This window comes from Paramormyrops kingsleyae, chromosome 12, assembly GCF_048594095.1.
Source record: "Paramormyrops kingsleyae isolate MSU_618 chromosome 12, PKINGS_0.4, whole genome shotgun sequence".
NCBI classification, from domain to species: domain Eukaryota; kingdom Metazoa; phylum Chordata; class Actinopteri; order Osteoglossiformes; family Mormyridae; genus Paramormyrops; species Paramormyrops kingsleyae.
In genome coordinates this window covers 5401124-5544086 of record NC_132808.1, presented here as the reverse complement: position 1 = coordinate 5544086, position 142963 = coordinate 5401124, and the positions used below count along the sequence as shown (strand labels likewise).

Here is a 142963-nt window from a genome sequence, read left to right as displayed (position 1 = left end):
GCTATTAAATTCAAGAAGACTATCTAATTGTTACCTTGTGTTTTCAGTTTCTTTTTTCATTTTGGAATGTTTGTTTCATCTTTGCTTGGTTCTTCGTTAGAGCAGGGAAACCTATGGAAAAAGTCTCCATCTTCTTATCTGATAAGTAGATGGTCCCATAATCACAATTGAAACCAAGCCTCAGTGTGGATGATGTGAAAGGCTCTTAGCCTCTACCTGAACCATTTGCGAGTCTTCTGCTATATTTGAAGGTCCATTTCTTCCTATCTGTCCTGTTTCAAAGCTAAATTACCCAGAGTCCTCTGCGTGTCATGGTTATTTACGTTCATTGATTACAATTATTTTCAATTTAAATCGTTTTATTTGCCCAATGAAAAACACAACACAAACATGTATCTCATCAATCTCCAGACAACAATTATTTACTTTCTGGTGTCCAAACATTCAAAAAGTCAACCACCGGTGGAGCAATGATTGACCTACCAGATTCTATGGCAGAGCCAGGAACAGTCATCGACCTACCAGAATCTATGGAACGATTGGGGGTGGAGCCTGGGGATGGGCGTCATCTGCTGGTGCTCCCTCCCTGTTTCGTCTTATTGAATTACCCGAATGACCCATCGACTCTAGACTTAGGCTGTTTGGCATTTGAAGTTCAAAAATCATCTTGAGGTTGAAGAGCTTTTGGGCGAGGAGGTGGGGGGTTTGGGGTGGGGGGGTTGCTTTTGATGTCTTAAGCAAAAACATCAGAAAACAAACAAACGAATACAAGACAAAATAGGAAAAAGGCAGGAAACTCTGTTAGTGATGGAAAAGTGGGATCAGCACTTATTGCTTCCTGCTGAAGATGAGAGACGTGCGTGTCTGTGTGTCTGGGAAGCAATTGTGTGGATATATTGTGTATCTGTATGACATTTTATCCCTGTTTCTTTAAGGAAGGAATAGAGCATGTTTGGACACTTCTAGGAGTGTGTTAGTTCGATGAAGTTTGTTTTGATTCTCCTGTGTGTTTGACAGGGAGAGAGTACATGTTTTGTGTAGAAGATAGAGCGGACAAAGCGCAGAGATACGTCCCAGTGGGTCTGTTGACACATATGTGTGTGTCTCTGTGGCAAGAACAATATCCAGGCTGACAGATGCTTCTGGATATCTGTCATTGCAAATGAACAACTCCTAACAAAACACATGGAAATGAAACAGGAAGGAAGCAGACAGTGTCTCTATAGGCCTTTGTGGATGCAGTGCAGAGACTTGAGTCTGAAATCCATATTCTGCTAAATGATGCTAAAGCACAATACATAATGGACAGTTTCATTGCACACGGAATCAAGAAGTAAAGGTTCAGGTAAGATGGACCTCTGACCACTTCAGATTATCCTTCATTCATCCCAGGCAGGTGAGTTGCAGGTATGTGACATTGTTAGAGCTTATCTCCTAGCTGGAGGCCATCTGGGAGTAGGTTTGGCCTCATAGGAAGTCTAAAAGCTTTGGGGGTTAATTCTGTGTGTCAAAGGAACTTAACGTTGGTATCAGACAGTGGATGATGTGTTGCCGTTTACACAGAAGGTGCGGGGTATGATACCGTAGAAAAAAAATATTGAGTACTGAGTATTCAAACAGAATCAGGAAGTCTTTCAAAACATTATGTCTCTAAAAAAGATACAGGGACGTACTATATATTTATATAAATAGTGTATTACCTTTTCCATCAATGACTCATATTCAGTAATTCTATTATATTCAGTAATAATAGTAGAGATTGTTTTTCCTGAAAATTAAAAAACATAATGCATAGATTTAAACAACTGTGGTTTGTGCTGATGGCTGGCAAAGCAATCTGGGGCTGATTCCAAGTTGTTATGTGTAAGCGGCTAAGGAGGAGTGCGGATGCATTGGGACGCGGGTGCAGTGGGGAGAATATCACGTCCATTGACATAATGGAAAAGGCTGAAATGCAATTAGAGGCTCGATGGTGGCAGGAGGAGGTGGCTGATTGGAAACACATGCTGCGCCACACGGCGCGTCTCGCTCAGCCACCTTTCCACGCTCCTCTCGCGTTTTCCAGAGAAACTTGCTGTCGCCCCGGGCCCGTTTGATGTCAGTCATTTATCAGCCACACAGAGGCCACATTTCCAGAGCTATTTTTTCCCCCCAAAGCGTCCAAAGCGAAAGATTAGAGGTGAAACTCTCAGGGACGGAAGTCACCACGCTTCAGTGAGTTCACCAACAACTGTCGAGGGACCTTGTGGAGTCTTTCAAACCTTTTGACTGTTGTTTTTTTTCCCTCCCCTCTTCCGAAACCCACCCTTACAACACCCCCACCCCCCCAATCCCCTCAGGCGTCTGGCCATATACAAGCCAGAACCCACCGACCCCCCCCCACTCAGGCCCCTGAAGTGACGCACCCACTCTCCCTGTCCAGAGTTTCACAGCTCAGAACCGGTCAAGTGGGAGTTCCTCTTTTTAGCTATTCTTGTTTTTGTTGGCCTTGCCTGACCGTGACTGGCCATAATGCGGAAGAATTTGCCGTTTGCTCAATGGCTTTCTGATGTGTGTTTATGCCTTATTTGCAAGGGAGCAGCTTTCAGCTTCTCACAGACCCATGTAGCTATTTAAACTGTGACTCCAAACAAATACATTTTTGTATTGGGAGAATCTGTCTGCCTACATGCCGGCCAATGACACACGGTTGAGTATGTTAAGCAGACGCGTTCGTGTTAAGCACGGATACTGGAAAGCAGACTGCTTTCTGAGCAAAAGCCTCATTTTGAGGAACTCGTTCAAGAACAGAGCTGGCCAGCAGCTCCAGAAAGGGCTGTCCTGGAGAGTCACTGTAATGTCCTGGAGAGTCACCATAATGTCCTGGAGAGTCACTGTAATGTCCTGGGGAAGTCACTGTAATGTCCTGGAGAGTCATCATAATGTCCTGGGGAGTCACCATAATGTCCTGGAGAGTCACCATAATGTCCTGGAGAGTCACTATAATGTCCTGGGGAAGTCACTGTAATGTCCTGGGGAGTCACCGTAATGTCCTGGGGGAGTCACCATAATGTCCTGGAGAGTCACCATAATGTCCTGGAGAGTCACCATAATGTCTTGGGGAAGTCACCGTAATGTCCTGGGGAAGTCACCATAATGTCTTGGGGAAGTCACTGTAATGTCCTGGGGAAGTCACTGTAATGTCCTGGGGAGTCACCGTAATGTCCTGGGGGAGTCACCATAATGTCCTGGAGAGTCACCATAATGTCTTGGGGAAGTCACCGTAATGTCCTGGGGAAGTCACCATAATGTCTTGGGGAAGTCACCGTAATGTCCTGGGGAAGTCACCATAATGTCTTGGGGAAGTCACTGTAATGTCCTGGGGAAGTCACCATAATGTCTTGGGGAAGTCACTGTAATGTCCTGGAGAGTCACCATAATGTCCTGGAGAGTCACCGTAATGTCCTGGGGAAGTCACCATAATGTCCTGGAGAGTCACCGTAATGTAGCTCTGAGCTCACTGACGGCAAAGCGAGCAGATCTGCACCACTGGGACACCCTCCTTCCTGCCCCAAAGAGCCACAGGATGGCCTGTCTGGTCAATGCACCCACTTGTAACCCCCCACCCTGCTTGTGGAGAAGTGGATTGGGAATGACATGCGGCATTCTGATAAAAATGGATTTGGTTTCCCAGGGTATATCCCAACCTATCCTGTACGAGGACCGGGTCGCTCTGGCTGAGACATATGGACGGGGTATGACGGGGGGGCGGGGTGTCTGTAAATAGGAACCAGCACCCCCCCGACACGAACGTTACTCCAGCTCTTTCATCACCCTCTCTGCCTTAAGCACTCCCTTTCCGATTATAATTTACCTTAAACACTCACATTAGTCTCATCAATAAAAACTAATGGCTCTTCATAAAACAGAGGTCTATTTCCAATTTGGTAATGAATGCCCCGCATCCTGAACCGCTATGAGTTGTTTTTAATCTCCCAGAGCCCCCCCATTCCACAAAACAACCTCCCTCTCCGTTTCTAACTGCTGGCTTTTCGGAAAATTAAAATGAAAAAAAAAAGAAAACTTTTAAAAACAGCACGCAAACACGTCCCAGTGCTGCCCGGGACCTCAGCCATGGGAGAAGACCTAGCTTCTTCAGCAACTCAGGGGACTGTGGGAAAAGAAGACGAAGACGAGAGGCTCCTCTATTTAAGTCTGCAAGTGCTGGGTCAGTTTATGGATTTATTGGGAAGAGTTTTAGTGTTGGGGAGCACTAATACTACTTTTTTTTCAAACATTCTCCCCAAGTTCATTTTTTCATTTCATATATGGCTGTAAAGATTTTTCTTTGGATTGTCTGCTTCTCTGTGGCTGTCCGTTGATATACCTGTCTGTCTACATGTGCCCCCTGTACTGCCTGTTTGGCTGCCTATGTGTCTGTGGTTGTCTGTTGACCTGCCTGTCTCTTCGTATGTGTGCCAGTTTGTCTGTGTCTGTGCCTCCCATTCCATTCATTCTGCCTACTCTTTGTTCCATTACTTTCCTACATCACTACTGCTCTTGTTCTCATTGTCTTATCTCAGTCTTTTCTATTGTCTGTTCATTTTCTCCCTCTATTCTTACCTGCTTACTTTTCTCACCTCATCCCCTAATTTCTTGCCTGTATGCATTTGTATTTTTGCATGCATTTAGAAACTGGCACTTGTAATCTGCCTGTTATAATATGTCATTCCTGCCTCACTTTTCTTATTTTATTTCCTGGTTTGAAGCTCCGGTTCACCACCCTGTCCCTCCCCCCCCCACCCAGGTCTCCTGTGAAGTTACTCTTTGTGTCTTTATGCTGTGTGTTTTTAGAGCATATTGACCATTCAAGAAAAAAAAAAAAGTTTAGGGGGGAGTTTAGGGGGCCATACCCCACCCGTCCTTTTCAAGGGAATTATGGGTTTAGTCCTCTCAACTTGACCTTGGCTGCTAATTGCTTGTAGGATAAGTCTTTTGGCTCCTGACAGAGTGTTGTCTTAACCTCCCGTGTCTACTGTGTCCAAACTCTGAGCAAGGAAAACACAAGCCTCAGGAAAGAGGGGGCTTATTGACAGTGGCGTCCACGTAGTGCTTCCTCAGGGGGGGTTTGCTGGGGGGGGGGGGGGGGGGGGGAGCAGTCCTGCTCTTATTCCTGCTCTTATCCTTCCCCTCCCGGCCTCATATCGTCGAGTTTATCACAGTGGAATACTTTTTAACTGTGAATTGTAGGGTTCCCTTGTCGATGCGCTTTTACGTGGAGTCACTGGCAAATGTACTGACAGTTCAGAAGCAGATGACCAAACAGCAGCTTTCATTCTGTTTTTAAAGAATTCATGTGTTTTTCTGTTCATCTAACATTACTCATTAATGCGCTTCTTACTAATAATTCGTGTACATATATACTGTGCATATAAATACTGCGTGGAGATTTGCATATATAGTCGTAGAGTAATAGAAGAGGAAATATATAACGACACACTGTAATTTGCTTTACATCTGCAACATCTACATTTACAAAATATTTTATGTTACTGATAATTATCCGCATTTTGCATTATCTGATTAAAATTGGATTTAAAAATAAAACTAATATTGTAACAATACTGGGTTGTTTCACAAATATAACAAAGATTTTATTTGTAAAACTTTTAACTTATTTGTAAGTTAAAATGTTAAAATGTACGTAAATAATGCGTACATTTTCTATATTTATCCAAGGTGAAAATGTAACTTTCTATCAAATACAAACTGCGATAAAGATTATTTTTAATTAAAATATGATTTGACATTCATATTATTGGGCTATTGCTATATCATATATATCATATAAAAATCATACTGGAAAAAACGCTTTTTCACGCGTCAGGGCGTAGACGTTTTGGAAGAAATACAATATAAATCAGATAATGCGTAATGCGTACTTTTCTTGTTTGCTTATTTTTGCCATATCACCATTTTTTTTTATATGACAAGGGTAAATAAAGCGGTAAAACAGCATCCAGTTAGCTATGATCTATCTACGTTATTTATTCAAATAAATGGAGGAAAACTTTAAAAATGTTAAGTCTGCATAAAATGGTTACATAAATGCAGGATGACTGCTGGCTCTTAGTGTGTGGTGTAACTTAACTTTACCCTTATCTTCAGATTTTGCGGGGTCCTTTTCGGCTTTCTGTGTCTATGTTAGCTAATTCATAATCGCCTTTTGATGTTACTTCTTTAGCATGTCGTGAAGCCCCCTTTTGTAATTTGCCAGTCTCACCGTTTAAGTATGTTAAATGCAGGATGTTCTCCACTCTTCTCGCCGCACCTTTCCGGTACGCGGACCCCGCAGCTGTACGCGGACCCGCAGCGGTAAGGGGACCCCGCAGCGGTAAGTTCAGCCCCCTTTTGTAATTTGCCAGTCTCACCGTTAAAGTATGTTAAATGCAGGATGTTCTCCACTCTTCTCGCCGCACCTTTCCAGTACGCGGACCTCGCAGCTGTACGCGGACCCGCAGCGGTAAGGGGACCCCGCAGTGATACGCGGAGCCGCAGCTGTACGCGTAGACGCTGCCGTGACACAGGTGATCGCGCTCAGCTCCGTCTGCACTCCCAAACTGCGAGCTCTTCATCCAGGCCGCATATAGGTCTGGGTATGACTGCTGAAAGGTTGCCATATGGTCCTTCAATTTAAATTGTATTTTGTTAATACACTGAGGTAAAGATTTTCTTCTTCCATGGTCATAAAAGATAATGATAGCTTGAGTCACAGGTCTGCAGCACCCCCAAACCTGGGTGTCAGCGCAGTAACTGTCTGCTGGGCCACTGATGGCCTATACTCCAGTAGGACTTGAAAAAATAAACCCAGGAAAAGTGTTTCGTTTGGTAATTGCTCGGGTAATGGATAAGCCAACCAAATTCTTTCCCTGGGTTTAAAAAATAATTCTGGATAATTTCAGAACAGAGGAATCATTGTGTTATAGTTTATGAATACACAGGGGAAACATTCAACAAAATGACACTGTCCTCGAGACACACGGACACTTCGTAAAGGTGTTTATTGCTTTAAATGACACTGTCCACTTTTGGGCGATTTGACTGTTTTCTTTTTTCACTTTTTTTTGGTAACTCATCGCTGAGCACGCATCCAAACGTCGACCCCTTTCCGAGGCCCTGTGGTAGCTAATGACCTTCACAATTGCATCACTGCTACTTCTGCCATCATGTGCAGTCATATACATCAAATAGCAATAAACAAACATACTCTGAATGTATAGGTTTTTTAGTGGTATGGGAAAATTAAATGAAAGGTTTGTGCCTATTTATTTTGGACCCTGCTGTGGGGAAGACGGCGAGGTTCACAGAAATTGTTTATGTATTATCGTTCTGCTATTATTCATGGGCGCTTTTCCGGGCTTGGCTCCTACAGGACCCCCTCGCACGCTGGCGTTCCTGCCAGCGGAGTCTCTTATTAATTCTGCCCCATTCGACTTCTCTCTGAGTTCACATAGTAATAAGTTATTCTTTGTGGAAGTTTTTTTCATGTGTTTGTGCTTATATGGCTGAATAATTTGTACTGTTTTATGAAGTGGATGAACTATATATCTCAGAAACAAATTTTACTGCTAAAATTACCAGAAGATTGCTCTTTAGTCTGTTATAAATTTCTAGAAGCACTGTAGTCTGATTATTGGTTGATGTGAATAGAAGGAGAATATATACTACTAGATAGGTTAGGAGATCTGGACAAATAGTTTGTATAGTAACAAGTGTTCCTCTTATGCTTTGTTTATTTTTCTTTTTGATGAATAATTGTTTTTATTTATATACTCTTAATCAAAGATTTTTTTGAGAATGATAGACTTTTCCTGAGAAAATGAATATACACTATGTTCATATCGATACTCATTTAAGGTTATTTTCACAGAAGCTCTTGGTGGATAATCGACATTTCACTGAAGATCAGCTTCAGGACTCGCAGGGTGTGTGTGGCCTGAGGACCAACCAAGGCATGTTGGTTATCATCTGGAGATCTTACCAAACGTGCACAGCGGGAATCATCTTAACTTTGCTGTAATTATTGCATATAAGAGGACAGCAGCATAGGGCTCGGCCCACTGGTGTGTATCCTGACATCGAGCCGGAGTTATTTGTATACGTACCCCCACCCTCTCATAAATCTGCGGCAGTAACACAAGGACTTTATATACAATTTGCGTCTTGTTTTGATGATTTTCCCCTTTATTTTTAATTATTATGAACATTAGGCATCAATTATGGTATTTATCCTTAATTTGATTTGATTGGCGCTTCCCTCTTTGTAGATAAAGAATACTACTCGCAAGATTTATTAGGTGTACTCTTTGTGCGATATCAGTTATTTTCTATTCTGTTTATGGATGCAACTTATCTGTAATAATACATTAAAAAATAAATAGAGATTCAAATTTAATGTATTTCACTGGGCTAATTTAGTACTGTTAATGTAGATTTCAATATTATTGACTTGAAGATAATTGATTCATCCTCTTTGCTTTTATGGGGAGATTTTCCATCATAGAAGGGGTGGGGGGTTGGCGGCACAGAGTCTCAAAGGGCCAGGGAGCACTAATGCAGACCAAACATTCCCGGGGGTCTGGCCTCCCACGTCACAGACGCCTGGCATGCCCCTCCCCCCAGCCCTCGACCCTGCGTCCGGGAGCCACAGGGCCTGTCGGCCCTTCCCTTGGTGTGAGCAGACCCACCCATGCTCTTATAAAATGGCTTTTAAATGATCGCTTCATTTTCACTCGCCAACGATGTATATACGTAAAAATCTCATTGACGGCAGAGTAATTTGACTTGGTCTCGTTCCTCCGCCATCAGTAAGTACTGCCTGATTAGGTCTTGACGAGCGGCCCAATCTTATCCAAACCTCCCAGACCGCATCCGGTCATCAGATCCCTCTCGACCTTCAAGAAACGCCTGAGGACCCATGTGATCCGGAATCAGCTCCACTAGTCTGCAGCACCCCGGCTCTCTCAGTGTACATTGTGATGTGCACATTGTCTTTTGATTTAAAGAGTCACTTTGTTACTTTGTTATATTCTCCCTGCTGAATCTTTGACATCTCTATGTTTGCAGCATGCCTCTTTCCTCACTTGGATGCTGCTTTGAACAAAAAGTTCTACTAAACAGATGGAATTGAATTCCACAAGCTGACCGACTGTGTGAGACGCCCGCTTTTTGGTGCGTGTGACTGACATGGTTTGAGGTTACATGGTGGCACGTGGGAACATTGATAGCACTGGCCTGTAACACAATAGCAGGAAGCTTTGGGTAGAGGGGGAGCGAGTTGGGCCTTGATGACACCCCACTGGCTCCAGCGAACACTGAGGCTTGTAACTTAGCTAATGACAGCATGTAAACAGGGACAGCTATTGTACGTAGGCAGTATATGTCTTTATTCTTTAATGGATTATATAACAGTCCTTATTTACTCCCAGTGAAGTCCATTTGGAGGGAAAATTTACAAAAGGGTTACTCACTGGCTGTCATACATACATGCTGTGCTCTGGGGCTCGTGGGCTTGCCTTGTTAGATTTTCCTCTCCAGGGGCGTCCGCTAAAAGTCACTTTAATTAGAGATAATTTGACATGCGGCGCCTGAGCCAGTCGCAGACGGAATCTCGTGAAATGAATTTTTGCAAAGCACTTTGCTGAGGTGGCAATGGCTGAGATGCGGCTGGCAGTTAATGGGGCAGTTTTCAGTTAACTCTGTGATTCCAGTTTAATTTCAGACTAAAATCACTTGTAAGTTCATACCTGTAGTATGTCAGTGAGATTTGTCAGTGAGTTTGTATTGTGTATAGTTAAATAGCTAGCTAAAGTTAGAAAATATCGTTGTCCGAGTTAAAACAGTTTTGAAAATATAAACACATTCCTGATTCATTTTTGTGGAGGGAAATTTACAAAATATGAACTATAAGAAGTGTTACTGGTATACATTAAAAATAAATCACTGTATTCATTTTTCCCCCAGAAAAATAAACATGGAAATTCCAACAGCCTCTTTTTATGTGAAATATAAGTGAATACCAGTGTGAAAACAGGCCTCTTTGATGAAATGAAGAAACAGTGTTAAAGATGGGCAGCATTTTTCCAGTTATGGAGTTTAGGTTGAGACTTTCAGGGCCTCTGAACCAAGCTGACATGAACTTACAAACGTAACTCCAGCCCCGACACGGAGCCTATTACTGTTCCTCTCCTTGGAAGGTCGCATCCAAACAGACAAACGAAAGACCGAACGCAAAGGCTGCTTGAATAACTCTAGTGGCTGTGTTTTTTGCTTCATCACCTAAAAACACAGTTCCATCCAATCAAAATTCATGAACCAAAATACGTTGCCAAAATCAACTAAAAGTATCTTTATCTTTCTGCGCCGGTGAGGAGGCCCCAGCAGTGAGGAGGCACAGTGGGGGTCGGGCTCCGGGGAAGCGCTCCCCAGTGGAGGGCCCCACCAGGCCGCCCGTCGGCATTGCCATTGTCATGTGACGTGGGTCGGTTGTTTAGTCTCTAGTCTCGATGTACCTTAGAGTTCTTTTTCATTACAGCCACTTAAAGCTTGTTATTTTGGACTCTAAATAGCCAGTCCTTTTTGTTGTTTTTCCTCTGGTAGTTATGTTATTTGCTTGCTTTCACCCCATCAGAAAATAATAATGTTCTCAGAAGACTTCCAGAGACAGGACCCGGCTCAATTCCCGTAATGTTAAACCTCAATAACCAATCAGGTAAAGCACGCAGTAATGGGCAGTAATCAAATGCAGATTGGCCAAGGTATACACTCAAGGTCGCCGTGCTACCAGCACTGCAGACGTGACCTTCGGGGAGAAGTGTGAAAAAAAACCCAAAGGAAAAGGTTAGGGAATTTGTGCTGAAAATTGGAAGTACAGAAAGAGTCACTGCAACGTGACAAATTCAACAATTCAGGAGAAAATAGCAAATTACCTCAAATTTCACTCTGCTTTTTGTACTTTTTAATCTGATTTTTCTTTCTGAAAAGCAGAGATATTTGTTATATAACCTTTTCATTTGCAGAGGCAAAAAGGATTGTGTCCCCATCTCCTGATTAATATAACATTTTCACCAATTCTTTGTTTTTGATACAGACAATAATCTCATTATAGCAGTACGTCTGATGCACATTTAGTGTTCAAAAATGTTTTGATAGTTGTAATCAAGTTGAAAAGTTGATTACGTTTTACTCAATTGAGTGGCTTAAAAAACATAAACTCAGTGAAAGTTAATAAAGTAAGCATAATGGAATTCATGGTAAATATAAGGTAACTGCATGCAAAAGTAATTTTTGAGGTACACATTACTTCAAATGCTTTAAAATGAAATACTTGTACGTTGATGGGTAAACCAGCAAACCATTCTGTGAAACTGAGACTGCAGGATGTGGTTATGAAAGCTTATGGTCCAACATAAAGATTCTTTTATCCAGTGAGTGATATGGTACCCCCCCCCCCCCAGAGTTGTGTTTTGACCTGGGGAAGTGCTGACTTCAAAGGCAGCAAGACTTTATCTGTGTAACAGAGGCCTGCCATTCTGCTGGGGGAGCACACGACAAAGCCCCCTCATCCTCTGGCTCCTGTGCCCCCTCATCCCCTGGCTCATGTGCCCCCTCATCCCCTGGCTCCTGTGTCCCCTCATCCTCTGGCTCCTGTGCCCCCTCATCCCCTGGCTCCTGTGTCCCCTCATCCTCTGGCTCCTGTGTCCCCTCATCCTCTGGCTCCTGTGCCCCCTCATCCCCTGGCTCCTGTGCCCCCTCATCCCCTGGCTCCTGTGCTCCCTCATCCCCTGGCTTCTGTGCCCCCTCATCCCCTGGCTCCTGTGCCCCCTCATCCCCTGGCTCCTGTTCCCCCTCATGCCCTGGCTCCTGTGCCTCCTCATCCCCTGGTTTCTGTGCTCCCTCATCCCCTGGCTTCTGTCCTGGCTCATTCCCTGACTCCTGTGCCCACTCTGTCCCCCGACTCCTGTGCCCGCTCTGTCCCCTAACTCATGTACCCGCTCTGTCCCCTGACTCCAGTACCCGTTCTATCCCCCGACTCCTGTGCCCGCTCTGTCCCCTAACTCCTATACCCACTCTGTCCCCGACTCCTGTGCCTGCTCTGTCCCCGGACTCCAGTACCCGTTCTGTCCCCTGACTCCTGTACCTGCTCTGTCCCCTGACTCCTGTATCCACTCTGTCCCCCGACTCCTGTGCCCGCTCTGTCCCCTAACTCATGTACCCGCTCTGTCCCCTGACTCCAGTACCCGTTCTGTCCCCCGACTCCTGTGCCCGCTCTGTCCCCTAACTCCTATACCCACTTTGTCCCCCGACTCCTGTGCCCGCTCTGTCCCCGGACTCCAGTACCCGTTCTGTCCCCTGACTCCTGTACCTGCTCTGTCCCCTGACTCCTGTACCCGCTCTGTCCCCCGACTCCTGTGCCCGCTCTGTCCCCTAACTCATGTACCCGCTCTGTCCCCTGACTCCTGTACCCACTCTGTCCCCCGACTCCTGTGCCCGCTCTGTCCCTGGACTCCAGTACTCGTTCTGTCCCCTGACTCCTCTACCTGCTCTGTCCCCCGACTCCTGTACCCACTCTGTCCCCCGACTCCTGTACCCACTCCGTCCCTTGACTACTGTGCCCACTTTATCCCCCGGCTCCTGTACCTGCTCCATAATCCGACTCCTGTTCCTGCTCTGTCCCCTGGCTCCTGTACCTGCTCTGTCCCCCGGCTTCTGTGCACGCTCCGTCCCTCAGGTCCTGTGTCCTCTCATTCCCCCCTACTATGCCCCCTCATCCCCTCCCTCCTGTACCCCTCATCCCCTCCCTCCTGTGCCCTTCATCCCCTCCCTCCTGTGCCCTTCATCCCCTCCCTCCTGTGCCCCTCATCCCCTCCCTCCTGTACCCTTCATCCCCTACCTCCTGTACCCCTCATCTCCTCCCTCCTGTACCCGCTCATCCCCTCCCTCCTGTACCCCTCATCCCCTCCCTCCTGTACCCGCTCATCCCCCAGTTCTTGTGTCCGCAGGTCATTCCAGACCCAACATGAATGTTGACATTCCCGCAAAAATGGACGAGTCCCGAGTCATAGGAAAGCTTTCACAGCTAGCTACCCCCACTCAGCCATAACCATAACCATAAGTAACCAAACTAAATACAAGAGTTTTTGCATTTTTAGTTTTTTTCATTGCAGTCACAGATTTTTATTAAACTGAGTTTTCCCTTATGGGGGCCAGGAAACGGGTATCCATCATGTTGTGGGGACATAAGGTAAGGTATACCCACTGTCTCTCTCTCTCACACACACACACCCTTTTATTACACTGCATACTTGAAATTCCTTCTGGGTGTCTCTCACGTAATAACACACAGACATCGTAATGTGACTCTACATGACAGTTCAGACTCGCTACTCCCATTCATGGGTAACCAACCACACAAGCACATACATGTAATCAATCAAAGACATGCACATACAGATTTACAGTATATTTTCAAAGAGCAAATGTACAATAATGAAGTATTTCTGTCACCTCAACCGTACAACTCAAGTGTGGTATTATATACAGTTAGAGAAGCTAATACTGAGTCAAACTCTATAAGCCTCCTTCGTCACTTACACATCTTGTACCAGTTGTACCACACTTTAACCTCACAGAAGTTTTGCCCTATTTTAAACTTTGGCTTTATCCTTCACCCCCACCCTACATAGCATTGATATGTAGACATTTTGTCATTTTCCAAGCTTTCTGCATGCATAGATAATTGGATAATTGAGTACGGATGAAGGAAAATCAATATGCAAAGGAAACTGATCTCTGTAAAGGGAATGTCACACTTGGCCTTTGTTTGCTGTCATTAGCATGGATTTCGTGAGTCATGTTGTCTCACTTTAATCAGCTGTGTTTCGTAACTGCTAATCATTCATGGGAACATAATTCCTGGGATAGTCTCACCACCCAGAATGCTTTGCCTGCTTTGCATGGCCTGATAGCTTGTAAGCTGCATCAATTTCACCGTTATGTCCACACAGGTTCCCTGGAGTCCTCTGCATGACCCCATTGCTGGGATTCATGTCGCCTCTCCTGGGCCTTTGAAAACCATGGCGACACATGTGCTCAGGTCCATGTTTGCGAGTGTTTTGAGTTACGCATGTCTCTGCCAAGAGTAACAGCAGATTAACAAACCCAGTGATAGAGTGACATATTTGTTTACACCCTGTGATCTCAGTCGTTTCGGTATATCACTTTATTTTTTGTTTGCACCTTGAAAAATAATTACTCATTATTTGAGGTCATTGCTTTAGACAATAGCTAATATTATAATTGGAAAAAGAAACATTTCTGGAACATTTTTGACGTAGTACAATGAAAGTGCTGGTAGACTGCACAAACATTCATATGTTTTTTAATTACTCCGTAATATTGCCCTATAAATTACCGTAAGACAAGGCGGGACCACCCAGGAATGGCCCTGAATGGACAGCTGTTTGTGTTTCACGTGCAGAATCAAATAAACAGCCCTGTCTCTCATTTAGCGGTCACCTGATATTGGATTATTGCGAATGTCTCTCCCTGTTAGGAAACCGGATTAGTGATAAGGGTCAGGGAGGGAAGATGTGATGGATAATGTCAAGAGAAATAGGGGATGAGGGAAGATAAAGGGGATCATGCTGTGCTTTTTGTCCATAAGTCATATTGTGGTCCGATGTTCATTGTGCAAATATGTTTATGTGGTGTATGATTACTATCCTTAAGAACAAACATTTGGAAATGGACGCTGGATTCGTTAGTATCCATGTGGAAATGATTTTGAAAGGTTCTGACGGAAGATTAAACATCCCCCTCCCTGCAATGAGGTGCTTTCGTAATGAAGGACAAAGTGTCTTTTTGTTTCGCGTTCCTTGCCTCATTGATCCAATGTGATTTTGACACGTTCGTTTTTTCGCTTGTCCTGTTATACACCTCACGGTTTATATCAACATCGTTCAGCGATCACAATCACAGTGAGCACAATGTGTTCTGAACGGTATTAGTCCTGTTGTCGCATCCTTGGAGATGAGTACACTGTCTCTGGAGAAAAAAAAATATTAGTGCCCTCCTGTGTTACATTTCAGTATTACATCTCAACAAATTATTTTCAAAGCCTTCTCTCTATTTAGATTTTTATCACATTACTGTTTCCAGTTTTCGTCATTGATTTCTTGATCTATGTCATAATGGAGAAAATTAACCTGTAAATGCTTCAGCTCTGCATCCCAATTAATATTTGAGATTGTGTCTCCTGCAGGAAGAGGAACCCAGTGATAACATCAGGCCTAGTGAAGTGAAAGGATGAGGAGGCACAGAGAGGCACGTTGCTTGGTTTGGGGAGAACTGCATTTCCTTTTGTCCTTAGTAAATAAAACACCAATTTAAATGGCACTTACAGAGCTTGTTTATGATTTTGGGAAATGACTTTTGCAAAAAAATGGAACAAACAGCCAGTTATTCGTGGACCTGGGGTGTACATATTGGTTCTCATTGGCTCAGGGTTGTGCTGTAGAGTTTGTGGGTTCAAAGCCAGAAGAGCACTGAGACCGAATTCGCCTTCAGTATGATACCTGACAATGGGATCAGGACTGCAACAGGGCTGGAACATGGGAAAATACGAGTCTGAAAGCATATTTTATACTGGAACATGTAAATGAAATGTAAATGAAGACTATTATCTGTCCAGGACCAGAGTTTCTCTTTCAAACTATTTTAATGGTGCATATCTTTTCTGCCAAGTTTTCTTCAATGATTTCTTAATCCACGTGCATCCCAATCAATATTTGTGTGTGTGTGTGTGTGTATGTGTGTGTATATATATGTGTATATATATATACACACACATACACACACACACAAATATATATACATATAAATTTGTCTGTGTGTGTGTGTTTGAACACTTGAAAATACTTTTGTAATTTTGTGATTTCCTGGAAAGGGTTGTTTCTCTGTTTACTCTGGGAAAAGTATTTGTTTTACTTGAAACACTTTGCTTACATCAGGCAGATGTTAGTGCAACTGACGGATAGATGCTTGGATAAAGGTATAAACATGTACTATATGTTTATGATATGATATATATCCTATACACCCTGCACTCAGAATTCAGGCATTCTGTCACTGGCGTGTGTCGCTCCCAGACCAACGTAAGAAGTGAGATACTGCAAGAAATGGCTGTATTTTTATATGGAACATCTATATGTTAAAACATGGAGGCTGCATTGAGTCATTGAGCTTCGTTTATCTATTGTGGTTACATCATTACTAATATCTGTTTTGTTCATTTCAGCTTAATTTCCCACTTCTTTTAGGAGCTGCTATAGCAAACTAAAGGTTGCTGTCAGAATCCACTGTTATATTCCAGGCTCACTTTGGTTTGTGGCATAGAGAAAGTTCAAGAAAATCACTCAGTTGCCCAAATAACTCTTTTTTTCCCCAGCATATCTCACTGTTACCTTTAAATATAATGTGTTTTCCCTGAAATATTTATAATACATCACTGCAATGAAAATATCAATGAATATTTTGAGAATATCATGGGAGCCATTTTAGAGATTTTAGACTCTGGTAGTTTGATCAGCGGAGGTCAGGAGAAGAAGCTGACATGTTACAATGTAATAAAACTTCTTTCACTTATTTGCAATGTGATAAAATAAGACTTATTTGAGATCATGCAGAGATCTGTGTTTCAGACACGAGAAAAAATCACTGATCTTTTGTTCCTTGATTTCTCACTAGAATAATCTGAGGACTGCCAGCATCGTCTTTGAGCTACATTATTCTGGCAGAAAAACGTGGAGAAAAAGCAGAGGGTCTTTCCTTCCTTACCCTCTGGGGTGTTAGAAGACTTGTCCTCATTTTTAGGGCTTAATCTGGAAAACCTCTGGCAGAAGCGGCGGCGTGCCGATCAGCGAGTGGGGCGAGGAAACGCAGTGCTGATTAATGCGGAATAACAAGGAGCCTCTTCGTGTAAACGGCTTGTTTCCCCAGTGCATTTCCTTATTACAGGCCTAGTAAGGCTTAAGGTCAAGCAATTAGGCTGCCTTATGTTATTAATTAAGCCATCAAACATTTCCTCAAAGATATTTGATTTGTTTTGGGAGGAAGTTCAAGCCATAAAAAGTTTTTCTTTTTCCACCGTCAGTGAAGCAGAAACACTTAATGTCCAGAAAACATGATTAATATGCTTATAACCGAATTCTGTAATAACACACTAGTGTGTACTCCAGCCTGCGATGGGATGATGTTATTGAGTCGAAGCTGGGGCTGTCCTGAGCGTGCCGACGATGAGGTACTAGAGATAGGAACATGCGACCCATTGGATTTAGGGTTCAGCTGAACCCCATTACCCCATTAAACTCGTGGTGGAAAGGCCTAAATTTGGAATATCTGCAGAGCTATGAGATAAAAGTAATTATGGGCCAACGAACAGCTCAGGAAACATAAAGGGGGAAATTCTGTGAAGTGTTTTACTATGAAAATGCCAGCAGCCAAATGAAAGTAATTAAGGCCACAAATATTCTTGTTGGCGACGGCCTCGCTGTCGTACCAGCTGTCGTGTTTGTCTTTAACCCTTTAACTACTTTAATTAGACAGTGGACACACTTTACCTTCGAAAATATCTGACATGCATCTTCCAATTGCTTTATCAGTACAGGTCACAGGGCAAAAGGCAGGGGAACGTCATGGAAAGGATAGGGGAACAACTGCCTTATTAATAATGACCATCATTTAAATTATGCCATGTTAATGGCATAATAATCATTATTATTAGGTGTCCTTCGATATTGTATTATATTGGGTTGTATGGTATTGTTTCCATTACACCATATTTTGTGTTATTTCAGTTAGTTTTAAGTTATCTCCTATTTTTATATTTTATTTTTGACTGTGAAGCGCCTTGGTCACTTTTAGTGTTGTAAAGCGCTATATAAATAAATGATTGATTGATTGATTATGTAATAATGGAAGATAGACTGTACTATTATTAATTATGTTAATTAATTAGATTTATTTTGGAAAATGTATCTTTACTATTATTATAATACATGGCCAAATGTGAAAATTATATTGGCATTCCATTTGAATTATTATTATTATTATTATTTATAATAATAATAATAATAATAATGTTTTACTTGTCATCCAGCAGTATGTACCAACTTGAAATCAGAAAAATGTGTTCATCTGACATTTGGGCTCCTTATACCACACACTGCTGAAGCTGCTCACCCATAAAACACCAGTGGACCTTCAGGGAGGCAGCTGGGAATTTTATATGAAGTTTATGGAAAAATCCTTTTCCTCAGTTTCGGGATAAAATTATTGTTTTCATTGGCAGCCATGATTCCATAAGAAATTAAGTCCCATGGTTGAAGAAAATTGTAATTGATGAAGAAAAACAATAAAAAATTTTATAACCCCACTTTCTTTTTATAGCACAAAATCTCATTAATATGTTACATTGCTCAAATCGAAATGAGCTGCCCTTTAAGGCACATCTTTGGAAAAGCTCAGCGACCCCTGAATTCGACAGGAAATGTTTTGTGTAATTCCCTGACAATCAGGACATTTATATTTGAAGGATGTGAAAATGTCAGCATTTAAATGACAGTTGCAAATGAGAGCTGTTGACTTTGTTGGTCTTGTATTTATTTTATATGTATTTTTTCTTTTCATTATTATATTCCTTCCCCTTAAACTCGTGGATGGAGCTGTTTTCACTGTAACACCGTAAAACTTCGGAGTGGATTTTGTTTGCTGGTTTGGGCAACTCACACTCTCAGCTGAGTGCTTACCTCTGCCACCTCTGTACCTGCTCCCCCCCCCCCCCCCATTCCACACCCATACTTACCTGAGCAGACCTGAGGCCCAACTGCAGTCCCTTTTTCCTGCTCTCAGCTGGCAACAGTTCCCTAAACAACGACAATTTGTTTTCATTTAGGAAACAAGGCTGGAGGGCATCTTTCCAATGCCATCTTTAGCTCATAAAGAATTTTCGTCCTCTGCTATTTAGACTCCCTCCTTCGAGCTAAAGCGGGAAAAAGCAATTAAAGAACCTTGCCTTGGCGGGGGGGCTTTTTCCATAAACTGTTTCAAGGGATCTGCCTCTGTGAAGCTCTGAGGTATTATTGGCTGTGGCGTCCGCAGGCTGCGAGCCTTGGCACGGAGATGATCCTTGTAGCACTAATAATGAAACAGCACCTTTTAATTGCAAATGGCTTTGGATGAGAGCAGACGCCAAGCTACAGTTATTTATTTAACAGATGCTTTTATCCAAAGAGATGTTCATTTAAGAGAGTCAGCCGGTCCCTGCAGCTAATGGGGATAAGGGCCATGATCAAGGATCAACAATCACATCACTCTGCCAGCCACAGGATTCGAACCAGTGACCTTCTCATCAACACACAGAACCCTGAAACACAGCATCACACATCATACAGTCCCTATTACAGGCATGGTACACTGGATGCTGATTTATTACATTCAGCTTAATGCACATGATACTGTTTACTTAGAGAGGTACCAGCAGTTGCAGGGACAGGGGAAGTCATCAGTACACACATCAAACACCATCGGGGGGCGGGATTACAAACACACCACAATAGGGAAACACGACATGTGGCACTTCTCAAGAAGGCGGCACCTACATTCACTCACATAACTATATATCACGGACATTATTTACACAAGAATTTACGTTATGTACAGTCCGGTGCAATGCATGCTGGTCCGCAGCAGTGAAGCCCTGCGTCGTCGCAATATGTTTCAACTGAAGATCCCATACTGCTTTGTCATTGGCGTTATCGGTTCATATGATTACATGGATGCTGTGTATGTTGTATTTGCTTGAGCAGCAGAATACAAAGTAGAGACGAGTTACGTGCCAAAATCCAGCGGATAGCCACAAATACATACCAGATTGCTAGTTAATGTTACTCAGTATACTTTGACATCCTACTAATCATTCAACTGGGCATCTTTAATCCATCCATCTTCCAACCCCTTATCCTGGGCAGGGTGAGGGGTTGGGTCTGCAGCCTCCCTCAGGCAGCATAGGCCTGAAGGCTGGGCTACTCCCTGGATGGGATGCCTGTTCATGTCAGGGGTGGTATTTAATGATATATCAAATATTTAAAGGTTTTACATGTTGTGCATGAAAGCACAACAGAGCGTTTCCTTTGACAAGTGAAAAACCTTGTTCTGGTCCAGTTCTACAGAACCGATGCTGAAAGCATCATCACATCCTACATCATGGTTTGGTTGGCACTGCATCTCGTCACTGACGGTCATCAACTGGCAGTGCCTTCTCTCCAGTGCCTGTACAAGTCCAGGTCAAAGACCTGTGTAGAGAAAAAAATCAAAACTGCTGCCTGAGAAACATTCCTGGTCAGAACCAAAACAAGACAACCCTCAAAGAGCATCTTTCATGGCGAACCAACTCTCATTACCGCCACATGTATTACATACAAAGCAGCCCCACAAGGCCCACGGTGGACACTTCATTTCCTGTACCCTGTAACATGCCTGGACATAGACAAAGACACGCCCCACCAAAATATTCTATCGGTTTAATTTCAGTCTAACTGTGTTTGATAGGGTCATTAAGGCAATTTACATTTTCCCATGATTAGAATGACTTATTCTAAATATGTAGCAGCTGTTACATTAGAGAGGTTTTGTTTTGTTTACTGTTGGATTATGGGAAGGAGATCACATGACTCACAGAAAGATATATTGCTTGTGTATGAACATCTTTTATTACAGAGTTTTAGAACCGATAAGCTTTCTGCTCCATCTTTCTGAGAGTCTTTTAATGATTCAAAGCCCTTATACCTTCTCTCACAAATTAAAATGAAAATGGCAGCATGTTCAGCTGTCTAACCCAGAGGTGCAGTCAGAAGCGGCTCCTCTTTGTGTCACATGACTAACAAACAAACAGCTTTTAAAAATTTTAGTGGACAAAGCCAGTGACACGGTTGGCTGATGATGGCCGGAGAATGGAGGCCGTATCCCTGTGGCTGAGGGCGGGGTTACAGGATGCAACCAGATCCACCCAATCGTGTATGAGTCTGTGGGTGTAGGTTTGAGATGCAGACCCCTTGCGGGGTCAGATCTCCCCCAGGAGTCCACCAACACGCAGTCCCCCCCCCCCCGCTCTCCCACCGTCCCTGTGAGACAATGAGATTCCACAATCAGCACTTCACAAACAAGGTCTTTAGAGGTTCCACATGTCCACTGGCACCAGACTGGGGGCACTGGTTAATTACAACAACATCCCTGTAGCAGATCATGCAGTGCTGCAGTTATTACAACATTCCTGTACTCCAGCACCCACTGGTTCCACCCCTCCGGCCACGTTTCACCCAGTTGCAGCTCCTCATCTGCTCACCTGCCCAATGACATCCCAGTGCGCCCCAAGCATTCTCCAATCAGGGCCCATTGTGCTTCACAGCCAATGTTAAATGTTTGTATGACCAGTGAACAGACACTGTCCCCATCGCCCAGCTCAGTTAACAAAACAAGTACATCTGGAGCTTTTTAAAACCCAGCTTTGTAGTCAAAACATATATAAAAGTATATTATTTGACTATGTGCAAGGTTCACTTATATAGTAAAGCAACAGTGGTTTTTAAACTGCAGATTGCAAACATTCATCTGTGACCCCTTTGCTGTCAAAGTGGTTAATTTTTTTTTATTATTATTAACTGGAGGTGGATGACAGCAGGAACAAAACATACACGTTTCCCCTGGTCATTCAACAATTGCATATATCACTGGGAAAGTGTGCAACGCGTTAATGTTACCCTCAAATATGCTACAGAAAGGACTGGTGTAAAAGATCAGAAGTGTTGTTCTTCTTCTGCCTTTCATCAAAGCCCTTGGCTGGTGTAGCTGTGGTCCAGGGGAGACAAGGAAGCGGTTATCAGAGAACCTGTCTGTGGCTGGCAGTTCAAATGTGAACAATGGGGAGCAAACAGCTAACATGTGACTCCTGTGCTCTGTTTTGATTGGAGGAACTTTCTTTTGAAGATTAAATAAATGGAAGCTCATTAGGTCCATTTGATTTCTATCATTGTCTCTTGATGCCAGTCAAAGATATGGCAAAAGATCTGATGTTTGCTTTTGCCTTCAGGAGACACTGAAACTAGATCAAGCTGAGACTAGGAACGAGTGACATTACGAGTTATGAGCCAATCTGGACTTTTAAGAAGAAGGTTGGGAACCTGGTGAGCCAGAGGAAATATGTACATATGAGCTGAAGTTCTTATTTTTCCAGAGCCAAGAAAAGGAACTCCAGTTAGCAATTACTGGAGATTGCAACGTCAGGTAATTACCTGCTGGAGATTCAGAATTGGCTGAATTGAGGTTCAGCTGAGGTTAAACTGAGCAGTTTGGCTATTACCCTCTTGGGTAATTTAACAGTCTCTAGGGTCATGTGGGGTGGGAGGTGTCATACTTGAAGACAAAGAGCTGGTCTCTGGTTCTTGTGGCATGGCAGCTTTAGTTGCTGCTCTTCCATTAATCTCCAGCTGGGCTAGATTCACCAAGCTGAGGACTAGTCACCTGGTCTAGGGGTGGATAAAAAGTAACAATGCTGATTTCATTTCACCAACCAGCTGAGTATAAAGAGTCACAGTCTAAGAGTACACAGAGATTTAACATATCAAACTGTTAAATCTACCAGGGTCAAACTTGGAATTCAATTTCATTTACCTCCAGGTGCCTTTAATTCATGATTATTTCATATAAATCCATGACAATTGCTTTATTTGTTAGTATCTCCTGTTATGAGGAGCCAGGCTGACTCACAGTAATGAGTGTGTGAAGATGGAGGGATCTTCCCTGTAGCGTCAGGACCCCAGGGTTGGAGATGTCATCGGTAACTCGGGTATTAAATGGAGCGATTCTGCACTGGAAAAAGCTTCCTGCGTCTGCGCAGACGCTGTCCTTGCCCCTCTGCGTGCAGGAGTCAGCAGTATCTGTCCAATGCAGCGAGATGCTCAAAGGTCTCATTCTGGCTTCTGGTCTGGTTGCCCCCCTGAGCCTAAGGTTACAAAGGCACACTGTCAGACAGCGAGATAAGATAACTCTTCATTTTGCGTATGCCAGTCAAAGCCCCAAATCTGCCGCTCTGCGTTTCCTGCGCTGGTATGAAGCGCCCCATTCAGCGGACTGCCCGAGGACACGTCTTGTACACTTTAATCATGCGCTTTCGCAAGATGCAGTTCCCAGATAGAGTTCCGCACGCTGGGTGCTTGCCGCCCCACCTGATGGTCACATGACCTTTTCAGGGCACTTCTGATGAAGGGGCCTTTCTAGAAATAAATAACCCAATACAAGCCCCATTGAATTTTAACAGCTTTTTCAGTCCAACAAAATCAACACGAAAATCCCGGGCCAAGCCTGTGATCCTGGATCTTTTTCCCGAAATCCCACAAGACCTCCAAAAACAAGCAGACTCCCAGTTCCACACATACTTTTCATTTATTTTTCTCATTTAATCTGCCCATCATTCTCAGATTGAGGAGAGGGTCAAAGTGGCATGTTTTTACTAACCACATGCATGACAAGCCCCCTGTTGAGTGCCGTTCGTTATTACGGCTGAACACGGCCTCTTCAGCCCTGCTAAGGAGAAACCTCTGGGACTCGCTGATTAAACAGATTCACCTGTTTTTTAACCTCCGGCGTGTTTTGTGAGCATTTCAATATTTTTTGGGCTTCACTGCGAAACCTGCGAAATGCATCACAAATTAATTAGCCTGCTCACCTGCACAGTTGGTAAGTAAGCATGTGAGAAGTCAACAGGCTGAGGGCTGGGAATTAATGGGAGGTTAATTAGGCCTTGTCCTGTTCAGTCCATTCGGAGGGAAGTGAAAAGGGTCCTAAACATGGACCCCGCAACCCGAAACTACCAAACTATTAGCATGTTAGCAGGTTTCAGTGCAATGTAAACCTGACAATACATGTCTCAGCTCTTCATGTTTCATTACTTTTCACTGACAGAACTGACTTGATTAAGCACAACAGAAGGCAAAATTTATGACATATCAGTATATTTGAGAGATTTCAAATGAAAATACTCTTTTCTTTTTGTTTGTAGTTCAGCCCCTGACACCTTGCTGGACAGGCCAGAGCAGGACATGGCGTTTACCTTACGATTAACATGGCATTTATCGAGGCCCTGCTCTCCATGACAGAAGGGCCTGAAGCATTTCGGAGCAAAATCAACTATGATCTGGACCTGACCTGGGATCGACACGGGAAGCAGGAGAGATAGAAGCAAATCTCATGGAGGGAATTACGCTGCAACTCGTTACTCCTTCAGACCTGCCAGCAAGAATAGGGTCAGCGACGCTGTTTACATTTTTCAGGGGTCAATTATGCTTCATTAAAGCTTCACCATATTTTTTTGGTGTGGCTGTTGCTAATAGGAGCGTTGGATCTGTGGGTGGCGGCAAACGGGAGGGCGAGGTGTCTGTGAATAGGCCTTGTATGCTTGTATAACACATGGTGGGACAGCATGTCAGCTGTGATTTAGACATGAAGCAGTGTGTGCGTGCGCGTGCGCGTGTGTTTGTGTGTGCGCGCGTGTGTGTGGCAGGGTGTGTGTGTGTGTGTGTGGATTATGTTTATATTAACTTGTGGGGACCAAATGTACCCCACAATGTCACAAAAAACCTGTTATTTTGACGTTGTGAGGACATTTTTCAGGTCCCCACCAAGATCTATGAATGCAGTAAAAAAAAAATGACAGAAGTGTCGTACTTGTTTGGTTACTTATGGTTAAGGTTAAGGCTGGGCAGGGTCAGGTTGGGATTTTCCCCAGAGAAGTGAATGGAGAGTCTTCTGGTTACAAAGCCAATTACCTGTGTGTGCGTGTCTGTGTGTGTGTGTCTTTACACACAGAGGGTGACAGGGCAGGTACAGAACAGGAACAGAACAGCCTGTTGTTGTTGTGATTATTATTATTATTATTATTATTATTATTATTATTATTGTTATTACTATTATTATAAATCATTCATACAGGTTTTGAAGGCTACTCAGTGCCACCTTCAGAGGCATGATGGTGAATGAATGAGTTCTCATTCTTTACAGCTCCATTCCGTCACACCCCAAACAGTCCAGTGATAAAGCGATTCATGACTGCAAAGATGGGGAACATGGACTGACCAGCAGGACGAGAAGGTCCAGTCTCTCATGTTCCTCCAGGGTGGTTCCCAGCTAACGGAATCGCACACTGGAGTCCAGATTTTCACACGGCATCATCAACTCACTGCCGGACTCATCCATTGGTCATCCATCCATCCAGCTCGTCTTGCACAATTTCGAGGCGGGATGGGGAAAGGACTCACTGATGGGTCAGATCGGGAATGCTGAGGTAAGAACGTTCAGCTGGAGGCAAGAGCTTTTTTGTGATAGGTGGTGAACCCCCCCTCCAAGAGGTACCTCATCCCTGCTCAGAGATGGCATGTGGAGGGGTTCATTAGGTCATTTACTGTAGCATCAGTGATTATCTCCCATAACAGCGGTCCTGTCATGTGACCTTATAGCGAGGCTCTGGGCGGCCACCCCAGGGTGCTACAGTAACAACAAATCATGTGTCATAAAATCACTGTGCTTAATAAGCCCTCGGTCACTCCGAGCAGGATTAGCCCCACAAGGATTCCCAGAAAGCCACTTAAAGCTGACAGTAACACATGAGGGTCACACTGAGGTGGTCAACGCACTGCTGCATCCTGAGGCATGGGGACCAAACGGCTTGTACGGCCAAGACCAGGCTTTGCACGGGGACGGCATGACGTGTATGGTGCGTGAGGTGATCTATGGTTAGGCCTGCACAGGATAGCCCGTCCCGCGATGGCATTTCACCCAGAGGGTCCGAAATGACAAATGGGGCCTCCTGATTGATTATCACTGCTGAAGTTTGATTTGTTTTGAAAGGGTCATGTCCACCCCCAAGGGTCATGTCAATGCTTCAGTTAAACCAGCTTCTGTTAATAACAACTCTGTAATGTACATGTCAGAATATCTATGCTAGACATTTGTGAGAATATCTATGCTAGCCTTTTATGCTAAGTGTTTTTGAGAAAATCGATTGTAGCCTTTTATGCAAAGTGTTTGCGAGAATATCTATGCTAACCTTTTATGCTAAGTGTGTGAGAATATCTATGCTAGCTCTTTATGCTAAATGTTTGTGAGAATAGCTATGCTAGCTGTTTGTTGGAATATCTATGCTAGCCTTTTATGCTAAATGTTTGTGAGAATATCTATACTAGGTGTTTGTAGCTACATATTCCAGCTGTGCTGATTAGTATGATTTCTTGTGAATACCAGTGGTTTTATATATGATTAGCATAATCTGGTAGTTATTTATGCTAAATACTATATTAAATATTCAGCAAACTTAAATTTGGCTTAGTGTACATCTGCAGTACACATCACAAAGGCAAGAGTGGATTTCTTGGTTAACAATAACTTGTCAGATTTAAGGTACACCAGTTTAAATGGCCTTAACTTTTGTTTGCTTACATTTAGCCCCAACTACCTTAAATCCAACAAGTTATCCGGCTGTGTTTCGTGATACAGGGCCCAGGTCTTCAGCCTGTGGGAGGAAACCGGCATGACAAGGAGAAAACATGTCAACTCCCCAAACACACAGGGGGGGGATTCGAACCCAGGACTGCACATCACGAAGCATGACAGCTACCAAATGAGCCTAGATCTAAATGCACAATGCGGCACAAAATCTGATTAGAATGCATTGGAAAATGAGAATAGGCAATGTACATATTTATAAACGTTTATGTGTGTGTGTGTGTGTGTGTGTGTGTGTATATGTATACAGTATATATATATATATATATATATATATATATATTATTTTCTTACATACTAGTTTTTTAAAAAACTTTAAATAATACACAATGTTGCTTATATGTAGGAGCATTAATGAAGAGGGAGAGAGAGGAAGTAAAGGGGGATTGGAGAGGGTAAGAAAGAGAGAGAGAGAGAGAGCTTAGTCAGCGAAAGTCCTGCTTGGTCTGTGTCGGGCAGCACGGCTCTTTGGGGATAAGTGGAACCCATTTTAACCCAAACCCACCATCCACATGGAACGGCCACCATACTGGGGCCAAGATCCATAAGCCACAGTAAAGACAATCCCAGTACATCTCTGCCACAGCTCCTTCACATGCCTCGTTCTAAATCCACAAAAACTTCCATGTGTCTTCCACTAACCTCATACAGGGGTGTTTGGGGGCTGCAGCCTATCCCCCAGAAGAGGGCTTGTGGCTGGGGTACATCCTGGATAGGATGCCAGTCCATCACAGGGCACACACACTACTGAATTGTAGAGGCCTGGGTCACATGACTGCATGCCTTTGAGTGGTGGGAGGACACCAGGGTACCTGGAGCAGACCTGCGGGGGCACCGTGACGAGACGAGAGGTGACGGCGCTACCCACTGTGCCGGCCTACCCAAAATACATTTAAATCCGGAGATATCCCTCTAAATGCGTGGAGCTGACACACAGGAACATCACGTATGTTTAAGTTTCAGGGCCATCAAAAGTATGCAAGTAAATATTTGGTGTATTGACTGTTAGGTGTCTCCTTTAATCACGCTGCCTTTGTCCTGGGGGGCTGTTCAAAAGACCTTCATTACTTTGTTCCTATAGGCTAACAGCCCCCCCCCCCTCAAGCCCCCTGCTGTGCCTGTCAAACACTAAACAGAACCTGCTTTGACTGTCAGTTAATTACACACCATTTTACTGCAGTGTTTACCAGTCAAAGAGGCCAGCGGCGCTGCAATCACATGCCCTCCATCAATGTCCGCGGCCTGCAAAGGCCACAATGAAGATGCCCCCTAACGTCAGCCAGTGTCTGATGCTCAAAGCCATCCATTCCTAATTGCCTTTAGAGATGGCTGATAAAGGTGCCTTTGAAGTGAAACTAGGCCTAATGAGAGGCCTTAGCTGGGGGGGGCTGAGTGTAACAGAGGGCCACAGGGAGGGGGGGCATGGGAGGGAGGGGCTGCCCCCCTGCGCCCGCGGGACCGCAGTGAGCCCGAGACGGCGCCCGAGATGCTGGCCCAACGTCATGCCGCTCCGCTCCATCCATCTTCCAGCCCTGACTGCCCCCCCACCCCCCCAGCCACATCCCTGGGTGTCGGCCCTGCTCTCATTAGCACCCCCCCTTCCCCACTGCCAGTGAGAGCATTACAATACTGAACTGGAGGGGGGGGGGTGGGATGCCTCACATTCTCTGTGAGCGCCTGCACGCTTTCGAGTGCCGGGAATGCCTTTGGCAAAGTGCTGGGGGCTGGAATGTCGATTAACATACGGAGCGCCTTGGGGCACCCCCTGCTGGGCAGGACTGCTCACCACAGAACGTGCACACTCACGGTCTAAGAACATGCCAGAGCGACAAGAAACCTGCTAAGGTGGCAAATAATGTGACTGTCAAAACAATACATTTTACAAAAAATGGCTTCCTCTGCGGCCTCTCACAATGCTCTGCTTATAGCAGTCGATGTATAATTAAATGCAGCTCTTTCTGTTTTTTAATACATTTTTTAATTGCCGCAGCGAGGATGCCGACATACAGTATATAATGGCATACAAATTCAGGTCTTTGCACTGTCCAAAGAGACTGCGTCCTCAAACAAGAACAGCGTCGTCCTGGTTCGAATGACAAAAGAGACCCCCAACAGCTGGTATTTACTGCCAAGTAAATGAAGTGCTTAGAAGAGCTGGAAACTTGATATTTTTTCGTGCTCTAATTGCTATTACTGCCTGATGAGAAGAAAAAGAAAACTGAAAACAATCAAATAGTGGAGACCCTCCTCTGAAAGTCATGGGCTTGTCTTCACAAACGATGATCTTTAGAAGATCCGTGTGTCTTGATTTACACCCCAGTGTTGGATGGGACAGGAACTCCATCCATCTGGAGAGATGTGGGACTTGCCAATCCTGCCGTCATGGTGAAGTATTACTGTGTGATAATCATGGGAACTTGTTAATGTGCCTGATGCTTCACCCCTATAAAATAAATGAGCCGACCACTTTTGGCTTTCAAAACAGCCCACACTGCTATATTTAATTCAAAATCAAAGATTATTCATCACTCTCTATTAAAGGGGAGTCCCAGTATTAGACACATTTATCATTTAATCTTTGCCTTTAACCAATTACAATTACGATTTTCTTAAAGGGATGTGCCAAACCCAAAGGGAAGCTCTCGTACAGGTCGCCCTTTAGAGACATGAAAGGCCGGTTCCTGGGGGGACAGAAGCCCCCAGGGCTTCCTGCTGCATTGTGCTCCCTCGGGGTGACAGAAATCCTTTTCAAAGAGCCTCCTGGCTCCTGGATACCAGGCAGGAACAGGCAGAAAAGCAGAGCAGAGGCAGCGCAGCTAAACCCCTTTAATCGGTAAATTATGGAGACGCATATCCGCTGATTTCCCTGTGCCATGCAAGCAATTGCAGCTTCCCTGGAGACGAGAGTCGGCCAGTTAGTCTCCAGGTCTGGAAAGGCTGTGACAGCCCGGGTTTAACTATTAAACCAGTCAATTATGGTCAGAATGTCCTCTGTTTCCATCCAAATTTGTCATTTGTGTAAATTCTTCCAATTCTCATGTCAGGTGACTGGTGTATCCTGGGCCTGTATAGTGTTCTGCCTTCCAGGCGGGGGCGCCCTGGGATCCCATGGGACGTCGGGGCATTCTAATCATTCGGCACCGTTCAGACTGTGTTATGCGTCTCCTGCAATTTGCGCTACCCTCAAGACGTCACACAGTCGGGTGTCTATGGCTCTGGGCACTTTGAATTAAGTAAAAGTCACGTTACACAGAAATCAAAGAATGCTATGCAATTCTGCACAGTGCTGGTCAACCCATTGCTGAGGGGGTGCTGGCTTAACTAGGCAGTTCCTCTGTGTCTCTGACAGTATACGCTCTACATACCCCCCGCACCCCTAGGAGCACTCAGGCCGGACCCTCTGTAATGCTGGTGCTTGCCGAAAGCCCCACATGGGTTTTGACCCATTTTTGTCACCAACCCCCAGCACTGCCGCTGACAGAGGCCACTGTCACTCACAATCCGCAGGAGTGCTAAGCAGGAAGGAAGGAAGACCAGCTCACAGGCACCTGGCTGACTGTCGGTGCTTTTCCACTGCAAAACAGGAACTGAGCCGTTCCCAAGCCGTACCGTCATGAGAGACTAGTTACATCACGGTTCCATTCCGTTCAGCTGTTCTATAGTATTTTTATTAAATAGTAGGTTAGAACTTTTCACGGTCCAAGTTATCAGGAATGCATCAATATATTTAAATGTATGATAATACTAATGAAGAAATATATATGGCATATAACCGTTTTCCGTCAGATATCTTCGTACATGTCATCAGATGGTGGTGATGCAACCAGCTTAGTTTGGACACACTCTTGGCAATGCTAGCAAGCAGGGTCACGTCAGCGCAAGCAAGGCCCGGGTACGGCACGGGTACTGCTCGCATACTTTACAGTGGAAAACCGTCACTTCGGGATACGGTTCTGGTACGGCTCAGTTCTTGGTGGCAGTGTAAAAGCACCAAATGAAAGTGCCCAATACTACCACAAGACACCTTAACCCACTTAAGCTGCCTTCCTCTGACTGGAGGACCCTGCAGGACCCCAGGTATAACTAATCCAGGTATAACTAATCCAGGTATAGCTTAGCTCAGATAGGATTAGTAACCAGGCTGTCAGAGCTCTATCTGCATTAGGGGACAGTCAGAATTCTCTATAAGCGTTGCTTTATATCTAAATAAATTGAGTCTCAAGTAATAATGCAACATATCCGAATGATGATAGAGAGCTTTATAGACCTAAGATGCACCAAGGTCAGTGAGGACCCCCCCCCCCTGCGCTCCATAATGGGTGGGACCCCTTGTAGCTACAATGGCCACAGCTAGAAGTTTCTCATAATAATTTATAAATATTTCAGTTTGCTGTGGAAGATTTTCAGCCTTCATGTACACGGAGAACCACCCTAATTTAGCAGCACTTGCGGTTTTTTGAGCATAACTGCCCATTTAAAGTCTTGCCAGCATCACAGTTGGGTTTAAGTTGGGACTTGACTAAGCCATTCCAAAATTTAAATGTTTTTTTATACATTCTGATGTAGGCTTGCTTGTCTGCTTTGGATCATTGTCTTGCTTTGTGACCCAGTTATGATTCAGCTTCAGATTTTTGATGGACGTTACATTCTCCTTTAGAATTCCTGGATAAAGAACAAAATTAATGATTCCATCAATGATTCCAAGGTAGCAAGGCAGCAAAGCATCCCAAACCTCCATGTGTGACTGCTGCCGTTGGTTTCTTAATGGGCAAAGCCACATTATGGGACCAATGGTATCCCAAGAGGTCCACCTTTGTCTTTGTAGGACTATGTCTGTAGAACATTCTAATAAAAGTCTTGGAGAATCATCCAGGTGCTTCTTGACAGGCTTGAGATCAGCATTCACGTTCTTCCTAGTGAGCAGTGGTTTCCACTTTGCCTACTCTCCCAGGAATCTTTCTTTGCTTAGTCTCTTTCTGATTTTGGAGTCATGAACATTCACTTTATTTGCAGCATGAGAATCCTGCAGTTCTGTCAATGTTATTTTAGGATTCCTGGTGACTTCCTGCAAGATTGTACGCCGCACTTTTGGAGAGATCGTGGCAGACCAGCCACTCCTGGGAAGATTCACTCGATTATATCTCTTGGTGTGGTTTGGCAGAACCCAGGAGCCTTAGAAATGGCTCTGTAACCCCTTCCAGAATGATAGATAACAACAACTTTGAATTCCTTCAGGAATTTCCTTTGATCATGCTGAATGTACTTATTGGAGCTTTGCAATGGCAACTTCACTCTGATTTCAGGATCAAAATAAGAGGGATTTCTATTGAGCAGGCTTAGCTGTAATCATGCATAGTAGCTGTCACCCATCACCCATAATTGGGTTGATTTAACTTCGGGGTAATTACTTTTTCACACAGAGGTAATTGGTGTAACTAAATAAATAAGTTTAAAAGTGTGCTGTTTGTACACTCAGATTTTAGATCTTGCTAGAATATCTAAAAACATTCAGTGTCAAAAATATGCAAGAAGAGGAAATCAGGACAGCTGTAGCCTTGCACAATTAAGCCCCAGAATCATGTCACTCCTTGTCCACAGAGTTTGAACCGAACATACAGCAGCTTTCAGCTCTGCTAGGACGAGGTTTATGAAGTGAAAAGAGCAGGTTGTAATGAACCTCTGCTGACAGCATGTAATTGGGGTATATTTTCCTTCACAGAGACTCTAAAGATGGTTGTTTATGGCTGTTTATGCTGAATTTCCAGGCGCATAATGGAGCACACCTCTGAGACTGGTCTGGCCCGACCCACGGCTGAAAGCGGGCTTCTGGATCTACAGATGATTGTGTGGAAAATACAGGCAAAACCTACAAAAATAAACCTCACTAAACAACTAAAATTGAACAGTTTCAGAATAATCTAAAAAACTGATGAATTTATCAACTAACAATGTTCACCTATTTTAATGTATATAATTTGTAACATGTGATTTTCCTTTGACAGACTTATTTGATAGATACCACCATGCAATACAACCCTGGGCTTTGTATGTGTGTGTGCGTGGAATATTTTTATATAACCTTGTGGATACCAAGTGTTCCCCACAATGTGTTAAAAACCTGTTAATTTTATGTTGTGGGGACCATTTTTCAGGTCCCCAGAAAAATTTGTGAGTGCAATCAAAAAAATAAAAAGTCTTGCATTTAGTTTGGTTACTTATGGGTAAGGTTAGGGCTGGGTAGGGGTTAATTTCATCATATTGGGATCATGATTATATAAAACATATCTATAAACGTGCGTGTGCGTGTGTGTCCGTGCGTGTGCGTGTCCGTGCATGTACGTACATGTGCATGTGTGTCTGTGTGTGTACATGTGCATGTGTGTGTTTGTCTGTGTGTGTGCGTGTGTGTGTCGGTGTGTGTACATGTGTGTGTGTGTGTGTGTGTGTACATGTGCATGTGTGTGTTTGTCTGTGTGTGTGCGTGTGTGTGTCGGTGTGTGTACATGTGTGTGTGTGTGTGTGTGTGTACATGTGCATGTGTGTGTTTGTCTGTGTGTATGCATGTGTGCGTGTGTGTGTCTGTGTGTGTACATGTGTGTGTCTGTGTCTGTGTGTGTACATGTGCATGTGTGTGTGGCGCTTACATGTTTTCCCGGTGTTTGCTTGTGTTCCCTCCCACCATCTGCTATGTGTCTATAAGGTGCCCTTGCTGAGTGAGGGTGAGCCCTGTGATTGGTCGGCATCCTGCCCCAGCCCTTCCCGCCTTCATCCTGTGCCTCTGCTGATAGGCTCCGTGCTCAGTGTGACCCCTGACTGGAGAAGTGGTTAAAAGATGGATTGATTTAATTCACAGGATGACAGTCCAGGATGATAATAAGAGCTATTATTATTGTTATTATTTTTCACTTACCAATGGAGACCTCTAGGCAGCCCACATTGGTGGAAAACTCATGCAAACCTCAATATCTGTCAAGGTCATGAACTTTTCTTGTCCAGCAAATGACTTTCCTGGGCCTGATTAGTGAAGCCAGTACAATCCTCCTGTCAGTAATTCAAAAAGGCTGGTGGAGATGCAGCATCCCTCCCTCAGGAGATGCCCGTGAGCAGAGGGAACGTCCCCGGGACCTGATGCGGCTCGGTGATGTCATCTCTCCCAGGATTTCACGCATCCTTCAGTGGCCCGTTCCCAGTCAGGCGGCTTCGCGACGCCGACTGTTTGCAACATGGGCTGATGGGCTCCCAGGAGCCTCGCTCTCTCACTGCGCTTTGGCAGCACAATAGCTAAAGCAAACATGGCAAGTGGGATATTGTGACTGAGCCTGCAGGATACGCAGACATTCAGGATGTCAAAATCAAACCCAAAACAGCTTCAACCAGTCAGGAACAGAGCTTGCGGTCTGAAGTTTCTTAGCTGACTTCTCTTAGGAAAACTTTCTGTAACATCTGTAGTCTAACTCAGATAAACACCTAATTTGTCTTTTTATACTGAGCTTATGACACATTTCAGGGATTAAGGGATGCATTTTAATAGCTAGCTACACCCCACCATGTACACAGTTGTTTGTGTGTATATTACGAGACGTCTGGTTTTTTATCCCTGGAAAGGACTTACATTTTCAACATGCTGTCTCACTACCCTGTTACTAAAGAAATATTTTCATCTGGAGACAGGATAGCGGGTTTCAGGTTTTAATAACCTGGGGCCGCTGACCGGTTCCAGAGTTGGGGTCCCCTCGCTCCACGCTCCCTCCAGACCAAGGAGACGGCTGTCACGTAAAATCAGAGACCCGGTTTCCGTCTAGACGCCCGGCCGAAGCTAATGAACACAAGCTGCCGGCACTTTGGCTTCGGACCCGTCCGGCCGAACCCTGGCTCAGGCAATCCTCCCTCATCCGCTGAAGGGGCTCGCAGTTAGCAGACAGGCAAAGCCAGCGTTACGTCGCGGCCGATCCGACGTTGGGCTTTTGGTGGCTGATCGCCCGGGAACAGAGCGGCCAGTCGCAGGGATCAGAGTGAAAGGAGCCCCAAAGTCTCAGACGAGCCATCGACAGAAAAAAATCCACTTGAAAGCTAACAGGCAGCAGAATCAGTAGCGATGAAAAGCCCATTCATGGGAGATTCTGGGCCGCTGTACCGTGTCTAACTTTCTTGATTGCGAACCATACGATGTTTTCTTGGTACTGACATGATATTTTCATTCGTTCCTTCCCTAATTTCCTTCATAACTTAAACCACAACCATAGGATACTGAGTCAGATGTAGCATGATGCCCGAAAACAACCCAGAGCCACACAAGCGCGCCTATCAACAGGAAACCATCCTGTTAAACACAACACCGACTGACACTGAGCATGCAGACTTTTATTACTCTCCTAAAAGGCTTATTAAGCAGTTTTCAAAGCCTTCCCTCCAATACAAAACATCACATTGACTCTGATATACATAAGTTCGTGAAAGCTCTTCATATGAAAGGATCTATAAGGGAACTTGGAGCCGCCATTGTCAGATCAATGAGCAGATTATCCGTTATAATACTCACTAAATGGCATTAATTATTAGTGATTTTGAAAGGTTAATGACTATTTGGGGGACTCCTCAGTGGAACAAATCAAATTAAACAATCAACTGGACAGTAAATACCAGGCAACAACCTCAAGACCTACCTCATCCTACCATGATTTCAATCAGTTTTACTCTCCCCCATGTTCATCTCCATATTAAGAACAACTGGACTGTGTTTTTTTGGAGGCTGTCATACAAACATTCTGGGTCCTTGTCCTGGAAGTTCAAAGAGTTTCTAACCAGTGGACCCCTGTGGTGCCGTGAGACGCGGGTCTGAGGGACGCTCAGCGTCACATTATGGTTTCCCAAGTGCCTGGGAGAGGAGGCAGGAAGAATGAGGGGATGAAATAGACAGCAAGGCCAAATCTATGGAGAAGTGATCGAAGGATGAAGGGCCAAGAAGGGGGACAGTATCCATTTCACATTGTACCACGCGTTGTTTGTAAACCACCCCAACAGGGACGGTTAGCCTTATGAAAGGAAAAACCTCATAAAAAATGGAATAAACCAGCTTCCAAGGTTGAATTATTGTAATTACGTCTAATTGGCTGTTTGGCGGTAAAGCCATTTCCTCCTTAGATCCAGCATGCACTGCAAATCACAGTGACTTTGTTCTCCGCTTACCCACGGACTGACCTTCTCCAGTTACGCTGTCTCTGGCGAGTGCCTTTGACATCAGAACTCACTGGAGAGGAGTGGAGGAGCTACTCTGTCGCAAGGCGACTTACCCTCCGCACAACATATGGTTTCAGTCATGTGTTTGCCTTAAAAAATGAAAAAACATGAAGGAAAAAATTAAAACTCAATTGCTCTCATACACTGAGAAGATCCGTCCTAAGTATGCAGCTCAATATAATGGAAACCACCAAAAGACGATACTAAGACACAAAAGCTTTAGTACAAACATGACATTCATAGTCATACGACTCAAGTTTGGATGATTAAACAAACAAAAATTTTAAGTGTTGCACCGTGGTGTTTTATGAATGTTCTGCAGTTTGGTTTTATATGTTAGCCTTCTTAAACGCTGGGGAGAAAAATAAGTCCCATTACACCCTGAGAAGTTTCAAGAAAAAAACTATTCAATTATAGTTAAATGCAGATTTTCGGAATGACATTTGTTTTGTGTGTTTTAGAGAGTAATGATCGCTCTGGTTATCCCCATCTCGCTAACACCAGTCTGATTATGGTATATCTAGCTAAGCTTATGGAATGAATGAATTTGGTTGTTGTGTCTCAAGAGTGTGTCATTGTCACCCATCTCACAAGGTCTCATGGCCCAAAATTCTTAAGATGACATCGATGGAATTGATGTCATTTTGGCAATACGACGTTGTATGATGCGTAATCACCACAGAGTCCCTGGGACGGGATCCACGCCGATCTGCACAGCCTCTGCCTGGGTATGGACTGGGGGATGTGGGGGGGAGCGGGGATGAAGGTGCCACCATGAAAAGGAGCCTGACCATTGAATGCTGGACAGGGTACATCCTGTGGTTTCTCTGCTGTGATTGCATCTGTGTGCATGTATGTGTCCTGTGCATTACCTGTGCAGGGTCCCTAAGGCCAAATTGTCGTTTGTTGTTTGTTTTGATCCCGCCCGCTGTCCACGATTGGCTGACATAAATGTGACGCCATGCGGTTGGTCAGCAGGACTAATTATGCAGCGCGTATCTTTAAATAGTATAAATTAATATGTGTATCCATAATAGTAAACTGTGTAATACTTGCCATGGAATGTGTGTTTCGTTAATGTGTAACCATGAGTGTCATGTAGATTGTTGGCCTCCCTGTCTGTGCCACTGCTAGTATTAAACCAATAGTGGCTGTTACTAAAGAGATTGACTTCTATTTTAAGATCCATCATCTGCTTTATTAAAATGACTCACGCACTCACCACGATAAGGTGACTTACACTCTGTATGTGGGTCTGCCGCATCCACAACATTCTGCGCCCTCTAGGGTTGTTGGGTGACACAGAATAGTGGCAGCTTCACTCTAAGCATGTGACACAATGTTCCCACTGGACTCGTTTGATTTTCTTTTGTCTGGACATTGTCTGACATATACGGCCAACTTCTATGACATTTCAACACGGTCAGTGGAGGGAGGGTAGGGGCAAGGGACTCATGACTCACTGACTCATGACTCACTGACTCACTGAATGACTCTGCCGCCTCTCTCAAAGCTCCCATGGGGGCTCTTTCCAAAAAGACATTCGCTATGTATCCAAATAAAATCCATGATTTTTGCCCTTAGGATGAGGTTATGGAATAATCTTGCGCAGTGTCATCCCAGGGAACTGCCTTGTGACGGATCGGTGTTGTATGATGAAGGCTTCTGTGGTTTGGGAACAGCCATTGCTGACACATCAGAGCTGGAACAAAAGGCAGATTAATCAAGGAGAAATATAATGCAAATAATGTCCCCATAGTGGACATTTAAAAGTATGATAATGCATTCCAGAAGAATACATTCTGACAAAGAGCAGGACTATATTTGCTGAAATCCCTGTAAAAAACTTGATAATCCATCGATCTTCCAAACACTCATCCTGTTCTGAGTCACTGGGAGTCAAATTCTGGTAGCGTAGGGCACAAGGCCAGGTTGTATGCACAAATATACACTATATTTGTCGATTTAGAGCAGTGGTCCCCAATTTCAGGCCTGGATGCCCAAATCCAACATAGGTTTTCCTGCTCAAACACATCTTAATCAGATATTTACCAGGTATAGTAGATGTGTTTGAGCAGGGAATCCTGATTTTGAGACTCCAGTCAGCCTGAGTATATGTCTTTGGACTGTGGGAAAATGTCTGTTGTGATAGGGAACAGACAGCCATAAGCGGCCTGCAGCGGGTCTGAAGCATGTTCCTGGGTAAATGAATAACAAGAATAATTATTATTGTTATATTGATAGGAATAGACCCTTCCAGCTATTTTCAATGTTTTCTTTATCACAAGTAACAAGGTGGATTAGAGCTTAAGTCCGTGTTACTATAGAAGGCAAAAAATTTAAAAACTGCTCTCTCATTCTTTCTCTCTATTGAGTATCCCATCTTCCTTTCTCTCTTCATCTGTGCTCTCTCTGATGATTGTCTGACGAAAGCCATAATTTAGAACCGTCAGAAAGACTTCAAAGGTATAAACGACAACATTATTATATAGGTATGCAAAGGGAAATCATGCGAAAAATAAATGCAATTTTCTTTATGGTTTAATTACGTGGAGGATTCTGTTTCACGGGAGAATAATTCCTGTCCGCTTTGTTGGCCAAACTTCAGGTTGTATCAACTGCAACTTGACTCTGGGGCGTAATCGAAATCTTTTCTCCAAGCGCTCTGAATAACACAAGTGAATGGAAGTGAATGGAAACGACTGGACATATTTTTTTAGGAATGTGTTCTACTGTTAAATTACTACTTGAACCATTAGGTTTTTACATAGAGTGTTGAGGAAAACTCCAGTTTTGGATAAGTCAGCCCTGGAACATTTTATATTACGACACATGTTGGTTAAGTCCAGTGACATCTCCCTGTAATACATGTGTAACCTATAGTAACACATAAATAAAGTAAAAACAGAAGTAATTTGATTGGTATCATGTTTTTTTTGTGCTCATGAGAACAATTTTCCATCTACAGCATTCAAACAAAATACCAACGAGCAAAAGTAAAAGTTTAACCATGAAAGACATGGTTTGTCTGTATCACTCCAAATGAAAAAAAACACACAGTATACAGTGGAATAAAAGGATCTTTGTCTTTTACCATTTTCACCATTTTGATTGACAGGTAAATAATATGAGATTTCAGGATAATATCAGACCTCTAGGGTTTGCGTGTTCTCCCCGTGTCAGCCGGGTCTCCCCCAGCAGTGCAGGGTTTGCGTGTTCTCCCCGTGTCAGCCGGGTCTCCCCCAGCAGTGCAGGGTTTGCGTGTTCTCCCCGTGTCACCCGGGTCTCCCCCAGCAGTGCAGGGTTTGCGTGTTCTCCCCGTGTCACCCGGGTATCCCCCAGCAGTGCAGGGTTTGCGTGTTCTCCCCGTGTCACCCGGGTCTCCCCCAGCAGTGCAGGGTTTGCGTGTTCTCCCCGTGTCACCCGGGTCTCCCCCAGCAGTGCAGGGTTTGCGTGTTCTCCCCGTGTCACCCGGGTCTCCCCCAGCAGTGCAGGGTTTGCGTGTTCTCCCCGTGTCAGTCGGGTCTCCCCCAGCAGTGCAGGGTTTGCGTGTTCTCCCCGTGTCAGTCGGGTCTCCCCCAGCAGTTCAAAGGCATGCGGTTAGGCTCTTTAAATTGTACACAGAGTATTCTCAATCAATCCATACCTCCATCCATCCATCCATCTGTCCATTTTCTAGCTGCTAATCCCAGTCAGCATCACAGGGGGGGGGGCTGGAGCCTACCTATCCCAAGCAGCACAGGGCACAAGGCTGGGGTACAGGCTGGAAGTGAAGCCAATCCATCACAGGACACATACATCTACACAGATGCAATCACAGCAGAGAAACCACAGGATGTACCCTGTCCAGCATTCAATAGTCAGGACACTAATAAAATAAAGTCATATTTCAGGCCCCTTTTCATTGTGGCACCAGTCCATACCCTGGCAGAGGCTGTGCAGATCGGCGTGGATCCTGTCGCAACACTGCACATAACCCTTACAAAGTGATATCAAATTATGAAAGCTTATTTGAAAATCCAACCACCCCCCCCCCAGTCTGTCGTGTGAAGTGCTCTGGCCTGAAGGTCGCCAGCCCAATTGAGCTCATGACAGGAGAAGGGAGACTCTACAGAGTGAAAGAGCCTGGAGGACAATAGATTAGATCCAGAGATAACAACCCCCCCCCCCACACACACACACACCAGTGATAGATGAAACCCCATCAGATAGAAGAGTCTAGACAGACAACCCCAGCCAGCTTGTGGGGAAGTGACATAGAGGAGGGAAAGTGGAGATTAAGAGACTTCAGAAGCAACAAGGCGCGTTGACTAACCTGTCACTGATTGTATCAAACACGCTCACAGGAGTAACATAAACATTTTGCTGTGACCTGCTATAGCTTAAAAACCATTTAATAGCAGGTTGTAAAGCTACTGTGTGGTAGTCAGCTTTCTTGGCGATAAGATTTGTTACAGAAACAGGAGAACTGCTGCGCAACACAACATTACCAGTGGATTTCATTCCACCAAAACTCCAAATGCTTATTTTGGATGGTATCGCGGGGGGCAGGGGATGTGTGTGGGGGGGGAGGGGTGCAGAAGATGTGGGGACTGTCTCAAGCAGCATAGAGCAGGAGTCTGGGGACACCCTGGATGGGATGTCAGTCCAATCACACACACGTACACACACACACACATACACACACAATCTGAAAAAGAAAAGTACTTCATTTCATGTTAATGGTGCAATAAACATCATAGGGGATCACTTGGTTTCACACCCATAATATTCAGGAAAGCTGGGATCTCATTTCAAAATCTCCAGAGACACTTGAAATGCAGAGAAAATGAGAATTTTGCAGAATTTACGAAAGATGCTTTCACACAAAGGGAAAGCCCAGTAAGAGTAACCCTAAGCACTTGATGTGCCTTTATCTGTGAGATACAGAGGAAAAACTCCACAGAAGGTCCATGGGTCTCTCTGCCTGCCACCCCCCCCCCCCCCATGCATATTAGACATGAGGCCCTAGTAGTTCCTCCAAACCCTCAGCCCCCAGACATCAGACAGCGTCCTCAGCTCGGGCCGTGAAAGGGCCCATTCTCACAACGCAGGCGGAAGACAGGGCTGAGGTGGCAGGAGGCGACGGCATCGCTGGGGAACCGAGGCTGACGCAGAGCAAATAACGGAAATGAGAAAACCACAGGGTGAACGGAGAGGCTGCGCTGCACAGCAGGCCTGCTCTCGGAGAGGCCTGCCAGCCTAAGGACGCCGCGAGAAATATTATGTACAAATTACTACATACGTCTAGACAGGACATTATTTTAGCTCTGCTGGCAGCTCTAAGGTTCAATTTTTTATGAAATGTTGTGGTTATTTCAAATAAACATATTATCTTTCTTTAAAAGTCCAAACTAAATACTCTTAAGGAGTTCAAACCCAGAGAAGGGAACTTCACAGACTAACTCGGATATATTCATTAAAAAGCAGGAGAGGACCAGCCGTATCTCAGACACTAACTACATTTGCATTAAAGGAGATGGCTTATCGTCAGGAAATGTTTCTTTTTGTTGATGTCTGCTTTTCATTTCGCTTCAGCATGTCTTAAACTGGCATGCAGGTTTCCTGACAGACGGTGCTGCTCACGGACGCCTGTTTTCCTGTGTCTGATAAACCCGCGAGGTCAGAGGTTACGGCTGATTCCCAACATCAAGATCGGTTACATGGCCCACAGGGGCCGTAACACGCACGGGCGAGCTGGGTCCTTCAGGAGCCTGCGGCATGGCCTCTTTGTATTCGGAAGGAGGTGATCATCAGCAAGGGGCAGCGATACTAGCCCCGACCCCCCCCCCCCCCCCCCCGGAGCCGGATCAGGGCTGGGGGCCGCAACGGGCAAAACATGGCCCACAGCGCCCAGGCAACAGACATACAGGTCTTCGTTAGTGGGGTCGCCATGGTGATTACTGTCACGGATTATTACTCACTGCTTCAGTCCTCGGTCGGGGGAAACCATGTCAAACACGGGGAGATTAATTATTCAGTGGTCAAATATAATTACCTGTATAAGTTACCCTGTTACACATTTTCAATTAAATTAAATTTGGTAAGACTGTTTGGCCCTATTAGCTTCTTCAGGATGCCCCAGGAAAAATACTTAACACTGATTGTTATGGCCTGTATTACAGACACAACATTTAATGGCAGAATATTTCAAGGGTTTTTCTCACAGGAGGGACTTTCTGTTTTTAACTGCATTTTATTCCCATTGATTAATATTCTAACCAATAAACATTCAACAATAAACCACAACTTATAACCAAATTGATCATTTGGATTGGATCATCCAGAGGGTTTGCAGCTATGGTTTTAAGAAGAAAACTTATTTTATTTTATTTATATATATATAAAATTATTTTTTCCAAAATGAGAACTTTACTTGTCTTACAGTTGCGGTGAAGGGGTAAACAGCTCTATTGTAAGTGTTCTTGGTCTGGGGGAGGGTTATCCGTGGAGAAAAAGCAGAAAGGTTGGCAGACCCAGAGGGCTGTTTACCTTTGTGACCGAAGAAAAGAAGAATTTGGAGTGTTGCCTCAAAGGCTTTTGTGATTCATTCCCTAAGCCCATTTTTATGTCATTTTTTAATTGATGGACATAAACGTACATTCAAACTCCATGATGGTATTTTCCTGCATAAACCCTGCTATTAAGGAAGGCAAACTAGCCATTTTTCGGAGTTATTTACGACGCTCAGACCGCTGACACTGTAAATTAGGGGATAACAGAGTCATTCTTTGAGTGCGGCCAATGATAAATCCCCCAATAAAACTTTCCAGAAGCTTAGTAATAATGTCGATAGCTGCACCAGCCTTCCCCTTGGTCTCGGCTGACTAACAGATGTGAGAGCTGCTCAGGATCCGCATGAGAGTGGTACAGCATGTTACACGCAAACCATCATTTTATTTCAGTCTAGCGTGGCAACAACAAGACTGATTAAACTCCAACCATCCCGTTGATGTTTTAATGGGATGTAATGATTACCATTAAATCACCATTCCCTTGGAAACCGCATTGTTCGTTAGAGAAACGCAAAACCCGAAGTGTAAGTTATGTGTCGTAAATATTCAGCCTCAAACTTTACGTTACTGGGCTTTATTTATTTTTACAGACAGATGAAGGGGCCCCAGACTGTGGCCTGGCCACGCCGGCCTGTTGCTGCGGAATGATCAGAGGGTGCAGAGCAGATAACATATCGCAGTGGGATTTTCCAACCAGCCATGCGGCCTGTGGCTTATAACATGCACGCGGCTCCTGGGTATGTTCCGGATACTGTTACCTGAGAAAAACAGTCCCACGTCTTTCCTCCTACCATTCAATGGGTTTATTGTATGCTTTCTGAAATTAACTGATTGCTGGCTTTGTTCTTCTTCTTCTTTTGCGTGTTTTCCATCAGTACTTATCCAGTGAAGCCTGGGAACCATCCAAGGAAGCACAGGGTACGATGCAGGGCACATGGGAAGCCACTCCAGTGCTGTACAAACACACACACACAGACACACACATAGGTTTGTAGTTATATCTTTGTGGGGACTCTCCATTCAATTCTAAGGGGAAAACTCTAATACCACCTTGATAACCTTAACCTCTACCCAGCCATAACCTTAACCATAAGTAACCAAATCTAATACAAGACTTTTGGCATTTTTAGCTTTTTGGCTGTAGTCACCCCCCCCCCCCCATTTACTGAAACTGCAAAATTATTATCTATTATCTTACATATGGTTCTATGGGGTTCTGAGCCCCAAGCAGCACTGGTAGCAGGGCAGGGGATGCCACCCTGGATGGGATGCCAGTCCCCCATTGTGGGACACAGATAGGTAATTTAGAGTCACCGATTCACAAACTTTACATAAGTGCAAATGGGAAAAACATAAACAAGGTATCCAGAGGAAAACTCAACAGACACAGAGTGAGGGGCAGGAATGGAACCCGTTTCCCTCAAGCAATGAGCCTATAGTGCTGACCAGTGATGCACAAGGCCATCATTATTATTACTGTTGTTGTTGTTCACTATACTGTCTAATACTCAACTGTAATTTGGAAGAATTTTTTGTTTGTTCACTTTAATCAAAGACATCACAAAATAATTTTCAATCTGATTTCAAGTAATATTCAATTTGGCCTCACGCTTCAGTAAACTGGACATTATTTCACACTATTAGGGATCTATGATTTGTGCTGATGATCTTTTGCAGTCACCCCCTTTTAGTACAAGTGATAAAGTAATAAAGACAATATAAAAATAATATAAGAATATAAAAACAGACACAAACCTGCTAATAATAATTATGCATTTTAAAGGATTACAAAAATACATGAATAGTGAATCATGCTGGGAGCTGCCTTGGTTTGTTTTCAAATGGTAACAGCATGTAAAATTAGGCGTTTCCTTTGCCTCAACAGAGCTGCCAATCATGCATCAGCACAGCCAGTGACCTCAGCAAGTGGATATCTTACATTGATTTATGTAAGATATTCTATTTACAAAAAACAAAACAACATCATATGAGGTCACATGGTTAGGGGGCATAATAGCTTTATGTGCATAGGTCATTTTTAAGTCTATAAAAATTGTACAAGAGGAATATTTCAAAAACAAGGCTTGTGGCTCATGCCGCACAGTAGCCTGTATGCTGAACAGCTGGATTGACATCTTCCACTGAAATGGTTGAAGTTTGTAATAGGTTCGTATTTTGAATGTAAAATGTTGAATAGTAAACTAACTTTACCTCGGTAGCACTTAAAGCAAAGCCCCCAATTGTGGAGGACTGAAATAACGTGGCCATGGAACCAGCTGTGAGAGGAGAATTATTTGAGTACCAGACTAACAAAATGATTTTCTTCCTGTTTATTCCTCTAGGGTCACCATACGTCCTCTTTTCTCTGGACTTGCCCTTTTTTGGGACCTAAAATGCCTGAAATGTTCATGATGTCGCTTTGTTTCATGTTGACTTATGCTTGCTACAAGCAAAATACTTCCTTTATGCATATTTGCATTGCTTTGACACCTTTCTTTGAGTCCTGCCTCCGGTGTCTTCCTTTTTCCTTTGACTTTTTAGACCTGTATCGATCGTGAAGATAGTAGAGTACAGAAATTCTGCCCAGTGGTTTGTGGAGAAGTATAAGGAAATACCACCGTGATTAAATTGCACAGTCCTTTATATTCGCCAACAGCACATACTCAATATAAAGACAAAGTATAAAATACTGTCTTGTGACGTACAAAGCAAATTAAATCCGCATAGCTTGTGCAATACCAAGCTATTCCACGTGGCGAACCAAAACACGTCGCGTAAAGATGACGAAACACAGATGACGTGTCGATGTCGACAGTGGCTCAGCGCATCTGAGGGAAGTGCCCCCACTGTCAGAAATGGCAGCTGATATCACATTATTATTCAAAGCCAGTGTAAAAACGGTCAAAACGCGAAATAAAGCTATAGGAGTTGGATTTGATTCCGCGAAAGACGAAATATTGAAGAAGAGCAGACCGAAGAATGGCTTCTCCACCAGGGCGAAAGAGGTGGTGAGTATCTGCAAGTAAGTAAAATATGGCAAAACCGGCTTCTGCAGCTCGTATATCACAGTTTTATATACCTGTTAAAAATGAACTTGGTAAATAAATTATCTAAAGTAAATGTACAGCTTACTAGCAATAACTACGTCTTTGACGTGGCCACGTATGGTTGTCTTGGGAACGTAGAGTGCGTTAGCCCTGGTTACTCTCTTCCCTGTTTATACTCCTTAGCATATCTGCGGTGTTCAGGGGCGCCTTTTTGAAACTCGCCGATCGGCCGGCCATTGCGGCTCCAGAATAGAGCCAACATGGAGCCTGGTCACGTAAGGTTGCACCTCTGCAAAGTTTTGGATGTGCTTCAGCAAAAAGGATAATCTGAGATCCGGTCAGCCGATAGACAGGACTGTGAAGATGCTTTGATGCTCTGATGTTGTCCACTAAGCCAACAGTCTTCTAAGGTAAATGGGACTTAAGAGAAATGTCCATGAGCAGTAGTGATGATGTTCTCTCCAGTGAAGGGTGGCCGTTGTCACTCGTGCCGGTGAACTTGGCTCACCTGACGCAGTGAGAATATGCAAACTCCACACACACACACGGAGCGGAGGTGGGATTCAAACTGCTAATGTTAGAGGTGTGAGTACCCACCTCTGTGCCCTCCTGAAATTACAATCCTTTTGTTTTTAAATTCTGTCCGTGTTTCACCACCTTCATCGGGCGTTTATATGATAACCGGTTTATTTTTTATTAGTATTGCAGACACCGGTAACTGGTTAACCTGTGAGCCATTTTGGTGGGGAGGGTGTGGAACAGTGGGCAGTGAAGTTTGTCAGTCCTGATTTGCGAAAAAAGGAAGATCAACCTGTGGAGCTGTGGGCCACATTTAATAATGGTATTACCCCCACGCTGTATTGTGACATGTAATACTATGTCCCATTTTGAACCATTGTTCCATATTTTTGGACTCTGCTATTACCCCCCCCCCCCACCAACTAGGCAGATCTTGTCATTGTGTCTGTTATTTCTTTAGATTTGTGAATGCGCTGAAGAATTCCCTCATCCTGATCGTTCAGTGCAGGCATCTCCATTATTTTAGTAGCTATGTCTTTAGCTCTGGTGATGCTAACTTTCAAAAATTTAAGTTTAAATATTGGACAGACACACCAGACCGACACTGATATCTTCAATTTTAACACATATTGGTGATAATGGTATGCTAACCAGTAGGTATGTATTTTGAAGTCAGAGAGATCCCATTAACTATAAAGCTTTGTTGTGGCTGAATCACAGAGAGCCCAATAGCTATAAAGACCTAAGGCTGATTTATACTTCGATGCCGTAAGTACATTGTAGCTGTACAACTATACATCACGAAAACACAGACCACAACTTTGATTGGTTCACTTGGAAGCATTCTTTTTTTTTTATGGGGGCGAAGAAAGCATACATCCCAGGGGTACTTATATTGCTGATTGAAACTGAAACGCTATTTATATCTAGCATTAAAAAAACCCACTCTAGGCATCGTAGCAACAGTTATACAAAACAGGTGTAGGCTCAACATGGGTCTAAATCACTGGGTCACAGACAGTCTATTGGCTGTAAAGCATTACTGTGCCTGAGTCACAGAGAGCCCATTGGCTGTACAGCATTACTGTGCCTGAGTCACAGAGAGCCCATTGGCTGTACAGCATTACTGTGCCTGAGTCACAGAGAGTCCATTGGCTGTACAGCATTACTGTGCCTGAATCACAGAGAGCCCATTGGCTGTATAGCATTACTCTACCTGAGTCACATTAGCCATTTTTATATGAAGATGTTCAATATTCTTGTTGTAACTGTTTTAACACAATTGTTTACATATATTTCATATACAGTGGTACCTCGGTTCTTGAACTTAATCCGTTGTGGACTCCGAATCGAATCCTAAAAAGTTCGAGTTCTGATCCAATCTTTCCCATAAGAAATAATGGAAACCAGTTAATTGGTTCCCGGCCCCCCAAAATTACACCTAAATATGTTTTTTTTTTTTGCATTTAAACACAAAATGAACAGGGTAAAACAAGAAGAGCATTTTTTTTCTTAATGGCTTCCAAAACGATAAAGATCTTATCCCAACATTACCCCTGTCCTGCCCCGATCATCCGCCCCATCCGTGTGCCACGCCCCCTCGTTAACCTCGTGTGGGATCCCCATATGATCAGCTGTTTCTGGTTATTGTCATTAGTCCTCTGTATTAAGTCCGCGTTTCAGTTTGTTTCCCCAGTCCGGTCATTAGGTGCGTTCGACTTGCTTACAGCGCTGGCTTAAAGCAACGCATTCTGATCCTGACGCAATGCATTACGGTTAGATGCATTGCGACCTCTCACCCGGCTGCACAAACTGGAACCGCCTCCGTGACGACACACCTTTGCCCTTATTGGCTGAAGAGTTTAGTTACACGTATGACGTTTGTATCCCAGGCAGTTCCGATGCGTAATCTGCTATTTCTCCCGAATATCACGTAAAGCAGTGAGAACTGGTTTTCAGTTAATTTACCTGGTAAAATAAAGTTTAAATAAATGACATAAATGCTCTAATAGTACACGTAAGTTAGTGGTTTATTTATTGTTAGTTACTGTAAGGCTGTGCTGCTTTATTTGGTTAATTGTCCAGTCTGTGAAGAAGACATTCAAGTAAGAATTGCATTGTTATCTGTACATGATAATAAAAACTTTGAATCCGGTCCATTGTTTATTTTTATTATTACTCTGTATTCATTAATTTGTTCGTGAATAGCAAACTTTTAGGTTGTAACATTTGTACAACTATTACGTAACTTTTTGGTGAGCAATGGCTAAGAAAATGATATAAACTACAGTGTATTACCTGGTACAGTATTTTCAATAAAATAGCATTATTACCAACAAGCGCTGCTACTACAGCAAATGCAAGGCTGACACTGAAGGGTTACCTTTTTGAAGACGTGCCGTGTGACTCATTTCCTGGCGCGTACAATTTATATTAGGTCAGCGTTCACGGTTCGACTTCTGATATTCAGATCGAGTTCTAGGTCAAGCTGGTTTGTTCGACTTTCAAAAAATTCAAGTTCTAGTGAGTTCGAGAACCGAGGTACCACTGTAGTTGATATAAAAACACAGTTATTGGTAGTTAGTGCCAAATACTGCCTTTAATGGCTCTTACAGTAGGGCAAACATAAAGTGTTGAAACAGCTGTCATGGGACTGTGTGTGACTTCCAAAAAAATAAATCCATCGATAGCGGCCCTGTCCAGACACATTTACCCACCTGATACCCAGCTCCCCAGTCCGCATGTCAGTAATGACCTGTTTAACAGTTTTACACATCTTGCGCCCGCCTCTAACCTGTCCATTATCAACAAAGTCGGGAATTAGGTTTAGTTTGACAAAAGAGGCTGGGACCCTGATGGTTGCTTGTAGCAGGTCAAGCTGCTCATCACCCCTTGGGACTGGGACTGGGACTGCGGAAGAGCTAACTTTGGAAACTGAAATTGTCCTTGGAATGTCTGGCTGGCAGGAAGTTATATTGCGGTTTCGGGGTTTATTTGTGTCTGTGTGTGTGTGTGTGTGTGTGTGTGTCTGTGTATCTATGTGTCCGTGTGTGTGTGTGTCTGTGTGTCTGGGTCCGTGTGTCTGTGTGTGTGTGTGTGTATCTATGTGTCCGTATGTGTGTGTATGTCTGTGAGTCTGGGTCCGTGTGTGTGTGTGTGTGTGTGTGTGTGTATCTATGTGTCCGTGTGTGTGTGTATGTCTGTGTGTCTGGGTCCGTGTGTGTGTGTGTGTGTGTGTGTCTGTGTGTGTGTGTCCATGTTTGTGTGTCTGTGTGTGTGTGTCTGTGTCTGTGTGTGTGTCTGTGTGTGTGTGTCTGTGTCTGTGTGTGTGTCTGTGTGTGTATGTCTGTGTGTGTGTGTGTATGTGTGTCTGGGTCTGTCTGTGTTCGTGTGTGTGTGTGTGTGTCTGGGTCCGTCTGTGTCCGTGTGTCCGTGTGTGTGTGTGTGTGTGTGTGTGTGTGTGTGTCTGTGTCTGTGTGTCTGTGTCTGTGTCTGTGTGTGTGTCCGTGTGTGTGTATGTCTGTGTGTGTATGTCTGTGTGTCTGTGTGTGTGTGTGTATGTGTGTCTGGGTCCGTCTGTGTTCGTGTGTGTGTGTGTGTGTCTGGGTCCGTCTGTGTCCGTGTGTGTGTGTGTGTGTGTGTGTCTGGGTCCGTGTGTGTGTGTGTGTCCGTGTCTGTCTGTGTGTGTGTGTGTGTGTGTGTGTGTGTGTGTGTGTCTGGGTCCGTGTGTCTGTGGAGAGAGCACTCATGAAACATTTTTTGGAGAGCCCCTTTCAAAAGTATGATTTCATAAACTTGCTGCAATAACATCTTTTTTTCAGCTTTTAACCGTTTCTTCGGGAAAACCGATCCTCTCCAGAGTCCGTGATTAAAGGTAGAAGATCAAAACAGAAAAAATATTCAATTAGGTCTCCTGCAACAATGTTGACGGTTCGCTCATAATGCTCAACAGATGTGAGAGCCTTTTAAGACTTGTATTGCTTTCCTCCCTCAGTGACAGTCAGAGATATTGATTAAAAAAAGAAAAAAGGAAAATAAATAGAATATAATATGTTTTTTTTTTTCTTCATTTAAATGTGAGTCCTCACGGAAACATCACATGGTGCATCGCTGACCTGAAAGCCAGCTTTGCTAATGAGAAGTGAAGGTGCTCCGACTGTCCCGGCGTGCGACGTGGCCCCTGCGGCTCTGATCTCCGCTTCAATGCGTGCTTTATCCTGCGGTGAGGTGCCCTCTCATGTCGAACATCAGAGCTGATCGGCGGGGGGTGGGGGGGGGGTGAGGTTGGTGGGTCTACTAACTGTGAATAGGAATCGCTGGCAGCTTGGTGGTATTTTCTTTGCATTCCTCAAACTGAGAGAACGCAATTTTCACAGCGCGCTGCCGAAATGTGCATGCCGCTCCGTCTCCTGGGTACTTATTTTTCCTAAACTGTGAATACATTAATTTATCCATGTGCCATGGGATTATCGGCCCAATGTATTGGCCCTCTCTTGAGCTCTATAAGAGCAGACTGGCCCATTTGGTCTTGTAGCATTTCTGTTAGCCTGTGGAAATATGTATGACCTGTGAGGCTGCAGATGGGGGGTTTTGGACTGTTCCCAGTCAGGTAGTTGATGTTGAAGATGAGGGTGGTGGAGTCACCTTGTGGGCACGGGGCCCTTTGCCTGCTAGCTGTCGCTGCTCTGAGCAGCACGGGGCCCTTTGCCTGCTAGCTGTCGCTGCTCTGAGCAGCACGGGGCCCTTTGCCTGCTAGCTGTCGCTGCTCTGGGCAGCACGGGGCCCTTTGCCTGCTTGCTGTCGCTGCTCTGAGCAGCACGGGGCCCTTTGCCTGCTAGCTGTCGCTGCTCTGGGCAGCACGGGGCCCTTTGCCTGCTAGCTCTCGCTGCTCTGGGTAGCACGGGCCCTTTGCCTGCTAGCTGTCGCTGCTCTGAGCAGCACGGGGCCCTTTGCCTGCTAGCTGTCGCTGCTCTGAGCAGCACGGGGCCCTTTGCCTGCTAGCTGTCGCTGCTCTGGGCAGCACGGGGCCCTTTGCCTGCTTGCTGTCGCTGCTCTGAGCAGCACGGGGCCCTTTGCCTGCTAGCTGTCGCTGCTCTGGGCAGCACGGGGCCCTTTGCCTGCTAGCTCTCGCTGCTCTGGGTAGCACGGGGCCCTTTGCCTGCTAGCTGTCGCTGCTCTGAGCAGCACGGGGCCCTTTGCCTGCTAGCTGTCGCTGCTCTGGGCAGCACGGGGCCCTTTGCCTGCTAGCTGTCGCTGCTCTGAGCAGCACGGGGCCCTTTGCCTGCTAGCTGTCGCTGCTCTGGGCAGCACGGGGCCCTTTGCCTGCTAGCTGTCGCTGCTCTGGGCAGCACGGGGCCCTTTGCCTGCTAGCTGTCGCTGCTCTGGGCAGCACGGTTTTCACATCCTGCTGTCTTTCGGGTTCTCACTGCCTTCCTGATTTTTAAGCGCTCCTGTCTGCGAGGTTCCCGCAGGAGCCTCACTTCCAGCTGCAGTGCACAGGCTTGTCGTTCCTATCAGGGCATTCTGAGAAGCACTTGGTCCTGATTGAAGACCCCATGGAGCTGTGGTGGGTAATTGAACTAAAAGGCTTCTACAAAGCAGGACTTCTTAAGGACTTTATAAGTCTGTTGAATCTGTCATGAAACACTTATTGGATTCCCCAGGCTTGGAACTAAACTGACCTGGGATCAGTGGCTATTTTCCCTTCTTGGGTTGTATTATTTTTGGGTCAGAAGTGAAACATTTTAAACTTTTAGATGTAGAGGGAATAAAGGGAGCGAGTGAATAGGGTATTCTCCAAGATAGAATTGGTGGTGGTTCCCAGACAAGCTGCCCATTGCTCTTTGGTTACATTTAAAAGACCAGTGGTCACGCAGGGTTGGACTCTAAACAAGCTGAATGAAGGGTGATCCTCTGTATCTCAGCTGGTCCGGTTTGGGTCACAGGCCCAATGAAGGGTGATCCTCTGTATCTCAGCTGGTCCGGTTTAGGTCACAGGCCCAATGAAGGGTGATCCTCTATGTCTCAGCTAGCATGACTTGCACCATCACCCTGGCTTGGTTGTCATTGTCCTTAGGAATAAGTCTTTCAGAAACTGGGCCCCGTGAGGAGAAGCAGCACAGGAATTGCTGTCTTGTCAGGCTGAAATCACAGCAGGCTGTCCGCTGTCTGAGCGCTGGCCGAAGCTCACCGCTTTACAGATCACATGGACTTCAGTGGCCATTCAGGGCTCTGCCCCATTATGGACATTATTCTCATTTTCTCAGCCACGTTACTTACTTCCCGACGCTCTTAATGCTTAAAGGTGGGGTACAATTGCCCCAAATTGCTTCAAATAGCGCAGTTACCTGGACTGGCTCCTCTCTGGGGGATTCAAAAACCATTAAATAGATGAAAGAATTGTGAACACGTTGACCTCACCATGCAGCCAAGTCTGAGCAGCACCATCTCCACCGTTTTCCTGAAGTATGTGTGCTGTCCATCTGTGTCCAATCCAGTAATTACAGCCTGACTCTACCTAAAGACCGGAGACCGTGCAGCACAGTTAGTTTAAGGCTTGTGTCTGTACCGCAAATTGACCGCGGTCTAAAATGTCGAGTGTTCCTGTTTTTTAAGCTGAGTCTCTCATCCTCACTTCACATACGTTTGCTCTCTGAAGTGAAAAATGTCATATTTGACAGTATTTGCCAGTGACTGATGAGTGTCAGGCTGTCAGCACTCTCGACTTCAGGTACCTCTGAATCAGGTTTAAACATAAAAATCCGTGCCTTGAAACTCTCGTTAAGAGGCTCCTTTTCAAAGCAGGATGCGGATGGCAAACCCCATACGTTTGAGAATGAGCTGACGTGGACTTTCTTTTATTAAACCAGGAAAATGGCCAGCTTTGGCCACGCAGTGCAGGAGTCTTTACGGGAGATGTAACCCAAGCGTTTTTCCATCGAGGCCTTTAGACGGGTTTCTGTAAAACTCTCACTGTCGTACTGCCCTTCTTGGTGGGACAGGCTTATCTTAATGGGTTTTGGATGCTGCTGCCTGATAATTTTAGGTACTTGTGTCTTGTGTACTTGTGTTTTTATCAGTTTATCTGTTTGCAGTTTATCTTAGAAGCAGTTTGGTTTATAATGCCCCCTACAGGCAGTGCCAGCACTATGCATTTCTCTACAGGAGCCTGGATCCTTTACCAGCACACTACTCATGTCATTTGAGGTACTTTGGACAGGTATATGGGAAGTGTATGTGTTTCCTGTATACAACCTATACAGAACCTGTACCTGTACCCGTGAGATTAACCCAAGAGGATATATTTGCTGTATAAATACTCCTGAGAAGTTTGGATTTCTTTAGGTTCTTTGAGTCTTGGGGTCAATTTACATGCCACAAGAATATCGAGCTTCATTGGGTTTCCTACAGTCTTTCCCAGTCAGGGATCCCTAGAGCTCTTACCAGCCATGGAGCCCCCACCAGGACAGTCGACGGGGTGGGGGGGGGGGGTGCTGCTTGGCCAGTAAGAACAGGCAGTTGTATCTGTGGGCCAGTCATCTCCTGCGGGCCACAGCAATGTGCTCCAGGAAGCTGTGTCCCAGTGCTGAGGCTGAGGCCTTCAGATCCCACTGATGCTTTGGACGGACGCCTGTCCTCCGCCGCTGGGCTCTCATGCGCTTCATGGGATTTCCGCTGCTTCTTCTGGCATGGCTAAGTTGTTAATCACATCTTGTCTTAAGTAGATGCTGGGCACTGTTCAGGGGCCCTCTGGAGGGCATCTGTGGAAATGCTTATTTTCTACCTGGAAAGTATAACCAGGCTCCATCTCCGCTGGGTCTGTAGGGAGGCTTTTTTTAACTTTTTTAAGGGACGTAAACTAACATTGTGAGAACAGCTTGGCTGGAAGGTATTCTGCATTGGTATGAAAAGCTGGCATTTACAGACACCTAAGTGATGTCATGCCAGGTCAGTTCCAGCCTGATGAGGGCAGTGTAACCGTCAACGAATTGGACTAAGAAGGAGTACATTATCCAATTTCATACTTAGTGCTTGATCCTCTATATCTTTATCCATCGTCTAACCATTTATCCTGGCTATGATCACAGGGCAAAGTACCTTCAACTTCCCTTAATATAGAAATACTGGGCATCATGTGTTTATAGTGCTATGCTTGGCAGTTTTACATATTGGCCTTTCATCCATCCATCCATCCATCCATCTTGGACAGGGTAAGACAGGGTGGGGGCTACAGTCTATCCCAGGCAGCATCAGGCTGAGATTCACCCTGGATGGGATGGATTAATTGGCTTTATTTTCTTAAAACTGCATAGGACAAGCAGGCATGGAAAATAGACAGATGGATCCACCCGCATTAAACTGAGCTGCTGATTTTTCACCCCATATCCCTTGGATTAGTCTCTTGTGAATTAAAACCTGTTTGGGGTCTGAATTTAGCGCGTCTGCGATGGAGTGATGAAATCCTGTAACACAAAAAAATGTGTAATATGTATATGCATGTGTTTTAAGATGCATTTTATAGAAGAGCACTTGCATGGATCTGGGTCTCTTCCCAGGATTTTTAAAACATCAATTTTTGTTGTTGTTTTTATCTGGTTTTCTTCTTATTTTAGTCTTTTTTGTTTTGCTATCATCCACTCTTGTTATCATCAGCTGTCCATGAATCCGCACTGTTAGTCAGCTGTGGGATGGAACAGCCTCTAAACATCATGCAATGGGAGCTTAAAAATTCCAGCCTGGTTAAATAAGGGCTCTGGGGATGAGATAACGGCGCCCACCTCTGGTCAGGAGGAGCAATCGCATACACCAGTAATAAAAGACACACCACCTTTACGGCCATTTCATACTTCACTTTTCCGCTTCTACTTTCGGTCGCGCAAAAGGTGAGATGACTTTAGTTATATTTGCGCTGGATGACTGTGGAAGATGCGCATGCAGCCCAGATTTTTTTTGTGAATTGGAGATCATGGGCATCCATGCACGTCGACTGCGCATATGCAAGGAAGTCGACTAGAGGTTAGGGTTAGGTAGGTAGCAGGGTATTTAAAACAGCAACTAGTGTTTATTTATTTTATAGTGTTTATTTTCAACGGCATTTTGAAATCTGTATGAACCGGAGATTCCTTACATCCACAGCCCAAAAATGCACATGGAAAAGTGAAGTATGAACGAGCCATAAGCCATATGCACTCTATTCAGTTTCCCTTTCCAGTTAATTAAGAGCTGATCGTTAGCTTGGCAGCATTATTTTCCATTCTTTAGCACGCCGGGAAACAGCCTGCATTAATGAAGCATGATAATCGTTTTATTAAGATGGATGCAGTTCTGTAGCCATGAGAGCAGGAGCCTCACCACTGTATTTAACTGCACTTTTAGTCTGCTGAGAATAAACATAATTTCCAAATACACTGTAAGCAGGTTCGTTATGGTAAACGATCAGAAGGGGGCAGCAGAGGCATTGCTGGCATGTCTGTTGTCAGTGATTTCTGAGGTTTTGTTGCTACCAGGCTCTCTCCACGTAAGGAGCGCCTGCTTTTTGTCACGCCACTCGACGTGAGGGTAAACGCACAGCTGGAGCGACCTGCAGTAGAGCCTGTCTGCTCCCTTGAGGATTCTTGCTCTTCCTCGGAGCCTCCACAGTTGTCCCTGGACTGTTCGCAGAGGGCTCTTGATAAGGATGGACTTGGTTGATGGAGCCCAAGGGCCCATAAATTCCCTCAGCCGTGGGTTGCACGGGGATGGGGGAGGCCATCTAGCACCCCCCCCCCCAACACACACACACACACACATTCATGGAGATCACTTCAGAGACGTTGCTGGGAGAGCTGCCTGCCCTTTAGGAGAGATGGACAGAATGGGAGAGCGTGTGTCTGTGTGTGTCGCAGTGAGGCAGCTGTTTTGGGCACCAGCCTTCAGCCATGCAGCTGTGTGATACTCTGGCTCCAGCTGTCAGAGTTCCAGCTGCACATCATGGCTGCTCTTTCCTGCAAGAGCCTTTCTGATCCTCACAGAGATGAGTCAGCTTCCAAGTTCTGGAGACCGTAATGGGAAACATGGACTCTGCTTTTGAAGTGCGCCTTTTAAACGTAGAGTAGGACATTCAATACCACCATTAAAGTATTTCCATTATCTTAACTAGATAACATTAGCGTCAGTTAGTGTGAGGAGCGTATGGCGTTTTGTCAACGGATATGTTAAATAACTGGCTGGTAATATGTAGTCATTTTGTCAGTGGAGATGTTGAGATGAAGCCCCCAGTGCTGCAGGTGCTGTGCAGGCCTCGCTGTGCAGGCCTCGCTGTGCAGGCCTCGCTGTGCAGGCCTCGTTCGTCACTCCTTCAGCTGGCTTCATTCACAAGGTATAACAATTCTCTATCTTTTTACATCTCTGTCCTCTTTCTTCGGTGTATATTGAAGATTAGTTATTTTAGGTACAAATAAAAGTTCTGAACAGGGGAGGTGAAATGCTGACATTCAGCGAGTGGTTTATGGAAAAAGTGCCCTCTTTATTAGTGTGTGAATAACTGAAGATCTGGACGAGATGATAAACAGGATGCCAGGGGGGGGGGGTCGTGCTTTTCGTTTGAAGACCCGGTTTTATTTTTCAGACATTCTCTCCGCATCAGAATGTTAAATCAGGCTCAGAATTGAGACCCACGTCGCTCAGAAAGCGCACGCCTGTCTGATTCTGTCCGCATGAAAAGGACACAGAGGAATGTGTTTTCCACTGTGAGGTTAATATTGCAGTTTATGTACCGCATTAAGCCTAAGAGCCCCGTCCGCACTGTGCCCCCCCCCATCAGAGGCACGCGGCTCCGGCTTTCATTACGGCTCTATGCGGCTCCCTCAGCCCCTCTCTCCCTCTCTCTCTCCTCCTCCCTCCCTCCTGGGTTCCTCCAGCCCCCCTTTGTATTTGGGGCGCAAACCCTCATCACTTTGTTGTGATCCGGGAAACATGAAAACTCTTAGTGGAGTGTAATTTAATGTAGTTGTCCCCACCGTGTTGATTACCGGAGGTGATATATGCCTGCCCTCCCCCAGTATATATTCAGCTGTAGACAGTATGGATAACCCTCTGTACGGGCAGAGTCCGTCGGTCTGCATGCGGAATGCATTTCCACCGTGCTGAAAGCCTCTGCAGTCTGGCATTAATAACTCAGGTTTTACAGTCAGTGAATTATGGTGTTGCACACTTTCCGTGTGAGAGGTTTATGTGGCTTCAAATGGTATATTGACACCCCCCCCCCCCACGTCACGCCACCCCCAAACTGAACATGATTGCACATTAGGCGTGAAAACAGTCACCCAGGACAGCAGAGCTGGCGGTTGAAGCCCGCCTGATAGGCTGCCGCAGACAGGCAAGTCCGGCTCAGGTAGAGAGAGGGGGGGTGGGGTGGGGGGGAATCATCAGGACTCTAAAAGCGTCTCTCAGAGTCGTGCCTTATTACTGAAACTCTGCTCTTACGATCCTTATCAGAGCCTTTGAATTACTTGTTCTCCCAAAAATGCCCCCGATAGCCAGGTTGCCAGGCCGGGCTTTAAAGCCCTTCATCTAATTTTATCCCTTTTATTTTCATAATAATATCTGCCCCCCACCGTCCCCAAAGGCTTTGACTCCCTGCCATTTTGTTTATGCGTGATTTGCTGATCTGAAACAGAAAGTGAAAAGGTAAAGGGGGTTTGGCGGGGTGCAGATGATGAGATTAGATGTAGCCAGGCTGACTGTCTCCTGCAGTCTCAGACCCCACCCCATGCACCCTTCCACAAACCCCTCCTCATGTGCACAAGGCCACCCCTACCTCATTGTTTGGGTATTACTTGCTCTTTAGGGTGTTAAATTACAAGAGCAATTGATCCCAGTGACCTCATACAAAGCCCTCTTGGCAGCAGTGGGAATCTGAGCCTAAATGTATACCCACAGGAGGTAGATCAGCTCCCCTTCACAGGGCCCGTGGAACCAATGCTGAGGAAGTAGCACCACCTGCTGGACGATGGCTGTCTTGCAGTGTGGAGGCTGAAGTAAGTTGAATAGGGATGATCTGGGCACATTTAGCTCAACCAAAGACAAGAGAGGGTTAGTGGTTGAGTTTAATAACGATCTATGGTAGGTGGACGTGAATTCTGATAACTGTCTGCACATGGTGCCTTAACGTATTGACAGAATCAGCTCTTCATCTGGAAGTTTAGCATTAGCCGATAGTTTCCCTTAGTGGTTCTTCCTCGGCCTGGATGTCGTGTTGGGTCGGCCCCTGATCAGTCTGCTCAGGCTGTGTTCCTGAAGCAGGCCACTCATCCAGGCCCCTTTCATCAGCACTAGTGCCCTCCAGTGTCTTTCAGCTCTCTACTGAAGTCCGGACACTTCAGTATCGTATCCTGGCCTGTTTTGAAGCATGCCAGTCTGCGGTACCCAGCCCATTCCGTTAAACTTTCCCCGGTCCAATCTGAGGGTGGTGTTGGCAATAGGGCTCGCCAGTTGCCGCCGTCATCATGGACACCTCTGCCATTCCCACAGTCTGAGAAATATGTGTGCAGTTAGGAGACCCTGGTTACAGCCTTACAGCTCCAGTAATTTAGTAATTACTGTAATTAAGGGGTGGGGGGTGGGCTTGTTCCTGACTAAAAATATTCCCAGCCATTCTAGGCCACAGACGGGCTCATTGTGATGTGTTTTCTGCTGGTTTTTGATTGTTTGTTCTCACACCACGCAAACTTCTCCCTCTGGAGCTATAAGCCGACACACGCCAAATTACACAAGTAAACACCGGCATGCCGAATGCTTCCTGTGACCAAGCCACTGAGCCCAAAATACATGTTCAGCTTTAATCAGCCCCGGTTTCATTTGAGCCACCATAACATCCCATAATGAAACCCTCCTTGCTGTTTATTTTACCCCTTCCCCCAACACAGACACAGACACATACACACATACACAGTCGCCATTGCCAGATTCTGCTAAACCGCCACTCTGCATTTCGGTGAGCCGTGCGTAAGCTTTTAATCTGCTGTACGTCATGTGGAATAGTTCCCGGATGAGGCGTCGGGGTGTTTGTTTAGCTGTACCCAGGATGAAACGCGGTGTCCACTTTTAATAGCTAGTCTCATTATGAGTATTAACGTGTGATTATGTCGAATTAGCTGACAAATAGCCCCGAGCTGCAGAAAGAACCCATTGAAGACGTGGCCTGCTGGCTAAGAGGCTGGTGGGGGCGATATTTATCCTGTAGGACTGCGGTTTGGTAGGGTGAGGTTTGTAAGTCGAATGCTCTGGGCCTTGACCGTCCCCTTGATCTCCTCTTTCCCAGATCTCCAACATCACAAAGCTGAAGGACTTCCTGTTGCAGCACAGGAAGGATTATGTGAACGCCGACAGGTAGGGTCTGCTGTTCTAACACTAAGGGTTCCAGAGCTACTGCACTTAAGGGACTAGAGGTTGGGTGGCTCAAGTCTTAGCCCAATTGTGCAGAATCAACCAATGCAAGTTCTGAGCCCAGGCATCCTGTCTGAGACCCTCTGTGGATGTGCCTCGCCTGCCTTGCTGAGACGGCTCGCCAGTGACAGGAGTCTTAAATCATGAGGGCCTCTGCATGGCTTAATTGAGCTTAGAGAATCTCCCCTAAGGCGAGTGCAGCCTGTGGCAAGCTGGAGATTAGCTCTCATTAGAGGGATGGCCTTTTATCTTGCATTTCTTCAAGGATCTTGTAGTAGCTTTTCATCTTTGGAGAACTTCAAAGCCCTGACGGGGTTTCCTATGGTCAGTGTTTGTTTTTTTTGTGTGGGAATAAACAAACATTTAACACATCTGATGAGGACTGGTCAGAACTTGTTTGTTGTAACTTGTTTGACAAAGCATGAGCCATTTTTATCACTACAGATAGCTTTTATATCTTGCCATTCGCTTAACAATACAAGACAAATTCAAACTCCAGAAGCCAAGATAGAGTTATGCAGTTATTCCTAATACCACTAGATGGAGACAGACTCCCGTATGACCTCACCAGTGTCTTCTAAAGCCTAATTCTTACTTCACTAGACTGCATCCCATTATGGTCCCCACACAGTGCATGTGATATAATTGTTTTCATAAGAGGCTTGTACAGCCCAGATTTTGGTCTAAGTGGACTTTTTGCATGACAATACATTTAGACTGTACTTGTGCAAGGAATGGATAGTCTGTTGGTCTGGTGTTATATCATTGCAGTATACATGTGCCAACCTGGATCATCTGCTCACATGGAAAATTGTAGAGTAAGTCAGTGTGCACGGCCATACACGGACCATAAAGTCATGTGGACAAGTATGAACTAGGCTTAAAACACATGTTGAAGTAGAAATTTCATCTTCCTGCTCAGATCTACTGAGCTTCTCATTGTTGCTCCACAGCCTCGTCTCCTCTAGTGTGTCATGGATGACGGACACAGAGCGGGACCAGATCGACCAGGACGCTCAGATCTTCATGCGGACGTGCTCGGACGCTATCAAGCAGCTCCGAGCAGAGGGTGAGTGCGCACCCCGTACCCCGGCTGTTAAAGCTCCATGCATGTTCTCATAGAGAGGAGCTCACATAATGTCTGCATGTGTCTGTGGCCCACAGCTGAGAAGAACGTCATCTCCACCCAGGTGAAGGAACACAGGGGAGCCATTCTGAACCTGATTGAGGAGTACCTGAAAGGTGGGTGAGCGCTTCCCTTTAGCTCTTGAAGTGTGGCCTACTGCAGGGGATTGAAGGGTTTGGGGTGTTTTCTTGGGTGTCCTTGCTTTTTCTGGTGACATTTAGGCTGTAGCGGTTATTGTACCCTGGTGAACTCTTTGGATGTTTATAAAGTGTTTCTAGCTGCGTGCACAGTATGGTCACACTCATTGTCAACTTTTGGTGCTGCAATGCTGTGGTCTGGTTTGTACAAAAACAGGCTTAGTTTGTGGCTTCACCCTAATTCTCTGGACCACAATGTGTATTACTGTGCTGTTGTGCTGACACCTCTACTGCTACCGTTGAGGTGAGTCTCCTTTAGAAACCCCAGCTCATAACCAGTATGGGGTTTTGAAAACACTTCAGCACTGAACCTGCCCACAAGGGACTCTCTTTTCCAGGTGTGGATGACTCAGAACTGATGGATCACATGCTGTCTTTCTTTGACAATCCCCAGCCCTGTTTTCTCTTCAGGATTTGTGATCCTTCTGGTGGATATTAAGAACTGGTGTCTCATCAGTACCGAGACTTTCCCTTCACTTCCATGCTTGTGCAGTGGGGCTGATTATTAGAAGTTAGCCAGTATCATCACCTGAGTTCGGAGACCTGCCTAAGTCCACTTTCACATCCATTACCTCCAGGTCTCGTATAACTACACTCGAACTGCCCATCCACGCCTGTGCCGGGCACCTGGACCCAGCAAAGCTGACTTGCACTAAGGCCAGGTTCAACACTAGAGCACTATGGAATTGTTTGGAGGTCCTACAGCCACTGTGCATCATGCAGAAGCCAGGTGGCTCCTGTGTGGTGACTATCATCATGTCGATGTTCCTCACATTCAGGATTTTTCTACCCCTCTAGTCGGAAAAACAGGATCCCCCCTTTAGGCTTTGTGAGTTTTTCTGTGTGCCTTTCGTGCTCAGAAACGCTGCTCAGACATTCCAGTGCCTCATGGACAGTGTGCTGCCAGACCTGCCATTCCTTCTTGTGTATTTGGATGATATTCTGGTGGCCAGTGCCACCAAGGTGGAGCATCTGCTATGCCTCCTTCAGCAATTTGTTGATCATAAGTCCTTCCTAATGTAAGTTAGGGCTGGATATCATCAACATCCTCGGTCTCCATAGGGGTGGTGCAGTCCATCTGTCCACTAAGGTAAAAGCCATAACTTGTCATGGACAGTGGGCTACAGGAGTTTTTTGGGCACTGCAGTCCTACAACTTTTACCATCAATTTCGCTGGCTGCTCAGCTTATGGTTCTTCTTTATGATACCCTCAATGGTAAAGCAGCCACACACATTGTCTAGTGGTCAGAGAAGACATCCAAAGCATTCACAGATACAACTATGTTTGCACATCCTCTTCTTGATGTTCTGATCATCTTCACCAGTGATGCTTCAGACTATGCAGTGGGTACTGTGCATGAGCAACTGGATGATGGAATTTGGCAGGCCCTTCCATTCTTTAGCCGACAACTCCACCCGAATGAACGCATGTATAGCACATTTGACCACAAGCTCTTTAGTCTGGAGGGTTGTCCTTTCACCACCTTTGTTGACCATAAGCCATTGACCTTTGCCATAACTGAAACTGATCTGCCTGTCAATAGTGTCGTCTGTCCTTTTTCGCAGCTCACAACAGATATCCAGTATAACCAGGTAGCTGACTGTCTCTTGCGTTCGGTGGCTGGCGCCATCCGTTTTGGCATCGACTATGCTCAAATGGTGGCTGACCAAGTCTCTGACAGGTCTGAGTTTAAGGATGTTCTTTTTAGTGATGTGGGTATCTTGATGGGTCATCCTTAGTCTATTATCTCGGCGGGCTGGCGTAAGTGTGTGTTTGTCACTGTGTATGTGTGGCCTTTTTCATTCGGGCATGAGGGAATCGCTGCAGTTAGTGCCATCCAAGATTGTCTGGCATGGACTCAAGATAGACAGGTGGACTTCTGGCAGTGCCTGCATGGTCTGTCAGCAAGCAAAGCTGCAGTAGCATGTCACAGCACATTTGGCACCATTCAATGTGCTTGAATGGCATTTCGACCAGGTACATGTGGACCTGGTGGGACCCCTTCCCAGCTCTCACAGGGTTCCTCACCTCCTGATGGTTGTCAACAGGACCACCAGGTGGCTCAAAGCTTTCCCCACTGTCTTTAAGGTTGACTGAGGAACTTGCATATGAGCTTTGGAATGCCATCACCCATAGCCTGGGGGTCTGGCTTCACAGCACCACAGGTTCTTATCCCCAATCCCATGGGCTGTGCGTGCACATCCACTGCACATGGAAGGCTGTGCTCCAGGCTTGCCTCTGCAATGATGGCTGGACAGACTGGCTCCCGTGGGTCTTGCTGGGCCTCAGCATGACCCCCAAGGTCAACCTTCGGTCCTTCTCGGCTGAACAGGTCTACAGACAAGCCCTGAGGGGACCTGGTGTTTTATGCCTTCGATTAGTTGCCTGTGGTCCACCAGTCAGTAAATTTTGCCTTGCTGGATAGCACCAAGACGTTTGCCCACGTTAGAGAATGTTTTGCCTCAGTCCCACATCCCTTCCTCTTTGTGGGGTGTGGGTTATATGTTTATGCAACATGATGCTCATCATGGGCCTCTGCAGGCAACGTATGATGGGCCATTCCATATGGTCAAGCCTGGTGACAAGTTCTTTGGTGTCGATTTTGGAGGTAAACCGGGCCACGTTTCAGTGGCCATCTGAAACCTGCTCACTCGGATCTGGATGGGCTTGCTGCAGTGGCAGGTGATGCCCCACAGCAGTGGGCATCACCCCTGCTGTTGTCCTGGTTTCTCATAAATTGCCTCCATGTGTTGTGACCCGTTCTGGCCACAGTAGCATTATGTGATTTCAGTGAATTCTGGGGTTATGTGTGAGGGTTATGTTGTATAATTCACTTGCACAGTCTAGCCAGTGGGGGGTTTTTTCAAAAGTGGTTCTAAGTTGTAGCTATTGTTAAAGCTTCCGTTTGGGATATTCTTAGTTGGCATTCCCAGCTCAGTTTGCTCCGCACCCAAACTCTTACAGAGCTTTAAGTAAAACTAATGAGAAGTATGTCTAATGACTGGGTCACTAGATCATGGGATATAAGGCCCCAACATCTTCCAGTGCCCTGAGGAATCCAGTTAACATGAACAAGTCTCAGAGTAACTGCTCAATGGTTAGAACAGACTGTCCTGGAGTTTTCTGCTTTCTTTCTGTATCTGATCCTTCCATCTTGAGCTGTTCTGGTGTTTGCAGGTATATGCAAGCTGTACTCAGAGCAGAGAGCAATCCGAGTGAAGAGGGTCGTGGACAGGAAGAGGCTGTAAGTACCATCTGCATCCAGACACCATTCTGTAGCCTCCTCCCAGAGGGCACTAAAGAACATGGCTGACACCCTACAGCTCGCGCTTGGAGCCCGAGCAGCACAGCAGGAGCAGCACGCAGCAGAACCCCGTCGCAGAGAAGACGGAGGAGGAGAAGGAGCCGAAGGAGGAGACCAGCGGTGAGTAGGAGCTGCAGAAGGTGGGCAGACTCGAGGAAGACATTGAGCAGAGATTTGTGTCATTATCTTCATGCTTCAGTGCAGGCAGTACATACCAAGATCATTAATCATTAAAGAGCTTATGAACGAACCTGGTTCTGTCTCCCTGACTGACTCTCACATATATGGGTGGGAGTTTTAACAAATAAGTTTGAGGATCTCATTTATAGTTTCAGTAGGGATGCTGATGTTGGTCCACTGGATCTGAATCATATCAGGAAATATGATTCAGTTATTAAAAGTCAGGGGATGGGAAAGGGTAATACTAGGAACTGTGTAAAAATGCTTCTGAGCATCTGCATTATGATTATAAGAAGAAGATTATCGTAAGACGATTTGTTTTAAGAGAGAGATTAGTATTGGATCCAGAAGAGAGCTACATGAATGCCCAGCAGAGAGCTGACGTGTGATTGGTTCGTGCGCATGTCACTCTGGTTGCAGAAAAGGTAGTGTCAGAGGTTGCGGAGGACAGTGTCAGCACCTGGGAGGAGGCCAAAGTGGAGGATGAGCTGTCACCAGAGGAAATTCAGATGGTGGGTAATCATAAACTCCCAGTATCTTCTACATCATAACTCCATCTCTATTCTCCATTTAGAAGGTCATGTAGAAGCCACTGATTGGTCCTTGATCCATGCAGTACTGGGTATCTATGCATCCATGTTCTTGGTAAAACAGCACTATGGTCGACTAATTACTGCCTTCATTGATTGCTTTTCAACCTTAACCTGCAATATTGAGGGTGTTAGACACTCATGCCATTCTCAGTGCTGATGTAGCCTCACCTGCATGTGGGTGGTGTGAGGTTCCCCCAGAACCCCATCCCCAGCCTGACGAGCTCATTCTCAGTGCAGATCTAGCCTCACCTGCATGTGGGTGGTGTGAGGTTCCCCCAGAACCCCATCCCCAGCCTGACGAGCTCATTCTCAGTGCAGATCTAGCCTCACCTGCATGTGGGTGGTGTGAGGTTCCCCCAGAACCCCATCCCCAGCCTGACGAGCTCATTCTCAGTGCTGATGTAGCCTCACCTGCATGTGGGTGGTGTGAGGTTCCCCCAGACCCCCATCCCCAGCCTGACGAGCTCATTCTCAGTGCAGATCTAGCCTCACCTGCATGTGGGTGGTGTGAGGTTCCCCCAGAACCCCATCCCCAGCCTGACGAGCTCATCCTCAGTGCAGATCTAGCCTCACCTGCATGTGGGTGGTGTGAGGTTCCCCCAGAACCCCATCCCCAGCCTGACGAGCTCATTCTCAGTGCAGATGTAGCCTCACCTGTCCTCAGTATTCCCACATGAGCCTAGATTGTGTGAAAAGCATAGCCTGTAAACGGTATAGCAAATGCTCCAGTACCTTAAGAAGTAGAGCATTGTGCCAACAACGCAAAGGTTGTGGAGTAGATAGAAACCGTAACCCTTCCCGGTACTGCAAGTCACTTTAGACAAAAGCTTCAGTTAAATGAATAAATTAAATTGATTAAATGAAATTACCTTTTGATGTGAGTATGACTTGATTAAACCCAGTTTTTCACCTTCTTGCCCCTCTATGTGCCCATGCGACACTGTTCTGGTCTGACTGATCCTCTGTTCCCCACATCTGTCCTGCAGTTTGAACAGGAGAACCAGAGACTAGTTAGTGAGATGAGCAACCTGGTGGATGACGTGAGGTAGGTTATGGACTAAAGGTCATTGACATTGAAGTGTCTCTTTTGTTTAAAATGTCTCTGTTTGAGAAATGTCTCTGGGTCGTGAGACAGTAGCTCTGCTTCCTGCGAATCGTGTGTCCTTCATCAGCACTCGCTTCATCTGCCTTATTTAGAGCCCCCTGTTGCTAGGATACCTGTTTACAAGTGGCTAGTAAATGGATAGGGCTGTGAAGCAGGGCGTGAGGAGAGGCTGGAGGGGTTTCTGAGCCTGAAATATGGCAGTGAAGAATTCAGTTACCTCTTTACAAAAGAAAAATATTGGATGTGTAGGTTTCCTAGGCTCTGGTCACACAAGATCAAAGGACGTTGTTGAACGCACAGTTAAATGCAGCCACTTGATTAAATGGTGACTAGCCCTGGCCGGCGATGGGTGTGATGCCCCAGCCTGGGTTATTCCCTATCTTGCACCCGTAACTTCCTTGATATACTCCAGACCCCTGCTACTCTGCATTGGACAAGTAGGTATAGAAGATGGATGGATGGATGGATGGATGGACTAGCCTTAGCTCTAGCAGTGTATCTTGGGAGCCATTTACCATGTCTCCTGACCCCCACCCAATGCAGGAAGATCGAGGGCAAAGTGGTGGAGATCTCTCGGCTCCAGGAGATTTTTGCTGAAAAGGTCCTGCAGCAGGTAAGCTCCTCCCACCTGCTGAGTCTCTCCAATCAGTGGTAGGCACTAAAATTAGGAATGCGTCTCTAGAGGTAAACCTGCAGAGAGGGTGTAATTAAACACCGCTGTGGACATCTCAGATTAGGATTTGTGTGGGAATGTGGATGTGCCCCCCACCCATCTGACTCCACACTGTATTTCTTTGCCTGCTCCAGGAAACAGAGATAGATAACATCCACCAGCTTGTTGTAGGAGCCACAGAAAATGTCAAAGAAGGGAATGAGGACATTAGAGAGGTAATTCCCAACTGGTTCAGTGTCCTATTACTGTGTGTTGAGCTCATGCGTTGTCTTATTTCCTTGATTTGTGTGGTCCTTGTACACAAGCATGCGCCGTTTGTCTTCCACATCAGGCCATCAAGAACAATGCCGGGTTCCGCGTGTGGATCCTCTTCTTCCTTGTCATGTGTTCCTTCTCACTGCTCTTCCTGGACTGGTACGACAGCTAGCCCATCACAAGCAGTGCAACAGCACATGGATGCCCTGACAGTCTGGTCCCATGACAGTAGGCCATTGGTTGAAGCTCCACTCTGCCTTTCCTAGAACTACCCCACCCCAAAAGGAAGTCTAGTCCTTGACGTCTTGGCTTTTCCTACCCTGGTCTCTCCTTGTCCTCCGTCTCTGTTTTACAGATTCATTACAGAAAGAGCATAACCCATCGGGGAGTCTGTATTGTGTTATTTTGTCTGTGATTCCATGCTCTGCTTCACACTAAGATGAGAATGTCGGTCTTCCGTGGGGATGACTGGCTCTACATAAAGGGTGCCTTGATGGTGTCATGTTAACTGTAAAGCCCTTGTTACCTGAGCTGTATGGCGAGCCTCTCAATAATGTTCAGCCAGGCTGGCATAGCGCTTCACACTTTGGGAATAAATGTGTCTGATTTATTCAGTGACTGACTGACTGACTGGTCTTTTAACACTTTGAAGACTCTGAGTTCTAGGTTATCCACTGACACTCGGGAGCCTGGAAGATGTGCCCCTGTTAGTATTTGGGAAGCTGTCTTTATCATTATCTTTGTTATCGTCTTGGGAACACGCTGGGATTTGTCTGTGGGTGGGATCAGCATGATGTAACCTAGCCTGAAAATCAGGGGGCCCTAGACTGATATCAACCTCGACATTCATGTGTTGCCAATTCATCCAACTGTTCCACTTTTCCTGGGGCAGGACCTCAGTGTTTGTCGGGGTCCTGGTCTATGGCCTAGGGTGGCCTATGCAATAATTTGCCGCTGGTTAAGATAATTAAACCACGACTCCTGAAGTCCAAGTGACTGCTTATGAGATTGCAATGAGTAACAGTCACGCACGGCTGCTGCTTTGATATCGAGGAGAATATTGTGTGATTCATTCTGTCACTTAAAAAAAGGAAAGCTGTGAATTTGTGAGGAAAGATATTAAAACATCTTCTTGAACAGCAGGAAATAGATAATTGCCCTAGTGTGCAGTTGGTTGGTGTGTTTGTGGTGAGTTGCGACTTTGTACCCATACACATAGTCAGTCCAAAACCAGACTAAACTTCATGTTGAGAAAAATGGCTTCTGTCTGTGTACTCATGACACACTAGAGTATACAGTCGGTCCTCCATATCTGCGAGGAATTGGTTCCATGATCCCCTGCAGATGCCAAACTCCACGGATTTTCACAAATCCTCCCATATAATTTAAATCATCTCTATATTACTTCTATTACTTATAATACATAATACAATGTAAATGCTATATAAATAGCTGTTACACTCTATTGTTAAGGGAATAATGAAAAGAAAAAGTACAAATGTTCAATACAGACGCCAAACTCCTATGCAATATCACTCCTATATCACAGTACATCTAGAAAATGTAATGAAAGAATGTATAAATCCATTCGCTCTCACACACACGCTGTTAACATTCACCAACATCCAAAACTATACATCATCCTCTTCGATTCAGTGTACTGCTTGGTGGGCGGAAAGTTCAAGTTTTGCTTTTTGGAACTTGATGGAATTTTTTTTCATCAATGTTTTGAATTTGCAGTTGGTTGAATTCATGGAGGCAGAACCCACTGGCCAATTGTAACAGCATTTTCGGGCAACACCAATGTGGCAGGAAATCGTGGCCAGGGACAATTAGGGGTATAAGAAGTGATAACAGAAAACACACCATAGTACAGCTGATGTGCACAGTGTTGTGTGCAAGGTGCTTATGCACATCACTCTCATCACAGCTGATGTGCAGTGCTGTGTGCAAGGTGCCTATGCACATCACTCTCATCACAGCTGATGTGCAGTGCTGTGTGCAAGGTGCCTATGCACATCACTCTCATCACAGCTGATGTGCAGTGCTGTGTGCAAGGTGCCTATGCACATCACTCTCATCACAGCTGATGTGCAGTGCTGTGTGCAAGGTGCCTATGCACATCACTCTCATCACAGCTGATGTGCAGTGCTGTGTGCAAGGTGCCTACGCACATCACTCTCATCACAGTTGGCAGACAAGCGATGACCCTGCAGGTTTTCACTCAATCTTTATTTAACTTTATTTATGTTTGCCAGTGAAATCACCATCTTTACCGACTTCTCCAGACCTTTGCAACAAAATATACTCTATAATCACTTGATTTCCTCCACCCAAAACATGCCACAAAGATACTTTTTAGACAATTATGTGAAATATGCAATTTTTTCTTTTTTTTTTAGTCTAAACTGAAAAATATCTCAATGCTTGCTTAAAATCTTTTATTATAATACGAACAGGAAAGCTAAGTCGATTCTCTCCCCCCATTTTGTAAGCAAGGGTTGCAGACAGACCAACCGTTTGGAAGGAGCCTGAGATGACAGGAATGGTGTGATGGCTAAAAGTACAGGCCTGTTTGGAGAGGGGTGGGGGTACTCCCAGGGTGGCTGTGCGAGGTCTGGTGAGCAGGTGAGGCTTTGAAATGAATAGTGACGAAGAAGCTAACGGTCAAGGAAACTCAAAGCTGGCAGCTAATTCCCAAGCGAGCAGATTAGCATGTATGTACGCCTGGTAAGCTTGGTGGACATGCCATAGGCTCTGGGCTCCACCCAAAGGAGGGGGTGGAGGGCTTGCGACCCTTTCACTAAAGGCAGACAACATGATAAAGCTTATAGCTGTAGTACCTCATGATGTCTGTGAGGGGCGCTAATGGATGTGGGCAGTGCAGACACCTGAGTAGGTGAAGTCAAATGACTTTTGAAACTGGGGTTTTGGACCTCAAGGGAAGTATGGAGGTACCCTTGGAGGGCTGGATGATGATACTTAATGATGAGCTATCACTACAAGCCCCAAGAATCCCGACCTACATGGTGTGGAAAGTCGGTAGTGTGTTGGCTTATGGTGCATTGTGGGTAATGTGTGAAAGTAAAACCATAAACCATATAATGTAGAACATAGGTCAACAGATGCAGTACTGAGGAAGTTCTCGGCTGCTCTATGAAGATGAAGCTCCTTTCAGACTCAGTGTACTGCTGGATTGCCTGAAGGAAACTTGGGACCTGTGTGTGTGCGCGTGTTTGTGATGGCTTAAGTGTGACAGGAGGTGGACATATCCATAGTCAAGTGTGTTTGGGTGTCTTACTCTGTATGGAGAGGAGAGTGTATTTCAGTGTGTGCACTTGGGTGTGTTGTGTGTGAGTTAGCATCATGCATTGGTCATTTTCTGTATATCTGTGTGTGTGTGTGTGTGTGTGTGTGTGTGTTGGGGGGGGGGGTCTGCCTGTGGGATCTCCTAGGCCAGCTTCTGGGACGTCTCCATCTCCTGCTGGGAGACCTTCTCCTCAGACATTACGGTCATCCAGGGCGAGACGGAGCGGGTGATGGTCTGCTTGGCCACGTTGTAGTGGTTGATGATGGTGAAGAGCCGGCCACGGCCCCCGGGCCCCTGGGGGGGGTAGTAGCTGTACACCCCGGCTGGCATGCAGCGTCCCTGCTGCAGAGGAAGGGGGGGAGAGACAGTCTGTCAGCTCGACAGTATGCTACTCGCCCGTGATCGAAGGGCAGGCCATCACACCGTATGACCGACCCCGGCCCAACAGGGCATTAGGGTCAGTGTGCCTCAGACGCCCGTGATCGAAGGGCAGGCCATCACACAGTATGACCGACCCCGGCCCAACAGGGCATTAGGGTCAGTGTGCCTCAGACGCCCGTGATCGAAGAGCAGGCCATCACACCGTATGTCCGACCCCGGCCCAACAGGGCATTAGGGTCAGTGTGCCTCACACGCCCGTGATCGAAGGGCAGGCCATCACGCTGCACGACGTTTCTGCACCCCGAGGACGGGGCTTGGGATGTGGGTGTCAGAAAATAAAGCCCAGGAATAAGATGTCAGTGCACCCCACCTTCTCAAAAATGAGTCATTTGGAACCCAGGCAGAAAAAGACAGAGCCATTACCACCTTGTGGCAGTATCTGTGTGAACTGTGAGGGGGAGGGGGAGGGGGGGTGAGAGAGACAAGCCATGCGGATTAACGCTGCCAGCAGGAACACAGTCAGCGGCCTCCCCCTCAACATGGCCCGAAAGCACTCGATACGGTACGACCCGGCAGGGCCCGGGAGCCCATCCAGGCCTACGGTGCACAGTGTGCGGAGCCATCCTCTTTCGGCGCCGGACACAGTCTGTCTTTAGAGTCCCTTGTCTGCTGGCAGCAGGTCGATCTGGACAGAACCTGCGAGGTCTAAATGGCTCCACTGAGAGCCGGGCCAAGCCCCGCGGGGGCCAGTGGAGTCGTCAGGGAGATCAGAGCCTCTTCTGTACGTCACCCCTTCGGTTCTGAAATGGCCGCACGCTGCCTGGCTTTGGAAATGATACTTTCAGTTTAAGGTGGGTTTCTTTGCAGGGATGCCACCTTCTGGGGACACAAAAGGCCCCCGCGGCCCCCCATCGCGTCTGTCACGGACACGTGCTGCTCAGTTTCCCGGTGAAACCCCGTCCTGAAAATCAGGATCTTGGCCCAATGGCGCCCTTGTTCTGACACATGCCTTCAGTGGGGCTCGTTTGCTACACTTCTTGGCATTTCTGGCTCCGCTCAGACCTTTCTGTTCTACACCTAATCCCTGTAGGGGGCAGGGATTCGGAACAGGGCCCCCGAAGTATGGTTGGCACCACCAGGATGCCCCCCCCCCCCCCAGTCAGTGTTGAAGCAGGACGGGGGTGTACATACCGTGTACATGAATCCCTCGGGGCACGGCTGCTCGTACTGGTACACTTTGTAGACCACCAGGAACACGACACAAACCAGAAACGCCAGCGCGCAGATCACTAGCAGGGTGACCTGACAGCGAAACAGAAACACACCCCCACAAAGGAACCATTCCAGTTAGCACTCAAACTTGAGAAAATGAAAAAAATCATCAGCCTTTACAGATTACATGTAATAAATAAATGAAATACAGAAAAGGTTTCTGGCTGCAACATGTGTGCAGCACTAGATGGCGCCAACACTTTATTAGATTAGATTGCAGCAGCAATGATTAAATTGCCATGATGGATGGCAGCCCAGTACATGTAATTCTTAAAAAAAAAAAAAAACATTCAGTGGGAAGATGCTTGTGGACATAAATTAGGGGATGCCAGATAAATATTTCCGTTGTTGATGTTTAGTGCTTCTGTTTTTGTTAAAATGCACTCACTTCGCAAATGTTGAAGAGCCTGCTTACCCAGACAATTATGGGTAATCATACTAATGGTCTGAGTTAATATAGCGGCATAACGAAAGCGACTGCAATGACACACTTAAACCAGTAAAGAAGCTTGTCTTTATGATTATAAATATTTTATAAGCATTATCATGAAAGCGAACAGAAAAACCCTTACAAAGTCGTTACAAGTCAGCATTTTTCCTTTAACAATAAACATGTTTCCATGCGCAAAAGGGTCTGGGGTACGTTACGGAAGGAAAATGTCTTTATGCTTCATCTGCATTTTTCGTTTGGCAAGAACGGTGTTTGCGGTCTCGTTCCCAGGCAAACACCATCCCGCTGTAATCTTCTGTCCGTGCGTTCGTCCTTATTCCCCAATTCCTACATGAACTCAGGGTGATTGCAGGAATTATAAAAAATGCTTCCGCGGATCAGCGCAGCAATCGTCTGGTAGTGCCCGTGGAAACGTGCTTTTATAGTCAATTTCACAACTGAGCCCAGGCTGTCATCCTGCTCCACAGCGGTTGCCTACAGGGCTTATTCGGAACAGAGTCTGAATCTAGCTGCGGAGATAAGGACTGATCAGGACCCAGACGGCACGCTTAGCTCCATCTAAATGTACTTACAACACCCAGCAGGATTAAATGGTTGAGCTATTAGCAAGCCGGCAAAAGGCACTGACTAAGCAAATAAATAATCTGGGACAAAAAACCTGATGCGCACAGGGAGAGCGCCAGTGTATTTAGCTCTGCGTTTAACCTGGAAAAGGCACCTTCAGTCCTCATCATACCTAAATAAAGTGTTGCTCCGCTTAAGAAAAACTCACTAGAAAAACAAATGTCAGAATGGGAGGTTCCCATTAATCCATTTTGTTAATTCCTTGACTGAACCAAAAAACTGCAGAATAAACTGGATCGGGTGACTATCTGGTTGATCATCTCCTGGATCTTGGGCATTTACTACCCAAGTGACCTACAGACCAGGTTTAACACGTACAGACAGCCTCAACCAGTTCCACCACAAGCATGTTACACGTTGCATCGGTGGTGTGTAGCTCAGCGGGCTGTGGGTTTTAATCCTGTAAGGATAATGGTATGTCTGTTGAGCCCTCAGCCAGCTGACCCTGTACTGGGACTCCAAGCTTCCCTCTCCTGTAGGCTTTTGACAACGGCATCAGCTGTAACGTCTTTCACATGAACACCCATAGATTTGAGGCTCCAGCTGGAATTCTCAGCTGCTGACTATAACCAAAGGAACCTCGACATGTCATTCTGCGCCGGCTTTTCTGCCTTTTCTCCCTTACTTGTGGAACAGTACAGAGAGACACGGGATTCTCCTTGATTCTCATTCAGCCGCTGACACAACCAACAGGGAACAAAAGGCAGTCAGACATGCTTTTAGTCTGACTTGACAGGTACAGATCTCTCCCTCTGGATCTTCACTTTGCTGCAATCCCCAGGTCACTGTGAATATATTAAAGCCTGTAAAGTAAATGACTACCTTTTACTGTTACTAACACTCTGAGCTCCAGACGCTTCCTGACTCACAGAAGGATGTGTAGGTGAATAGATGTAATGTGATGGCTCCCTTTTGAGCTGATAGCCACATCTGTCGGGAATAAACAGCGGTTTGGGGTTTGCCTGCCCGCTGGGGCACCTGATAGCTAGTGGCCAAAGCAAAAATGACAGGTGGGTTTGACGGGATAATTCCTGGTGCATCCTCCTTGAACTCTCCCTACCATGAGCCATGGTGTGCCGGTAGGAACAATGGGGGGGGGGGGGGTTTGGGTGAGGGATGGAAGGGGTGTGTCCTGAACATCTCCTCCAATAAAAAGCTCTGAAGGGGACGTGGGCGGAGACAGAGTGACCCACAACATTAGCCATGTCCTTCCTAAAAAATCTCCACTGGCAACAAAGCGAGCTGCTGCATGGACTCAGGGGGCTGCAGCATTTCCTGTGATCACACAGCCCTGACGAGGCCTGCCCGATACTTAGCCACTGTGCCGGGAGAAGCACCTGTTTGTCCTTTCTGCAGGAAGGCTCACATTCCTCAGCATTGCTGGTATCTTAACCAGAAGTAAATGCAAGGCTACTGTAACCCAATCTTCTGCAAAATCACATTCACCACAACAATCTCAGTGACATACATATCATCTAAACAAATTTACATTGAAATGCTTAATAAATCAATTTCAAGAATGATTTGCATAAAACTACTAACACGTCAGCAGGTGCACTCATTTGAGCTAAACTGCAGCATTATTTTTGTTTGGGCCCAAGAGGGGCAAATGCAGAGCAGACGCCAATCTCATGGCAGCAAAGCAAAGGTCAGCAAACATCATTGTCCACAGCGGGCTGAATGGGCGGAGAAATCAGACTGGAGAACAGTCTGATGGCCAGTTCTTGCCTTGGCCATTCAAAGGAGGATCACAGCCGCTGAGGGGGTGTAGTTTATTCTAAGCCTGTTTGTTTTACCGCGCGAATGACTCGCCACTGCGGACACCGAGTGGGAGAGGTGGCAGGTTGTACTGGGAGAAGGTGGGTGTCCAGCGTTTCCAGATACCGCTCATTAAAGGCTCAACCTGAAAAGCCAATCATCACGGTACAGGGGACACAGCTGTCACCGTAATGGCTGTGTGACACGTGTCTAATGAGAAATCACAGCCCCACCCATCATCTCCACCTCCCCCATAATCTCCCTCCCACCATCATACCCACTAGGATTCCATGATGGGACATCCGGTAGCACCTCCTCAAAGCCCAGGAGGAAGACCTGCCATTTCCACCTCTCTTCCAGACATCCAGCCCCTCCTCTACAACCCTCAGCTCCTTTGGTTACCTGGCAACACAACCTAGCAACCCAGCAGCAGGGGTTCCCGTGTTTGGTGCAACGGATCGGAAAAGAAACTCCATATTTGCATCCAAATAAATGCACAACCTTTTTCCGCTACTGTTGTGAAAACTGCCTGTCTTTGACATTTCCTTTAAAGATAATCACCCAAGAATTTTACCTCACTATTTTCTGAAGCCTATTGTTCCAGTGTTAAAAACATGGATTTCTGAAAACACAATCATATCTTACTTTAAGCCGTTCAGACACGCCTTCGATGATGCTTATTGTGAATTCGGCAATTTTGGGGGAACGAAATTTGCCTTTCTTGTGGGTACCATCATAGTCCGTCTTGGTTTTCACCACCACCTACAGGAAAGAGGGCAGAGTCAAACGTTAATAGCATCATCGTTGCTCTGTTCATTTCTACTGCTTTGCAAACACACATCCTCTTCGACGCTGAAGTGGGATTTGAAGACCGTGCACCGTGGTGTCCTTGACGCTGCAAACGGAGGGCTACTGCAGTGTGCGCGACCAAGACGCTCCGCGATCAAGGGAACCCGAAATGTGCAGTGTCCTTGTGCGCCTATGTTTTATAGTCAAAGCACATTTCGCACATTTGCAAAGCGTTGCACATTTTGATAACCGGGTAGGCTACAGCTTTTTATATCTAACTGCTGAGTGGGGAATTACTTAAGACAGATGCAGATATCAAGTCCTAACGACTCGAAACCAAATCAAATACAGGAATCGCGGAAATCATAAGAAAAAAACACCACCATCCAGGTTTAAACGTGAACACATCATGCAGCATTCGGAAATTTACTATACCAGTGCCAATGTCTTAATCCAAATTGAGTGCAATACGGTATGCTACGGCAACCTTCCGCAATATTTACTGAGTTTTAATTAAAATAATACATCTTACCTTGTTGGGCGGAGGAAATTGCAGTTGATTGACGTCCAGAGGTGTTATGAGAGGAATGGTGTCGAATCCGTCTTCCGAGACGGGTTTCGCATTATTTTTTTCGCAAAAATTGTTTCCCAGTTTCACCATTTTCTGTCTGAAATTATTTCCCAAACTGTTAGAGAAACAAAAAAAAAATGGTAAATGGGCTTTAAGCAGAACGGGGGCGTGCGGCACGTCCACAGATAGCGAGCATGCGGTCCTCTCACACGTGAATAACTGGAATCGTTTATTATATTTCACTCATATATAGGAAAATGAAAGGGTGAAACATTTCGACTGCATATTATCCATCCGATTGCTATGCACATCACACACGCCGGGGGTACAGTCATCTCTAACCAAGGTTTAGCCTAATAATACGACGATACGCGCGTCGTTAATGTTTTTTGTTCTGATATTGAATTTGGTCTCACCTAGCAGTACAATATATTATTTTTTTCAGCTATATACAATGCATTCGATAAATCGCTCGGTAGTCGCAGCATAGTTGCAGTCAATGAGGAGGCACCACACGGGCCACATAAATCATATATAACCCTTCGATCAAAAGACTTACCTTGGCAATGAAAGGCAAAGGTAAAGCGAGGAGGGCACGACGGCGACGTGGAGCCCTTAATGAAGCCGATTGAACGTGTTAATCCTGTGCCAGCGGTCCAGGGATGACGCAGCTGATTTGATGCTGCGAGGGGCGCTTCTGCGGACTCCGGAGCGGGGCAGCGCTGTTTAACGGTGATGTAACGGCAGCGGATCGGCCCGGTGCGAAAGCCGGCTTTGCCGCCTGCATGTGCAATAACCGCAGTAAAATCGCACCGATGTACGTTTAAAGTAATGTGCACAATGCACATGACTCTCAGTTCCCTTAAGCATTCTTTATGGGTCAGACACACAAGATCCTAGTGGTTTGTATTATGAGTTTATTAAGGTAAAAGTTGATGGTTCAAGAGTATATTATTTATTGTTTTAACGGACATATTATATTATGTATTATATGACGAATTTTTTTCGTGCATTACACATTTTCGATGGTAATTTTTCCCAACCAGTTAGCTATTGAACGTTCCTTTGCAACACTCTATTTCCCTGCTTCAATTCACCACGGTGGAGACCTGTTGGTGATCCCTGTTTTGAGGATTCTAACGTAATTTGGTTGGTACCACCTGCGGTCCAATGTCATTTTTGAGTATAAGGACAGGATGACACGTTTAGGCGTGGGGAATAAGCGGACATGGTAGCCCCCTAAAAGCAGCCTGCGTGGTGGTTATGAAAGCGACAGTAATAAAGCTTTTTAATGAGATTGGTTCTCGGGCTGCCTGGAGTGCATCTGCTTGATACGTTTTTTAATCGCTTTATTCCTGTTTATTTATCAGAGTTCCTATCCTATAAATCTATTGCCCATGTAATTTATGCAGTTTTATTAATAAATCAGCTTGGTTTTATTCTTTGTCAAATGCAAAGAAATTAATAATGTGGATTCTTCTTAACCTCATGATGTTTTTATGGTGAATCGCAATAAATATAGACCTGGACATAGGATTGTACTTGGTGGTCAGATATGAGTTATTTTAATTAGGCCTACAGAGCATTGCAGAAGCATACATACACCAGCTTATCTTATCTAGAAGGAATTATATTGTTGAACCTCTTTAAACCAGGGGCGGGTATCAGTATCCATTAATTGAACTGTATGCTTAGTAATTATCCTATTTTCAGTCGGTTGCTAGGCTACCGTCTCCGCTGGAGGCTTGGCTTTAACAGCAACAGTCAGGGTGCATATCCACCATGCCCTGCTTTGTGGCGATAAGAGGGGCGGCACCCTGCAGCTGGGACGATTGAAAGGGGTCGGGGGGCAAAACGATGCCCACGGTCATAATAAGCTGTCATCCCATCTTAGATGGGGATGCTGGAGTGAAGAATTTGCCATTGATATTCAGTATCACTTCACTCATCCGGTCAGGATGATGGTATTGTATTAACACAGACATGACAGCCACTGGGAAATGAATACCATGTTTCATTTCTCTGTGTTTAAAACGTCAAACCCATCACATTTGAGGCTTAAACCCCAAACTGTCCTTCTTCTGACCGTCCTGCCATTTGGGTTACCGAAGTCACAAGGAGTATTAAACATAAGGGAAGATCAGGGATGAAATGTTTCCCCACTGTGGATAAATTAAAAAGTAAAACCTTTTAATTGTTAATTGTAGCTGCCAAACTGCCTGTAGGTGGGAATTGTATGTGGCTAGTGAGGGAGTGTGCCCTGTGATGGCTTGGCACCCCATCCGGGGTTATTCTCTGCATTGCAGACCCCCACAACCCTGAATATCATAAGTGGGTACAGAAAATGTGTCATATCCTGCTCTGCCCGATCCGCCTGTCTCCTCCCACACCTGTCCCTCGTTAGCCTTACCGCTCGTTCCTGCCCTTTTGTGATCTACAGCAGCTGCCTCTCGATGAACCCCCTTGTTGTTTCATTATTTAAGTGCTTCTTAGGCTTGTGATTGCCAGTTGTGTCATTGGAGTTGTGTAATCCTGTTATTCGTGTGCTCTTCTCCCCTCTTGACCCCCTATGATGCTTTTTGTTTGTCTGTTCTGGTTTAGTTCATAAAACCCCCTTTTTTAAATCCTCATGCCTGCTCCTGTGTCCTCTGTTCTGCCCTCACATGACAAAATGGATGGAACTTGACTGTAGAGTAACACTATGGAATTTAACACAAATGCACTCAAGGCTTTAAGTGATAAGACTCAGCACTATATTATTCCAGATGCAAGAAAAACACTGATTTGTTTGAGACAGATCTGATGGTTGAGCATCAGAGGAGTTATTATGGGAAAAGCAGAGCAGTGGTGTGCATACTGGTGCGTGGCCGCAACTCGAGGGGGCAGGGTTTCCATTTTTACACGATTTTTACATGATGTGCCAGACATAAAGCTCAATCTGACAGCAAGGAAACAAACAGATTGACCGTTTCTGTGAAAATTGCATTTTCCTGACATATCTCCCATGGTCCATCCAGGCTTGTTGAGAAATGAGGTGCATGGGTGAGTCTGAGCCTGAGTCACAGGTATTCATAAACCAGCCTTGGCCATTTCACCTGCCACAAGCGCTCCATAAACATTTCCTGTAACTATATCTTATGACACACATAATACCACATGCTTGTACAGATGAGTAGTCAGGGAAATACACGGTTGTTACGACACCTAAACACTTGTGACTCGTATAGGAAAACAGATGGCTTTGCACCCCCTAAGCAAGGGATTTCAACCAAGGACCTGTAGATGATTGCCCTGCGATGGGCTGGCCCCCTGTCCAGGGTTGTTCCCTGCCTTGTGCCCATTGCTTCCGGGATAGGCTCCGGACCCCCCGCAACCCAGTAGGTGTCACGGTTGCGGAGAGGCGAGCAGGGAAGCAGGGGAACGGAGCCAGGAAGTCGGGTTGGACGGGGTTTATTCGAGGAAGACGGGACCGGGGAATCACAACAGGCAACATTACAATGACAAGTCTCGGGAAGACTAACTCAGACGAGGACTAAATACACAAGACAAGCTAGACTTAATAGGACACAGGCGATCACAATCAGGGCTGAACACGGGGTAACGAGGTGGGCGTGGCACACATTAGGATCATACGGAGCAGGGTGTGACAGTAGGATAAGCGGGTTGGATAATGGATGGATGGATGGACCTGTACATGATGACTATATATTTTGTCACTGCTTTTGCGAACTTGTGCACAAGTTTCTCACTCAGTTGTACAGACACTCCTCTACTTACGAATGAGATACGTTCCGAACGGCCGTTCGTAACTTGAAATGTTTTTAAGTCGTTATCCAACATTAAGGGTATAGGCAACTACAAAGAACTAGGATGCCGGGAGTCCGCACGCTACGCTGCTGCGCACAGAAAAAAAAAATTGATGTTGCGGACAGGAAACGGGAGCCCAATGAACACAATTTGGACTTACAGTCCTCTTCGTTCGTATGTCTGAAAGTTCATAAGTTGAAAATTCGTAAGCAGAGGAGCGTCTGTACAAAGTGTCATGTGATTTGACAATGTCATTTTTTTGGAGGTATGTTTTACAAAGCCAGAATGTTCAGCTGTTAGGTAAAATAGGTTTGTGTCATATCTGTGATTTGTTTTTTGGACTACAAAGTAAAACAACTGACCGAACATTATCCAAGAGTAGTGATTCCATGTTTTTTTTTGCCAGGGGTTGTAGAATGTATAGTAAAATCTAAAAATAAATGCAACTGAATTTTGGGGCATATATATACAGTGGTACCTCAGTTCTCGAACTCATTAGAACTCGAATTTCTTAAAAGTCGAACCAACCAGTTAGAAAAAAAATTACCTAGAGCTCGATCTGAATCTCAGAAGTCAAACCGTGAACGCCGACCTAAGATAACTTGTATGCGCAGGGAAATGAGTCACGCAGCAAGTCTCTCAGCTGAAACAAAATGTAAAGCTTCAGTCTCAGCCTGCCATAGCATGCATGTTTACACTAGCTGAATACATATATTTTGATAGTAAAAATACATTTAGACAATAATAGACAGTAACAGTAATTATTATTATATAATAAAATACATTTAAAAATAAAGATTTCTTATTCATTATTTTAATATCAATAATAAACCATTAATGCATTTAATTATAATAATTTTGTAGTGCGGGGACAGAACGGAGACAAAGGGGCAGACGTCAGGGTATCGGGGAGTACGGGGTTAAATTACAGATAAGGCAGGCAAAACGTATACGGACAATACAATGACCAGACTAGGGAAACAAACTGAAACGCGGAGGAAATACAGAGGACTAATGACAACAACCAGAAACAGCTGATCACATGGAGATTCGACACGGGGTTAAGGAGGGGGCGTGGCACACAGAAGGAGCGGACAATCGGGGCAGGACACATTGTTTTTTTTGTTTTTTTTAACTTTACACATTGTTTGGATACAGTTATTTTCTTACTTTACAAATTACTGTTTTGATAAATGTACGTAGATGTGTTTAGTACAGTATATGCTTTTCTTGTTTTATCCCGTTCATTTTGTTATTAATAACAACATGGTAGTAGCCATAGAAATGGGCAGGGGGTGCAGAACGCACCCCAAGGAACCATTGAGGGTTAAATGCTAAAATAAAAAAACATATTTAGGTGTAATTTTTTGGGGGGCCGGGAACCAATTAATCGGTTTTCCATTATTCCTTATGGGGAAAATTCGATTAGAGCTCGAACTTTTTAGGATTCGATCCAGAGTTCTGAACGGATTAAGTTCTAGTTCTGAGGTACCACTGTATTGCAAAGATTTTGCAGGGAGAGTAACAGCGCCCTCTAGACACCTATTGCGGCAAGTTTTACAGTGTAACAAGGTACAGGGCTGCCAACTATCTGGCATTGACCGTTACATTCCCACAATTAGCTCCAATATTATGCTGTCATGCTAAGCATGTAATATCTCCTGTAAATTTTATAATTCTAACTACAGTGTTAACTAGGGGAAATCCGAATATACGACTGAAACGGAGAGCCTGTCCCGTACAAATAATGTCTTCTTCCTAAAGTCAATTGTCTTCTGATAATTACTGATGAACATCCATGTCTGTATTCAGTCTTTTTTTCGGTTTTATCACTAGCTTTTAGGGAAGCAACGATGCTCACTGACCTGCTATTGAAAATTTGTGGACTATGGTTAAAAGCCAGGTTTGCGCCAGGAAACCAACTGTTGGGTTGAAATTGTATATATATTATCACTCACGTGTATTCTGAAGAATGCATAACTGTATATATTATCACTCACGTGTATTCTGAAGAATGCATAACTTGTTCCATGTAGCAACTGTGTAAATGCTTAACAGTAATTTTCCATCACGTGCAGCAGACGAGCCCACCTCTGACACATTCCCATTGCTTCCATCCCATTCTAAAATGTTGTTCACACCCACAATGTAACCTGATATCAGTATGTTTACCTTACAGTATAAATAAACCCTGTCGAGGAGCCACACACTTGTAGCTCACACTGTGGTGTGGTTACCCTTGCAACAAGTAAAACAGCGCGTGTCTCATACTCTGTGGGCCGGCAGCCGGGGGAGCTGATCGCTCTCCCCGACACCAACCTATCAAAATGAACTCATTTCCCCCAAGAAGAACCAATTCCACCAAGAAGAGTGGAAAAATATCCAGCCAGTTTTACGCCAGAAGCTTGTTGATGGCTAAAAGTGTCTAGTTGAGGTGTAACTTGCTAAGGGACATTTAACCAAATATTATAGGGAGTGTATGTGTGTATTTGAGCCTGTATGTATAATTTTGACCCTGTGTGGATTGCAGAAAATCCAAAATATATTCAAACTTGTGCACCCAATTCTTGTTTTTAAAAATCATTGATGATGCATGATGTATAATCATTTTACCCTGGAAAAAGGACGGTTCAAATCATTAAAAGTCCAATATTAATATGACATTCATGCCCCTGATGAGTGTATGTAAACTTCTGAGCACAGCTGTTGTGTGCCTCCAAACTTGAGTACAAGGAAGTAGGAGGAGAGGTTGAGCAGCAACTATCTTTTACAGAACTTTTGACAAATATGGTACATTAGAGACAGGTATGTAATTGCTGAGCTTCTGTGGATCCAAACTTGGCTTCTTCAATAGTGGCCTGATTATTGCGACTTTGAGTTTGTCAGGTACATCACCAGATGGCAGGAACACATTCATTATGGAAGTTATAGGTCTTGACAGAACTCCCAAGGATTCTTTAAGACGATTAGTGGGGCTTTGGTCCAGTGGCCCAAGTAGTCGGTTTGATCTTAGTTATAATAATTTTTAGCTCTTGTTCATTAATTAAATCAAAAACAATAAGGATGTGTTCACGTTCTGTTTGCATTGGAGTTAATTGCGAGCCACTTGAACATGTTTGAAGCCTAATGTTTGCCATTTTATCATTAAAGAAGTTCACAAAATGTTCCCTATCAAAATTTCATTAGTAGAGGTTCAGCCTTATTTATTAGACGAGCTATTGTTTTAAAAAGGTAGCAAGGGTTATTTATATAGCAATCAGTAAGGTTAGACTAAGAGGCTGAATGTGCCCTATAAAGGGCTTGCTTGTATTGCTGCAGGTGCTCGAACCATGACAACTTGAATGCTTTTAAACCCATGGATTTCTATTTGCAGTCCAGTCTGCGGCAACCCTGTTTGTAAGAGCGTGTGTGATCATTCAACCATAGGGAGGGTTTGGTGGTTTTTACCACTTTATTTTTCAAAGGAGCTGTTTCATCTAAAATCTGACTAACCACTGTGTTGAAGTCGTGGGTGACTTCACGGACATCTCTACTAGACATGAAGTTCACGTTATTTACTGCATTAATAAATAGTAGGGAATTTCTATCATTTAGGTAACGTGTCGTAATGAGTCAAAGAGGGAGGCGCAATCACAAAGGTGATTAGAAAGTGGTCAGAGAAGGACAGACAGATACATGATGAACATAAACTCTGTGACTGATAATCAAGTCTAGTGTATGATGGTGAACATGGTCCCGTTTGTGTTGGTAACATTCAAGAGAGTCCAGGAAGGACAGGAAACTTTTGCTGAAGGTATCAGTCTCTATGTCCACATGCATGTCCATATTGTGTTTATTTGTGTAACCTTGTTAGTGACCCTGCTTCTATTACTCTTCCGTGATGTTAATGGGTTCTCATTACATTTTTTATTTTATACAGGTTTTGTGGAAATATAAAAATAAATGTAAAACACTTGCAGAAGCCAGAAGTGGTTTAAGACTGGCGGAGGACCTGCAAATAAGGACACTGAGCAGTTGGATGAATTACTGACAGGAATAATGGAGCACCAACATCCTTTGGAGAACATACCAGATGATGACCATCTAGACAGTTCAGATGAGGGATCACGCACACCTGAATTGAGTATATTAGTGCATTGATTTAGCCTTTATTTCTCTCCTTTCAGACTGTTGTTTGTCATCCAACAACTATTTCTCATTTAATGTGTTCATTTGATCATATGAACTGTTCTTGTTTGTAGGTGAAAGTCAAATGGACAGAACTGGAGAGTTGCAGGGCGGCGCAGTGGTTAGCGCTGCTGCCTCACAGCAAGACGGTGTCATGGACCCGGGCGGCTCGGGTACGAGAAAGTGGCATAGTGCACACTGAAACAGGGTGGACGACCCACTGGCAGCTCCAAGAACAAAAGGGGTTTATTAAATAAAACAGAAAACACAAAACCAAAACCAAAAGGACCACGAGGGTCAAAAACTAAAAAAGGATTAACAAAAACTGGGCAAATAAGCAAAATACACACCACACAAACGTCTCAATACTAACCAAACACGATCAATACAAACCATCAAACATCGCAACCATAGAACAACAACACAATGAACCACTGAGGAACTAAACAGAAGCAGGAACTACAATACTAAAGGGGTAACGAGACTAACACAGGACAGGTGAGACTAATTAACAAAGACCAGGGAAACAGGGCACAGGTGGAACTAATAAACTCAAAGGAACTAAACAGGGAAACTAAGAACTAACCAAGGACACAGGGAAACAGAAACCAATACTAGGGAATTAAACAGGTAAAGACACAAGCAGGGGCACAAGGAACAAAACCAAAACCAACTACAAAATCAGACACAAGAACTAAAGAAACTCAAATGAAACACTAGGGAGCAAAATACAAAAACAGAGGAGGCTGGATTCAAACGCAGGACAGAAGGGTACACAGACAACCACATGCTCAACACATTGAGCCACATGACCAGACAGGTAACAGGGGAGAACAAAGACTAACATGAAGGACGGGAATGACCAGCAACACCTGCTGGCCAAACGGCGAAGGGACACAGTAGGACCACAGCAGGGTCTGACCCTGACAGAAGGTCCCAGGTCCTTTCTGTGTGGGGTTTGCATGCTCTCCCCATGTTCGTGGGGGCTTTTTTCCGGGGGCTCTGCTGTCCTCCCACGGTCCAAAAGCATGCAGGGCATGTTGATTGGCGAGTCTAAATTGTGTGTATGCACCCTTCAGTGTGTTGGTGACTGCCTAAGGTTGGTTCCCGCCTGTGCCCATTGTTCCTGGGATAGGCCCCGGTGTCTGCCAGAAGAGTCACAATCCATGAAAAGCTGGCTAGGGAATTTCATGAACACAAGTTGAAGTATCTAAAGGAGGAGCATCAAATGAAAATGAAGATGGTCCAAGTAGAACTAGAAATGAAGACGGAGAGTGAGATGCAACTGTCACATTATACCAGCAATAAATAAAAAATGTTTATTTCATCATATTGAATGACTTTCTTTAATATACCAGACAAAATACACTTTTTAGAATATATTAATTTGACCATGACATGTGAAAATGTATATTCCAGCGGAACAATGAAAAGGTAAATAATGTCAAACAGCTATTTAAAGTGGCACAATACAAAAGCATCTCTGAATGCAAGTCCTTCTGTGTGGTTTGTTGTAATTGAAGATATATCTTGATTGTTATCATCTAGTATTGGAGGGTCTGGGCATCTATGCCATTTCAGGTAGTTATGAAGAACAGTTTTTGCAATAATGACAATGCAGCATCTTCTTGGCATGAATCAAAGTGTTTTCCGAAGGCACTGAAAACGACTCTTCCAAACATGCGCTCCACTGGACCCCTACTGCGCATATGAGCTTGGTTGTAGTACCTTTGCTCAGGTGTAATTGGGTGCAAGTATAGTGTAAACAAAAAATTCCTTTGAGTATATCCACTGTCACCAAGCAATATTCCATTATGATCTCCTCTTTCAAACTGAACATACAGTGATGAGTTAAGTAAAATCCGGGAATCATGAGTGGCACCTTTCCAACTGGGAACAATTTTCGAAAACTGTAACTGGGGAGTGCATACACCTTGGACATTAATGGAAAACCAGTTCAACCAGTTGCAATTCCTGTATTCCTCAGCATCTGTGGTAGAGGGATGTTTTATGGGAATATGGATTCTGTCGATGCGGCCTATGAAAGTTCCCATATTCATAGATTTGTACCTTGTAATTAACTTGGGTTGCAGCATCTGGAAAGTTTGTCTTCTCAATACACAAATGGCCTTACATACTGTACTCTGTGAACAACTTACACACCGTTAGTTCACAGACCCCACATAAATCCCCAGTTTCTCTGTGAAAGGTGCTACATGCCAAAAAACGTACAGTTATGAGCACCTGCAGACTAACTGGAAAAGGCCGTCCTCTTAGGGTAACAGATGAAAGACTGGATTCCAAAAGAGAAATGATCTCCACCACATTTACTTTAGCAGGTTGTATTCGATGATCATCAATTGACAAACTCTAAGTAATCCATGCGTCTTCTTCAGCAAACAACATCAATCTGAAGTTAAACCTGCATGCTGGGAGGTTTTATTTAAACCTCAATTTATTCCTGGACTAGGTCTAATCTTCCTACAGGAAACAAGCTTAGTTTATTCAGGAATAAGCTTAGTCTCGTACTGTTTTGTACCTTGACTGAGAAAGCAGATTTCTGTTAGTCTGCATTAAAAGGCTGTTTAAATCTAGCACCAGCTTTAATCTCTGTCTGGGAAACGGCCCCATAGTATTTTCAGCATGTTACTTAAATGACATGCAGCAGCTCTCTTCCACACAGAGACCACTACCATATACTAATAATTAAATTAAGTTCAGAATCAAGGTAAGGTACCTTCATGTCACTCCTGTTAAAGCCGATGCTTAGTTCATATTGTAATGTTGGGCGTTTCCTGGTGGCTGGACTGTTTAGTTACTTTGATGTGTGAACAGAATCCAGTAGACTTTATCCAATAAAATCGAATTGAAAAAAAAAATTGGTTGAACAGGCTAACAAATAAGATACATAAATAACCAGTCTTTATGGCTGAGTTGAGTTAGTTAGCCTAGTCTACAGGATGTAGACCTACAGAAGGCAAAGACCTAAAAAAGTGCAATATTTTATCATGTGATTTAAAAAAGTACCAGACACACCTCCTGCTGCAAGTTACAGCCCTACAGGTTCTGCCTTTTGCACGGGGCTAGTATCATCTCCCTACCTGTATGCATCAGAATTCCCCATTGTGTGCCCTTCCCCTATAGCTAGCGACCTAATGTTAGCCCATCTTTTGATTAAAAGAGTAAAGAGGTGCTAGACCCTTATTGCTGAGCAATACCCTCCATCAGCTTCAGCTGGGAGTTCCCTCAGCCTTGAGAGCTCTGTGAGGTCAATCTTGGCTTGTTGGCCAAGCAGAACATCTGGGACAGTGAAGCCACAGCCTAGGCCTCTTACTCATAGTGGGGGTTCTCCAAGCCCTCCTCGACATTCCCTCAAAGATCGTCTCCCCCTTGAAAACCTCATAGCCACCCTCAGCCAACGGTTTGGCGAGATCAGGGAATAAACCCTTTTCTGCAACTGCAGCTGGGTCAGAGAGGAGAAGCTGGGGCTCCCAGCTTCTGAGCCAAGTGTCCCAGCATGGTGGGGTTACCCTCACTGCCCAGAGCCCATGCAAGATGACCTTTAAGTTCTCCCCTTTGGACTCTACAACGACCCCGCCAGGTTCAAGCAAATGAAGGAGCAGGTGCTGGCAGGGATTCCCGAGAGCCATCACATCGTCTTCTTGGACGATCTGCTACTCCACATGTCCAGCTTCAAGAGTATGGCCACTATCCTGCACAAAGACTTCCTTGCCATCCATCATTCTAACCTGTGCTTAAACCTGGCTAAGTGCAGCCTACCCCAATGCTCAGCGAAGTTTCTGGGCCATGTGGTCTGTGAACAGGGCATCACTGCAGACCCAGAGAAGGTCCATCCCACAGTGTTATGTTCATAGTTATTGTGTGTCTGTGTGTCATCTGCTGTGTCTAATGTTACTACTGTTATTTGTGTGCGTTGCTCCTCTATGCCTTTAAATTGCCCCTCGTGGACAAATAAAGTTTTTTGAAATTGAAATTGAGTCTGCAACGGAGCTGTGCAGCTTTTGGGGCTTGGCCTCCTACCACCAGTGCTTCATGCACATGATCGCAGGACCCCTTCATCGACTGACACACAATGGACATCGTTCTACCAGTCCAATGAGCTGCAGCTAGCATTCAGCTAGCTCCAGACAGCCCTCTCCTATGCTCCAGTGCTAGCCCACCCCTATCCTGCTCTCCCCTGATCAAATGTAAACTCATCCATATATACTCAGCAAAAAAAGAAACGTCCCTTTTTCAGGACTGTGTATTTCACAGTCACAGGAACACACAAGCCCTCCATCAGTGCTCAGACTGTCCGCAATAGGCTGAGAGAGGCTGGACTGAGGGCTTGTGTGTTCCTGGTGTGACTCGGGCAGTTGTTGTGGCCATCCTGTACCTGTCACGCAGGTGTGATATTCGGATGTACCGATCCTGTGCAGGTGTTGTTACACGTGGTCTTCCACTGCGAGGATGATCAGCTGTCCTTCCTGTCTCCCTGTAGCGTTGTCTTAGGCGTCTCACAGTGCGGACATGGCAATTTATCGCCCAAGCCACATCAGCAGTCCTCATGCCTCCCTGCAGCATGCCTAATGCACGTTCACACAGATGAGCAGGGACCCTGGGCATCTTTCTTTGGGTGTTTTTCACAGTCGGTAGACAAGTCTCTTTAGTGTCCTGCGTTTTTAGAACTGTGACCTTAAATGCCTACTTTCTGTAAGCTGTTAAGGTCTTAACGACCATTCCACAGGTGCATGTTCATTAATTGATTATGGTTAATTGAACATGCATGGAAAACATTGTTTAAACCCTTTATAATGAAGATCTGTAAAGTTATTTGGATTTTTACAACATTATTGTTGAAATACACAGTCCTGAAAAAGGGACATTTCTTTTTTTGCTGAGTATATTACAGGAGGGGTCCAAGTTATCTGCCCACTGGTTTGTGTTATTTTTGCTTTGGTCTTGCAAGCAGTTTCAAAGTAGCAGCCAGATGCAGAGGTGCTGAATCGGACCTGTGGTCATCTCTGAGGCCATTTTTTGTGGTAGTTAGCAACTATACTGTTAAGAGCCCAAATATCCCTACAAGCTGAGACTGTTCCCCTTGACACATTGAACATTTTTATATACTAAAAGCCCCAGCTCTTTGGTCTGTTTGTTACTTCATGTCACTTTGGAAACTCACACATCAAGATGCTGATTTCCAGACCGCTTTTAAATTGACACATACCATAAGCTAACTTTCAATCTAGAATTAAGCTAGTAAAAGTCTTGTGGTGTTCGTAATTTTGTCCATCTCCTGTATGAATCTATCCAATTCTTTTCAATTTAACATGTATTTTCACTTGCAATTTTGATCAATAAAAATGACTGAAATATAAGATTGCAAACAATTTTCATATGCTGATCATTTATTTCCACAAATGTCACTAATAAATCTCCACATATTTTTTTGTCATCCAAAACAAAAAGCAATTTTTTCTCTATGATGAAATTCATATATAAAAATAGGCCTTATAAATGGATTTGTGTCTATAGGATCTGGCAGGGATCACTGTTCCATGTCATTGTCATTCTGCAGAGTCTTCATGGCCAGACCCCAGAGTGTAACGCTGGAGAAGAATGGTCCCTCATTGTTCCTATAGGGGGTGCTGTTGGACCGGTTGCCTAGTGGGTGTCCACAGTGATTGTCCAGTACCGACATTGTAGGACGCATCATGGAGACCCCAGGTCCCTGGAGGGTCTCCTCCCCTGCCTGGCTGTTCTCCTCGGCGTAGTTAAAGGAGTCGTGATGGAGGTGAGTTTTATGGAGCTTCATTGGATCTGGCTGGGTGCACATCTCCTGCTGACAGGGGATCAGGTGGTGAGGACCCATAGACCGCAGCTCTGAGAAGGATGGCGAGGAGGAGGGGCTGAGGGGGACAGTGGGTGGGGCACTGCTGTGAGGGGGAGGCGGCTTGTCAGGCCCAGGGGGCAGCAGGCCAGAGAATGGCTCCGTGTCCTGTGCGCCTTTGCCCTGATCTGGTTCTGATTCCTCTCCAGCCGGGCTCTGGGCCCCGGCCCGGCAGTGTGTGCCGCGGTGACGCCTGAGCACGGCGGAGCGGGTGAAGCACTTCCCACAGGTGTCGCAGGTGTATGGTCTCTCTCCTGTGTGCGTCCTTACGTGCCTCCGTAGGTCACCTGACCCAGCAAAGCTCTTACCTGAAAAAACACTGGCAATCAACTGAAGATCATCCACAAAAAAAAGCTCATCACTACTACAATTCCCATATGCATCTTCATCTGCAAGCTTCTCTGTACGCCCCCTGGTGGTCAGGAGGACCACTCACGCTGAGGTCTGACAGTGAACTTAGGGCTGGTTCAGGGCTCACCACACGTCTGGCAGCTGTAGGGTCTCTCCCCGGAGTGCCGCACCCTGTGCTTCAGCAGCTTCCTCTGCATATTGAAAGACTTGCCACACTGGTCGCATGTGAAAACCTTGTCGGTTGTGTGGGTCTTCTTGTGCTCTTTCAGGTTACTGAAGTTGCTGAAGCCTGGTGGGGGGGAGGTTGTTAACTGTAATGCTGGGAGGCAGTTATGACCAGTATAGGCAGACATAAATCTGCCCTCTTTTGATTTCAAGTCCTTCTTCTGTTTTAGATTTAAATGCCACCTGGATTTCAACTAGCAAAATTATTTTGCAAATTAAAAGCTAATATTGTCCAGTAATGCACTAATCTCAACAGAAAACTCTACAGGAAGCAGCACCGTGCTCAGTGTCTCTCCTGAGCTGAGCAGATGTTCTTACCTTGCTGCCTTACAATTTACCACAGTAAGGTAAGTAAAGTAAAGTGAAGTGTTCCATTGCAGTATGTGGCATATAAAGATGGCAGACTAAAAGGTTTTGGTGTTTGTGGAGTAAAAGGCAAACAAATCTACCGGCACTTTTAACAGTTTAACAGTCAATGCAACACACACACAGACACACACATACACAGACACACACACATACACAGACACACACACCCCTATCCACTGACTTTCTGTCCTCCTGCAAGTATCTCCAGGCAAACTGAGCTCACCTCGCCCGCAGATATCACACAAGTGAGGCCTCTCCCCCGTGTGGATCACAATGTGGCGCTGAACATCCCCAGAGGCTGCAAAACTTGGGGGAGGGGGGGAGCAGTGTTAGTAAACAGCCCTGTTACTCCCCCCAGGAGAAGAGAAATGCCATGTTCCATGAATGATAGATCCATGTGCACATTGGGGCGTTTACCTTTTCCCACAGATCTCACAGATGTACGGCTTCTCCCCCGAATGTCGACGCAAATGGGTCTGTAGATTTCCAGCCTGTTCAAAAATAAGCTCAAATTATCACCATTTTTTCCACAAAAGCGAGAGACTGAGTGAACGAAAATAAAAGTTAGCAGTGAATACCTGAGAGAAGTTCTTCCCACAAATGTTGCACTGGAAAGGCTTCTCACCTGTCAGAAGCAGAGAAGAGAAAACACACAGAGGTGGAGAGTGAGGGAGACAGGCATGCAGAGCCCTGGCGCCCCCTTGTGAGCAGTGTGCGCAATGGCGATTGGGCACGACGTACCTGTGTGTGAGCGTTTGTGGAGCTCCAGGTTACTGGGGTGCTTGAAGGTTTTGCCACACATCTCACAGCAGTACTGCTTCATCTGAGTCTGCTGTACTGGATCGCTGGAGGTCTTCTGGTGAGCCTCCTCTGGATTAGCTGATGGGGGACTAGGGGCTTGGCTACCAGCTGCAAGCTCAGCCTCTGGCTCTGCCTCTGATGCCTCACCAATGACAGAGGGGTTCGCTGGGCTGCCTGGAGCCTCCCCATGGCTGGTCTCTGCGTGACAAGTCCCCGAGATGTCGTCATCACCCACCGCCATGTCTTCCAAGGCCTTCTGAGACCTCAAGTAGTTGTATTTCTTCAGGTAGACAGTCTTCTTTGGCCGGAGCTGCCTGCTCACTGGAGACCCTTTCCCCGCCGGACTTGGCTGCCTGGCTGAGGTCTCCTTGCAGGGAGTCGCAAATTCCACATCAGCCAGGGTGGCCGGAGCCGGAGCCGAGGCCTGAACAGCCCCCGGACATGTGCCAACATCTAGAGGAGCTCCAGGCTCTGTGACAGTTGGAGGGAAGGGTTCCTCCACCACGACTAGGGGGCTGGAGGCCAGTGTCGAGTTCCCACTCAGGGAGGTGCTCTGTTTGAAGTACTGCTTACTGTAATAGTTACGCAGCTTGTACCTATGATTTAGCTGCTTCTCTGGGGCGCTGGAAGTGCCCCCAGGGGCCTCAAAGGTATGACCCGGGGGCAGTGTGGCAGGCAACCTCCGGGGAAGCTCCAGGTCTGGGTTGCTGCAGGACAGCTTGTGCAGAACCTCAGAGGTTGGGCCATGGGGGTCGCCGTCTGGGGGCATGCCCGATGTCAGCACGCATTCGGGGTCGGAGGCCAGCGTGCCCGGTAACGTGAAGGACGGCTCGCTGGCAGGAACACATGGCTTCAAGAAGCCATTACACAGGCCCAGGATGTTGGGCACCTGGAGGCATTGGGCGATGTCCAGCAGCGCCTGCACGTTGTCCTGGTTCACCTCCAGGTGTGAGGTATACATGTAGTCTAGGATCTGCCCGATACCACTCACATCTTGAATGACAAGGTGGAAAACATCGTTCTTCTGACCGGGGGAGTTCTGGAACAAGGACCTGGAGGGTGGACCACAAACAGGGTGTTGCAGAGCGCCTGACCAGTCTGAACGTCTGCCGAGTCACAAGTATGAGAGTATTAGGGAGCGCACCCGCTCGCTAATGATCTCCACAGCAACAAGTTAATCTAACACATTGGCAGCACACTCATCTCCCACCTGAAATAGGAACTGAAGGCAGCCAGGACATTCTTGTGGGCCTTGAAACACACGCCTTTCACCACCAGCATGCAGTCACACAGCAGGCCTTGGATACGCTGCTCCTGCAGCTGCTGGAGGAGGTATGAGCTGTGACTGGACACGGAGTCCATGACCTGCTCACGGCAGATGGCAGGGACTTAGGGACATCACGGCTGGGAAGAAGTACAGAAGATAAACTTAATTAGAGTTCATTTAATAAAGACTGCCCAGTTCTTTTTGATAAGCTAACTATTAATAATATTAAATACACATAGAATGTTCCTAACGTCAATAAAAACTAATGTACTGTAAGGGTTTTTTTTCCATAATCTGTCAGATCTATTGCGCAGAGCATTTAAAACCTAAAAGGACACGCCAGGATGCTTAAAAATGGTAAAGACCGCCCGGACCTTCAAAGATAAACACCTTCACCCCGGGAGGCTTCTCTTACACTTAATTTGCGTTGTGATCAAAATATTGACGCGATGTACTTATCCTTCACCCGGGACTCATACAAGCATAGGTGCCTGAACTACTGAAGCGACAGTGAAACCAGCCCAATGTCTCGTGCACCCGCGAGATGATACATGCAAGCACGTTGTAAATAATTTCAGCAGCTATACGACTTAAATAAGCTGCACATAACCTCATTAAGAAAGCAGCCATTATGCGATCCTGTTCAAAGCGGGAAGCCAATGGGGGAAAACGTGCATCTGTCATCAGAAGCCAGCGGGCACCTTCGGGCTCCCATGCAGAGACCAGCCAGGACAAAATTGGACTCAGGATACAGTAGGATCATATGATCTAGGAAGATCACCACCTAACGACACTATGTGATTTGCAAAGTGCTCCCGGATACGACGCGTTTAAAAAACGGCGAAATGTATAACTGCCATAAACGTACAGAAACAGTCAATGTAATGAGTATTTCAAGTAGTTGTCTGCTAATATACGATCTCACCAGTTTTATGTGGATGATCAGTCACCAAATATTCGCCAACGCTTATGTCACTTCCGGTATAGTTGACGATAGTGTTGTGAACAGCGTCATCTACCGTTGAAAAGTATTCCTTACCTTATATGAGTGCAAAATATTTCTGAATATATGGACACGTGTCTGGTGTATTAAATATAATTGTAATTAAAAACCAAAAAACATTTTTCAATAAATGGTAGAAAATGTACCGGTCATCTATTCGTTAGTTATAGCATTAGGGATAAGGAACACAAATATTTATCGTTAAAATCAGTAGCAAATTGTTGTGGTGATAGAATCATTAAGATGAGCAGTTTGAGCAAAATTTGTATACGATCCATTAATAAATTTTAGCCTGTACGCTTATAAATACTTTAATCCTGTGCTTGATTTCCCCATTCTATCATATACTGTGTGCAGAATTATTAGGCAAAGTATTATTATTGGAGATAATTTTTAGCAGAAGTTGGGTAGACTTATGTAAAAATGAATTTAAAAGTTTTCTTGTGCACCAAGTAAATGTATTTATAGAGAAAGTGTAACATTTGACTTTCGCAAACAAGAATAAAAGAAAAACGCTTAATTCTCAGTGTGCTGAATGATTAGGCAATCAGAAACTAAGTGGATTTTCTTTCTTCATCATCAACAGACATAATAATAAGTAACAGTTTCTTGTTATTAAGTGTTTATATAAGAAATAACAAGCTTTCAGTCATTCGATCTATGCAGCACACTTCACCAAGTTTAATGTCCATTATAGCCAACTTTCTTCTCAATGACCATCATGAGCCTGCTGCCCACTGAACCAAGCTGGTTTTTCATTTGATCCTGTCCTATATTAGCTGAGCCAGCTAGGACCACCTCCCAGACATTGATGTGAGAAAGTTACTGCTTGCTACCTTGGTAAATCTCACACTCAGTAGGATTGATTCAGGCAATGAAAGAAGGCAGGTCATAATTCAATCACGTTTCAAGCCTTTCTAGGCCAATCTATGAAATACTTTGATGCATAGGGAGGGGCATTGTCCTGCAGGAATATCATAACCTTTTAGAAAGCTGCTGACTTCTTCTTGTGCCAGTGATTGAAGAAGGTATCTTCTTGAAATTGGCAGTAAATCTTGTGATTAATTTTTACACAATCTGCAAGTCAGAAAGGTATGACAAGTTCATCATTGATAATTGCAGTCTACGTCATCTCTCCTCCACCACCTCGTTGGTGCTTGAAGAGGACCTCCATCCACTGGCCCGTCCATCTGCTCCATCAAGAGTCACTTTCATCTCATCTGTCCCCAAAACATTTGTACCATCAGTCTTCAGATGTGTCTGTGCCCATTTTTAATGTTATACCTTACATGCCTTATTGAGTGGAGGCCATGTTTCAGTGTTTATGACCTTAGGAATGTCACGCAGCACACTGCACCTACAACGTCTGGGGATTCTGTTCAGATTGCAGTTTTTGAAAATGATAGCATTTGATGCTCAAGAGTTTCTGAAAGTCTCCCCTTTAATTTGACACAGAACTTTTTACAGTTTATGTGTGTTATCTTCTCTCTACAAGCCTCTTCATTCCTCTTTGGCTGTTGGCAACAAAACACTTGATTGTACAGTGATCACGTTTCAAAGCTCTGACAGTCTCGATCATTTCAATAATAATAATAATTTGCTTAATAATTCTGCACAGGAAAGTGTCTAGGTCTATCCAAACAGAAAGTACTCAGACCAAATACTGAACATTTTGCTGTTTTGCTGTGAAGATAGAAGCAAAATACACACTTGCCTAATAATTCTGCACACAGTGTAGATTATATGCATATAATAGAAGTCTAGTGTTCACTGGCTGGTACGTCCATCACATTGTTTCAACCTGTGGTTATGCTTCCCGTACAAGGGTTTATCACTTTTGACACACTTCATGGAGAACAATAGCGAGCTCACAATAATAAGTAAATCCATTAAATGTGCATTGTAATTACACGTATATAATAATACACATTTTTACTGCAAAGTAATGGCATTGAATGACTGCAACCAAACAGACAAAACCATTCCGGAACCTTGTCGTCGAAACGTTAATCCCCGCGGAACGTAAACAGCGTGACACTTCCTGCGCTTAGGGGGTCCAACGTGATTTTTCGGCTTTTGCAAAAGTTCACCGAAAACCGGAGTGGAGAGTTCACGTCATCATCCTTCCAAACTATGCACAATAGTGTTTTAAAAATGCATTTGGCACAATGTTAGTTAAGATCACCCGGTTTCCGTGTGTACGAGAGTGTGTGGCAGACCGGTTTAGTGCATAGATCGGATCTGCACTCGCCACTATTTCATGTTGCTAACCTCAGTACAGTGGGGCGCGAGAGTGCAAATCTTTTTATTATTTACTACGGCATCTTTCTAATATCGGGGGCTTGAGATAACTCCACAGCGTTAGTAGAGTAAAGTGTCGCTTTCGTGTCGCGATGGTGTTCTTCACGTGCAACGCATGTGGCGAGTCGCTGAAGAAAGCCCAGGTGGACAAACACGTGTTCATCTGCAAGGGCTGTGAGGTTTTATCGTGTATTGACTGTGGAAAAGATTTCTGGTAAGTATTAAAACCCTTACCCAGCATTTGGTTTATAGGGCTACAAGGGTTGACTTCTTGATCTCCAGACACAATTTACCGGTGTTAAATGCCTTATGTCTGATAATCGGTTTGACATTAGACTAAAGTAGTCAAGCAAAATTTCACTACCGTAGAATCGTAATATAATATAATAGTTGTAATTATTGCAGTTATAACATGAATATTATAGGAGAATCTCACGCTGTACTGTATAGTAACCATTGATAATTTTTTCACCCCCCGCAAATATGTACCTTCAGCCAGCGCACGAGTTACAGTTAGTGTTTTTATATTAGTGTTAATATTTCTATATACACTCCAGGGGAGATGATTATAAAAGTCACACCCAGTGCATCAGTGAAGACCAGAAGTATGGTGGTAAGGGATTCGAGGCCAAATCAAAGAAGGGAGACGTGAAACAGCAGCAATGGATTCAGGTGAGTTTGTTTTAACTCCAGTAAAAGTTGGTCAGTAGTTTTCTGAAACTGTATTACCATATATATATGGTAACACACACAGTACTGTGCAGAAGTCTTTGGCAGTCCAAAGAAAAGTTTAAAGAAATGTTACTGCCTGGTGCCTGGGTAGCAAGTGTACTTTGGCTTAGAACAAAAAACACAATTTAACATTATAACATGTTAAATAAAAACAATAAAAACTAGTAATAATTGTTCAGTTTTCTAAAAAGTTATTGTTATCTAGTTGGATGGCTAGATGGACGTCGCTTCAGTATGTGTGTGTGTGTGTGTGTGTGTGTGTGTATATATATATATATATGTGTGTGTGTGTGTGTGTGTGTGTGTGTGTGTATATATATATATATATATATATATATATATATATATATATATATATATATATATATATCTTTCTTTCTCTGTCTGGTTGGCCTATCATGCTTTGCAAACAAAGGTGCTGATATTTCAATGCAGAGAATTCATGAGGCAATGAATAAACCAGGCATTAATCCAAAGCTGAAGGATGTTCTTAATCAAGTCAGCTCCTACGAGAATGTGCCAAGGAAGAAGGCAAAGTTTCAGGTGAGGTTGAATAAGTTTTCTTCCCTGTGGTTCTCTTGGGCTTCCGCGAGTCTCCCTCACGTCCAACCAGAATCCTAAGCTGCTGTTTCTATTTTTCAGTCTGTTTCCTGTTTTCTGTCTGCCTCATTTAGATTGAACAGGAACTTGGGTCATCTGGAGCCTTAAGTACAGTTTATTTAAAGGGAATCTGTATACTTATGTAGGAAACCAGTAGACCCATCTAGCCTTACAGCCCTATAATAAAATCTTCACTGTCTTTTCTGTTGCTTAACTAAACTGTAATTGCTAACAAGAAAATTAAGACTGAATTGGATCTCCTTCAAATGCTGAGCACCAAACATTTATTTTACTTTTCATGAATGATAGTGATACAGCGACTGAATACTTACAAATTGAAAATTCATGCATTATTGGTTTGTATGTATTTTGACATATTTTTTCTAACGATGTGTCTGCATGTATCGTCTGGTTAAGAATTTTATTTGAATGTTTCTGCTTTTCCTCTTCCAGAACTGGATGAAGAACAGTTTGAAGATCCACAGTACTGCCTTACAAGACCAAGTGTGGGAGATCTTCTCAGCAGCCAGTGGCTCGCAGGCTGAGAGCGAGTCACAGTGGGAGAGTGAGTCACAACAGGAGAGTGAGCCACAGCGGTTGGCCCAGGACAAAGTCCCGAAGATGCGACAGAATGGCAGTGGGGCCCCATTGCAAAAGAAGAGCAAACGGGAGCACAAGGAGGACAGACGGCAACGACCCGGCCTTTATGAGATTGGTGTGGAGGCGGGGGACGGGGGCGATTCCACTGAGAGGACGAAGAAGAAGAAGAGGAAGAGGGGCGAGGAGGAGTCATGGGGGGATAGAAGAGAAAACAGCAATGCTGCTGAGGGAGAAGGACGCACCAAAAAACGGAAGAAGCACAAATCAGATGGGACAGGAGGTAGGAGAGGAAGCAGATTGGTGCTTGGGAGGTTTCGGGATGTGGGGGCGACTGGGTAAAAAAAAAACCATGCTCATTAACTCACCGACACAGTGAATGACCATTCCTTGTTGAATGCTCTTCAGTCAGTGTAGATGAAGGGGAGAAAACAAATAAGGATTTATAAGGCTGCAGGCTACTGAGATGTGGATTGTATAAGTGTAGGATAAAGAGTGATGCAAACTAGTCTAAGTCGCTTGAAACAGAACTGTAACACTGCTGGGTTCTTCCAGCTCAGAGGTGCCCAGCACATATCTGTGATGGACCTCATTCTGAAAGACATACAGCCAGATACAGCCAGGGGGCAGGCTGGGTGACTGATGAGGTGAACGGGGTCTGAGACGTTGTTCAGTCAGCAAAAGGCCCATCTTTCCATGTGACAACATGGCAGGCTGCTGGCAGTGATTTGAAGGGGTTGGGTGTAATTCCACGGTCCAGTCCAGGTCCCTTGATAAATGTAGGGCAACAAGTGAATGTCTCAGGATATGTAGACAAACAGTGTATCCATCTACGAATTGATGTTTTTCCTGAAGATGAATCCCAGTGCCACAAGGGTAAGATTGTCTGGTCTATGCATAGATCCATAAAACTTACACTGAATTCAGCTGAATTTGGGGACATGTTCTACTGCCTGGTGTCAGTTTACTCTGTAGAAGGACACTGAATTAGAGATCTAGCAGAGCTATGAGAAGCCCTGAAGTCCATCTTGGCCTGGGTCCTTGTGCGATGCCTTCATGCTTGGGCAACATGGGCTTCTGCGCCTGCTGTCGCTGTATTGCATGTAAATGTCATCTTTGTCGTCCCAGTTCCCATCATTATTGTTCAGCTATGTCCTTGCGTGCGAATCCCCAAGGGTGTGGGGGGGGACGGGACGATGCTGCTCACTGACCCGGGGGGGGGAGACAATGCTGCTCACTGACCCGTGCGTCATCTTCCACTCCATCAGAGAACCTCTTGGGCGCTGAAGATGAGGAGAAAGCTGAAGAGGATGAAGGCCAGCCCAGTAGCAAAGGTACTGTCTGTATGCTTTATAGTAGGGCTGCACGATTTATCGATTTCAAATCGAAATCGCGATTTGAAACAACGCGATTAGCAAGTCGCAAAAATCGCGATTTAGGATATACATTATACAGCACGTCGGACCAAGGATTTAAAACTGCTCTGAGAATAGTCTTACAAATTCATGCCGTGCTCCCTGTGTGACAGTCATTCTCACCAATCCCAAGCGCCGTGCTTCTCGCTTGCCAGTCATGCTCACCAATCAGAAGTGGCCCAAGAAGGCGTATAGGCCCACAAACAGCAAACATGTGAAACCCAAGGAAAATGTTGCATTTGTGGTGTGGAAAAATACTGATTCTGCTACTGAGCTGTAAGTGAATTGCTTTCCTATTTCATGGTCCGAGATTGTTTCAGAAAGGTCCTATCATCAATAGAACCGGCAAGCTCCTTTTAAACACCAGCTGCAATATACTTCAGCGTATCATACCTTTGGTTTTTGTTAATAGGCAATAGCATTAGTATACCGCTAACCCATCAAAACAACAATGAGACAGTCAGTAATTCTCACAGCAGCGGAGTCGGTGACCTCCAAAAAAGCCGTAAAACCCACAATACAGTCGTGTTTATGTCATATGTTTTTGTGCTTATTAAATTTAAGCGTTTCCAAAAATTAATCCGACAACAGTAATAAAATAAAAGTCTTACTTTAACATAAATACTAAAAGAATAGATTGCTTTAATCACTATTACAGTTGGGTATGGGCACGCAGTCTTATTTAGAAAACATACAAAAAGAGGCGCATATTATGTTTAATCATTCATTTTGTATTTGTCCGAGTAACAAAGCAAAGCAATGATAAGCTGCTTCAGTCAAAAACTGCATTTTACTTCTCATTCAAAATAAAATGCAGGGTTGGCAACTTTGGTCAGCTGCATGGAGTGAGATTTTCTGTTCTCTGTTCTGCACACACATTTACATGTATGTAAGTTTACATGTATGTAAGTATTATAACCTTGTAAATAGTCTGTAGGGTTTGCAAATGGCAGTAACGTTTTTGATGCAGCTAATTTTAAGTTCAGAATGGAATATAGATTTGCTGTAAGATTGCTTGCGTAAGAGTCTGAAAGAGTTTAATTGTAACCATGAACACGTACATTTTTTGTTTCACCTGAATCGATTTGTATAGAAAATAGCCGTATACAGTTGTTAAAAAGCGGAAACTTCGACCAACATGAAATCACCAATAAACGACTTCTATTTATTCAACATTTTATAAAATGCATACTACTTTAAAAATTTTCCAGCTTTACTGTTTCAGGGCAGAACAGCCACTCTGTTATGAACATTACGGTTTTTTCAGTGCTATTATAGTGTTAATAACAGCAGCTAACAACTCAACAGCGCAAACAAAAGGGCTGCATACACCGAAGTAATTCTTGCTTGTTCATTGGCGTGGGAAAAGGCGGTTCTACTGTTATTAGGAAGGTAATAAGCGTTACCTGCAAGATCGCTATTTTTCTTTTTGCTGCAATTGTTTTCTTTATTACTTTGTTTAACTTGACACATCACATCTTTAAATCTCATCCTTGCTTTAGAATATAGACCAGTTAATACTGATGGTATCATGCTGCGTCATATGTTTTAAAATTACTACACACTGAATATTGAACTGAAGCTTGACATAAAAAATTAAATCGCAAATCAAATCGTAATTGCAATTTGTCAGAAAAATCGCGATTCAATATTTTCCCCAAATCGTGCAGCCCTACTTTATAGTGGGTCTTAATTTATTGTTACACAGTTTCATTGTATGGGCACAACTTTATTCCTTTTATGACTAATATATGCTGACTACGGCACTCAGAAATGATTTCTGCCATCACAGCATAACCTATGGGTGCCATTATTTCCTGCGTATCAGCCTCATACAGATGGATGTAGCCAGTCCTGGACCCTGAAGCCCTGAAGGGGTGTTTCAGTTCTTATTTACAAATCATAAGATCAGGTCTGTCATTGGTTGGCGTTTGCTCAGCATTGGATTGAACCAGCTGTCATGATTGGGTGGTCATTGCAACTGTGTGTTGGCAGCTGCCACTAGATGGCAGTGCAGCATCAGTGCACTGAGATGATTCCACTTTAAGATGGTTTTACTTGCCATTTGTACAGGTACAGGTACATGGAAATTCTTTGGTTTTCATATATCCCATCTTGCTTTTGTATGTGACAGACACCTATACAGTCAAGGGTGCTGCTGGTGATTTTGGGCCCCCATCCCAGACCAGCCCCCTTCACTCAGGGGTGTTGTGTCTCTTGAGGTTTATGCTGTGACCCAGAATGCACTGTTTCATGGTTTCGAATTAATCACATTGTCCATAATTTGCATCACAAAACCCTCACAGGTATTAAATGAATCCTGTCGATCATTTGTCTTTAGATGCAACACACTACAGTATCCTTATTTATGGAAATACGGAAGGTCATTGTGGGGATTTGTGTTTCTGGTTTTTCTTTGGGGTGAAGTTTTCAAAGAAGCACATTAAACATCACCACCCCCTTTCAGGGGACATCAAAGGAGGGTATTTCAGTCAAACACCCTGTCTGCCCAGGAATGCAGTTTACTGGGCCTCTGAAGGCTGGATTAAGTCTTTGTACTGATAGCATTTTATCAATTTCATCCCCTAAGGTACATTTAATTGGAAGGGAACCATGAAAGCAATTCTGAGACAGTCCCCAGAGGAAGGAATATCAATAAAGAAACTGAAAAAAAAGGTAAGCTAGCACATTGGGTATGTAACCACTCTTTATTGTAAAATATTTTAATCAATTCTGCCATTTACAGGTGTGTCTATGGGTGTGAACAGTATCTAGGCTTGAATAGATCAATGGGTTTATCACAGGATCAAGTGTAGGTCATTTTTGTGTGATTTGTATCGCTGGTATTGTTTATTTTGAAGGTCCTCGCGGAATATTACACCTTCACCGGAGAAGGGAACTTCCGGTCCGAGGAAGAGCTGATGTCGCTCTTCAACAAGAAAGTCAACAACAACCCCAAGTTTCGAGTCCTCAAAGACAAAGTCAGACTTGTGAAATGATTTCCTTGATGCCTGACTGTGGAGATGACTGTAGACCAACCTACACATTCTGCCTTAGTACACGCTGTCATTACCTGTGTTTTTAAATAAATTTATGAACAAACGGAGTTTTCTTTTAGTGGGGGTGCCCTTCCGGGCACGCTTATGTGTGCGCTTTCTGTGTCCTCTTGTTTCTGGTTAATCTCATTAAAATAGCCTTTTCACATCGGGTTCCTTTCACTCATCCGGATGGTCCTGATCTACTGCACTGCAATTTTCCTGGGGGCTTCTGTGTCCAAGTCGACTCGGGTCAGACCCTGGTCAGCAGAGATGGTATCCAAAAAGGCTGGGAGACCTGCCAAAACTCTGCATCCGTCGAAGCAGGTGGGGGCTCCTTCATGGCGGCATGCTGTTTGTGTCCTCTGTCCTTAGAGACATTATGCTTGCAGGTTAATGATGGATTGAGGGCTTCTGCTCCTCAGCGCCACCCAAAAAATCAAACGATGCTGCATTCCAAGGACTGGTCCAGATCGGTATGAATTCCAGCCTTGGTGTGACAATAAGCCGTGCCTTTAATAGTTTCTGCTGTGATTTCCCTACTAAGCATGGACTGGGAAATCATTTCGGGTTATCCTCGGTGAGCCGCTTCTGGTCTTCCATCCACATTTGTTTACTTAGAAGATGCCTGAATTCAAAGCAGGCAAGGATCTGAAAGTATTCATCTCAGGAATGTTGGCTTTGGGCGGCACACTGGGTTTATGATACTGTGCCTGTGATTGAAAGGGTGCTGGTTCAAATCCTGGAGTTGGCAGAGTGATTTCGCTCTTGGGTCCTTGAGCAACCCCTCTAACCCGGTTAACAGACCCTGTTTTCAGTTGTATGCCACTTTGGTTTAATGCATTTGATAAATTATTGTTGGATTACGGGCCTAGCAGTTATATGATTAAGTTGCCAGCCATGAGACTTGCACCGATGCCCAGCTGGCATAGTCACAGAGCACCAACACTCCAAGCTACACACTACCCCAGCGGTAGATTTCTGCTGCCTTTTCTGGCATCATAATTGCCTTCAGAACCTCTGTCTCCCAGCATGGAGCATTTCCCCCTTGTATGATCAATGAGGGTCGTTATTCTTGGCCCCTGGGCTGGAACTCTTTCTTTCTCAGTGACGCGGAACAATGGGGCTGCCTTTCTTTTGATATGTAACCCGATAGGTGTTAAACCGGGAGGGAAACATGTCACACGGGAAGATATCTGACCTTACCTGAGGGCAGTTAGATGTACAGCTATACAAAGGGTTAAGGAGGGTCTTCAGCAGGTGAAGATCTTGATTCCTAGTAAAGGTCCTTTCCCATTACAGGATTTTTTTTCAGGAACTTTTGTTACATTCACCCCTTAGGAACTTGGCATGTGTAGTTCCTGGGAGGTAGTTCCTGAACCTGTTTCGTAGTCCCTACGCTTGGGTAGGTATTATTCGTCGATCAGTCACTCCTGGGGTGGGACTTACAATGATCAACTTGGTTAGCTGACCAGAAGTACGAACTCCAACTTCAAAGTTACAGGGAAAAGAGATAGAAGTAGTGCAGTGAAAATGGAGCAGATGGGATTATTTTTGTATTTTAGTTACATTACATGTATTGATGTATGCATCCTCTCCATACTTCTACTCTGAAATATTTGATCACCACAGTTCAATGTAAAAGTGTTTTTTTTTTTATATAGTAGCGCACTTCAGCACTTCAGCTTATCTCTAATTGTCTAAGGGATGTACAGTGCTGGATGTCAAACAATTTCAAACTTAAGACAAAACTGATATTATCTTTGGGACACCAGAGTTATAGCAAGTGATTGGGCCCGCCGTCAGCTAATTTACACAACCATGTAAAAAATCTTGGTATTATCTTCGATTCTACTCTTAAGTTTGATAAATAAACTCAATGGTTCATGGTGGTTTCTTTCAACTTAATATAGAGAAACTCAGACATATCTTGTCATTTAAGGACTTCGAAACAGTGATCAGCGTGATCTTTTATCTCATCTCGTGTTTAGTACTGTAATTCTCTCTATTTGGGAAGCTGTCATTCAAGCTTGGCCCATCTACAGTTGGTCCAGAATGCAGCTGTGAGATTCGTAACAGATACCAAGAAAAGAGAAAGCATTACTCCCACATAGAGCATTACTCCTGCATAGAGCATTGCTCCCGCATAAAGCATTACTCCCACATAGAGCATTACTACCATATAGAGCATTGCTCCCACATAAAGCATTACTCCCACATAGAGCATTACTACCATATAGAGCATTGCTCCCACATAAAGCATTACTCCCACATAGAGCATTACTACCATGTAGAGCATTGCTCCCGCATAAAGCATTACTCCTGTATAGACCATTACTCCTGCATAAAGCATTACTCCCATATGAAGCATTACTTCCACATAAAGCATTACTCCAGTATAGACCATTACTCCCACATAGAGCATTACTCCCGAATAGAGCATTGCTCCTGTATAGAGCATTACTCCCACATAAAGCATTACTCCTGTATAGACCATTACTCCCACATAAAGCATTACTCCTGTATAGACCATTACTCCCACATAAAGCATTACTCCTGTATAGATCATTACTGCCGCATAAAGCATTACTCCCGTATGGAGCATTACTCGCAGTGCTTGTATCCATGCAGTGGCCGCCGGTCAAATATAAAGGTGAATTTAAAGTTTAATTATTTGTTTTAAAGTTCTTCATAACATGGCTACATCTCTGACCTTATCAGTCTCCATTCTAATGCTCAAGCCCTACAATCCTCTAGCCAGATGTTTTTAGATGCTCCACGTTCTCACTTGAAGTTTAAAGGTTATCGTGCCTTTTTGGTAGCTGCTCAAAGACTCTGGAACAATCTTCCTTCCTCCATAAAATTGTACCCTACAATAGATATTTTTAAAGCCTATTTATTTTCCCAAACAGTTCAGCCACTTTAAAGACTGAAGTCGGCTGTCTGTTCTGTCTTGGTTTCTTCTGTCTTGGTGTCATTTATTTATGTTTTTCTTTTTCATTTAATCTGGTAGTTGTTTATTTTACCTACATTTTTAAATTTCTTATAGCTTTGGCTTTTACTCTTAGTTATAAATTACCTATAATTTGTAAATCTCAGTTTTACATTACTTACTCTCTCTTTTAAATTGTTTAAATGTTTACATTAGGTGATTTTATTGTGCGGCACTTTGGTTGACATTTGCTGTCTTTTAAGTGTGCTATATAAATTAAGATGACTTCACTTGACCAACGTTTCCTTGTCTCCTCTGTATTATAGTGGGGCACCATATTTTTGGACCATGTGATCAATCCCCATAATATCTAACAAATAACTAACAAAACAACTTGGTCATCCTCCATTGATTTGAGCTGGCAGTATAGTTTCATTTAAAATTGCGTATGAAGTTTAACCGGTGAGTTAAATCTCTTCGTATTTGGTCACCTCCCATGTTTATTTAGCATAAAGGTCACAGTTACTGTGTGGTGGGGAAGCGACACAGAACAACAAAAGTTTCCGGTCGAGAAACTCAGAACCAGGAACCAGGCTCCTGAACTTCAGTGGGAAAGCGTCTTATGAGTCTCTGGAAGAAGATCCATGCTTTGTAGAAGCTTCAGGGTGTTGTACCTCCAACTTCCGCAGCCTCACTGACCTGTCAGTCTGGAGGAAATGGCATTTCTAAGGCAGTGTATAACCTGGTGTGAGAAGCAGACACTAATGTGTCACAATCTGGATCAGCAGTCTGGCTTCAGGAAGCGTTGGGTTCAGCTCATCCCACATGCAGCATTTCGGACTTATTGAGCCAGTCAGCCAGCACCGCTGAACATCATCTTCTGTGCTCACTGTCCTCATATTCTAGCCTGAGTGAAAAGCAGCTGAAGATGCCTCCCCCAACACCATCATGTAAAAACATTCATCCAACTGGCGAATTGTTCCTTCGTTCCGTATTGATTTTTTGGCCACATCAGCAACTTGCAGCCCCACAGCTCCTCAGTGCTCTGGCTGCCGGGAAACTGACTACATATCTTCAGGGATTAATTATTGGTGAGGTGGGGCACAGGGGTGAATTTGACTCTTGCACAGTGCAGGCTAATGCACATTCCTCTGTGCCTAGATCAAGGTTTCTTTGGCCACGGACACAGAAGACCCATAGAGGCAAGTCCCTGGTGTGGGCCTCCTGTTCCGTTTCAGTACCGACTGACCCCTCCTTTCTGGTCACACACACACACACATACACACACACTCACACCCGCACAGATAGACATACACGCTTCGGACGGACGCTGCAGGAGATATCTCCTTCTTCATAAAGTCCTGCTAATCCTCCGGGTCTCATTCTGGTCTTTATTCATCCTGGTGCTTACCTGTAATTATATATCACATACCTTCAGTATTAGAGAGGCTGTGACTTGTGTTCATTTGTGTTTTCTGGTTGAAATGAGGTTTTAAGCCCTGGTATTAATGTATGCTGGACTTCAAAGGCAGTAAAGCAATCCCACCTCATATTGACTGTATGTCAGGTAAAAGTTAATCTTATCTTCCGATACGCATTAACCTATTTACAGGACCCTCACAAGACAGGACACCAGGAAAATATCTTTGTCCTGGTCCATTTTATGAGGATCCAGGAACTTTGCTGGGATATTTATAAAAGCAAATAATCTCGGGTGTACCTGTCGCGTTTAAAGTTTTCAATAATAAAATCTCATTTATATTTTCATAACAACTGTAAGATTTAAAATCAATATCTAAATTGAATTAGGTGTAACTGGACCCTCGGTTAAATATGAAGAAAACACAACATCCAACTTGGAGAAGGTTGGTGACCACTGGTCTTGATTATCCCCAGCAGAGTAAACTCTTTTGAGCATTGACCCTCCTGACCAGTAGGGGCATGGCAGTCCATTGTGTGAATTCTTTGAATCACAGGCAGCACAATGAGCTCAAAGGTAGCACAGTGTTGTGAGTGAGGTGTTTCCACATGGACCCAGACTAGACAAGGAGCATGTAAATCCCTTGAGATCTGCAGAGTCTGAAGTGCCCAGGAAGCTTTGAATAGCCTGTTTATGAGGGGATGGGGGGGTGATGTATATATTGACCTGTTACATGATAGGGGTCAGAACATCAACTGGATCGTGACTTTCCAGGCCAAATATGCTCAGGCTCATCACTTAATGATGTAACGTCTCTGTCTGAGAACATCCAAATGCTGAGAGAGGATTAAAATCACAAAGAGGATTATTTGTAAGTAATTATTTGGTGGAAATGGGCCTTCAGCGTCTTTGTAAGTCGTTCAGAGAGCTGGGCAGAAGGGGGGCACTTCTGGGCTAAACACTCTCCAGGGCCATCAGAGATTCAGACACACCTGACTGAACTGCAACTTCACCTCTCTAAGCCTCATATCCCAGCCTTTCCGTTCATTATTTCTGCCCTTCTACACCATTTATGCTCCTATGTTTTCATGTAGCCATTCTTAAAGGAGAGCTGACCTGTCTTATGGCACACTGGCTTGACCAAGAGGTGCCGTTGAGACACAAAGGGAACGAGGAAAGTTGAAGGCATGAACACGAGGATAAAATGGCGGGGATATCTTTGGAGTAAAATGGCGGGGATATCTTTGGAGTAAAATGGCAGGGATATCTTTGGAGTAAAATGGCCGGGGATATCTTTGGAGTAAAATGGCCAGGGATATCTTTGGAGTAAAATGGCCGGGAATATCTTTGGAGTAAAATGACCGGGGATATCTTTGGAATAAAATGGCCGGGGATATCTTTGGAGTAAAATGGCTGGGGATATCTTTGGAGTAAAATGGCGGGGATATCTTTGGAGTAAAATGGCAGGGAATATCTTTGAAGTAAAATGGCGGGGATATCATTGGAGTAAAATGGCAGGGATATCTTTGGAGTAAAATGGCCGGGGATATCTTTGGAGTAAAATGGCCGGGGATATCTTTGGAGTAAAATGACCGGGGATATCTTTGGAGTAAAATGGCCGGGGATATCTTTGGAGTAAAATGACCGGGGATATCTTTGGAGTAAAATGGCGGGGATATCTTTGGAGTAAAATGGCAGGGATATCTTTGGAGTAAAATGACCGGGGATATCTTTGGAGTAAAATGGCCGGGGATATCTTTGGAGTAAAATGACCGGGGATATCTTTGGAGTAAAATGGCCGGGGATATCTTTGGAGTAAAATGGCTGGGGATATCTTTGGAGTAAAATGGCGGGGATATCTTTGGAGTAAAATGACCAGGGATATCTTTGGAGTAAAATGGCAGGGATATCTTTGGAGTAAAATGGCAGGGATATCTTTGGAGTAAAATGGCAGGGATATCCGGCTTACTGTGATGACAGGAGCGTTTCCCCTCTCCGTTGTCTTATCTAGCAGCACTGCTGTGGACTACAGGTATCATTTTAGTGAAGGAGATTTTCTGTGGCTTTTTGTTTCCAAAACTGAGTAAAGTAAATCTATCATGCAATTTATAGTCAGGTCCAGGTTCTATGTGTTAATGAAACTTTACCTTCTAGTTATTAAAGATTAAACCCTTTTTCCCAAAGCAGGGGATATCTTTGGAGTAAAATGGCAGGGGATATCTTTGGAGTAAAATGGCAGGGATATCTTTGGAGTAAAATGACCGGGGATATCTTTGGAGTAAAATGGCAGGGATATCTTCGGAGATGTACAGTGGTGTACAGGTTAACGTCATTGGATACATTCCAATGGTAATGAGGAAAGGCTGATATCTGAAAAGCATGTTCAGCATCTGCCAGTCAGTTTTTCACTTATATATGTATCTGAGTGCTTACGCTGAAGCTGACCTGCTCCATGAGCACCTGCCCCCCCCCCCCCTTCTGCATGCTGCACTGAGTCGCCCCCTCACCCCCCTCCCAGTAGCTACAGGGCCAGCTGAGGTGAGCCAAGCATAGGCAGCGGCCACCCTTACACCAGGGCGGTACTCAAATTCTGCCGGCAGGAGTTCAGATCAGTATGCAGGGATAATCTTACCCCCTCCCTGGTCTGCGCTGACAGATTCTTGCCAGTTGCTGGTCAGTGGGGGTTTGGGTTGCAGGGCACGGCAGCATAGAGGAAAAGTATGTAAAACTATACATTCACTGATAAGCACCTCTTCCAAGCTGACTGGGGTGTATTGTCTCAAGAGAAAAGCCAATAAGGCAGATTTGAATTTTCCAAAATTATGCTTAAAATGAATTTCTTTCAATTGCTCTAAGTTTAATTTCCAATTTGCTTACTTTGCTCTTGTATAGAACTACAGCCCGGTGAAAGTGTCCCATTTCACGAGCCCATCCTAAATGTCCTGTGGCCCTCTGAACGCTTCCAGCTGCATGTGCTCACGGCAGCTGGGGGGATTATAAACTCCGGCTTACTGTGATGACAGGAGCGTTTCCCCTCTCCGTTGTCTTATCTAGCAGCACTGCTGTGGACTACAGGTATCATTTTACTGAAGGAGATTTTCTGTGGCATTTTGTTTCCAAAACTGAGTAAAGTAAATCTATCATGCAATTTACAGTCAGGTCCAGGTTCTATGTGTTAATGAAACTTTACCTTCTAGTTATTAAAGATTAAACCCTTTTTCCCAAAGCTATAAATAGCATGCAACAAGAAACCATATATTCATGCGTCAAAGAATTGACCTACAAACCCCAGTTAGTCTGATGATGTTCACTGGACTGAATGTCAGCTAACTGTAAATAATGCATATGTCACCTCGCAGGGGCCGCCACGGCCCCCGGGGCCCGGCAGGCCACAGGGATACCCGACTGGGGGCTGGAGCACCGCCCGCTCCGCACCTCTGCTTAATCTCTAATCTGCTTTTGGGAAACAGTGCTACACAAGGTTCAATCTCTTCGTATTTGGTCGCCCTTTGTTCTATTAAAGTGCATCACCCCCCCCCCCCCCCCCCACACTTCTCTTTCTTCCTCCCCCCCCCCCATCCCCCCGGTATCATTTGCTCCTAAAAGTCTTTTGCACCTGAAACCCTGATCCTCTTAAAGTCAGCTTGCCAACAAACCTTCCTCTGTAGTTTTTAAATCTATTGTGTCTTATGCACATCAGAATTTGGCCCACGGGTTATGGAAATACTAGCCCCCCCCCCCCCCCCACCAATGTCCGAACATGGCCTACAGCAATACCAGCCTTTATCAAACCTTTCTTGGCATGCTTGCTCGCTGCATTCTGGGTTCCTTTTTCACTCTGGGTGTTCATTGCTTTTGCAGTGGCTACTTCAAACACAGTGACCCTAAATCAGCGGGATGGAGCGAGATGGGATCGCAGCCAAACGCAGGACGGGACAGCACTCACTTATCTACTCCGCTTTCTAGGAAACTCACAGGGAATTTGCAATACACAGCCATCCTGGAACTGTCATATTTAGCCTGGCAACAGTGCTCTGAACCCCTCACTGTCTCTTTCAGAAATGTGACAGTCTGTTCATCTCTATTATAAAACGGCCCTTTAAATAAATTATTATTGCAGGGAGGTATGTTGGCTGGTGGGTAGCACTGTTGCCGCATGTAATACAAGCAGGGGCACCATAAAGCAGGGGAAAGTTAGGACGATTCCAATAAATAACTGGATTGGATTGGAAAATAACTGGATTGGTCTGGACTGGGGGTCCAATATGATATGCCTTCATAGGGCATAGCAATGCCCCTGCATGCAGGTGTCCTCCTGTGACGACACCCGGCACATATCCTTCCGTTTTACCCTGTGCTCCTACCGTGACCCTTCTACACCAGGGGTCACCAACCTTTTGGACACTGAGAGCTACTTCACGGGTACTGAGCCATACCAAGGGCTACCAGTTTGATACACTCTTCTTAAATCATGTATAATAAACATGTTTTAAATGCTTTTTTAAAAGATATTGTCATTTTCAAATCTATATAAATGCAAATGTGATTAAAGAAGAATAGCAACAGGATAAAATAAAATTTTAGACGCTGCTCACTGGTGAGGTGTGCTATTTTTAGAACAGGTCCGTGAGCGACTCATGTGGTCCTTGGGGGCATCCTGGTGCCCGCGGGCACCATGTGGGTGACCCCTGCTCTACAGGATAAGCAGCTGGAAGATGCATGAATGGGCAATGGGTAACAATACAACTTACTAAGAATTAAAAGCCTAGAAATGGCAGCAAAAACAGGATTTGGTTTATATAATAAAATATTACAGTGCCAGTGATGTATCAGGCTAAATGGCAAAATATAGACCTCGGTGATGGCAACAACATCTCAAGTTTAAAATTTATAAATGCAGCATTTTGAGGTGATACTAATGACACCTTGAATTATACAAATGGAACATAACATGAGTGTATGGATATGTATGAGTAACAAACTGTTCCTGTAGTATAAAGCTGAACTTGAGCTGTGGTCTCACGGTAGATAAACACTGAGAGACAGAATACCATGTATTTCCACAGTTGCCTCACAGGTCTTACGTACATGAACTTGTCCCGTTCCTCTCTACTTGGCATCTGTCTTTTCCTGCGTCAATCTTTTCACCCTCATTGCCTCTGGTTGTGAGCTCACCCACTGACCGCTCATTACGCAACTCATATTCTGTCACTCGGTGCTCATTGACTCTAAGAAAGTTAGTTACACTAAATGGAGTGCCTTGCTGTTGACCCATGCACACACACACACACAAGTTTAATACTACAAAAAATAAAGAAAATCTACTAGTTATTTCTGTTTGTATTTTATAACACCTTTCTCATATTTATAAAACCATTTCCAACACTCGTTGCTCCTAGGTGTGGGGTGGGGTGGGGGATGCCTCCCCCAACAGTAGAGTAAACGCACTCTTGTAATTCGCGTGATATAACTTTAAGGTTACCGCGCAACGGCGTTCAACAGGAAGCCGGAAGTCGGCGTCTTTCACAAGCAACATGGCGGACGCGTTAGCAAACAGCGAGCTGCAAAGTCTTCGGAATCGTTTCAAAAAAGATGCAGAGTTTGTTTTGCGCGGGGTTTCTGAAAATGACACTGGAGAGAAGAGTAAGTGTGAGCCTATTATATGTTGGTTGGAAAACCCTCCGTATCAACACAGAAATTAATATTCATTCAAATATAAAAAAATAACACAGACTGCTAAACCGCTAAATGTTTACTAAAAGTTAAATTCCAGTGGCCTGTACTACGAAGCGAGGTTACTGGCTTATCGGGGTAACTTGTCGGATTTAAGGTACCACAGTTTAAATGGACTTCATATTCGTTCACTTACATTTTGCCCAGACTACCTTAAATCCGACAAGTTACCCCGATAAGCCAGTAACCCCGTTTCGTAGGACGGGCCACTGGTGTCTGGTTAGAGGAAACTCGATTAAGTTTATGTATCTAATCTATTTTTCTCCCTGCCCAACTGGCTTGTAATACAAACTCATAGCCAGTTCTGATAAAGTACCTTGCAATGGTGATTTGTGGCTTTTCGGTGGCCTAATTACCATGCTGCAGTTGTGTTCACTGCACTATAATAGCCATTTTATTGCCAAGCAATTGCAAATTAGTAATAATTTTCAGCGTTATTTGGCGTGGTAAGTAATTTAACTAGTCTCTTTAATCTCCAGCGTGCAAGACCTGATTTTTGGTTCAGATGTCACTTTCAATAACCAATTGTAATGCACCCTTACTATGCCAAGAAAATTAACTAACTAAGGGTTCTGGGTCCCATTTCAAAGCAGTGTAGAAGTGATTTGTGATGGACTGAAGCTGCTTGCTTTTCAGGAAGCTGGCACTATTGATGTCCTCCTATTCGTGCCAGTTCAGAGAGCCTTCCTAGGTGGCTTTCCAAACAAATGTTTTTGGGGCTTGAGGTCTGGACACGGGTTCCTTCATCCGTGTGCTTCACAAACGGCTTGTCAGTAGGCTTGACTCACGTGTGCTAACATCAGGCATTCTCAGTCTCCAAGGCTCCTCCTTGCCCTACAGGAATCATAAAACACATAATATGAGTACTTTGTGCAGCAGCCGTTTCTCCAGATTGACATCACCTTGGAGATCTTCCCCCCGTACTCTTCCAGTATCTAGCCCAATACGGTCCTAAGTTGTATTACATTGCAAAAATTCATGTTTGTCTTCAATTTATGTCAGTCACAGTTTGTGGCTCTAATATAATTGGAACACCCAGAATTAAGTTTCTAGTGACAGAGTAAAGTGGCTGCAAAGCTCCAACAATATATTCATTGCATGCCATAATAAAAAGCTATGAGACATGTTTGTTTCCTTGAATGGTTTCTTATATATGCAAGTGTTAAGCTGGTACCGGTAAGTTAGAGTGTGTGAGGCCATTAAATGGCTCTCTGTTGGTGTAGATAGTGCTTGGTTGTTCTTTGAGGGCAGAATTTGGCACAGTGCCATACTGCTGATTGTTCTGCCTGGCCTGCATTGCCCTGACCATCTAATGGTTCGGTTGAGTGTTGGCACATTGCCGGCCTGCAGCTGTTTTTCAATTCGGCCATCGTTGGCTGTCACAGGATACACTGAATTTTGTAACTGCTTCCTGGAATGGGTTTTGAGGGTGTGGCTGGAACTTGTCACTGTTTCATGTTAACGGAAGATGGCACAGCAGATGAAGTTTGTCTTGTCGGCCTTTTCGCAGAAGCTGACTTTGTCTGACATTGTCAGTGTCCTGAGCCCTGTAGCTACTGCTAAGATGACAAATGGAGCCTGAACATCGCCGGGAATTCTGTTCTAACATCTGCAATTAGTGCCTTTTTATGCCCCCAAGCACAGCGAGCCTCACCATGTTTCCGGAAACTTCCGTTGCCATCGCCACATTAGTGCACGGAAATGAGGTCGATTTGATGCCTCCGCACAAAGTTACACCCATATGTTTAATACACTGGTTTTCAAACTGGTCCTTGGGGGACTGCCCTCCCAGTAGGGAACTAAGAGGGAGGAAAAACATGGACTGTATGGAGGTCCCCCCCCCATTTTGCACTTTTTGGGATGCAAGCAGTCAGGCTGTGTTATTCATTGGTGATTAATAGTTCATTGATTGGCTGATACCAGAAGTGAATGGAGTTTGAGGGAATTCACCCTCCGACATGCTATTCTGTTTATTACCCATGAGAGATGGCCAGACTTAAGAATAAAAGTGTGCTGTGTCTTTCAGGTCCGGAGGACAAAGATGCAAAACCTCTCCCTCGCTTTAACCGTCACTCCATCTTCTGGATTGTGGCTTCCATCGGGCTGACTTACTACACTGATTTCTTCTCTGTCCTTATGAAAGACGAGAACATTAAAAGGTAAAATTGTTGCGTCATGCTTCATAAACACTTGTCTTGTAAGCTTGAGAAGGAATATGATAATGAAGCAAGGTTCTGAACTTCCTCCTTCATTGCACTGTCATGGGGGAAACAGTGTTGCCCTTTTAAGAAGTTGTCAGTGTCGTCATGCTCTTCTTGGAGACGTGTTCTGAGGATTAAATAAATGTGGCTACCATTCTGTGCTGGGTAATTAAGCAGGGTAATGTTTTGCTAATGAAACACTGTGAAGTTCAGTGGGTAGTAGGTCATATTTTCATGGTAATTGTGAATCAGCCGCCTTGATTCATGGTTTTTCCCACAAGTCTTGTCTCAATATCTGACCTTTGTTCTATGTTCAGCATGCAGGGAAAAAGCAAATCTTGCCATAAATGATTCAATTTGTTTCAAAACAGGTGCGTGTCCGGCTTTAGCTAACCCCCGACACCTTCCTAGGTCTGATCCCATTTTGGCCTTACTGGACAGTGTAATCATCCCTCTCTTAATTAACCTACCTGCAAAGTGCTGCTGTGGCATGGAGCCCATGTATGTGCTGTCATAGTGAAATCCCACGGATGTTGCCGCATGGTGGAGGCGGAGTCTGTCACCCCTATTGTTTTTGTATGTTCTTAACATTAATCATTCATCTCTGAAAGGGGAGATTCATTTTATCATGACATCAGTCTGCACCATCTCCATCCCCACTGTGTGGCCACTCTGTCCACCCATCTGCCCGTCTCTGTCCCCGCCAGCTGGTGGTTCAGCGTGGGTGTGGCCCTGCTGGGAGTGAGCCTGGCAATGGCGCTCTTCAGCATCGTCTACCTCGACTGGTTCCGGGGGGTCCGGCAGTATGACGTTCAGTACCCAGCCATCGCACCCGTGACCACTGCCGCCTTCATCGCTTCCTCCTGCAGGTGAGCTCACCCCAGGGGGTGGGCCCAGCACATAGATGAACCACTGGGGAAGCTCGGGGTGTTTATGGGTGTTTTTGGAGACATCAGAAGAAGGTGTGAGCATTAAGTATAATTTAAGAATAAATTTTCTGAATAGGCCCATAACTGTTGCTAATTCTAGTTTTAGTTTTGAAAATCCAGTATTAATCACTTAGCGGAGGGCCCGTATGATTTTTATGACCCCTAAATTAACACTACCGTCGCCTCTCCTTCAGCTTCAATATAGCACTTTGGCCCGTGTGGTCAATCTGCACTCCCATTATCCTCTTCACCCAGTTCATGGGAATTGTGATGTTCATCTCCCTACTTGGCTGAGATATGAAGGTATGGACAATCTTTGTTGTAGGACATGGTGATGTGAACCGTTCTGTTGGTTCAGAAGTAAACCAATCCAGGAACCTTCAGCAGTTTAATGACAAGCTGATAAACAGATTTCAGCATGGTTTCTTTTTTGTATTTGGTCTAGTTGTTCATTAGGTGCCTTTATCCAAAGCAGTCGACATAACTCACGTGTTGCCCTCTACCCTTTAGCCACCTGGATGTGTCTAGTGATCCAACTAGAGTTACCTTGCTCAAGTCTCTCAGCGAGGACAGCGGTATGATGGTATTATGGTATACCCTGGTATTTAGAAGTCCCAAAGGTATTACTTTTAATAATGTGAAAAATACAGACGCTGATGTGTCTATTAAACTGATGCAGAGATGCTGCACTGAGGCAATGCACTGTAGTGCACAGCATTAGTGGTGACTGGAGCCTCCCTTAATTACGGGAAGAAAAAAAAAATGACAGAATAACACACACTGTATGCCACAAAAACAAAACGCACCGTGAATGCACTGTAAACTGTTGGAGCATGAGCAGCATATCTGACACCAAGTGTGCATGCAGCTGCAGATCGCACAGTGACAGTGGTGTCAATAAGTGAAGGCTGATCTTTTTAACTCTTCAACAAGGAGTTGTCTTCCTGTTTCCCTGCCCCTCAAGTTGCACACTGATGAGTCCATTTAGGCTCTCTGGTTCTGGAGTTTACAGTAGCCTACATAATTTTTTTTTTTAATTAAATAACAGCATATATCGTAGACCAGGGTCAAATGTCTAGAAGGTATGATGGTATAAAAAAATAAATACCGCCCAAGCCTATTGCAAGCTGAATGCTTAGTGTCTGGATCCTCAGTCAGTCATGTTATATGAAGTGGCTATTGCTGTGCTTTCATGTTCTTTTGCTTCTTAATATCATTATGATGTGTTGATCATCATCATAATTTAGAGATTGTTTAAACACCCATAAAATAATTACATATCTTAATGATTTACTGATGCTAATGATTGAATATTCTTACTATTATGTGAGGTCCAGTCAATGTCAATTTAATGAGGTTCCATGCCGTAAACTGGGATTTATCATATCATCTAGATCATAATTTAACAGGGTTAAAAAAGGTTTGATAACCACTATCCCAGAAGGGTCTGTAGCTTGTTCATATGTGCAATACAAGCTGCATAAAACACTGTAATTACCTTTTCATGAAAAGGCAGCAGTAGCCCTTTTAAGAAACTAGATAACTGTTTTGTTTAAATAAAATGTAATTATTTCTCTTGTGTCCTTCTGTTACGCAGGGCTCTTCTGAAGAAGCACATACCACTGAACTCAAGATCAACTTGAAAAAAATGTGTATATTCTGTATTGGTTTAACCTGCCACACTTATTTTGTATCTGCTACTCAAAAGACCTGACTTTTCTATTGATTTGTAGGATGTTTCTGTATAGATTTCTGGGGCAGGCATAGCTGTCCAAAACAGATAGTTACTTGCAGCGCTTCCATGAAAGACAGGCTTGCTGTAAGCAGCAGTGCTGCGTGTGCCTCTGTGGCTTTTTGTGTTTTTGCTGCTGTTTCTAGTACAATATGAATGCCCTAACATCATTGCAATAACGTTCAACACAACATTTCCATAAGCATAACGTTCAGTACATTTCTCAGAATTGGGTGTAGCCTGCTGTACATGAATAGGATTACCTAATGTCGTGCAAGCAATGTTGTTTGTTTGTAGGTGTTGTCATTCAACGGAAGGTATCATAGTTTTGGAAAGGGCTCCAAGATTGCCATGACAAAACCATAATGAAAAAATCATGCTCCACATTTTGGAGTAGCCACCTTGTGGACGTTTAAGCAACTTCATGCTAATTAAGACACTGATAATGTTGATTCATTACAGTGCTTGGTGTAATTTGATGGCAGGTTACTATAACAACCCCAGGAGTAAACACTAAACATATGTGATTTCCTACCAAGCTGTCCACCATTACTCATGCTGTATCTCAACGTGGGTTTCTGTATGGCGATTTTTCAGCTATTCCACTGCGTCACCTTGATGAATAGCCTGTACAAATGAGAAAGTCACACGTTACGTGACCTTAGTGACAAACTCCCCATTGTCAAGATTTAACTTTGGCTAACCTGTAGGACAGTTACATTTTAACCTTGCACAACACATTCACTTGATCTTAGTTGCTGAATTCAATAACTTTTTGTATGATCTATGATCGTTTTCACATATACAATGGCAATTGGAGCTGCTCATTTTCTCTGTTTAGTTACATTCATAGCTTTATATTTGCTTATAAATCTGGGGCTCAGGTGTACAGTTTTTTTTATTTTTGGCACAGATTTTTGTATAGTATGAGATGACTCATGAGTAAAGCTTTTCACACTAATTTTAGTCATTTGCAATCTATAAGTAGTTTTGAGAAATTGAATTATATATTACAGATTTGCGTACTTATGCAGTAGTAATCCTTAAAAAAATTTTTTTTAAAAAACCTAATATTGTATTTGTATTATATCCCTGCATGCAAACATCTGTATTTTATAAATATCCTGTGCGTAGCCAATTTCTCACATTTGCATTTCAGGATATTTTCTTAGCTCTTTATATTTTTTTGTTAAAATTTATCTTCATACACTGCTCAGAGCTTTTTGTGTGTAATTTTCATGTCATTCAGATGCAATTGAAAATAAAACTAATTACTTCATAAATAATTAACATGTACTTTACAAACAGCAATGATGTAATGCAGAAAATGCTGTCTTTGCATTGCTGTTGTATCAGTAAGACACCAATAAATTGTCTTTTGGGTGCAGGTCATCTGGTTCAAGAAGACTGGAGAAAAGTTAGCCAGCATCCTCTATAGGCCTACCACTTAAACTCATAAAAAAATATTCTGGTTTGACCAATCAGGCAATATTGATACAACACATTTAGTTGGATATTAAATTGAACTTGTCCTTGTCCACCAAAAACTGCCAGCTATCTGGGACAGGTGAGCAGTTTAAAACTTTTCAAGCCAGGGTCCCTAGATTAATTGCATGTTACCCCCTCCCATCTGAAGACTGAATCTGAATTAATGATGTGACAAGGATTTGAAAAGTCACTAAGTCTGGGATTTCTTAAAAAATAAAAAGTTATGTGCACTATGAACTCCCTTCCTCGGAAAAAAACACTTTTTAAATTCATGCAACAGATTTTACTGAAACACTTCATCTGAAACTACTGGTTATTACACATGGACGGGCTTGGGCTGGAATCAATAGACTGAGTTTAGGTTGTTCATTTTGTTCACATTTTCCCGGAGGTGAAAGAGAATGGGATCTATTGAGAAGGTGTACCGGCATCAGTTTCACTAAATTACGCTGCAGTCTGTAATTTGCCACACGTTGGCATTGTAACTGACGACAAGGTTAAAACCATACATATTAAAACGAAAAAATTAAGTATACTATTTTTTATTTGTCCTGTAGTTCCTCGATCCATTCTTCCACCATTTCCACAAACCCGTACGTTTTGGTACATTTTATTACGATACACAAAACTGTAGTGAAATCGCTATTATTCGCTTAATGATAGAATAACAATAAAATAATAGTATAATACAATTGCATAAAAAATAACATAAAATTCAAATAATGATCGATTCTCTCCCGCATTTCCCGCATTTCGGTCGCTTATATGTCTATGTGTCATTTAAAAAGCAGCGTATTTAGATTTGGAAATAGGAGCCTGGTTGTCAGTATTCGATGGTGTGTTTACAAAGGTAAACAGATTATGATGAAGGCATCAACGGGCCGGATAATTGCCCGGATAGCAGCCTGATTGGGTCTTTCTGAAAGGTGTACGCCGGAGGGGCTGAGCGTTACTTGCAGATCAGGCAGTTGTTTATTGAGGTTTGCACACTAATCTATACATGAAGTGCATCATGGACATGGATGGCATGTTTTAAAATGCGTGACAGTGTGCATCTGTGTGCACCGATTTGTCAACTTGACATTTAGTTTTTCATCTCATCAGGGAAAAAACTTTTTTTTAAAGATTAAGGCAAGAGCTTATTTTATCCATCGATTTCAGGAAAACCTATAGCGGCTCCAGTGATGCGAACTGGGACAGAGGACAACTGAAACCCTATCTATACAGCCTAATCTCCGTGACTCAGCAAGGAGGTATAAAGGCACGGGCTATGAAGTAATTTTAGTTCATTGTTACACGAAAACAACAGGACATTTGTATCAGCATTAGTCTGGACCTTTTTATTGAGATCGGAACGGGAAGAAAAAGAAAAAAGAAAAAAAACGAACATTTCCTCCTGACCTGGGACTTATATAGCCTGATATGAAGGTGCCGCAGTCTTTATTTTCCTCAGTTATGCTGTAAAGAGTAACTTAAAGTAGTTTTTACTTGGATTTTACTGGGGAATGGTAGAGCACAACGGTATGGATATTACCTCCCTGAACAAGTACACATCTGATCCCGCTGTTCATCCTGGTCCAGCCAAGGTTAAAGATGTGTTTATTAAGGGCTGGAGTGATTACCCGGAGAGGACCTCCCGGGTGCTTAGCGCCCAGTATGGCCTCAATCTGTTCATAATGGGGTCCTCCTTGATGCTAGCCTTCTCACATGAGGGCACCCCTATCCATGAGGAGCACGTCATGGTCTTCATGTCGGGTGTCATGATCATCCAGATTCTCTGGATGTTATGGTATGCCTTGAAAAGGGTTACAGTCCAGAGAGGCGTCGAGCAAGATATCGATGTGCACGCCGGCCCATGGTACATAAGAGGTACGATCACGCCCAGGAACCTCATAAAATCATGTGTAAAATGTGTGGCTCATTGAGAATAACTCTGACGGGACACATTAAAATACATGCGATGTACACTGCATTTCAGATATGAAAACCATACTTTAATACCTTGTGGCAAAAATTTACCGAGTCGCTATAAAAGTCAACAAAAAAGAGATGGCATACTCTACTTAAATCATAGACTTATACTCCGCAATGAATTTCTTGCAATTCCTCTATGCATTTTTTTTTTACCTATTTACCAATTTGAATTGTTTCATTTATAAACTTGAATACTTGAAATTTTGCTTGTTGATTCACTTGCTCATCTATGAGCACGGTCAAAAGTTAAGCGACTCGCTTTAGCAGAAATGTTCGTTATGATTGAAAACGAGCTAAAAAATAAAGGGAAAAAAAAGTGTTTCTTTTTGTCGTTCCCCCCAGCCGGTTTAACAGTTCTGGCGCTGCTTTCCTTATGCTTGGATATTTTGCGAGTCGGTTACTACGTCGGCCACAGAGTTTGCCTTGACACCCGATTTGGGCTCTTCGCCTTCGTTAAATTTTTTCACACAGCTTCACAGGTAAGCATCAAAGTCTGCAGTGCCTTTCCATTTGTCAGTAAACTGTGCCTTCTTTAAGCTCGTTAAAGGGTGGTTTCCACTGAGAATAATACATGCTTTGTTTAGTGGGATCAAACAGTTGCATGACCTATAATAAGCTTCTGATTGTCTGATAGCTTTGAAATATAAAACAGGCTTAAATTCACCTGTCACCTGTCAATACATGGGTGAGATGCATCGCTTATATCCCAATATCTGGACATTAAATCTCTTATATGTCTATATAACATCTCAAAATTGACTAGGCAAGAATGTATGAAGGGATATCACTTTGAAATGTCTTTGCACTTTTCATGTTTTGAAGTTGATCTTGTTTTAGATCTATTTCCTTTGGTTTCACGTATGTGATGTCGTCATGGGCTTAGAGACTTTCGAAAGGTATGAAGATGTCTTCAGAAATAAGCTATGATCTTTGATAAGATCCAGGTTTCCAGCTGATGTGCACAATAAGTTAAAATGACTAACAGAACAGAAGTTTAGTATAAGTATTTTACTTATGCCATATAAAGATTATTCTTCATATTTATTTTAACAGCTTTTTGCAGGCTATGAATGATTTATGAATCTAGTCTTTCCATTAGTCACTGATCCTTATAAAGCTGACAGGCGTCATGTGTGCTTGTATGGTTGGCTAATCCTGTCATGTTGTGTGTTGATGTTCCTCAGGTTTGGCGTGATGCACGCCATCTTCACCAACCTTATTGTTTGGGGCAATGGTGTTATGGTAGAGTCTGACCACTACTTGGACTTAGCACTGGCTTTCGTGAACTTCACTGTAGGTAAGGCACTAGCATTCTCAGAGCCAGATCTAGCAGATGAGTTTGCTTTACAATTGGCCCAGCTGTGTGTGTGTGTGTGTGTGTGTCTCCATGGGGCAGGGAGCAGCGCATGTGGACAAGCGTGTGCTGTGTAGGTGTGTGGGAGTATGTCTGGGCATATGTGTGTGAATGGTGAAGGGGGCGGGGGGTTGGGGGTGCCGTGATAATTTGCAAGCGGGGGTCCCTCTTGGGTTTCACACAATGCAATTGTTGGCTTCCAGTGACTCCATCAGTGCAGATTTGTGTTAGAGGTCCCCAGCAGGAGGAGGTTCAGGTGATGTAACTGATACTCTCTCTAGTGTCGGTCTCTGCTTAGCTGGCTAACTGGCTGTATTTTATTATTTATTTTTATCCTGTTAATTAAACAGAGGAGTTGGCGGGGTCATCTCACAGAAGGAAGTGATTTACCTTCCACATGATTCCCAGAGGCCAGCTTAGGCTGAAGAGAGGCCCGCTGTGTTGTGTACATGGAAAGGGCCATTTGGGGGAAAAAAACAGGGGGATTTCACCACTGGGAAGCGTTAACTAACAGCAGCAATGCCAGGGCGGCAGAGGCGAGCAGGATATGACATGAACCTCAGGGGGCTGCACCTGAAAAAAATACGTATTGAGGTCTGTCTTCAAGGCCGTGAAGTTTGAGGGACTGTTCTCCAGTCTGCAAACTGGCACCAAGTTACGCTGTGTCCTACTGGTCCTGCAGCCCAGAAGAGCGTAACAATGCAGAGGCAGAAAAAGCAGCTTTTTCAGAACATGCATAACTTCATAAAAAAATTTAAAAGTAGCATTCTCAGCATATTGGGGTGTAAACCTGAACGACTATGTGAAAAAACAGAGCAGTGTTTTGCAAAGGGCCTCATTGTAATGCATTCACCTGTAAGAAAATCACTTTTTTCAGCTCAGCTGTGGTTAGGTATGGATGTACAAAAGCTAACTAAAGGTTAAATGTACCTTTGTAAGGGACAAAGGGGACTTTCTTCTACAGGCTGGGAGTCCCAAGAGAGGAAGGAACAGTGTCTTTGCTTTAGAGCAATATCCAACTAAATCTCACCTTATAGTTAGTTTTAGCTTTAATATTAGATACATAGCAAGACAACCTTATCCTACTTTTGGGCCCCTATTGAGATTTCACAATAAAGTAATGTTTTAAAGTTTAAATCAGGATTACTCAGAGAAGACAGGATGGTCGAGCCCCCCCCCCCCACCACATTGGGTCCCAGGTGAAATGTCCTTGAGACTGATCAAAGGCTGTTAGACTTCGGGCTCTCTAAACTTGTGTAAACCTTAGGACCTAAGCTTATTGGCTGGGCTTCACACGATCCTGTGTTTGCAGGAGTGATCCTCATTCTCTGAGTGGGCTCATCTGTGTGTATATTCTCCTTTCCTTTATCTCTAACCAAAAGCATAAGATGTTATCATATATCTATATGAATCAAGTGCAAAGTGACATTTACAAATCATTCACAGGATATACAGTACAAAATAAAGTGTAATATTCTTGAAAAATGTGATGCTGGAATGGTTATGCTTGGAGAACAAGCACATTGATGAATATGCGTTTCCTCTTTCACTATTAAATTTTTAGTTCAAAATTTTTGTAAATAAAATCAGTACAGTCGTCCCTTCACGCTTCGACTCTCGCGGCTTTACTCTATCACGGTTTTTTGTATGTTCATTTAAAAAGTTGATCGAGACAGTGAAAATGATACATCGCTACGCATCGGAAGCGATGTATCATAATTAAATGAACAATAATAATAATGCCTTGACACCCGATAATAATAATTTGTAACGTCTAATATGTGTTATTTTCTCCAATTTTGTCTAATATATTGGGCAATACGAGTGTAATTGTCATGATCGGCCTGTACGATCCTCTTGTGTGCCACGCCCCCTTATTAACCACGTGTGTAACCCCGTTTGTGACCAGCTGTTTTCTGTCAGTTTGATTCGTCCGGTGTATTTAAGTCCACGTCAGAGGCTGTAACCCCAGGTCTGTCATTGACGTTTTGATGTTACATGTTCCTGCGTCCTGCATTTGGAGTGATTCTAAATAAACCCTTCGATCCTGATTCCGTGTCCAGAAATCATAACCGTAATGGTGACTAAAGGGTGTAATTTCATGTCTAGAGGGCTCTAATAATGTTAAAAATCGTATTTAGAAGGTCGTAAACAGGTGTTCTATGCTGTAACTACGAAAATATTCAATTTATAAATAAAGAATCCTACCTAATTCACTTATCTTGGTAGAGTCTGGAACAGATTAACCGCGATAAACCAGGTCCGACTGTACTTTGTTTTCCGGTTAATATCCATTCACAGAACTATGATTAGGCCACTTAAAATTAATAAATAGTTTTACATGGCCGCCCGCCTCAATTTTTTGGTGCCGCCTCGATTTTTTTTATATTTTATATTTTCCGTTTTTTTCACCTCAAAAACTGTCAGAGATCGTCAATGTGCCAAATCCTGATATCCTGTGCACTGTGAGCAAGTAGTCTCTTGTAGGGTGGTCCAATAATAGTGACCCTCATTGATGTCAAACAACAGCACTTCTATTGTTTGAAACAATGGAAGTGCTGTTGTTTTGCTATTGTCAGGAGGACGCTTTTATTGGGCCATTCTGTGGCAAGACCATTAAACACTTAGACTAGGCATTTGTTTTGAAAGTTTCTCTTTTGTAATTGTTTGAACTGTTGAGAGTTTAAAATGTTGAGATACTGACAAATTAAAGTTTAATTTTCTAGTTTTAGTATATCTCTGTTGCCGATCGTCTTTTCGCTAAAAATATAAAATATAAAATCCCCTACTCACCAATATTTTAGAAGTTTGAGTCATGTAAAACAATTTATTAATTTTAAGTGGCCTTAAAGAAACTAATGTGTTTTTTTAGTTGACTACATCCGCATATCTTGAATACATTTATTTATTTTGCTTGGTGTTCATAAATAAATGTATCTTGGCTGTGTATATATGCATGTGTATAATCAGTAGAGATTAAATAGTTGACATAATGTTTTGATTTTTCTCTTACCAGATGCCCATGCACCTGACTGTAACTGCAGTAGTGGCATCTGCATTGCATATACTAAAAGTGTCTACTATCTGTACCCGTTCAACGTCGAATACCACGTAATAGTATCCGCCATACTTTTTTGCATGTGGATGAACATCGGCCAGGTCCTTATACACCAGACCCCTCGAGGAACAACCAAAGTCAAGCCTGTGGCAGTGATCATAGGCCCAGTGCTGGGCATGCTTGCCATTTGTAGCACCATCGCAGTCTTGGTGATTTACCTCTCCAAGATGGGTGGAAACACGGAAACACGAGATTGGGCCATCTCAGTGTTTTATATCTACGGCATTGTCATGCTCTTTTCCATGAGCGTAGCGTCAATAGTGGGCCTCCTGCTCTACCGGATGGACCATTCACCATTGGACAACTTACAGATCACCCCAAGGGGGCTGGATGCACAGCTACTCTTTGCCACGTCCATGGGAGCCTGGCTCTTGTCCTGGTGCAGTATTGTGGCTGTTTTGGCTAACCCGACTTACGAGAGCTACCGCTGGACTAACTTTACATACTCCCTTCTGATGGTTCTTCAGAAGTATGTGCAGAACCTCTTCATCATCGAGGCACTCTATCGCTCTGCTGGGGAGGGAGCAACTGAGCCTCCCTCACAGGTCTTCTCAGTGACCACCCCAGATGCATCCCAAAATGGAGCTGTGAATCCTGCCTTTGAACAGCAGGAGGCAGATGCATCCCCCGACCCCAATATCCCAACAGGCCCCAATCCAGAAAGGCCTTCTCCTGATTTCCTGAGAGTAAAACAAGAGGCCCTGAAGAACGTCTCCATCTTCTTGCTCCTCTGCAACGTCTCTGTAAGTTCCTGCTTTACAGCATGGTGCTCTACAGCCATGTCAGCTTAACTGCACTGATAAAATATCCTCTCTCTAATTTCACACACAGGCTTGTGCTTTCTAATCTTCCAAATCTTTGAGACTGAATTATATTTTCACAGCAGTTTTCTTCTAGACTGTTTCAGGACGTTTGCGAATGAATCGTTTGGTGTCTGTATTTGCATAAATGCTAATTGTGTTGTTCTGTCTTTCCCCATGGTCTCTGTAGCTGTGGCTAATACCAGCATTTGGCTGCCGACCCCAGTATGATAATGAGCTGGAGCAAGAGACCTTTGGCTTTGAGATGTGGACCACTTTGGTGAACATTGCCATGCCTGTGAACCTCTTCTACCGCATGCACTCCGTCGGGGCCCTCTTTGATGTCTATATTAGGGTGTGAACCATGGAAACAGGAGTCCTCCTGCTGCAGCATGTCCTGTCAAGAATCAAGGTATTCTACATGACATGCTGTTGTTTCAGACCATTATAGAGTGTTGAAAACCATGTAGGGTGAGAAGGAAGGTGTGTCGGTCACAAACGGACGATCACATTTGGTGCTCTCTTTTCTGCATGAGTCGCTGAAACACCACCAAAAAAATAACAGAAAATGGTAGATTGGACTGTAAAGTTATATACTTGAATTTCTTTTCACTCAGTCACCTTTGATTCCCATTTTAATAAGTGATGTTTTGCATGAGATCCCAATTATGTAGATTTTTTTTGCTGTTTTAACGCACAGTGCCTTTCACATATGGACAACAACAAGAAACAAAAAAAAAAATAATGGGATGGATGTTTAACAAGATATTTTTAAAATAGCGTGAGTTCCAAATATCGGAGAGAAGTCCTGGCTGAGTTTTGTTGCGATGAAGATGCAATTTTATCGTTGTGGATGCTTTAAATTTTATGTACTGTCAGAGAACATTTATGAAGCATGTATGACAGCTTTATGACCATGATACCTAACTTACCAACTCGCACTGACAAAGGCTTCAAGTGAGAACTAAAAAGGCATATATGTATATTGTGTATAATATAAATCAACAGTAAATCATATCTAAATAAAGGACTATCGTAACTCAACTGAACTAAACCATTGTTTTTACAAAGTCCCTACTGGTCAATATTGACTAAACCGAAAACGAGTCACTTGTCAATTTTTTGTGAACTTGTAATTCTGTGCTGATGAAGATGCTTTGGAAAGTACACTTATCGCAAATTTTACCTGTAATGTTAATGCTAGCATAGTACTGCCGTCATCATTTTTTATGTAATCTTTTATCGTGAGGATGTTTCAAACATAGCGACTTAGAACTGAATACGTAAACCTGTGGGACACTTGAAGCCTGTGGCCGACCAATGAGATGTGTACTCTTGTTACATACATGTTGTCTTTGATAAGAATCATTTTGCCTGTTTATTTTTTACATAGTTTTATGGTCATATTGTTATTTTCTGTTAGAATGTCATTGAACAGTTGGTTTGTGCTCTGCTGCTTCTGAAGAGATGAGTTTCGTCCACTGGCAGTCCAGCCTTTGCATACCATATCTCTCATTGTAGTCATGCATCTTCCTTTAACCACAAAGGACTAAATGGACGGTGGGTGGGGATTTTGGGGTTTTATCTGACCACAGCATCTTGGAGAAGAATAGCTTGGTCAAGCTGAAATCTCATCGTTTAGAGGGGGCTGGGGAATTTAGCTTTATTCCAAGCCTCCCACCAAAGATCATGGTCCTCCAGTTCGTTTTAAACCCCGCTTGGCCATCTGGATGTTGGCGTGTAACTCTCTCAAATTCACACCAGTGCACGGCTCCTCATAGGATATGGCAGCGGACACACGTTTGGGACCTCGCCTGTGGGGAACACCTTGTTGCCCCATTTTCCAAGAGGAAGACTGCCTCATGTCTAAGCCCACTTTGTGAGCTTCAGCTGTGAGCCCCCATCAGAGCAGGGAACCAGCAGAACTCATGATTCCAGAGCCCACTGTGGACATTCCCATGGTCAGATTTCCACTGCAGAGAGTTACATCCCATCTACTTGAGGTCTTCTCTCCACCACTGAGAGTGCCTGCGCAGCTCCACTTGCATCGCCAGCTTGGACCGGGGAGATGTTCCGTTGATTTTGCAATGAAATGATGAATATTGACGTTGCTACTGCTTTATTTGGTTCATCAAGGTTTTGAAAAATATATTACAACCCTAATCTGGTGGTATTATCCTTGTGAGACTTTATGTTTTTAATATTAGCCTTCTCTCACTGCAATGGTTTTATTTTTCTCAATTTCTGTTTTACTGATTATTCACTTATTTTACTTCTCTGACAAGTAATTTGACAGTCCAGTGATATATTGGACGTTTGAATAAAACATTAGATTTCGAGATTTGTCATATTGGTTGTACATGAATCCTCTGTTTGAACTCATTCTAATTTAGGGGCATTTGGGTCTCTGATTAACTCCTGGCTCATTTCACATAATTCACAGAGCACTGTGCTCACTCCACACTGGTTTATCCCTCCTGGTTCTGTCTCTGGTATAATTATTTCCTAATTCTGGTTTAAGTGGTTTCTGTTTGGGGCCAGTGATCCCAGACACAGCTACACAAAAAATAAAAATAATTTAAGCTATTCAATCTTAAACGTTATACGAAGGGGAAGCCTCTGTGCTCTATGATATGTGTCTGAGGAAAAGTTGCTTTATTCATCAATGAAAAACATTTATCTTCTATGTTCACAATGATATGCATTGAGCCAAGAAATGCCTATTGAAAACATCTTGGACCATGCTCAAATATCAAATATCATAATTTCTCTTTACCTCCTTTAGTAAAGGCACATTACTTGCCCTCATAAACAATATAAAGTGTAAGAATTTGAGAATTTCATGCAATTAAAAGCAGACCGGGACAGTTGTCTTCTCGCAGTTCTCGCAGATGATTATTTTCACCACTAGGTGGGGACATGGACTCGTACTCTTCTTTTTGGGCTTTGCTATTTGGAAGGCCTGTAAAAACACCCTCAGATGTGGTGGCACTGCTGTGCAAGTTATTTCAGCCAGATACTCTGCTATTTAATAAAGTACAAGTACTAGAAACTTCCAGGACATTTCACAATGTTATATCCCATCACAAGCACATCACCATGACCTTGAAATGTATTGGCAGAACATTCAGATCACACTCAGTTGCAAGACTCTCATGTAGTTTACATAGTACATTTTAATACATACACAGTAGTATTCATTAAAATGTATAGCATTAGAAAGGTGATGTGGTGGCATAGTGGTAAACACTGTTGATCCTAGCTCTAGGACTGGGGGTCAAGTCTCTGCCCTGGCTCAGTATGTGTGGAGTTTGCATGTTCTCTCTGTGTCTTTGGGGGAGGGGGGGGGGGGTTCCTCTGGATACTCCAGTTCCTCCACAGTCCAAAAACATGCTCGGTGCTGTTTTGCCATCCCGTAGATATTGATAAGATTTAAGGAATGATTGTACAGCAATCCTCCATCCTGGGATATATTATCTTAAAGATGTATCAATGACTTGCATGTGTTCATATGCCAGAAAGTAGGCCTGTTTGTTTACTAGGTGGATTCAGCCTTTGAACTCCAGATATGCCATTTTCCATTGGTGTCTTTTTTAAGACATTAGGTTAAGGCAACTCATAACAACTTGGATTTTTTTATTTATTAGTACTGTTGTCCAAGGGATTAGATAAAATAGGCCTCCTCCATTCACTTGGGTACACTTGAGCTGATCCCCATTTCCATTCCCCTCACGGGAGGGAGCCGCAAACTGCAACCTAACAGCCAGGAATAGACAGGAAATTTTCTCCACGTCAAATATTTATGTGACATCCAGAATACCAGGTTTTTCTGGGTTAAACCTATGGATCGCTACAGAGCATCCACAATTTTCACAGTTGTTCGGAAAAGGCAAAAAAATATATTTATAATAAATGAATGATGCGACTCCTTTGTCCCAAGAGGGCACTCACGGCATTTGCTCACCTCTTTCACAATCTTCCCCCTGTGCGGCGGTGTGCTTATCGTGTATCGAGACTCCGTTTGATTTCAATCGTGTCAACAAATGACACCTTGATGTTTGTTAAAGTCGTGCAAGATTTGCAATGTAATGTCGTTTCATTTCACTTATCAAGTCTCGTTAAGCTTCTGAATATCGCTTATCAATAGTCTAAACAGTTTGACAAGAACATTAGTTTTTTCGCCTTCCCCAATAATATATGTTTTTTTTAGTACAAGCGTATGTTACGTAACATATTGGTAAGATTTGGATACTCTTAATGTGAGCGTACGTCCATCCCGAAGGGTATTCAGTACCTGTCTTTATTATTATTATTATTAAATAAGTGTTATCCCTGCAGAATGTTTAATATTACCCAACACGTATAAAAAATATATAAAAATACTACTATATTAATGTACATGTTTATTTTTGCAGCTGGTTCATAGGCGAACTCCTCACTGAATGAAATGACTCATATAGACCTGCCATTATTTAAAACGAATCACGTGGTTCAGCACCAGTGACAGCGCCTCCCATATTAAAACAGCCCATCACAAGCGTATTGTACGTATTGTACATATTATCATGCAAGCCTGAGTCCAGGATTGGACGACGCCTATTAATTAAGTTACTTCTAGTTCAACTGAGTTGTTCGACGTAAGTTGATAAATCATACCTTGCTCCCAGAATTTACGAAACCATGTGCTAAAAATAATAATGTGTTGCACATTCGTCAGCGTGTATAATATATAATTCCATATAATTCCTTCTAACGAACGAAAGCATGATTTAAATATGTTACGGTTTTAAAAAATAAAAGGCACTACAAAACACTGCCCCGAAGAACTCTGTATACATTATGCATATCATAATATGCTATAAAATATTCCATTTAGAGATGTATGACTTGGATTACTTGTTTTACCTGATTTTAATGTTAAGTCTAGGTGCGCATCCTGATGCAGGGTGGGGGAGGGGAATTTAAACGCTTCAGACCCCCCCCCCCCCCCCCCTTTCCTTCCGTTGTCTCAAAAATAGCTCACTTGGACAGTTACATAGCTGATGTCCTGCGTTATATCGCAATGCTGGGCACAGGACAGGCAAAGCATCGCCATGCGCTCCTCCCTGACAAGGTGCCTTTATTTCTTTGGCGTGCAACTTACCCCCGCCGGCTTTGTGTTCGCCGGTAGGATTGTAGTTTGCTTTTTTAAGCAAAGATGCCTTTTTAGTTTTAATATGTTAGAGGATGAGAAAACGGCACTCGGTAAGTCGTCCGTCCCCATTTGTTAAGCCCGCATGGGACAATGTGTCTCTTTACAACTTGATCAGGTGCATCAGCACACGAAAGTCAGTCCGTTCCGTTTTCTTTCGGAGAAATAATGTGGAACACGACCGAGTTGGAGGCGACATCGGATGACAAAAAACAGCTGATAATACGGACACTGACTGGGTCTTTACTCTCCCTCCTCATCCTGTGGACGCTGCTGGGGAACATTTTGGTCTGCTCGGCGGTAATCAAGTTCAGGCACTTGCGAACTAAAGTTACCAACATTTTCATTGTCTCTCTCGCTGTGTCGGATCTGTTTGTCGCCGTGCTCGTCATGCCCTGGAAGGCTGTCGCTGAGATCGCGGGCTACTGGCCCTTCGGCAGTTTCTGCAACATCTGGGTCGCTTTTGACATTATGTGCTCCACCGCTTCTATCCTCAACCTCTGCATCATCAGCGTGGACAGGTACTGGGCCATATCAAGCCCCTTCCGATACGAGAGAAAAATGACTCAGAGAGTGGCCTTTGTTATGATAAGTGTGACATGGACGCTGTCCATTTTAATTTCATTCATACCGGTACAACTCAACTGGCATAAAGCCAAAGATGAGGTAACCGGCACCAATTACAGCGCGTCGGTGGAAAAGGCGGAAAACTGCGACTCCAGCCTGAACAGAGAGTACGCTATTTCCTCGTCTTTGATAAGCTTTTACATCCCTGTGGCCATCATGATCGTGACTTATACCAGAATATACCGTATAGCTCAGATCCAGATCCGAAGGATTGCATCTCTAGAGAGGGCAGCGGAGCACGCACAAAGTTGCAGAAGCAACAGACTCGAGTGTCAGCACCACAACACACTGAAAACATCCATCAAGAGGGAAACCAAAGTCCTAAAAACTTTATCAGTGATAATGGGCGTATTCGTGTGCTGCTGGTTACCTTTTTTCATTTTAAACTGCATGGTGCCCTTCTGTGACAGGCCATCTGCCGACCAGAAAGCCGGTCTTCCCTGCGTAAGCGAGACGACTTTCGACGTTTTCGTGTGGTTCGGATGGACCAATTCATCCCTGAATCCAATTATTTATGCTTTCAACGCTGACTTCCGAAAAGCCTTCGCTAATCTACTGGGTTGCCGTCATCTCTGTTCCAGCACGCCCGTCGAAACTGTGAATATAAGTAATGAACTCGTTTCTTACAATCAAGACACTTTGTTTCATAAAGAAATCGTGACTGCCTATGTGAACATGATCCCTAACGTGGTGGAGTGTATTGACAACGAGGACACTTTCGATAGGATATCCCAGTTCTCACATCATAATGAAATTGCCACCGATTCCGTGTGCGACTTGGATGACTGTGATGCAGATATTTCTCTGGACAGGATAACACCATTCACTCCCAATGGTTTACAATAATTGTGCAGGCTAATTGTCCAAAACCATTCGTAAAATGATATTGTCCAGTTATATTTAAAGTTGTTGTTATGACAGGCACATGGTGATGTCGTATTATTGTGATAATAGATCTAGGAAAAACTCTCTGTAGCTTATCCGTGGGACGGATATGTTGATGTCTGTTTAAAGCATTGCTTCTTAATGGTTAAGAGTTATTGATTTATTCTAAAGTTTTAAGTCAATACGCACTATTGTAAGGTCAAGAAAACGCATCAGGTTCATTGACATTAGTGATTATAATCACTCGACATAAGTGGCCGATTTTATGTAAATGGAAGATGGCATTGAAGCAAATTAGTGTTTTCTGCAGGCAGTCTATCAATTAATATAATCCTATTAGCCTAATGTTGTCGATGGGTACAAGGTGTCTGTGACATAAATTCCAGTAAATGGTGCAAGCCTTACGGAAGTCAAGCATCATAATGCCTTATTTCCTGAGAGAAAGTGTGCAATACAAGGAAAGGTATACAGTTTTGATGCATTATTATGAGGAATGCCAAATAGCCTATGTAAGCGCCCTCCAAACACTGCCCTGCGAAACGCTGCCAAATATACAGACAAGCGTAAATTTGGTTTTAATGAGTTTAAGCACATTTTCCCAAATGCAACTATGATAAGCCTAATGTGAAGAAAAAAATATTACCATGATAACGATTGTAACTGTGTTATTATAATTTCTTTCCTTCTATTTATTTATTTATTTGTTTGTTTGTTTGCTTATTTTTCCCTGCCGGACTTTACCAAACAAAACTTTTATATTCATATGCAATAAGAGTTTGGTTAATGCAAAACATGTAAGACGCAGGGCTATGGAGTTTCAGGACCGCTTGCATGAATGAGCAGGATGAGGCGTTAATATTCTGCCGGCGCTTCTGCCCGCAGCCGCCTTTTTCTTATTGGTTTGTTTCTCTTTGTAAGGCTTTGTAAGGAATGTAACGTGGAGAAGCTACGAGGCATGTGAGGTAAATTGAATCAGGAAATCTGAGCGGTTAAGGGAGGATTTATATTCTGTTGTGATCCGCACGTTTATGAAGGAGCTTTGGGTTTGTAATAATTAAATGCATCAACGAAGAACGAAAGATATATTTTCATTCGTAAATTAGGATAGAGCGACCATCAGGGAGTTCTTTGTATGAATAATAAACTATTCTCAGTTTTTATAAACCTTACTCGACCACAGAACAAAGTTATTACAAGATGAGTATTAAAGAATTTACAAAAAATGTATACAAATCAAATGAAAATAAGGCGTGCGTGCAGGAAACGGGTATCATTCAGTTGGATGTAAACTGTACATAACATTTTCATCTTTTTTTAAGATGTACAGATGACACCTTATGAATGTAAGACGTTCGTCAGACACACTAGTTTTAAAATAAAATCATCTTGTCAAAAAGTGCTTTGTCTCAAGCAACAGCAGTTCTTGCTTATAAATATATAACATTATATCATCGTTGTTATAAAAATGATCGACTGCGTTGACGATTGCTGAAATCAATGTGACCAGTTTGGTATTTGGAGCTAAACTGGTAAGCAGGTGTAACACAATAAAAAAACAATGAAGTAATTCTTTTAACATATTAATTCAATTAATATTCTCCTGCCAAAGACCTTCACTCCATCCTGGAAAACTTTTTTCCATGATTGTTGTTATTGAATAATTTGTTTTTCTCTGTTTCAAGGCATTTAATTATACTTTTCTCCTTTCTATCACTGCCATATACCTGTATACCTAGAGCTCGATCTGAATCTCAGAAGTCAAACAGTTCTCTCTAGGTTTTATATAAACAACACTTCGATCGTAACTCCATCTTCACCATCACTTCTCTACCCAGTACGCCACAGGCAGCCCCGTTGGGTGCCCAAAATGTAAGAATGTAAAATGTAAAATCAGTCAAAGTGAGAAGACAGAGCTTTTTGATTTCAGATTGCCTAAGGGGTCCCGCCCTCCCGAGCTCTGGGTCCACATGGGTCACACTCTTCAGCTGGCTCCCCATAGTGCTGTAGGTTTTCACTATCAGGATCTCTCCAGCTATTCTGCTATGCAAATCGTAGCCAGCACACTGCAGATGTCTGAGCAGCCCGGGGGCATTAGCTTTGCAGAACTATGCGTCCGTGTCTCCACTGACAGAACATAAAGAACATTTTAGCAGTACTGGAAAGAGCTGCCCATTTGACATCATAGGCAGCCACTGTGCCCTACAGTTCAGGTGACTGAGTGTTTTTTGTAGTCCAAATCAACCATTATGTTTCCCCACCTGTGAGTTGACTGACACCCCTGAACATCACAGAGAAAAGTCATGAAAGTTTATCATGCTCTTCTTGCTGTCCATATCCAGTTTGCTCTCATCCTAGGGAAACAGGAAAGGAATTCCTTTCTCTTTCCATTTCATTGTGTTTCTTTTCGTTCTTCTTCACTAATTTCACTACTTCTCCCTTCCTTGGTTCTCCTTCTGTCATTCACTTGCTTTCTGCTGTGTCTGTGCCTGTTCATCTTCTATCTGAAATGCAAACAGCATTTCTTCATTTTTAATGCCACATCAGTCTTCTTTATAGGACATCGCTTCTCTTTTATGTTAATTCAACATCATTAATTTCATTCTTCTTCCACTCGCTTAGGTGCGCAAGAGTAAATCGTTTCTCCCCTAGCCTCTACACTGTTGTCTTCTCTTGATTTCTTTCACAATTGAAAGCTGCGAGCTGATGATTAAAACCAGTGGGTGGCTGCTTTGACTGATCGAACAGGATACAAAGAAACCCAGTGAAAGTATAAGACTATGTGTCCGTATCTACTTATGGAGGAGCACCATGTCCAGGGGTCACTGCAGCCCCGTGATCCTTATGACCTGTAATACGCTTCAGTCTGTCTGTGATCCCCTAAAATATAGCAAAGGGGGAACCAACCCCATCTTGGAAAAGCTCAAAGAAAATGACATGACCCAAGACCTGTGTAGTTATTAGCCGATTGGCAAACGGTGCCACTTAAGTAGGCTGAATTATTTTCAGATTCTGCAAGGTGTCACAATGACACATAAAAACCCAGGCAGGCTGAAAATCCATGTCACTGACTAAGCATTAATATTTCATCTATCCATCATCCAGTCACTATCCTGTGTAGGGGGGGCTGGGAGCCTATCCCTGGTGACATACGGCACAAAGCAGGGATACACCCACCACCGGATGTCAGTCCATCACTGATCAAACACAATGGGCTGTACAGAGATGCTAATTAGCCTAACTGCATATCTGGATAGCGGGAGGAAATGCGTGATACAGGGAAAATATCCAAACTCGATACACAGAATGGAGGTAGGATTCAAAGTGTCACATCCTATGTTGTTTGGATAGAGTCCTTGCTTACTGCGACCCTGTATTGGATATGCAATTATGTAAAATGTGGGCATCACATCACAATGACAAATACTGTGATATAATTTTGACAAAAACTTTTCAAAAGGTCTTTACATCATTACCAACATCATCCGTGAAGGCTAGTATTATTTTTCTGTTCATCCATTTTTCAACTGCTTATCCAGTAAAGTGTTATGCTTCATGTCTAAGGCAGTGAGAGATTACTATTTGGGTTCATAAAGTAAAATGTATATTTGAACTAAGACACAATGTAAATTCACATTCAAATGCATGCTGGGAATGGTAGTTCATCAGTGGCACAACAGTGCCTCATAAAAAGACTAATTAGATTTTCATGTTCTGTAGACAATTTTATAAAACTGAAAAACAGATTTTTTTTCTTTGCAGAAAGCAGCTGTGTACCTTCCATTGGGCTGCAAGAACACTGTCTTAAACCGTCATAGGCTCCAACACACTCCGTGTGCATGCTATGAACAAAACACTGCATCTTCTTGGAATTGAGTTTGGAATTGAGAAAAAGCCCTAGTGAAGATAAATCTACAGCACAGTAAATGCCATCATGCATCGATCACCACAGTCCTCATTAACTAGTTTTTCTGAAGGCAGAAGTCTGAGAGCAGCAAGATGTCAGACAACAGGCACATTTCTGAACAGCTCCATATTGGGTCTTCTTCTCCTTTTATTACTTGTGCCCATGGCTATTCGGAACAAAGGGTCCTTATTCCAGCTTCGCAGAGCACGGTTATAATATTTCCTTCCAGATTGATAGTTTTCTTAAAAAAAGAGATAAATAAAAATGCCCATCAGACCACAAGCCAAAAAAAATCAGTCTTATTACCCAAAACTGTATTTTAATGATAAAAGAAATAAGAAAATTCAGAGGGGACAAAAAGTGCAAAAAAGAGATTATATTGTTTTAATATGGAGAAAAAGAACAGTAAGAGACACTGTCTCATGCGTATGCACGTACATGCAGACACACTGAGAAGACGACTTACAAAAAAGCTCCAAAGCTAGAGACGGCGTCTTAATGAGCACGGGATTGTGAGGTCATCACGGCCGCTAATGGCAGCTTAATAACTATACAAAACTTCATTTTGGAAAATAACAGCTCTTTATTCTTAATGTTTTGCTCAGTGGACTTACTGAGACCGTTTCCCACAGCGTCAGGAGAGCCGATAAACACTTTGTTTACATGTTGAATTGCAGGGTAAATCAGGCGTGGCAAAGCACCTCACCGGACAGTGTTAGTGTTCCTGAGCTAATGAGGATGCACCAGTAAGTCTTTCATCCTTCTACATGGGCTTTGTGGAGAATTCATAGCAATTTGTCATACCTCAGAGCGAGGTGTAGATAGACAGCCACTCCAGTGCCTGTGCACACTCCCCCTATACCTGCTGGAAATGTCTTTCTTAGAAACATGAGGATTGAACAACTAGGGATCAAAGTCGACCATATCCCAGGAACCACGGCAACTAACGCAGAGCCACATTTAAAGAGGTACCATCTATACATTTATCCTGCCTAACATGGATCATTATTATCAACGTTAAATGAGTTGCTTATCTCAACATTGTTTGGACGGTGGGTTTAATTTAGTGTCTGGAATAAGTGAGGAAAGGTGGGTCTTAAGGTGCTTTTCATTCTTGAAGTCGGCCCTGTATTCTGGATACCTACAGTTCGAGTCTGGAAGCAATCAAACGGTCTTACACAGATATCAGCCAGCTTCACTGAACCATTTTCTATATTTCACTTACATTTACTTATTTAGCAACACACAAGTAAGGATCAGAGCGCCAGGTCAGTTAGCTGCTGGGGGACACTCGGGGTTAAGGTCCTTACTCTGGGGCCACTCTGTCATAGACACATTTCCTGCCTCCCAGCATTTTATAGCAATGAAAAACAGCACATTTCCACTACTCTGTTGTAGTATTTCTGACAATAACTTTCTTAAATACAAAAATATCTGGTAACACTCTGTGAGGGGGCACAAATGTCATAGTACTCTTCTTACTTAAAGTATTAATTAACCAGAAATAGTGTTAGTTACATACTGCTCCAATGTTCGTCCATCATCAATCAGTCAGAACGGCTCATGTATTTCATGCAGTTACTACATTTGTTCATGAGTAGAGTTACTAAATTGTACCCCCTCAAGTAAGGTGTTACAAAACATCTTCTGAATGTATTGTAAGCAGAAATTCATTGACAAGAGGATTATAAAACTGATTAAAACTGGTTTAGGGCAGCTAAGGCCTGCTCTTTCATTGAATCTTGTCCATCTGATTAGTCCTTAAATGTAAGGCCTTGTCTTACAGACTGTGAGGACAGTGTTGCTGGCAGTTATGGGCCTGGTCTCTAAAAGATTGACTCCTAATCTTCTTCTCTGCTTTCTGTTTCTTACTGCTTACAGATTTCCTGTTCCATTCTTTGTTTTTAAAGTCCACTTCCCCATCTTACAAATATGTTTTGCAAATGATAAAATTATAAGTACAGGAGATTTTAAATAGAATTTATATAGAATTTGCTGGGCATTCCTGAAAATGCAAGTGGTAATTTTAGGTCTGCATGTTCATGAACCTGTTGACTTCAACATAAATGTAATAGTTCCTATATACCAAGCATGTGCTCTAGTCACACTTGAGGTATCTGCATTAAGCTACAGTTTGCATTTATAATGCTTCTGTGCATAACCCTTTTGCTTCTGATCACATCTTAAAATCTTTTGATTGTGTCGCATCTTATAATTTTTCAACTTTCCATTAATAGTGAAGCTTATTTGAAAATCTCCTTAAGCACCAAACACCAAATTAAATCAAGGAAATTACTAAGGAATTAGCTTGAACTATTGAAATGTTGATAGTCTCCTTAAGTGCCAAGCACCAAATGAAATTGAAAAACTTGGTAATGAATTTGATTGCACTCTAAAAACTGTTAAATGTAAAAGACACTATAATAGCTTCATTTACCCACAAAAGCAGGGTCTTCAGGGGTGTGACATAAACAGCACTTTACTGAACTGAGATATTCCATCTTACCTAGGAAGACAGTCAAGTAATCTATAAAAGGCCACTCTAGCTTTCTCATCTAGTGTAATTGAAGGTAATAAGGTGAAGGCTAGACTTCTGTTTGATGGATTCACCAAAGGAGCAGACACGTTTGGCCAAAGCCATGTACAAGGGAGGAATCCCTCAGAGCGAGGGAGAGGGAGGGGCTGTCAGACCGCCATCGGGCGAGCAGGGAATCAGGGTCGGGGAAACAGAGATCCAGGAAGAAGGGGTTTATTTGGCAAAAGGTAAAACGGAGCACAATACGGTGGAGACATCAATGACAGGACTAGGGAAACATACTTGAACGTGGACTTAAATACGGATTCAATTACACAGGATTGAAAACAGCTGGTAAACGCAGGGATTCCACATGAGGTTAATGAGGGGAGTGGCACATAGGAGGATCGGACGATTGGGCGTGACAGGGGCAGTATTTCTGATACATTTTCACCCATTTCTGTGTGCTGGGAGGGGGGTGGGGGATGTTGGTTTGTTTTTTGTCTCTGAAAGGCGAGTGAGGTGGCTGCCGCTGTTTGCCATTGATTCACCTTGCTGGCCCTTTAATGTAGATGTTTGTTTTATGACTGTGTATGTGTTTATTATCTCAATAATCCTCAACATGGAGCCAAAGGTGGCAGACCTGTGCATTAGCAGAGCTTCCTGTGTGTCGCTCATCCACACAGAGACTGTGTTCAGTTTGTCACTCACATCACCCTAAAACAGACCTTACGCCATCTTATACCTTTCCAACAACATGTATTATATAAGACACATGCCTTCTTGAATTTTGAAGCCCACATTTACAGCATTTAGAGATGCTGTCCAGCTGTCTTCAGTCTGTTTATACAGTCTGGCAATGTCCATAATCAGTTTCAGTGAGAGACTAATGGGCATGATATCAGTCAGACAGTACAGTGTGACAAACAAGCTGCTTCACTGCTCTGACTGTCTAATATAATGGCCAGACCTCAGGAATTGGGGATTCAAATGCAGAGCATCATAAATCAGAATCACAGGGCAGAAGTTATTGTTACAGAACCAAGCAGGGGTCAAAAAGAAAGGCACACAAGAGAACACCAAAGGAGAAACTCACACTAGGGGAAGAACTGGGATTTAATAGAATGCTCGGCAATTGATCATAGAACCAATTCCTTGCAAATACTGAGGGATCTGACCTGGATATATGTACACCAGAAGGTCAGGGTTACAGAAATACAGAAATGAGCTCCAGCTGTCAATATTCCAGTTGGATCACCAAAGTGGTGAGTATGGTTGTGGCTGAGGAGGTGGTGGACTGGAGCCATGCCTTGCAGTTCCCCCATCACTAAGGGAAACTCCAGGTCCATGGGAATGGGGTCCCCAGGTTTGTGGGGCTGACCTGTCTGGATGTGGGTGATGGAAGACTGAAATAAGAGATTGGTCGAGTATGTCTAAGGCTTTCCAGAACTGGAAGGTAAACAGGGGACCAATGGGCATCACAAATTATATCCTCTGGTGTCCCAAAGCTCGAGAAGACATGGGCAAATATTACTTCAGCTAGTTCATGAGTAGAAGGTATAATTTGGGTAACGCGATGCATTTTAGAAAACTAGTCAGTTACCAGTAGTACATCATACCACTAGTAAAACCACTAGTATGATTGTACAACCATTAGGGGTAGGTTAGTGATACAAGTTAAGGCTATATGTGACCATAAGCATTGAGGGATGAGTGGAGGTGGAGATGGACACCAGAAGGCAGTGGATCTTAGATTGACATGGATATCATCTACCCAAGATGGCCACCAATATTAATGCCCCACAAGCACTTGATGTCTGGATGTCTGGAACCGACAGAGATTTGAACCCATTGCATCAGATGCGGATATGCAGAAGCCAGCATGTACATCTTGTTATGGGTTGTTGAGGAGGGAACAAGATCTACATTAAGAGCCAGCCTAGTGGCATTGGCTGTTTCACACTGAAAAGGAGCAATGAAGCAGGTATGGGTGAGGATGATGTCCAATAAAGTGGATCTGATGTCTTGGTCACACTGGCGCTAGAAGGCATCAGCTTTGGAGTTTATCTGACCTGGTCTGTATGTAATGAATCAAAATCTTGCAAAAACATGGCCCAGTGAGATTTGTGTGGATTCAGATGTTTAGTGTTGCAGACATAGTACCTGAAATGGTATTTGAATCCCTTGAGCTATCTCCTCTTGAGCTCATTTAATGGCCAGGAGTTTGCTGTTGTAGTTCGCTCAGTGTCTGTTAGTTTGCAAAAGGTTCATGGGTGTAATTTGTGGGGTATGCTACCATGTTGTGAAAGTACAGTACCTAGTCCTACATTGGATGTGTTAGCCTCCACCACAAAATGGAGATCTAGGCTAGGTCTAAGATAAAATGGAAGCCTGCATTAATGTCTTTTTCTGCTCCTGAAAACAAAACCTGGTAGGCCCATGTAATGAGATTCTAGAGTGTCCGTCTCAGAACTGTGAGTGGGACTAAGAAATGTTGTTGTTCCTTCTTTGATTCGGGAAAGTCAAACAATGACATAGCCAATGTCTTTGCAGCAGTGGCTGACTCAAGTGGTTTGAAGAACAGGACAAAATAGGGCGCACCTACTGCATGAGGTAAGTTCACTCAATTGTAACGGAACATTATATAGCACCACATCACATTTTTACATCTGGAGGTGCATCCATTAGGACAATTCTCCACATTCTCACACATGGGCAAATACCCTATGCAGTGCTGCATCTCATTTTCTGCACTGGAGGGGCTTCTATTTGAGAATGTAATCATGTTTTCTCGCCGCTTGTCCATTCTTCTCCCTATTTGTCTGGTGGATTCTTGTGGGGGTGGGTGGTTTGTAGTGCAGTGTAGTGCAATTGTCCTGCCCTGCTCGTCAGATCCTCCCGTGTGCCACGCCCCCTCATCTACCCCATGTGGATTCCCTGTGTTCACCAGCTGTTTCCTGTTGCTGTCATTAGTTCAATGTATTTAATCCGCGTTTCAGTTTGTTTCCCCAGTCCGGTTATTAACGTTACATGTGTTTGGAGTGTGTTAGCCCGTTAATAAAGCCCTTTTTCGTATCCACGGCTTCCTTCGCCTGTTTCTCTGTGGCGCTCGTGACAGCACTGTACACTGTGTGCTGAATTATTAGGCGAGTACTATTCCTGGAACTAATTTTTAACAAAGGTTGGGTAGACTTATAAAAGTAGATTTAGAACTTTGTTCCAAGTAAATTTAGAGAGAAAATGTTAAGTCTAGGTATGGGCATTTTTGATCATATTTCATTTCGAGTAATTCACAGGTTTGAGAAACGAGTACTCAATTAATCGGGGGTGGAGTTTAAGCAAGGGGCGGGGCGTTTGCGTCACAGTATACAGTAAACATTTAAAAGAAGCATGAGGTGAAGCTGAAGCGCTTTTTCTACATGACGCATTGTATATAAAATTAATCACATAGCCTAGATACATAAATATGTAAATGTTATATTACAAATTGTATTTATCTACACAAAATGCATGTGAGCTTGAACTATGTGCCAATCATAAAGTAGTGGATGCGCTTCTCCCGTTACTTTAAAACAACGG

At 44.0% G+C, this 142963-nt stretch overlaps 7 protein-coding genes and 1 long non-coding RNA gene across 15 annotated transcripts; 6 read left to right on the top strand and 2 right to left on the bottom strand.

Annotated features, from left to right (window-relative positions):
• The first annotated feature begins 4039 nt into the window (after positions 1-4039).
• On the top strand, positions 4040-8519 carry LOC111837682 (uncharacterized). The gene is made up of 4 exons (XR_011994013.1): positions 4040-4207; positions 6285-6354; positions 6467-6566; positions 7910-8519. It is a non-coding gene; the product is annotated as an uncharacterized lncRNA (long non-coding RNA).
• Positions 8520-45217: 36698 nt separating this feature from the next.
• Positions 45218-67480, top strand: stx18 (syntaxin 18). Of its 3 annotated transcripts, none has more exons than XM_023800040.2 (11): positions 45218-45448; positions 59307-59374; positions 60385-60500; positions 60596-60673; positions 63933-63999; positions 64079-64179; positions 64660-64751; positions 65819-65877; positions 66481-66550; positions 66745-66825; positions 66942-67480. In XM_023800040.2, the coding sequence occupies exons 1-11, from the start codon at positions 45296-45298 to the stop codon at positions 67035-67037; spliced, it is 981 nt and encodes a 326-aa protein (XP_023655808.1). In that variant the 5' UTR covers positions 45218-45295; the 3' UTR covers positions 67038-67480. The 3 variants fall into 3 exon arrangements, with proteins under 3 accessions (XP_023655808.1, XP_023655809.1, XP_072574644.1); XM_023800041.2 differs by having other exon boundaries at positions 45322-45462; XM_072718543.1 differs by lacking the exon at positions 45218-45448 and adding an exon at positions 50088-50228.
• A 1598-nt stretch (positions 67481-69078) lies between these two features.
• On the bottom strand, positions 69079-76828 carry LOC111837686 (neuronal vesicle trafficking-associated protein 1). The gene is made up of 5 exons (XM_023799950.2): positions 76581-76828; positions 75983-76136; positions 75307-75423; positions 71748-71858; positions 69079-70517 (listed from the first exon to the last, which is right to left on the bottom strand). The coding sequence occupies exons 2-5, from the start codon at positions 76109-76111 to the stop codon at positions 70317-70319; spliced, it is 558 nt and encodes a 185-aa protein (XP_023655718.1). The 5' UTR covers positions 76112-76136; positions 76581-76828; the 3' UTR covers positions 69079-70316.
• Positions 76829-89382: 12554 nt separating this feature from the next.
• Positions 89383-93905, bottom strand: zbtb49 (zinc finger and BTB domain containing 49). Of its 4 annotated transcripts, none has more exons than XM_023799937.2 (8): positions 93824-93905; positions 92842-93035; positions 91572-92683; positions 91409-91455; positions 91248-91321; positions 91054-91136; positions 90364-90525; positions 89383-90193 (listed from the first exon to the last, which is right to left on the bottom strand). In XM_023799937.2, the coding sequence occupies exons 2-8, from the start codon at positions 92991-92993 to the stop codon at positions 89544-89546; spliced, it is 2280 nt and encodes a 759-aa protein (XP_023655705.2). In that variant the 5' UTR covers positions 92994-93035; positions 93824-93905; the 3' UTR covers positions 89383-89543. The 4 variants fall into 4 exon arrangements, with proteins under 4 accessions (XP_023655705.2, XP_023655707.2, XP_023655704.2 ...); XM_023799939.2 differs by lacking the exon at positions 93824-93905 and adding an exon at positions 93767-93823; XM_023799936.2 differs by lacking the exon at positions 93824-93905 and adding an exon at positions 93314-93817.
• A 2018-nt stretch (positions 93906-95923) lies between these two features.
• lyar (Ly1 antibody reactive homolog (mouse)) lies at positions 95924-102648 on the top strand. Its single transcript, XM_023799960.2, has 7 exons — positions 95924-96416; positions 96760-96874; positions 97370-97477; positions 97988-98414; positions 99400-99465; positions 102137-102222; positions 102408-102648. The coding sequence occupies exons 1-7, from the start codon at positions 96295-96297 to the stop codon at positions 102543-102545; spliced, it is 1062 nt and encodes a 353-aa protein (XP_023655728.1). The 5' UTR covers positions 95924-96294; the 3' UTR covers positions 102546-102648.
• Positions 102649-112431: 9783 nt separating this feature from the next.
• On the top strand, positions 112432-118918 carry tmem128 (transmembrane protein 128). 3 transcript variants are annotated; one of them, XR_002836706.2, is made up of 6 exons: positions 112432-112576; positions 114693-114825; positions 115575-115736; positions 115991-116099; positions 116307-116371; positions 117394-118918. XR_002836706.2 is itself a non-coding variant. In XM_023799925.2 (5 exons), exons 1-4 carry the CDS (start codon positions 112468-112470, stop codon positions 116088-116090), a joined length of 504 nt encoding a protein of 167 aa, XP_023655693.1. In that variant the 5' UTR covers positions 112432-112467; the 3' UTR covers positions 116091-116099; positions 117394-118918. The 3 variants fall into 3 exon arrangements, 1 of the variants encoding a protein (XP_023655693.1); XR_002836705.2 differs by having other exon boundaries at positions 116307-116416; XM_023799925.2 differs by lacking the exon at positions 116307-116371.
• Positions 118919-120009: 1091 nt separating this feature from the next.
• On the top strand, positions 120010-128509 carry otop1 (otopetrin 1). Its single transcript, XM_023800035.2, has 6 exons — positions 120010-120885; positions 121333-121469; positions 121828-121886; positions 122175-122287; positions 125361-126205; positions 126453-128509. The coding sequence occupies exons 1-6, from the start codon at positions 120522-120524 to the stop codon at positions 126621-126623; spliced, it is 1689 nt and encodes a 562-aa protein (XP_023655803.1). The 5' UTR covers positions 120010-120521; the 3' UTR covers positions 126624-128509.
• A 2811-nt stretch (positions 128510-131320) lies between these two features.
• drd5a (dopamine receptor D5a) lies at positions 131321-134297 on the top strand. Its single transcript, XM_023800042.2, has one exon. It carries the CDS (start codon positions 131622-131624, stop codon positions 132924-132926), a length of 1305 nt encoding a protein of 434 aa, XP_023655810.1. The 5' UTR covers positions 131321-131621; the 3' UTR covers positions 132927-134297.
• The last annotated feature ends 8666 nt before the right edge of the window (positions 134298-142963 follow it).

Excerpts from the sequence above, each read along its gene's own strand:
- stx18 (XM_023800040.2), top strand. The coding sequence starts at position 45,296 with ATGGCAGCTGATATCACATTATTATTCAAAGCCAGTGTAAAAACGGTC. Across the intron at positions 60,501-60,595 it reads CAAGCAGCTCCGAGCAGAGG|CTGAGAAGAACGTCATCTCC; the intron begins GTGAGTGCGCAC and ends TGTGGCCCACAG. Across the intron at positions 66,551-66,744 it reads CTGAAAAGGTCCTGCAGCAG|GAAACAGAGATAGATAACAT; the intron begins GTAAGCTCCTCC and ends TGCCTGCTCCAG.
- LOC111837686 (XM_023799950.2), bottom strand. The coding sequence starts at position 76,111 with ATGGTGAAACTGGGAAACAATTTTTGCGAAAAAAATAATGCGAAACCC. Across the intron at positions 75,424-75,982 it reads AATTTCCTCCGCCCAACAAG|GTGGTGGTGAAAACCAAGAC; the intron begins GTAAGATGTATT and ends TCTTTCCTGTAG. Across the intron at positions 70,518-71,747 it reads CCGAGGGATTCATGTACACG|CAGGGACGCTGCATGCCAGC; the intron begins GTATGTACACCC and ends CTTCCTCTGCAG.
- zbtb49 (XM_023799937.2), bottom strand. The coding sequence starts at position 92,993 with ATGGACTCCGTGTCCAGTCACAGCTCATACCTCCTCCAGCAGCTGCAG. Across the intron at positions 91,137-91,247 it reads TGTGAGATCTGTGGGAAAAG|TTTTGCAGCCTCTGGGGATG; the intron begins GTAAACGCCCCA and ends CCCTCCCCCAAG. Across the intron at positions 90,526-91,053 it reads GTGTGATATCTGCGGGCGAG|GCTTCAGCAACTTCAGTAAC; the intron begins GTGAGCTCAGTT and ends CCCCCCCACCAG.
- lyar (XM_023799960.2), top strand. The coding sequence starts at position 96,295 with ATGGTGTTCTTCACGTGCAACGCATGTGGCGAGTCGCTGAAGAAAGCC. Across the intron at positions 96,417-96,759 it reads GACTGTGGAAAAGATTTCTG|GGGAGATGATTATAAAAGTC; the intron begins GTAAGTATTAAA and ends TATACACTCCAG. Across the intron at positions 99,466-102,136 it reads AGGCCAGCCCAGTAGCAAAG|GTACATTTAATTGGAAGGGA; the intron begins GTACTGTCTGTA and ends TCATCCCCTAAG.
- tmem128 (XM_023799925.2), top strand. The coding sequence starts at position 112,468 with ATGGCGGACGCGTTAGCAAACAGCGAGCTGCAAAGTCTTCGGAATCGT. Across the intron at positions 114,826-115,574 it reads AAAGACGAGAACATTAAAAG|CTGGTGGTTCAGCGTGGGTG; the intron begins GTAAAATTGTTG and ends TGTCCCCGCCAG. Across the intron at positions 115,737-115,990 it reads TTCATCGCTTCCTCCTGCAG|CTTCAATATAGCACTTTGGC; the intron begins GTGAGCTCACCC and ends CCTCTCCTTCAG.
- otop1 (XM_023800035.2), top strand. The coding sequence starts at position 120,522 with ATGGTAGAGCACAACGGTATGGATATTACCTCCCTGAACAAGTACACA. Across the intron at positions 121,470-121,827 it reads TTTTTCACACAGCTTCACAG|ATCTATTTCCTTTGGTTTCA; the intron begins GTAAGCATCAAA and ends ATCTTGTTTTAG. Across the intron at positions 126,206-126,452 it reads TGCTCCTCTGCAACGTCTCT|CTGTGGCTAATACCAGCATT; the intron begins GTAAGTTCCTGC and ends TGGTCTCTGTAG.
- drd5a (XM_023800042.2), top strand. The coding sequence starts at position 131,622 with ATGTGGAACACGACCGAGTTGGAGGCGACATCGGATGACAAAAAACAG.